Raw genomic sequence first — 144,179 nt, 5'->3', positions numbered from 1 at the left:
CAGTCGGTGACCACGGAAGACATAAAAGGGTTCGCCGGAAAGCTAACTGCGAAGAACAAAGGTCTGTCTGAATCAGATTTGCATATTATCTCTCTCTCTCCAACGGCACAACAGCGATTACTGTGAACTGTACTAAGCTGAACTGAACCCTGCGTCACTTGAGACTGATCATTTTACCCCTAGACTGCGATAGAGCTTGATTGATTCCTATTACCCTAGTTCTGTGTACATGTGTGTTTTATCATTGCTAACCTGTTGCATTTATATCCGTACGATTAGAGTACTGTGTTACTTATTTCTTTAATAAAACCTTATTAGTTTCTGTTAACCAGTCTCCAACTAAGTGGTCCATTTCTGCTGGTTTGGCAACCCAGTTACGGGGTACATAACAACACCCTCACTAACAATCAACACTGGTTCACCTCAAGGATACGTGCTCAGCTCGCTGTTCTACTCTCTCTACATCCATGACTGTGCAGCTAGGTAGGTACAGCTCAAATGCTATCTATAAATTTGCATTTGATACAACTGTTGGTGACATGGTGGCATAAAGGCATACAGATCAGCTGTTTGAGTGGTGTAGCAGCAGTAACCTTGCACTCAACATCAGTAAGAGTAAGTTCTGTTTCAATATTTTTATTAATTTCCACATAGAAGAATACAGAGTACATGAGGATATATATTATGAATCAAAAAAAAAGATAGAATAGTACCGAATACATTATATTTAAGTCACACTTACAATCGCAGTACCCCATATTCATAATCAAACACATAAATTAAATTAAATTGTAATATTGAAATGTGATAGTGTTATTATAGAGAAATCTAACCCCCTACCAAGATCGAAGCTGTTTGGTAAAGAAAAACAGAAAAAAAATCCTTATCACGTAGTGATTTTTGATATTAGCCAACATCTGTACTTTTAACACCAACCAAAGATTTTGAAAATAGTTCAGAAATGGTCCCCACAATGTTCAAGAATCTTGATTAGAATCAGAAATCGAACAACGGATCTTCTCTAAATTTAAGCATGACATAACGTCGCGTAACCATTGAGCATGAGTAGGCAGAGCGACATCCTTCCATTTAAGCAACACTGCCCTCCTAGCTATAAGAGAAATAAAAGTTCAAAGTAAATTTATTATCAAAGTACATATACCATATAAAATCCTGAGATTCATATCTTGCAGGCATACTTAATTATCCCAATAACCGTAATAGAATCAATGAAATACTACACCAACAAGGTGGACAACCTGTATGCAATAGACAACAAAGTGTGCAGATTCAAAAAGAAAGAAAAAATAATAAGTAAAGAAGTAGTAAATATCGCAAACGTGAGATGAAAAGTTGAAGAGTCCTTGAAAGCGACCAAAGACTATAGGTAATTTCTACAGGATTACCATGGAGAGCGTTCTAACTGGTTGCATCGCTGTCTGGTACGGAGGATCTGAAAGGGACTTGGTATGTCGCCAAACGCACACTTGTAAATTTCTACAGATGTACCATGGAGAGCATTCTAACTGGTTGCATCACTGTCTGATATGGGGAGGGGGGCACTGCGCAAGGATCTGAAAAAGCTGCAGAAGGTTGCAAACTCAGCCACCTCCATCTTGGGCACAAACCTGCCCAGCATTGAAGACACCTTCAAAAGCCGATTCCTCAAACATATGGCATCCATCATTAAGGGCCCCCATCATAGCCCTCTTTTTGCACGACTTACTTCATTTAATTTTTAATATATATTCCTTAATGTAATGTATAGTTTTTTAATGTATTACAATGTACTGCTGCTGCAAAACAACAAATTTCATGACTTATGCTGGTGATATTAAACCTGATTCTGATTCTTCAGAGTCCAATGCAGGGTAGATTCACAGGATTAATTCTTGGGATCGGAGGGCTGTCCTCTGAAAGGAGATTGGCTGATACTCAGATTGATGAGTAAAATGAAAAGGGATCCGATTAAAACACACAAGGTTTTAAGACAGTTTAGTGGAATGGATGCCAAGGAGCTGTTTTTCTGTAGCAGAGGGACTCTATAATTGGGGAATATTCTGTAGTTTAAATGTATAAACTCAGTCATCCATCACCGGGAGAATAAAAGTAGAAAGCTTTGTTGAGATAATACAGACCTTTTATAAGACCATTCTTGTACAATAAAATGGGCTGTAGACCTGACAACCTGTTACAAAACTCCTGAACAGATCTCTTGTATGAATTCTTGATCTCGCAATCCACCTTTCTGTGGCACCTGTCTGTATGAATGGCATGCAAAGTACCATTTGCATCTGTGTAGCTTTGGCTTTCATATCTAATTGCCCTTGAGTCAGGCCGTTGTAAATCACCAGATTGATTTCTGGAAGGAGGAGTTGTTCATGGGAAAAGAAGTGAGTAAGCTAGATATATATTTGGAAGGATGAACAGTGATCTCATTAAGATGTATATGATTATGGGAAACATCTGCCAGATCTTGTTAAGTAGCTGTTTTCTCACATTGCAGAATTTGGAATCAGCAAGCATAGAGCCATTATGAGAACCTGGCAATTTCAAGTTGAGTGAAGATTGTTTAATGTCATTTCCAGTACATATGTGCAAAGGAGAATAAAATAATTATTACTCCAGATCTGATGCAGCACAAAAAAACACAAGATAAAGAACACCATATTAAAAAGCAAACACAATAAATATAAATATATGATAGCTTGTATACATTGATTGTATGTCTGTAAATGTGTGGCTAAGCACAGCTCCAATGCCATATTCAAGTTTGCTGATGACACCACTGCTGTGGGCTGAATCAAAGGTGGTGATGAATCAGCACTTAGGATGGAGATTGAAAATCCGTCTGAGTGGTGCCATAGCAACAATCTCTTACTCAAGTGCAAGACCAAGGAGCTGACTGTTAACTTCAGGAGAAAGAAACTAAAGATCCATGAGCCAATCCTCATCGGAAGATCAGAAATGGAGAGGGACAGTAATTTAAAATTCCTCGGTGTTATAATTTCAGAGGACCTGTCCTGGGCTGTGCTTGTAAATGCAATTACAAAGAAAGCATGGCATCGCCTCTACTTCCTTAGGAATTTGTGAAGACTCATCATGACATTTAAAACTCTGACAAACTTCTACAGGTGAATAGTGGAGAGTATATTGACTGAGTATATTGCCCATGCGCGGATAATCCTACAAAACTTAATGGATACAGCCCAGTCCAACACAGGTAAAGCCCTCCCCACCATTGAGCACATTGTCAAATGAAAATGAATCCATCATCAAGGACCCCAACCACCCAGGACATGCTTTCCTCTTGCTGTTGCCATCAGGAAGGAGGTACAGGAGCCTTAGGACTCACAGTTATTGCCTGTCATCCATCAGGCTCCTGAACCAAAGGGCATAACTTCATTCCACTTCACCTGCCCCATCATTAAAATGTTCCCACAACCTATGGATCTCACTTTCAAGGACTCTTCGTCTATTGTTCTCAATAGTTATTTTATTTTATTTTATTTATTTGTTTGTTTGTTTGTTTATTTATTTGTTTGTGTTTGGACAGTTTGTTGTATCCTGCACACTGGTTAAACGCCCAAGCTGACGCGGTCTTTCATCGATTCTGTTATGATTGTTACTCTATTATGGACTTATTGAGTATGCCCACAAGAAATTGAATCTCAGGGTTATATATGGTGACCTATATGTACTTTGATAATAAATTTACTTTGAACTTTGATAAAGTGACGCTAGGCACAGGAGTGTCTGTACATAAGGTGACTCTGATAGGAAATGATCAAGTAATGGTGGTTGGGGGTGTGGAGGGGTGGGTTAGTGGGTGGAGGTGTTGATCAGCATCACTGGTTGGGGCAAGTAGCTGTTTTTGAGTCTGGTGGCCCTGACGTGGATGCTACGTAGCCTCCTCCCTGAAGGAAGAGGGACAAACAGCCCATGAGCAGGGTGGGTTTCCCCCAGGTGCTCCAATATCCTCCCACATTCCAAAGACATAAGGGTTAGGGTTAGTAAGTGATGGGCATGCTATGTTGGCACTGGAAGCATGGCGACACTTGCAGGCTGCTCCCAGCCCCTCCTTGGACTGTGTTGATCGCCGACGCAAAATGATGCACTCCTCTGTACATTTCAATGTACATGCGACAAATGCAGCGAATCTCTTTATAGCCAGTCACAGAAACAGCTTTGACAGGAGAGCAAGCTGGCGCGGGAGGGGCGATCGCTAGCTGGCCTCACTGACTTGGCCACTGGCCGGGTTACCCTGCACAGCATTGCCAGCCCTGCTCGGCTCGATCCAGCCCCCCAGATGACGTGGCTCTGGGGCGGAGAGGGTGAAAAGGCACTCAGGAATTCTCTGTTCCCACCCAGCATGAGATGCCTGCAACCCTGTAGCAAGCAGTAAATCCATTCCACCTATCTCCCTAAAGCTCGTTCATCAGCCAGACATTTGTGACCTGGGAAGGGCCTATGGTGAATACTGATAACAGTAAGTGATCAGAAAGTTTAAGGCAGCAGTTAACATTACTATATTTGGCTTGAATTAGACTGAACTGAAACAGATGGCAGAAAAACTACTATTGCAGCTTTAGCTGGAAATCATATCCATAGGGTAACAGGAAGGAAGCAGTTTTGTCCAACAGTGTTTCATCCGACTTCAAATAACAGGGCTGCATAAATTCCAAGAATAACATTGTCAGAACAATCAGTTAATTAGCTGATTAGATGGGTGGATGACAAGAAACAAGATTGAAAATAAAGCCTTGCCCTCTATTAACGCTGCGAGGTGTTTTTAACTGTTCTCGCATTTCTGTAACACTCCAAATGTCTCAGCTGCGGTAAGATCAAATTGCCAACCTCTTGGTTAAAGAAAACCGAAATCAAACTAAAGGTGCTAGAAATCTGAAACCAAAAAAATATCGTGGGGACGCTCAGCAGGTCAGCTAACATCTGCGGAAGGAGAAACAATCTATGTTCCTAGCATTTACAGTTTGTGGTTCATATGACCTTGTATACGTCCTGTGTTTACAATGTTGAGGTAAATGGGGTTATTATGACACATTAATCTGTGATCATTAAAACCTGATATTTACTTTTCATTGATACCGACCCTCCTATATTTATCAGGTCTCATGCTATCCATTCGAAGTAGGCTGCCGTGGGTTTATTGCGTTCACTCTCCAGAAGTAGCTGCGTGACCTTGGCTTCACTAGAAGAGAGATCAAGTCAACCAGCAGGGCTGTAGCTGAGGCAGCAGAGAAAGGATCAGCACGGGTGTGGACCAAGTATGTCCAGAGGGGCAGGTAGTCAGACGGTGTATACATCTTTTGCAAACCCTTCAGTAGTTGCATAGACACCTGAAGAGCAGACTATCTGTTGGATGGAAGTGACCAACAACTCTGATAGAGGCAGATGCCAAGTTTTTAAGCTCACCAGTGGGAGGTGGTGCTTTAGCACTGCTGGCCCACCACCTCGAGGGAGTCCTGATCATAAGCGGGCCGAAACTCCTGAAGACAGGTGGCAGATCAACTGATGATCCCACTGGTGATAGCACAGGACAGTTAACATCTTAGTCCACGTGTATTCTGTGACTCTCGGCCAAATGCAGAAGGCTAAATGTCCGGTCCTGGGAGTCAGTAATAAAGCTTCAATGACAATTGGACATCTTGTTTATAAATGTCTCTAATATTCAATGACATTTTAAAAAACTGTTATATTTGCAGTAACCACTTGAAAAAGTGAAAACTAATTTCCAATTAACAATTTAACACTAAAACTGTAACATAATTATAAAAATTGAAATAGTGTAATATGAGAGAAAATTAAATAGCATAACAGCTTAGGTTCTCTTTTATATTCCTTCCTTGTTTTCTAAGTTAAGGTGCATCTTAGGATTTTGACCTTGGACAATTTACCATCCTTTTTCTTAAGCTGATGGAGTTTTATTATAGAATCTGCAGTTTCTATTTGCCAATGTAAGTTTTATTTGCAGGTGTGATCTGGGGCTCTTTTCAACAAATTTATTTTGTTCTCTTCCTGAACTGTAACATCAAGTGTAAATTCTAGTGGCACTTGTTAGTCTATTTAAGTTTTAGATAATACTTGCAGTTGCAGAAGTATCTTGATGCAAAGTACACCACACCCAAAATAGAATAGCAAAAGTACAAATTGCAAAATGCTTTAGCTAATAATTATGCAGAGCATATAACAGCTGCCTCAAAGGACTATAACGTGATTCAGTTCTCAGCTTAAAAATAGTGAAGATGGGTTTCACGGATCTGCCAAAGTTGTTTAAGAAATTGAGACAGGTATCAGTATTGTTCAGGAGTTCACAACCTGGGGTCCAAGGACCACTTGCTTAATGGTATTGGTCCATTGCATAAGAAAGGTTGGGAACCCCTGGTATATTTCAAGCTGAATGTAAAGCATTTTGCTTTAGACTTAACAACCTAAAACCCTTTAAAACACATTGATGTTCCTAATGGACAATGTCCAGACTCTGCTGTCAGCTTGTAATTGTCCCTACATTTCTCTTCAAGCAAAAGTCGGACCTCTGGCCCCTTGAGCCAGTTCTGTCATTCAATCAAGAATCAAGTATCACATACCGAATTCTGGAGGAACTCAGCAGGTCAGGCAGCGTCTGTGGAGGGGAATAAACAGTGAACGTTTCAGGCTGAGACCCTTCATCAGGACCTGAGTCCCAAGGTGATTCACCTTGGTATGAAGAATAGAAAAATCCAGTAACACTTTGGAACATGGAAAGCAAATGGAGTACAAGAGTTGAAATATCCTGATAGACAAATCATTAAAAACAATATTATATGTATGGAATACTTAAAAAATTCAAATGAGGCACTGGAAACTGTGTATTTCCAGAGGTCTAGAACTTAAAAGCAGTAATACGCAGAGCTCTGATTTCCATACTGTAAAATAAATACTGAACATTGATACTTAGGAGAAAATATAACCAGGACTTTTAGGGACGGTCACTATGGGAATATAGCTCTTGTGAAAGGTCGGACTGGTAACTTAATTTTGTAAAGTAAAGAGGGATCTAAAGTGTCTGATCAAATTTTGAACATCTGTGACAAGATCTTGACTCCTATAATATAGTACCCAGCCATTATTTTAAAGCTCATTGCCAAGTAGATGGGCAGGTAGATTTATGAAAAGAAAATGGTGCTTGATAAATCAACTAGATTTTACTGAGGAAGCAAGCAGTAGAGGAGACTGGGGAGAAATATTGTATTTGGACTTCCAGGCGGCTTTTGAAAAGGTCCCACATGAGAATAGCATGCACATTAAAGCGTGTGGATTTAGCAATAATGAAGTGATGTGGACAGAGAAACAAAGAATAAGAATATTTAATTTATTTTTCCTCTAGAGATGCAGTGTGGAATGGGCCCTTCTGGCCAAACAAGCCAGGCCCCCTAGCAATCCAGCTATTTAACATTAATCTAATCACAGATATTGGATGGAGACATTGGATGGCCCACAGGTATTGGATGGAGACATGAAAGTAAAGTTGTTTAAATAAAAGAAAAACAAATCCTTGTTGTTTGGGCATTAGCAGAGGATGGTTTCCAATTATAGGATCCCACTAGCATTTGATGAAAGAAAGCCTTTCGAAAGCTGGAAAATGAAGCTGGAACTGGAGAAGAAGAGGCAAGACCTTGGCTGTTGCTTTGTTGCTTTTGGGAAGAAGGAGAGAGACTGCGATGGGAATTTCGGTGGAAGGCTTGAACAAAGATGACTGTATGAAAACACTAATGAATACACTTGACCCTGTTCTTTTGAAGGAAGGAAAGGAACGGATGTATGAGGCATATTCAGACTTTGACAAAATTTGCAGAAGCAATTCTAAAAACATTGCTGATTATATTATTTATTTTGAATAAAAGTACATTCACATCTGTAAATACAAAATGGAACTTCCTGACACTATGTTAGTTTTGAAATTGTTGTATACCGTGTGTCTAGACATAAAGGGCAGACAGCCGGTTAACTGAATGCATCAAACTTACGTTTCCATCTATGAAATCAGCACTGAAGAAGGTTTTTGAGGGAGAAGGCCACTAGCACACAGTCAGAATTAATTTGAGTCAGAGATCTGCATATTTCACAGAGCAGAAACAAGAGTGTAGCAAGAATAGATCCCAGAGGGACCAGACAAGGGTACCATTACCTAGCACAAATCCAATAAACAAGTATGGTAGGAGATCAAAATGTGCGGCATATCAAAGTATCTACCATTGGGCAAGAAACTGCTGGCACAGAACCAAACAAGTTAGGCTAACTGAGGGAAATAACAAATCTGAAGGTGTAGAAGAGTGCCATATCACCTTATTTGTGAAGGAATCACTTACCACTGCAGAGACATCTGAGGCAGAGATTTTGACCACAGAATCTCTAGGATCTGCTGTTATTGATACAGCAAGCACACACACGGTTTGTGGAGAAAAATGGCTTGAAAGCTATGTAAGTGAACTAAACCGGAATGAAAGGCAGAAATTGGTGACCGCAGATACACCTAGTAACAAAGCATCCAAATTTGGAGATGGAAAATTATACATTCCACCAAAAGAGTGAAAATTCCCACAAAAATAGGGCAAACAAAACGTTACACTGAAAGGAGGTGGGACCGGTGAACAATCCATTACTCGTGAGTAAAACTTCCCTAAAGAAAGCAGGAGCAGCACTGGATGTGGAGAATGACTAAGCAATGATGTTTCAACAGCCTGTGTCTCTTGAGCTCACCAACTCCAGACATTACTGTGTGAACATTCTAGGTAAAGATATTACTGAGAACCAATGTGGGAATGAAGTACTAACTGTCACACAAAACATGACCATAGATGAGAAATGTGAAGTTTGCGCAAACCTCACAAGCAGTTTGGACACATTTCAATTGATAGACTTCAGAAACTGCTCAGGAGTTCAGGAAACAAAGATGCAGATTATTTTTCCATCCTAAAGCAGATAATTGACAGCTATGAAGTGTGACAGAAGTTTGGAAAATCCAAGCCCAAGCCTGTGTTTGGTCTGTCACTAGCATCTGAATACAATGGAACAGTAGCCGTAGACCTACATGAACCAGAGCAAGGATGGGGTATCTCCACATCATTGATGATTCCACACGTTTCAATGCTGGTAGCATTGTGAATACAAAGAGACCCTCAGAGATAGTAAAAAAACTTAATTCATTCCTGGATAAGTGTGCATGGTCCATCTCGGAAAATATTCAGTGATAATGGTGGTGATGTTAATAATGATGAATTCAGAGGTACAGCAGAGAACTTTAACACTGAAACAAAGACAACAGCAGCATACAGTATTGAACTTCTGGAGTGAAGCAAACAAACATTTACGGAAATAATGCTGAAGGTATAGAAAAGCAGTGACTGTGATTGCAACAGCCCTGAACTGGACCCTTATGGCGATGAATACCATAGAACATAGAACATAGAATAGTACAGCACAGTACAGGCCCTTCGGCCCACATTGTTGTGCTGACCCTCAAACCCTACCTCCCATATAACACCCCACCTTAAATTCCTCCATATAGCTGTCTAGTAGTCTCTTAAATTTCACTAGTGTATCTGCCTCCACCACTGACTCAGGCAGTGTATTCCATGCACCAACCACTCTCTGAGTAAAAAAACCTTCCTCTAATATCCCCCTTCCCACCCCTTACCTTAAAGTCATGTCCCCTTGTATTGAGCAGTGGTGCCCTGGGGAAGAGGCGCCGGCTATCCACTCCATCTATTCCTCTTAATATCTTGTACACCTCTATCATGTCTCCTCTCATCCTCCTTCTCTCCAAAGAGTAAAGCCCTAGCTCCCTTAATCTCTGATCATAATCCATACTCTCTAAACCAGGCAGTATCCTGGTAAATCTCCTCTGTACCCTTTCCAATGCTTCCACATCCTTCCTATAGTGAGGTGACCAGAACTGGACACAGTACTCCAAGTGTGGCCTAACCAGAGTTTCATAGAGCTGCATCATTACATCGCGACTCTTAAACTCTATCCCTCAACTTATGAAAGCTAACACCCCATAAGCTTTCTTAACTACCCTGTCTACCTGTGAGGCAACTTTCAGGGATCTGTGGACTTGTACCCCCAGATCCCTCTGCTGCTCCACACTACCAAGTATCCTGCCATTTACTTTGTACTCTGCCTTGGAGTTTGTCCTTCCAAAGTATACTACCTCACACTTCTCCAGGTTGAACTCCATCTGCCACTTCTTAGCCCACTTCTGCAACCTATCAATGTCTCTCTGCAATCTTTGACAATCCTCTACACAATCTACAACACCACTAACCTTTGTGTCATCTGCAAACTTGCCAACCCTCCCTTCTACCCCCCACATCCAGGTCATTAATAAAAATCACGAAAAGTAGAGGTCCCAGAACAGATCCTTGTGGGACACCACTAGTCACAATCCTCCAATCTGAATGTACTCCCTCCACCACCACCCTCTGCCTTCTGCAGGCAAGCCAATTCTGAATCCACCTGGCCAAACCTCTCTGAATAAGCCTACCCTGTGGAACCTTGTCAAATGCCTTACTAAATTCCATATAGATCACATCCACTGCACTACCCTCATCTATATGCCTGGTCACCTCCTCAAAGAACTCTATCAGGCTTGTTAGACACGATCTGCCCTTCACAAAGCCATGCTGACTATCCCTGATCAGACCATGATTCTCTAAATGCCCATAGATCCTATCTCTAAGAATCTTTTCCAACAGCTTTCCCACCACAGACATAAGGCTCACTGGTCTATAATTACCCAGACTATCCCTACTACCATTTTTGAACAAAGGAACAACATTCGCCTCCCTCCAATCCTCCGGTGCCATTCCCGTAGACAACAAGGACATAAAGATCCTAGCCAGAGGCTCAGCAATCTCTTCCCTCGCCTCATGGAGCAGCCTGGGGAATATTCCGTCAGGCCCCAGGGACTTATCCGTCCTAATGTATTTTAACAACTCCAACACCTCCTCTCCCTTAATATCAACATACTCCAGAACATCAACCTCACTCATATTGTCCTCACCATCATCAAGTTCCCTCTCATTGGTGAATACCGAAGAAAAGTATTTTTTGAGGACCTCGCTCACTTCCACAGCCTCCAGGCACATCTTCCCACCTTTATCTCTAATCAGTCCTACCTTCACTCCTGTCATCCTTTTGTTCTTCACATAATTGAAGAATGCCTTGGGGTTTTCCTTTACCCTACTCGCCAAGGCCTTCTCATGCCCCCTTCTTGCTCTTCTCAGCCCCTTCTTAAGCTCCTTTCTTGCTACCCTATAGTATTCCTCAATTGACCCATCTGATCCTTGCTTCCTAAACCTCATGTATGCTGCCTTCTTCCACCTGACTAGATTTTCCACCTCACTTGTCACCCATGGTTCCTTCACCCTACCATTCTTTATCTTCCTCACCAGGACAAATTTATCCCTAAGATCCTGCAAGAGATCTCTAAACATCGACCACATGTCCATAGTACATTTCCCTGCAAAAACATCATCCCAATTCACACCCGCAAGTTCTAGCCTTATAGCCTCATAATTTGCACTTCCCCAATTAAAAATTTTCCTGTCCTCTCTGATTCTATCATTTTCCATGATAATGCTGAAGGTCAAGGAGCGGTGATCACTGTCCCCCAGATGCTCACCCACTGAGAAATCTGTGACCTGACCTGGTTGGTTACCTAATACTAGATCTAGTATGGCATTCCCTCGGTCGGCCTGTCAACATACTGTGACAGGAATCCGTCCCGGACACACTTAACAAACTCTGCCCCATCCAAACCCTTGGAACTAATCAGGTACCAATCAATATTAGGAAAGTTAAAGTCACCCATGATAACAACCCTGTTATATTTTGCACCTTTCCAAAATCTGCCTCCCAATCTGCTCCTCGGTATCTCTGCTGCTACCAGGGGGTCTATAGAATATTCCCAATAGAGTGACTGCTCCCTTCCTGTTCCTGACTTCCACCCATACTGACTCAAAAGAGGATCCTGCTACATTACCCACCCTTTCTGTAGCTGTAATAGTATCCCTGACCAGTAATGCCACCCCTCCTCCCCTTTTTCCGCCCTCTCTATCCCTTTTAAAGCACTGAGATCCAGGAATATTGAGAATCCATTCCTGCCCTGGTGCCAGCCAAGTCTCTGTAATGGCCACTACATCATAATTCCATGTATGTATCCAAGCTCTCAGTTCATCACCTTTGTTCCTGATGCTTCTTGCATTGAGGTACACACATTTCAGCCCTTCTACCTTACTGTCTTTACACCGTTTATTCTGCTTCTCTTTCCTCAAAGCCTCTCTATATGTTAGATCTGGCTTTACTCCATGCACTTCTTTCACTGCTCTATCACTCTGGGTCCCATCCCCCTCGCAAATTAGTTTAAACCCTCCCAAACCATGCTAGCAAACCTACCCGCAAGGATATTGCTCCCCCTTGAGTTCAGGTGCAACCCATCCAATCTGTACAGGTCCCACCTTCCCCAGAAGAGATCCCAATGATCTAAAAATCTAAATCCCTGCTCCCTGCACCAACTCCTCAGCCACGCATTCAACTGCCATCTCCTCCAATTCTTACCATTACTGTCACGTAGCACTGGCAGCAATCTTGAGAACGCCACCCTTGAGGTCCTGTTCTTCAGCCTTCTGCCTAGTTCCCGAAACTCACACTTCAGGACCTCATCCTTCTTCCTGCGTACGTTGTTGGTCCCAACATGTATCACGACTTCTGGTTGCTTTCCCTCTCGTACCAGGATGTCATGCACCCGGTCAGAGACATCCCAGACCCTGGCACCCGGGAGGCAACAAACCATGCGGGTGTCCTTCTCACGTCCACAAAATCTCCTGTCTGCTCCCCTGACTATAGAGTCTCCAATGACGGCAGCTCTCCTCTTCTCCGTCCCACCCTTCTTCACCACAGGGTCAGACTCAGTGCCGGAGGCCCTGCCACCGTGGCTCACATCTGGTCAGTTGTTCCCGCCAACTGTAGTCATAGTCATAGTCATAGTCATAGTCATAGTCATAGTCATAGTCATACTTTATTGATCCCGGGGGAAATTGGTTTTCGTTACAGTTGAACCATAAATAATAAATAGTAATAAAACCATAAATAGTTAAATAGTAATATGTAAATTATGCCACGAAATTATGAAATAAGTCCAGGACCAGCCTATTGGCTCAGGGTGTCTGACCCTCCAAGGGAGGAGTTGTAAAGTTTGATGGCCACAGGCAGGAATGACTTCCTATGACGCTCTGTGTTGCATCTTGGTGGAATGAGTCTCTGGCTGAATGTACTCCCGTGCCCAACCAGTACAATATGTAGTGGATGGGAGACATTGTCCAAGATAGCATGCAACTTGGACAGCATCCTCTTTTCAGACACCACTGTGAGAGAGTCCAGTTCCATCCCCACAACATCACTGGCCTTACGAATGAGTTTGTTGATTCTGTTGGTGTCTGCTACTCTCAGCCTGCTGCCCCAGCACACAACAGCAAACATGATAGCACTGGCCACCACAGACTCGTAGAACATCCTCAGCATCGTCCGGCAGATGTTAAAGGACCTCAGTCTCCTCAGGAAATAGAGACGGCTCTGACCCTTCTTGTAGACAGCCTCAGTGTTCTTTGACCAGTTCAGTTTATTGTCAATTCGTATCCCCAGGTATTTGTAATCCTCCACCATGTCCACACTGACTCCCTGGATGGAAACAGGGGTCACAGGTACCTTAGCTCTCCTCAGGTCTACCACCAGCTCCTTAGTCTTTTTCACATTAAGCTGCAGATAATTCTGCTCACACCATGTGACAAAGTTTCCTACCGTAGCTCTGTACTCAGCCTCTTCTCCCTTGCTGATGCATCCAACTATGGCAGAGTCACCTGAAAACTTCTGAAGCAGTAGTGGAAGTCTGAGGTGTAAATGGTGAAGAGAAAGGGAGACAAGACAGTCCCCTGTGGAGCCCCAGTGCTGCTGATCGCTCTGTCGGACACACAGTGTTGCAAGCACACGTACTGTGGTCTGCCAGTCAGGTAATCAAGAATCCATGACACCAGGAAAGCATCCACCTGCATCGCTGTCAGTTTCTCCCCCAGCAGAGCAGGGCAGATGGTGTTGAACGCACTGGAGAAGTCAAAAAAACATGACTCTCACAGTGCTCGCTGGCTTGTCCAGGTGGGCGTAGACATGGTTCAGCAGGAAGACGATGGCATCCTCAATTCCTAGTTGGGGCTGGTAGGCGAACTGGACGTGATCTAAGTGTGGCCTGACCATAGGCTGGAGCAGCTCCAGAACAAGTCTCTCCAGGGCCTTCATGATGTGGGAGGCCAATGCCACCGGTCTGTAGTCATTGAAGCCGCTGGGGCGCGGCCTCTTTGGTACAGGGACGAGGCAGGACGTCTTCCACAGTACAGGAACCCTCCGGAGCCTCAGGCTCAGGTTGAATACATGGCGAAGTACTCCACATAGCTGAGGGGCACAGGCTTTGAGCACCCTGGTACTGACACCATCCGGTCCTGCAGCCTTGCTTGGGTTGAGACGTTTCAGCTGTCTTCTCACCTGTTCAGCTGTGAAGCCCACCGTGGTGGTTTCGTTTGGGGAAGGGGTATAGTCATGAGAGCAGGGTGGGGGACTGTGAGGAGGGGTAGGAGGGGAGAGTGGAATATGTGTTAGTTGGGGGCCGACAACAGATGGCTCATGTGGGGGGGCTGGGCAGGGGCCACAATGTCAAATCTGTTAAAGAACTGGTTAAGTTCATTGGCCCTGTCCACACTGCCTTCAGCTCCTCTGTTGCTAGTTTGCCGGAACCCAGTGATGGTCCTCATCCCTCTCCAGACCTCTCTCATGTTGTTCTGCTGGAGTTTCCACTCAAGCTTCCTCCTGTACCTGACTTTAGCCTCCTTGATCCTGGCTCTCAGGTCCCTCTGTATTGCCCTCAGCTCCTCCCTATTTCCATCTCTAAACGCCCTCTTTTTAGCTATGGAAAAAATCCAGGATGGTAAACTTATTATTCAGGGGAATGGCTACAGGGGTGCTCTGCATTACCCGTCTACTCTCCTTCGCTTTCCCCCCTCTGACTGTAACCCAACGACCTACTTCTGGCAGCCTCGGTGTGACTACCTCCCTGTAGCTCTCATCTATGACTGCCTCATTCTCCCTTATGAGTCAAAGATCATCCAGCTGCTGCTCCAGATTCCTTACATGGTCTTCCAGATCGCTCAGCCACATGCACTTCTGGCAGATATGACTCAGCAGGAGAGGGGCGTTCCCCCAAGACTGCCACATCTCACATGAGAGGCACATCACCGTCTCAGGAGACATTGTAAAAACTAACTGGGAACAAGCTCATCCTCCGACTCTTCTCGTCGAAGCCTCTCAAGTCAAAGCCTCAAAGCTCCACTCCTTCCCTGGCCCACTCACTCACTACACAATGTACATGGCTGTAGCTCGTTTCAATTGGTGTTCAGCCAGAATCCAAACCTTCCCTCTGTGCTGGTTGACTGGCCACCTGCTCTAGAGGGCACGACAAGGAGTGACTGGGTCGGGAAACATATTTCAGCACTGCATGCATCAAGGAAGCCTTTCACTGAAGCAGAATGTTCAGAGAGAATTCGAAGAGCACAGAGGGCACAGGTCCATCCTACAAATGAGAAATATGGCGCAGGGGACAAAGTGTATTACAAAAGAGTGGACTGTTCAGAATGGAAAGATCCTGGTGTTGTCATTGGTCAGGATGGAGTTGTGGTATTCATGAGACATGGAGGTACACGTGTGAGAGTGCATCATTGCAGACTACGTAAAGCACAAACTTAAGGCCATCAGATCTCCATGTAGAATGACACAAAAATGAAAAGTACTTATCTAGTACACTGTCACATAGCACAGACAGGGATGGGGAGATTACGGCTGAGTACTCAACAGACTTGCCTGAACAGAAATTATCACAAGCACAAGGACAACATGGAAGTTTCAGTCCTTAAACAGGACGAACTGTGAGATTTGTAGACCAAAATGCTGGTATCTCATACAAAGCTGAAGTCTTAGAATGAGCAGTCAAAGCCACTGAGAGAAACAAAAGTTGGTACAACTTGAATTACCTAAAACCAGTCATGGTTGCTCCTACTGTAGGGTTAGTCAATATGTCGTATTGAACCAAGTACAGATCAGGCTGGATCATCTGAGAAATATCAAGATGAAGATGTCCTAGTAACTAATGAGGTGTCATTTGAATCTGCAAACTAGGTTGAAATAATTGAGTGTTTGAGGAAGCCAGAGACACTGGCCAAAAGACAGTGTCTACAAGATGGGTGTGCACCCTGAAAAAAATCCCAACAGGAATTATACCAAAAGCACATCTGGTGGATAAAGGTTTTGAGGAACTGAACATAGGAGAGTTCCGAAAAGACTCGCCAACATGTACATCACAGTCTCTCTGACTACTTCTCTCAGTGATATGTCAAAAGCATGGACATAAAATCAACATTCATACAGGGAATGGAGCTGTCACGTGACATTTAAATTACACCCCCACCTGAAGCCAGAAGCGAAGAAACACTGTGGAAACTCAAAAAGTGTGTGCATGGTCCAGCAGGGGCATCGCTCTGCTGGTACAAAAAGGTAAAGGAAATAATGTTGAAAACAGGTGAAGAGATGTCATATGTGAATCCAGCTGTTCTTTACTGGCAAGATTCAGGATATCATGTAACTGGAGTACTTGCCTGTCAGGTAGATGACTTCCAATGGGGAAGCTCACAAAACTTTGCCACAACAGTTATCCCTCCGCTAAAGTCAACCTTTCAGATTGGGTGCAAGGAACATGACAGATTCTGCTACGTAGGGATAGACATCCCTGCTGTTGATGGAACAGCAACAAAGCTACATCAGGAATCTTCAGACTATCTGCATAGAATCCTCACATACCTTCAAGTACGACACTACTTTAACCAGAGTTGTAGATTTACAGACTTAACAACAGCAGAATTAGAATTTTTCAAGATTCTGAAATTGGCTTACAGCTCAATACTAAGTAAATCAATCTCTCGATTATATAATGCCCTCTCTCATGCCAAAAATAAAAACACATTGTATATTAAAGAGAAGTGGGAAAAAGAAGCAGGGTTGGTACTTTCAGAGGAGGCTTGGGGGAAAATGTATAGATTTCAGTGGTCTTCAATTAACTTTTTGGTTTGGAGAGAACGTTGCTGGAAAAATATTATAAGATACTGCAAGACCCCATACCAGGAAAAATATAAAGACACAAACGTGGCGTGTTGGAGAAGGTGTGGCTTCAAGGAGGCAAATCATTCCATATTTTTTGGCATTGCCCTAAATTAAGTTTATATTGGAAAGGTATTCACAGAACATTAGTTAAGGTATTTAAGACTCAGATACCTCTGAACTTGGAGACTCTCTATTTGGGGCATGTATTGTTTTTGGAACAGAAGAAAGATATAAAGCTGCTGCAGGCCCTTTTAGCGGCAAGTAAGAAATCAATCATCAGAAAGTGGTTAAATCCAACATCACCTACATTAGAAGACTGGCATGAAATTATTTTGGAAATATTTAAAATGGAAAAGATGACTTACTCTCTGAGAATTCAAAAAGAAAAATTTTATCAAATTTGGAATAAATGGATTGAATTTATAACCCCAATGCGAGCAGACTTTAGATGACTCTCCTAAAGGTTCATACTGCTTTCCTCATCAACATAGTAATAGTGTTAACATAAGCTCCTTTGGTTCAAATGTTCACTGTTTTATTTCTGGAAAATGTGGAATTAATACAAGTAAAGAATAAGATTTGGGAAAACATGATAAAATGATGTAAGTAAGTACACAGGGATTGGATAAATATATCTGTGGGTAGGAGCAAACATGAACGTGTACTTGTGAAAGTATAAATATATATAGATTTATACATATATAAAAAATGGAAAAGGTTTTATATGTAAAAAAGTTTGTGTAATACTTGCGAATACCTTATCCAATTAGAAATAAAACTAAAAAAAAAGAAAACTAAGACGCTTCTAGAACAGGGGTCCCAGCCTGGAGTCTATGGACCCCTTGCTTAATGGTATTGGTCCATGTCATAAAAAAAAATTGGGAACTACTGTTCTAGAAAAATACAAAAGCAATTGTACCATCATTGCTGGAAAATTCATGAACAATTGCATGATTATGTGATTTATATAAAAAGACAATTAAGTCTAGGAAAGTTAAACTGCAAGGAAAATATAATGAAAATAACAGTTCTACACCCTAATCCTTACGTGCCACACAACGGGATGCACCCCTCAGTGAAGCTGAAGTGGAGCAACTTAGGTCAAAAATTGGTCAGATTCTACGGGTGGTAAGACAGATCAGGCCTGACGTCATGTTTGACGCCTGCAACTTGGCATCCAGCACAGTACAAACTTCACATGAGGCAAACAAGATAGCGCACAGAATTCAATCTGAAAAAGCAGTCTTGAAGCTTCAACAGCTTGGAAAAGATAGCTCACTAAGGCTCGTTGTCTTCAGTGATGCCTCACTTGGAAATCCTCCTGATTGGGGGGACTCAAGGGGACATTTGATTGTACTGATGGGAGAAGAGGGAAGTTTTTTTTTTACCTCTCAACAATCAAAAAGGATCTGAAGAGTTGTATGGAGTATGCTGGCAGGAGAAACCCTTGCATTGTCTGATGGAATTGATAATGCTGTTTTTCTGGCCACACTCTATTCTGAGCTTTTCCATGATAATCCAAAGGACAGTCTACAAATAACTTGCGTCACGGACAACTACTCTTTGGTCGGTACATCAAATCCACCGAGTCAGTTACAGAAAAGAGGCTTCGTCTGGAGATAAGCAGCATCAAAGAACTTGTCCAACCACAGAAAATTCATCCCGTGCTATGGTCAACTACAAAGGAACAACTAGCTGACTGTCTCACAAAGCAGGGAGCTCCAGCTCTTGTGCTGTTAAAGGCACTTCGTGAAGGCGTTCGGTACCTTAAGAATTGTATTAACTTTAAGGGTCAGAACTTAATTCCTATATCCTAATGGAGATTTGAATTGTCTTTGGTTTTGTTTTCAAATTTAATTTTTTACTATATACATAAAAAGGATGGGAGATTGTTGAGTCCTGTTTATTTGGACTATGTAAGTATTTATTAAACATGCACACTCTCCCTGTTAGGCGTGTGTGGAGGGAGAGGAATTATGCCATGTGAAGGTGGCAGCCCTCAGGTATTGAAGGGAGATGTTGAAAGTAAAGCTGTTTAAACAAAAGAAAAACTTGTCCTTGCTGGTTAAGTGTTAACACTAATATTCACAATATACACATGAATGATCATTAAATGTAATCCATTCAGGTTTGTATGAGCTGTGAAGAGCATCTAGAGAACTTCCTACGTGAATGGACGAATACATGTCATATGCAATGTCATATCAATATGTGAGTTTATTTATTTTGGTGGCATAAAGCTAAATACAGATTGTTATCTGAATAATGATATATTGGGAAAGAGAAAGACTTGGGTCGTGCACTGGTCATTTACTTGTTGCTGCTTGTTTCTAGTAGCCGGGCTTTCACAAGCACCATTGTAGCATATCCAAGATGATCACAGCCTTGTCATTGGGTTTGGAGGCTTGCTTGTTTTGCTTGCCTCAGTGACCCGGAGAGCTACCTTGGCTGGAGTCAGGGCTTTGTGCTTTGGCTCTTGGTAGGGTCACCCATGCCAAACAAGTCAAAGAGTAGAGGTCCACTGGTCCTCCAGGTTTGAGGGTTCATCTGGGGGCTAACAGTGCTGTTACGGAAACAGCAATCCCACAATCCTGATTGAGAAGTTACAGAACCTGGGCCTCTGTACCTCCCTCTGCAACTGGATCCTTGACCTCCTAACCGGAAGACACAATCTGTGCGGATTGGTGATAACATCTCCTCCTCGTTGACAATCAACACTGGCACCCCTCAGGGGTGTGTGCTTAGCCCACTGCTCTACTCTCTGTATACACGTGACTGTGTGGCTAGGCATAGCTCAAATACCATCTATAAATTTGCTGACGCTACAACCATTATTGGTAGAATCTCAAATGGTGACGAGAGGGCGTACAGGAGTGAGATATGCCAACTAGTGGAATGTGCCGCAGCAACAACCTGGCACTCAACGTCAGTAAGACGAAAGAGCTGATTGTGGACTTCAGGAAGGGGAAGATGAAGGAACACATACCAATCCTCATAGAGGGAACAGAAGTGGAGAGAATGGGCAGTTTCAAGTTCCTGGGTGTCAAGATCTCTGAGGATCTAACCTGGTCCCAACATATTGATATAGTTATAAAGAAGGCAAGACAGCAGCTATACTTCATTAGGAGTTTGAAGCGATTTGACATGTAAACAAATACACTCAAAAACTTCTATAGTTGTACCATGGAGAGCATTCTGACAGGCTGCATCACTGTCCAGTATGGGGGGGGGGGCTACTGCACAGGACCAAAAGAAGCTGCAGAAGGTTGTAAATCTAGTCAGCTCCATCTTGGGTACTAGCCTACAAAGTACCCAGGACATCTCCAAGGGGCAGTATCTCAGAAAGGCAGCGTCCATTATTAAGGACCTCCAGCACCCAGGGCATGCCCTTTTCTCACTGTTACTATCAGATAGGAGGTACGGAAGCCTGAAGGCACACACTCAGTGATTCAGGAACAGCTTCTTCCCCTCTGCCATCCGATTCAAAAATGGACATTGAATCTTTGGACACTACCTCACTTTTTTTAAAACATACAATATTTCTGTTTTTTGCACACTTTTTTCAAATCTATTCAATATACGTATACTGTAATTGATGTACTTATTATTTTATTTTTTTTTCTCTGCTAGATGTTGTATTGCATTGAACTGCTGCTGCTAAGTTAACAAATTTCCCATCACATGCCGGTGATAATAAATCTGATTCTGATTCTGATTCTGATGTACCTGATTGTGAGGGTATTCCTGAGTCTCCACCCGGGCCTTGCATGACTGACAGTAGTGAAAAGCAAGAGGAAGCTATTGACACGACGTAGGAAGCCCTGAACACCGCCAGAGAGGGGAGACCTTCATTGATGCCCTAAACCCCAGTGGCACAATGGGCAGAATGTGCGGCAGCATAGCAGTTAGTGCTTGTAAGTTGTCCTGTGATTAGGCTTGGGTTAAAATTGGTGGGCTGCTGGTTGGTGCAGCTTGGTGGACTAAAAGGGCCTGTTCAATGCTGTATCTTTAACTAAAATAAGATAAAATAAATGATGTTTCAATAATGACTAGTTTTGTCCCATGCATGGGTTAGGAGATACAGTCACACCAGATTCAGTACAGTTAGAACCAACAGCCTTTGTTTGTTTGTTACCTTGAAGGACGAAGTGTCTCAATGAGTGCCCTAATGTTTGGGTGATGTGGTTGAACAATTGGCACTGTATGCACATAAAAGAACGTATTGAATTTTCAGTAACACTAAATGCATGAAGGTTAGATGAAGGATTTGGCCATTAGTATGAGTTCTGGTTGCTGGGTATTGTTGGTGAGATGAGCAGCCTCTGAGGTGAGGGGTGCAGTCGGTAGGCTGTGGCATTTAGAGATGCAATAACTGAATTAGATCACTTATAGAAGATCATTACTCCAAGTGTTCCAGGTCTTCTGAGAGTCAACGTCTCAGGATATCTATTCTTGGCCCAACACATTGACATAATCATGAGGAAAGCACATTTTCGGCTCTAATTTGTTAGGAGTTTGAGGAGATTGATATTATCACTAAAAACATTACAAATTTCTATAGGTGGACAGCATTCTGACTGGCTGCATCCCAGCTTGGTATGGAACTTCCAATACACAGGATCCCAAGGGCCTACAGAGGCTGGTGATTCAGCCAGCTCCATCATGGTCACCCCCCCCCCCCCCCCCAGCATTGAGGACATCTTCAAGAATGTGGCATCCGTCACTATGGACCTTCACCATCCAGGGCATCCACTCTTCCCATTACTGTTGTCAGGGAGGTGGTACAGGATCCCAAAAACCCACACTTAATGATTCAGGAACATCTACTTTGCCTCTGCTATCAGGTTTATGAAAGGTCAATGAACCTGTTAACACTGCTTCATAAATACACAGAATTCTGCAGATGCTGGAAATCTTGAAGTACACACACAAAGTTGGGTGTGTACCAAATTGTGCTAGCTTCTTCCCCTTTGCTTTCCAATCCTGATGAAGCATCTCGGTTCAAAATGTTAACTGTTCATTCTTCTCTATAGAACACTGCCTCATTATTCTTTTCTTGCACTATTTATTTATTTTGTCATTTAAAGTAACTTTGTCTTTGCACAGTACTGCTGGTGCATAAATATATTTCGGACTCTATAGAGTTCCACAGTCTGAGTCAGAGCGCCCTCAGACTTGAAGGACCATTACTTAGTCCTTACAGTAGGTAGGCTGGGGAGAGGAAGAGCAACTAGCGCTCCGGTATTGGTTGCTGGTACAGAAGGAGTAAGAAATTATCGGGAATCTTTGAATACATATACACTTTTCCCCAGGAGGAAGGGGGAAGAAAGCAGAAGTATTTACTAACTGATACTGTGGAGGATGTTAGCGTCTGCCCATTGAAGCTTGAGAATATTTTGGGAAGAATAAATATTATGTGGGAAATGTAAACTAATACTTGCAACAGGAAAGCAAATTGTCTCACGAGAGATTTCTGAAGTTCTTCACAAATTGATGATCAATATATTCTTGTGAATATATAGTACTTGAACAGATGGGACAGCTTAGTTTCTTGAGACTGTTCCAACATTTATGATTGTGAACAGCACAATTTACTTGCCTATACTCTTGATCCCTTCATACTTTTGGTTAACAATAATCTATCAGACTCGTATCAGTAATAACTAGCATGTCGTTAACAGAAGAGTTCCACACTGCTCTGGCCTTCTTGCAGAAGTGTTTCCTGATTTCACCTCTGAAAGACCCGGCTGTTAATTTTAGACATGAGAAAATCAACAGATGCTGGAAATCCACCACGGAATTATGTGACTATGGATTTATTGAGTACACCTGCAAGAAAATGAATCTCGGGGTTGAATATCGTGACATCAACGTACTTTGATGATAAATTTACTTTGAACTTTGATCTTCTTAAGCTCATCACTGCTACTGGGGCAGTGGTAACCAGCAGCATCTCCGCAGTGTCGTCTCCCTGAGCCAGTCTTTCTAGTCCAGCTGTCGCCCGTCTATACATCTTCTAGGTGAAGATCCTTCCACCCCAGGGTGAGGTCCTATCACCATCGAGCTAGCCTTCTTCCCCTCCCTTCCCTCCCCCCTCACTTTTTATTCTGGCCTCCTAACCCTTCCTTTCCAGTCCTCCGCGATGGTCATCTCCATGGCGCTGAGGCTGAAGACTGCGCTGACTGCTGTGCTCCATGCCCGCTAATGTGATGAACTGCTAAGCGAGGCTTTGGGCCCACTCTGGGGTTCAGGTCTGAGGATTCAATTTTGGTTCAGGGTGCTGTTGTCGTTAACTTCAATAGTTTGCATGTTTTGTACTTCTTTTTCCAAATTGGGTCCTTTCAGGTTTCTTGCAGATCTCAAGGTTGTATAATTTACATATTCTGTGATAATAAGTGAATCTTGAATAAAAGGCTAAAGAGATGCTGGACATTATTTGATGACCCGCCACTCCACATATCCCAATGACCTCTTCATACAGCAACCTCTCCACCACATTTTCCTGTTATTTCCACATTTATCTGTAAACAAGCCATCCTCCTCCCTGATAAATGTCTGAGCCAAACCACCAACTTGGCATTAGGGCTTTCCCTCATCGTCTGAAATTCAAATCAATCTTGCTAATTAAAAAAAAATCCAGAAAGAAATAGTGCACAATTGTATTTATTGTTGATAATTTAGACAAGAAAATACCATTTCACAGAAATGGAACATAAATTAGTGCAGGTTCAACAGAATTGCTGCATCCTTTATAAACTTACAATATAAACTCTTAAATCAAACAGAGCCCCATTATGAATGATTGCATTAACATTTGAGAATACTGTAAAATTGGAATAAAACACAAATATAACAGAAGCAATGTTCATGCTGTTTACTGTTTTCCAAAGGCATTGTTAACTGTCAAGATTCTGAAGTAGGTGCTTTCCCAGGTTCTTCTTGGTGGCTACTGCGAAGCGGGTTTCTTCCCCTGCTCTCCTCACCCACAAGCAAACTTGCGACCCTTAGCTGACCCAGCACTCCAGACTAGCCAAAGGCAGATAACCCACAGCACATCACTGGAGTATTACAAACTGTTAGAATTTTGTAGAATACTAGGTTTAGATATCATTGTGCTAAAGCATAATCAAATTAATTAAGTTTATTCTATTTAAGTTCCATTTTAAAATGCGAGAGTTTCTGTGGATGCTAGAAATCGCACAAAATGCTGCGGAACTCGGCAAGTCAGGCAGCATTTGCGAAAGGGACCACGAGTCTTAGTTCAAAACATGAACTTTTAAAAAAATGTTTCTTGCCCCTCTGGGCATCGAGGACCAGATATAGAATTGGAATGACTGGATAAAATGGGCTTATGTTTGGATTAAGAGTGTTAGGGCAATGATTTAGTTAGTGAAATAAATACAAGTTCATTCTTCAGGTACCTATACCTTCATTTTCAAAAAAAGTGCATGCCCTTCAGAACTATCTTGATGCTGGAAGTGGGATATCATGCTCATCATTTCTGAATGTAGAATTTATTTGTATTATGTTTTTAGTCTTGACCTCCAATCTTTCCTTTCTAATCACAGGTTAAAATCAGGATTTATTATTGGACTGAGGGAAAAATTATGAATAAAGTACTGTGACAATATTAGGTTGTTAGACCCAGTGAGATTAAGTATTGTGATCAGGTTTTTTTTAAAAAGGGAAATTTCTGTTAATATATAACTTTTAACAGAGTTTATATTTATAAACTTGACTAGATCACAAGTTAGCTTGTGTTGTATTTTCCCCCCAACACAATGAAGTTTATGCTGAGACCCACTGAAAAATCATCTTCAGTATTATCTATTGTTCCTGCTTCATTTGTCCTTGCGAGGACCTAAAATGAGCATGTCAACATTTCATACCTTCTAGATGTGTGAATTTACTTCTCACTTCATTCCAATCACTCTTAATTACCAAATACCACAAAGTGTGGCTCCATTTTGTGCTAACAGTGAAACTTGAAATGCAGTCAATTTGTAATAGGTAATCTGTATGGCAGATGACAAATTATGAAAGTTGTTGGTGGAGTGCAAGTCATCATAAAGATGCCAGGAGACCTTTCTCTTTGGATTAAACCCGTTGCATAGTTCCATATATTTCATACATTTCTAAATTTCAGAAGCTGCAGTAAGCTGTAAAGTTCCAAGTGAGAATGTTATGTAAATAGTAATATAATGTAATATAGATCATAGGGCATAATAGAATACACTCAAAGCAGCAAGATGAGCTGGAATTTCTTCACTAATTGATAAATATTTAGAGGCCTCTAACCCTGATAACCAAAAATGAGTATAAAGGTTTAGTTTAATAGATTTTTAAAAACTTAAGGATTTCATGGTTGCAGTGTTTGAGTAGGAGAGAAATTTGGATATCAACCGTAAATTTATTAAAGGACAGAACAGGTTGAGGATTTTAAAAACAATTTTAAATTTTAAAAAGTTTAAAACCCAAATTTGTTTCTTTCTGAAATCTGATGTATTGAACAAATTTGTACAATGTATATAAACTTGACGTGCAGCGAATGTTGAGGAAAGTTTAGTTTCTCGTTTGTAATTTGGTTGCATATATTTGCTTCTATTGTTCACAGCATTTTTAAAAAAATATTTCTTTCATTCTAGTTTCAGGTTGAGTATTGCATATATGACAGTCAGAATTCAATCACTTCAGAATTGAATTAAACTACACTTGCAATTCCCACTGCAGCAAGCAGTTAACCAGGACTATTCTGCAGTCATTTATTTTCATCATCACAATAAACTTGGGTAAACATATCTAAATTCAAATATACAGCTTAACTTCTATCTTCTACAGCACGGAGACCAAATCCCCAACAGCATTAACTTTGCATAGTTAATGTTTCCTTGTCCATGTAAACATTTTTCACAGTGGGAAACTTTCAAGATCTCCCTCCTCAAAAGTTCAAGGATTCCCCATGACGTCGTTTGCTGGTGCGCATCGGAAATTGGTCACATAGCCTCAGACGTAGTTTCAGATCACCTCAAGCAGACGCAAAACTCACTTATTTTCCTTGAACCATCGAGTGCCACTTGCCTTAAAATAGTAGACTATTCTTACAAATGGCTCTATGTAATAAGTACAGCACCATTAAAAAAAAAGTTATAATGTCCACTGGTCATGCAATTGAAGGGCAAGGGTGCAAATCCTCATCTTTAGGAGGCTTGGTCCAACTTCATGTTCTTTTGTACCTGTACAAAGCAGAGGTAAATAATAATGATTAGTTAGAGGGCATTCACTAATAGAACTCAAATTTTGACAGAAGTATAATCAGTAAGTTTGCAAAATATACAAAATCAGGAGGTATTGACAATGAAGCTTATTGTAGATTACAAAACCTTGTTACCCCTTCGCTTCTTCTCACCTGCCTGTCATCTCAATCTGGTGCCCCTCTTCCTTCCCTTTCTCCTTTGATCCGCTGTCCTTCTATCAGATTCCTTCTTCAATCTTTTACCTTTTCTACCAATCACCTTCCAGCTTCTTGCTTCTTCCCAGCTCCCCCTCCCCCCCATCTACCTTCTCCCTCACCCATCACCTTCCAGCTTGTACTGCTTCCACGCCCCTCACCTCCTTACTCTAGCTTCCTCCCCCACCCTTTCCAGTCCTGAAGAAAGGGTCTTGGCCCAAAACGTTGGCTCTTTATTCTTCTCCATAGATGCTAACTGACCTGCCAAGTTCCTCCAGCATTTTGAGTGTGTTACAAGATGATCTTGATCAGTTAGGGAAGTGAATGAAGGAGTGGTAAATAGACTTCAGTACAGATAAGCACCAGGCAGCGCATTTTGGGAAGTCAAGCCAGCATAGAACTTGCACTATGAATGCAGGCCACTAGGGAGGGCAATGGTGTGCATGAAGTTCAGACAGAATACGGATCTGCACGCTGATTTTGTGTCCATTGTTGTAATGTTTATCTACAGCTAAGTTTCATTCTTGGGTCAAAAGTTGTAACTACCTCCGAGTCAGAATTATGGAGCAGACAACTTTTTCACAAAGCATGGATATTTGCTGAAATCTTAAAATGATTAAAAAGATAAATGGTGCAAAATAAAGATGATAATGAGTTACATCTACACAATTGTTCAAAGCAGAATCATTAGCTGAAATTAAGAAAAGTAATGCAGATATGAAAAGGCTGAACTTTAAATTAAAACAACTGGGAATGCTTGTTATCTGAATAATTAATAACAAAAACACAAGAGATTCTGTAGATGCTGGAGGAACTCAGCAGGTCAGGCAGCATCTATGGAAAAGAGTAAACAGTCGATGTTTCAGGCCTAGGCCATTCTCCAGTTCACCGGTTACTCTTTTCCATAGACGCTACCTGACCTGCTGAGTTGCTCCAGCATTTTGTGTGTGTATCTAAATGATTGTTTTGAGGCTGTAAATTGCTTAGGCAGAAATGCTCTTCCTCAGTTTTCCTTTGAGCTTCATTGCAATGGCTCCCAACCTGGGGTCCATGGATCCCTTGCTTTATGGTATTGGTCCATGGTATAAAAAAAAGTTGGGAACCCCTGGTGTAAGAGGAGGATAAAAAACTTTGGAATATGATCAAAAGAAAAGTCACAGTCAAAGCTTGCAAACAGCATGGAGGTATTCCTCAGAACATTTACCCAACCCGTGTTTGGTCCCTAAAGCAGACAAGACAACATCATGAACAAACATTGTCAGCGTTGTAGAGACAGCAAGGAAGATTACACCAGGATATAGATCAGCTGAGCAGAGCATTGGTAGATGGAACTTAATCCTGACAAGTGCAAGGTCATGCATTTTGGGAAGTCATATAGGGATAGGACATGTACAGTAAAAGGAATGTTGATGAACAGAGAGGAGCCTTCTGCTCCAATTCTATTTCCCCTGAAAGTGGCAACAGGTCAAGAGTGTTGAAGGTTTATGGCATGCTAGATTGCAGGCTTTATGAGGCATTGATCAGACTACACTTGGAGTATTGTGAGTGGTTTTGGGCCAATTAACTAAGAAAACCTATGCTGGCATTGGAGGGGGTCCAGAGGAGGTTCACGAGAATTATTCCAGGAATGAAAGTGTTAATGCACGAGAAGTGTTTGATGGCTCTGGGCCAGTACTTGATGGAGTTTAGAAGATCAGGGGGAATCTCACTGAAACCTATTGAATATTGAAAGACCTAGATAGAGTGAATGTGGAGAAGACGTTTCCTATAGTGGGTGAGTCTAGGACTAGAGGGCACAGCCTCAGAATAGAGGGACGTCCATTCAGAACAGAGATGAGGAGGAATGTCTTTAGCCAGAGGGTGGAAAATGTGTGGAATTCATTGCCAAGGATTGGTGTGGAGGTCAAGTCATTGGGTATATTTAAAGTGGAGGTTGATAGGTTCTTGATTACCCGGGGTGTCAAAGGTCACAGGGAGAAGAGAGGGAAATGGGGTTGAGAAGGATAATAATTCAGCCATGATGGAACAGCAGAGGAGTCTCGATGGACTGAAAATGGCCTAATTCTGTTCTTCGGTCTAGCTTTCATAGGTAAAGGTACAAACTGTAAGAGTTAAGGTGTGGTGTTGAAACTTTACAAAACTATGGTTAAATGGTTCTTGGAGTATTAAGTACTATTCCAGGATATGATTGTGCTGGGAAGAGTGCAGAGAACCTTTTCCAGAATATTGCCTGGATTGGAAGACTTTGGTTGGGTGGGGGGGCAGGGAGTTGAGAGGTGATCTGATAGAAATAAGATTGAGAATAATAGATAGTAAACATCTTTTCCTCATGTAGAGGCATCAAAAACATGAGGGCATAGATTTAAGGTGAGGGGGGAGAAAGAGCTTTCAAGGGAAGCAGAGGGGTTTGTTTTGCCAGACATTGGTTGATACCTAGTTAACAAAATGGTGTTCAGAATACTGAAGTCCGTCCACTAATTGGCTTCCTGAATACTCTTTGAAGTTGATTAGTCAAATTCATTTGCTCTTTTTTTCCTAAATAAGACAAACCGTCCACAGAACTGACAGCAAAGACATTTCCTTGTCTATAGACAACTTCTATGCACAAGTATTTTCACTTAATTCAGCTTTAAGCAGTTGTATCTTTGCACCAAAAAATCTTAATTCAATAGAAGCAATAGAAATCCTTCAAAATCCAATGCTAATATTGCATCTATTCAGTAATAATGCCTTGGACAGTTTCAGCTTCTCAAGTATCTAACCTTAACCAATAGGTAACATAGCTAACCTTAACCAATAGGTACATTCAGACACATTTTATGTTGCCGCACAAGCTGTGTGCTACATTCTACTATAAAATTCATTACTATATCACCAATGAACTGGTGGGAAGATGGCGGCGCGACGCAGCTCACAGCGGCCACTCCGGTGGTGATGTCTGTTATTTGTCAAGTAGGGTGCCATGCACAATCCTGATTTGATGGAGACGGACGTGAGAGCACAGAGGAACATCTGGTGAAACTTCTGAAATGCCTGCTTCGCTGCTGCTGCTACTGTGTAGTCCAGAATCTCCGGAGGAGAAGGCCCCGAGTCCTCGGCTTTGCTTGTTGTTCAGCGGCCGGGGCGGGGTCGAAGCGCTCGGCAGAGGATGGTGCTCGGAGAGGCTGTGTCGGAGGGGCTGGTCGGAGGCTCGAAGTTTTCGGACAGACTCAGAGTCCGCTGTGGTCGGGTGCTTCCAATGGGGCTGCATCGGCAAGTTGGCGGTGCTTGGAGGTTCATGGCGGGTAGAGTTTCTCCCTTCTGCCGATTGCGTGGGATGATGAGGCTATCGGGACTTCGAGACTTTTTTTTTAAACTGTGCCCATGGTCTGCTCTTTATCAAATTGCTGTATTGCTTTGCAGTGTTGTAACTATATGTTATAATTATGTGGTTTTGTCAGTTTAGTCTTGGTTTATCCTGTGTTTTCTTGTGATATCATTCTGGAGGAACGTTGTATCATTTTTTAATGTATGCATTTCTAAATGACAATAAACGAAAACTGAACTGAAACTGAACTGAACTGAGTTTCCACGTTACACGTCTAGCTTCATTCAGTAATAGAGGAAGAACTTCTAACCTTGTCATCTTCTGCATTTACTTGCTTTGTGTATGAGTTTCTGGCCAGGCTCCCATGGACATCAGCTGCTCCTCAAGGGCTACAATTCTTAGGCCGATGTACCCTGAAGAAATCAGCAACAGTAGCACCCTGAAAAAGGAAGCAAAGGATTGACATTAAAACTCAGATTCCTGTAAACATTCGAAGCATTTATTGAACTTTATATAACTAAATCACTTTTACAGGTGTTATTCTCCATGCAAACACAGAACAGCATATTCTATAATGATGGTCATAACGATTACCTCCATGTAATGTTAGAAAACATTTTGAGACATTTTTGGTTGAGACAGATACACTAACAATTTCAATATTTGTCAGAAGAACATGGATAGGGTTTTAGTGTGCTTATGTACTAATCACTGGTAAATGGGGCAAGCTTGAACAATACCATGAACTGGCGTGCACGAGTTGGGCCAAAGGGCTAGTTTCCATGCTGAACCATGTACAAATGCATCGTTCACTGAAAGTGACACCATAGGTCGAGACTCAGCACACTGGCTTTCATCTGTCAGGGCAGTGAGTATTAGAGATGGCACATTATATTGCAGTTATACAAGCTGTTGGTGAAGTCGCACTTAGAGTGCTGTGTTCAGTTTTGTTTGCCCTGTTATGGTAAGGATGTGGTTAAACTGGAAAGAGTACAGAAAAGATTTGAGGACGTTACCAGAACCAGAGAGCCTGAGTTATAGGGAAAGGTTGCCCAAGTCAGGTCTTTATTGCTTAGAACGTAGGAGAATGAAGGGAGATCTTGCAGAAATATTTAAGGTTATGAGACGCTTAGATGAGGTGGTTGGCAAGTCTTTTCTCTAGGGGGAACTAGTGGGCATAGACATTGGGCGAGAGGGATAGAGAGAGGTATAGATTTAAAAGGAAGCTGAGGGACAATGAGCTGACAGAAGTAGTAGTTCAGGCAAGTACAATATCATTTAAACAGCACTTGGGTAGGTACATGGAAGACAATAAATAAACACAAGGGTAATTGTCCCACTGCTCGCATACTGATGCTCTAACCATTGTTACTACACTGTCAGTGGTCAAGGAGCATAAAACAGGTCCCTCAGAGTAGTACACCAGATTAGCAGGCAAGGAAGAAAATGCCTTTCCACCCTCCATTTGGTCTTTCTTTTGGGATAGAAATTGCAATTCTGTTTAAAAAGAAAGAAGCCCAAATCAGGACTTGGGCTGACTGGACACTTTATTAGCTACAGGAGTGGAGCCTGGTGTAGTCTTCTGCTGCTGTAGCCCATCCAGTTCAAGGTTCGACCTGTTGTGCGTTCAGAGATGCTCTCCTGCACACCACTGTTGTAATGCATGGTTATTTGAGTTACTGTCGCCTTCCTGTCAGGTTGACCCAATCTGGACATTCTCCTCTGACCTCTCTCATTAACAAGGCTTTTTTGCCCACAAAGCTACCACTCACTGGATTTTTTTTTGTTTTTCCACCATTCTATAAACTCTAGAGACTGTTATGCATGAAAATCCCAGGAGATCAGCAGCTTCTGAGGTACTCAAACCACCCCACCTGGCACCAACAAACATTCTACAGTCAAAGTCACTTAGATCACATTTCTTCCCTATTGTGATATTTGGTCTGAACAACATCTGAACCTCTTGACCATGTCTGCATGCTTTTATCCATTGAGTTGCTGCCACATGATTAATTGATTATATATTTGTATTAACAAGCAAGAGTACAGGTCTACTTAATACAATGGCTACCGCGTGTATAGTCAATAGGATTTGTATCTCGAAGGTCCCACAACCATAAGTAGGTAGTATGTTGGCTTCCTGGCAAAAAGTTGCTGTGAATCTGGGCATTGGCTAGTTTTGGGTAGTTAGCCCGCAGTTTGTGGTAGGAGGAATACATTCTACTGAATTACCGTATTTTGGTAATATTCTGAGAGTTTTTTTAAAATCAAAAATGTTGTAGGATCTCTTAACCAAAGCTAAAGTATAGCTAGAGATTTGTGTGAAATACATACAGAAGGACGTAGATGATGATGAGTGTATTAAAAGCAGTCGATTCATGAAAAGCAGCAAAGGATTTCATTTTCTTTGTCACTCTGGTAAACCAGGAGTTGCCTGTAAGAGGGCAGATGAAAGCACCATTAAATTTTCTTAGAGAAGCAATTTTTTTTTTTGCAAAACAAGTTTTCATTGGAAACAGGGTTTTAATTTGAAGTAAACTCACATGAATTGTCCAGTTTTCCCATACATCCAAAGCTTAAAAGTCAATTTATTATCAATATATGTCACCATACGCTACTGAGATTTCTTGCAGGCACTCACAGTAGAACCAAGAAATACAGAATTATAGAATTAATGAAAAACTACACACAACTACACAATGTGCAAAAGAAGAAACTGTGTAAATACAACTGAGTTAGTAATAATAAACAAACAATATTGAGGACATGATTTCTAGAGTCCTTGAACGTGAGTCCATTGGCTCTGAAATCAGTTTGGCATTGAAGTGAATCAAATTATCCACGCAGGTTCAGGAATCTGATGAATGAAGGGTAATAACTGTTCCTGAACCTGGTAATGTGGGACCCAAGGCTTCTGTACCTCCTTCCTGATGGCAGCAGTGAGAAGAGAGTATGGCCTGCATGGTGGGGTTGGGGGGGGTCCTCTCAATGATGGATGCTGCGTTCTCGAGGCAGCATTCCTTGTGAACGTGCTCAATGGCAGGGAGCAGTGCATTGTCCATCCTTGAGAAGGCAACGGACAGCCAATTGCAATACTGCCTAATATCTCATGGCAGAGAGCCACTACTTCGACTTATGCTAAACCAAATCCCCCAGAGTATAAATGTAGATTTGTATTCCAGATTGGTAAAAGTGCAACTCAACTAAAACGAGAAAAGAAAATTCTAGAAGTACTCAGGAAAACAGACCGAGTTTTAGACATCGACACAATAAACTTTCACCTGACCTTTCACTAGTTCTCATAAAAGTCATAAACCTGGAACATGGGTCCCTGCACTTGGTTGGAGACAAAGGAAAAGATGTTTAAGACAATTTACATGGGAAGGAAAGAACCAGAGGTGTTCCAGGAATGCTCCAAAATAGAACGAGCAGTTCTGCAGCTTAATAATTAGAATCAGGTTGGCCTGGTGACCGAACATTTTAATTTCCATTTCCATTCTGATTTTTTTTTAAATTTCAAAATATACTTTATTCAAAAATAAATATATACAATAACCCATTCAATAACTTTTCATCCCTCACATACGTTTGCATTATAGTCAGTCCATATCCGTATTCATAGCCACCCACGTGGCACTCCAGTAGTTCAGCTTAGCATATCATTGTTGAGGGGTATACTCCCCGCCCACCGACCCCTCCCACTCCCACGGGTGGAGAAACCTATACCGTGGTCCTTCCCCACCGGGCCCTTGCGGTGGCTGCACCGAGTTTCAGTGCGTCCCTCAGCACGTACTCCTGCAGCCGAGAATGTGCCAGTCGGCAGCATTCTCCCATGGACATCTCCATGTGCTGGTAGATCATCAAGTTTTGGGCCGACCAAAGAGCGTCCTTCACCGAGTTGATGATCTGCCAGCAGCACCGGATGTTGGTCTCCGTGTGCGTCCCCGGGAACAGCCCGTAGATCAGAGAGTCCTCTGTTACGCAGCTGCTGGGGATGAAACGTGACACTAGCCCGTCCATCCTCCTCCACACCCTCTTTGCGAACTGGCAGTGTGCAAAGAGGTGGGTCACAGACTCTTCCTCACTGCAGTCCTCCCATGGGCAGTGGGGTGCGGAGACGACGTTCCGGGCGTACAGGAGGGCTCTGACTGGGAGGGCCCCTCTCACCGCCAGCCAGGCGAGGTCTTGGTGCTTGTTGGTGAGATCTGGCGATGAGGCATTTTGCCAGATGAACTGGACAGTCTGCTCAGGAAACCACCCCACTGTGTCCATCACATCCTTCTCCTGCAGTGCCTGCAGGACACTACGTGCCGACCACTGCCTGATGGCCCTGTGGTCAAAGGCGTTCTCCTGGAAGAACTTTGCTACGTAGGACAAGTATGCTGGCAATGACCAGCTGACTGGGGCGTTGCGCGGGAGTGGGGCCAGACCCATCCTTCGTAGCCAGGGCGACAGGTAGAACCTGGGCACATAGTGGTACTTGGTGCCCACATACCTGGATTCTACACACAACCTGATGCAGCCACACACGAAGCTGGCCATCAGGGTGAGGGCGACATTGGGGACGTTCTTGCCCCCATTGTCCAGGGACTTGTGCATGACGGTCCGTCTCACCCGCTCCATCTTGGATCCCCAGACGAATCTGAAGACAGCTCGGGTGATTTCCAAGCTGTAGGAGCGGGAGACGGGCCAGACCTGCGCCAAGTACAGCAGCCCTGAGAGCACCTCACACCTGATGACCAGGTTCTTGCCCGTTATCGACAGGGACCGCCCTCCCCACAGTCCCAGTTTCTGTTTCACCTTGGCAGTCCGCTCCTGCCAGTTCTTGTTGCACGCCTCAGCCCCTCCGAACCAGATCCCCAACACCTTCACGTGGTCAGACCCGATGGTGAAGGGGACGCTGGATCGGTCAGGCCAGCTGCCGAAGAGCATGGCTCCGCTCTTCGTGCGGTTGACCCTGGCCCCTGACGCTAGCTCGAACTGTTCGCAGGTGCCAATCAACCTGCGAACTGACCTCGGATCAGAGCAGAAGACGGTGACGTCGTCCATGTACAGGGAGGTTTTCACTTGGGTCCCTCCACTGCCTGGCAGCGTCACCCCTCTTATGCCCTCATCCCTCCTGATGGCTTCCGCAAAGGGTTCTATGCAGCAGACAAACAAGACAGAGGAGAGGGGACAGCCCTGCCTGACTCCAGACCTGATGGGGAAGCTGTCTGTTTCCCACCCGTTGACCTGGACTGCACTACGGATGTCTGTGTAGAGCAGTCTAATCCAATTCCGGATTCCCTCCCCAAATCCCATTTTGGAGAGCACGTCCGCCATGTACGTGTGCGATATCCTGTCGAAGGCTTTCTCCTGGTCCAAGCTGACCAGGCAGGCGTCCACCCCCCTGTCCTGCACGTAGGCGATGGTGTCCCTCAGCAGCGTGAGGCTGTCTGAGATCTTCCTGCCAGATATAGCACGGGTTTGGTCCGGGTGGATCACCTGTCCTAGAGCAGACTTGACCCTGTTGGCTACAGCCTTGGACAGGATCTTGTAATCCACATTCAGGAGAGAGATGGGTCTCCAATTTCTAATGTCCTCCCTTTCCCCCTTCTGCTTGTAGATGAGGGTGATGATGCCCTTCCTCATGGACTCAGACATACTGTCGGCCAGAAGCATAGCGTTGTACACTTCCAGCAGGTCTGGGCCCATCCAGTTCCACAGAGCCGAGTACAACTCAGCCGGTAAGCCGTCGCTTCCGGGAGTCTTACATCGGTCCATGACCTCCTCTTGTACCAAGCCAGCCCACCTCAGGGTGGAGAAGCAACGCCTTATATTCTCTCTAGGTACCCTCCAACCTGATGACATGAATATTGATTTCTTCTTCTAATGAACAAATTCCCCTTCCCCACCTCCATTCCCCATGTGACCTTTTACTACTTGTCACCTGCCTATGATTTACCACCGGGTCCCCTCCTCCTTCCCTTTCTTCTATTGTCCTCTCTCCTCTCCTATCAGATCCTTTCTCCTCCACCCACCAGGCTTTGCCAATCACCTTCCAGCTAGCCTCTTCCCCCACCCCCCCCAACCTTTTATTCAGGTATCTCCCCCCTTCCTTCTGTCCTGAAGAAGGGTGTCGGCATAAAACATCAACTGTTCACTCTTTTCCATAGACACTGCCTGACCTGCTGAGTTCCTCCAGCATTTTGTGTGTGCGTTGCTCAGAATCAGTTTTTTTTTAAAATCACTGACAACCGTCATGAAATTTCTTGTTTTGCAGTAGTACAATGAAACATCAAATTCACAGAATTTGAAGGGCACTACTGTACTGTTAGCACGACACCATCGCAGCTCGAAGCTGTCGGAGTTCGGAGTCCAGTTCTGGCACCGTCTGTAAGGAGTTTATACGCTCTCTCCGTGATCACGTGGGTTTCCTCCAGGTGCCCCAGTTTCCTCCCACAGTCCCAAGACGCATGGGTTAGTAGGCTAATTGGTCGTTGTAAACTGTCCTGGGGTTAAGTGGGTGGGCTGTTGGGGAGCGCGGCTCATTAGGCCGGAAAGGCCTGCTCCACGCTGTGCCCCTACCAATAAATACACTGCAGGGCCTAAGCATCAGCCGGGTCTGACAGCGAATGTCCAAACCAATTGTTTTCCATACCCATCCGCTAATATTTAGTGAAACATTTGCACTAAATGACGGAGTGGACAAAGGGAATAAGAATAATGATTTTCATTGGCACTAGGGCACAGAGAGGTGGAAGCTAGGCTATAATTGAACATCTTTCTGTACGATTAACAAGTGAGCATCCCACTTTGCTGCCGTTATGTCAGGTGATGCAGTAAATAACCTTTACCATTGCTGTGCAAAGTTTCTTCAATGGGTCGATCTCTCTGTCCTTCATTCTCATTACAAAGAGCCTTATTTCTGGATACACCAGCAGAATCTGCACAAAGCCACAGGAAGAAAGACTATGTCGTCAGGGAATAATGTGCAAAAGACCCAAATTATTTTAAATGGAGCTAGTGATTACACAGCAAGTTTGGCAGCATCCGTAAAGGTAGTACGAAACTTTCAAGACCAGGAACTTACGAAGGACAAACACATCAGAAGGACTCAATATTCAAAGGTGAACGGGATGGCTTAGAGGGCCGTTGTTCATTAAGGCTGTCATAGAGGAGGGGCAGGGAGGTAGTGGGGATACGCTCCCACCACCTACAAAATGTTCCCAATAGCATGTGTCTCAAATAGCCTCTGACAACCAAGTCTAGCTACTGGCCCTCACGTGTGGCTTAGCAACTAAGCCCAGTGGGATAGTTTCTACTGACAGGAGAAGGCGCAAAGGCAGGTTACTGGTGCCCTAGAACTCTGATCTCAATTCTCCGCTGTCTTGTGGCCATCGCTGCTCACGGGGAAGGCTTCACAAGTAAACCAAGGAACAGTCCAGAGCTGGAGTCCCTCAGGCAGTCCAAAGTTGAGTTCTATGCTGGCTGGCAACTGCTGCGACACTGCTGGTGCCAAACAAACAGTCTCCGCTGTTCCTGTGGGTTCATCAGCCGACAGACGGGAGGGAGCCGGCTTCGAGGGCAACAGGTTGCTCCCTATATCATACTGGCTTGCACGTAGGTAGACAGCTATGATACACAATCCACGGTCAACCCCAACCAACGGACACCTCAAGGGTTGCCATGGGTTTGTTAAACAAATGGTTTTTAAAACCAGTGGTCTCTCACACACACACACACACACACACACACACACACACACACACACACACACACACACACAGTTTTAATAAGTTTTGTCTTCAAAATCATACTGATGAAGTGGCAGGCAAACATCCTGAGTGCAATTAAACTATACACTCAAAGGCCGCTTTATTAGGTACTTCCTGTATTTAATAAAGTGGCTGCTGAGTATGTTCATGGTCTTCTGCTGCTGTAGTCCGTCCACTTCAAGGTGCGACCTGTTGTGCGTTCAGAGATGCTCTTCTGCACACCGCTGTTGTAAAGCATGGTTATGGTGCTACTGTCGCCTTCCTGACAGCTTGAACCAGTCTGGCCATTCTCCCCTGACCTCTCTCATCTACAAGTCATTTTCTACCACAGAACTACCACTCACTAGATGTAAACAAAAGTGATTCTGCAGATGCTGGAAATGCAGAGTAATACACCCAAAATGCTAGAAAAACTCAGCAGGTCAGGCAGCATCTACAGAAAGAATAAACAGATGACATTTCAGGCAGAGGCCCTTCACCGGGAGCTCACGCACAACAGCCTCTAAAGCAGGAGTCCCCAACCTGGGCTCCACGCACCCCTTGGTTAATAGTAGGTGTCTACGGCATAAAAAAGGGGGTTGGGAATCACTGCTCGAGTGTACAATAAAACAAAATCTTCCAGAGACCAGCAGTTCTGTGGACAAAAACACCCTGTGCCAGACCAGTTCAAACTGACAGGAAGACACCAGTAACACGCCTTACAACAGTGATGTGCAGAAGAGCATCTCTGAATGCACAACATATCGAACCTTGAAGTGGACGGGCTACAGCAGCAGAAGACCACAGATATACCCTCAGTGGCCACTTTACTGGGTTAGAAGTACCAACTAAAGAGGTCACTGCGTAGAGCTGCCCTGGGAGCAAATACCATGGACATTAATACAACTTCCGAGCCAGAACAGGCATTCTGTGACAATAGCATCAAATGTTTGGTCCCTACATTATAAATAGATTTTAGTGCTGCTTACTCGCAGTGGGCGTTGGCTGTACTGAATCTTGAATGTAGTCAACAGTGTCCAGTTCTTGGCTATCGTCTTCGAGGCAAGATTGATTCAGTTCCTTTTGGGTGAAAAGACAAAAACAAACATTTCTTATTGTTAACTGGAATCCATTATTCAAATGTAGATAAAACCTCAGTTTACAGATAATCTTGAACAACAGTTGCAAGACTGCAAAGGGTTAAGACACAGCAACATCATGCTGCAGTATCACCGAAAAATTACTTGGGTATAAAACTCACTGAGTATATTAAAAGCAGTGATCGATAAGTTTTTGATTCATAGGGGCACTAAAAAGTTAAGGGGGAGGGGGGAGGATGGCAGTGAGAGGGATAATTAATTAGCCACAATGGAATGCGAGAAAAGACGCAATAGGCCAAATGGCTTAATTCTGATCATATGTATCAGCTAACATCTTTTTGTCTTTTATTTTCATGTTTTTTTAATTTCAAAATTCAAAGTAAATTTATTAAAGTATGTATACATCACTACACAAAACCCTGAGATTCATTTTTTTGTGAGGATACTCAATAAATCCATAGAATAATAATCAATACTTGGCCATTCAACCAGGGTGTAAAAGACCACTAACTCTGCAAATACAAAAATAACTAAGGAACAAACAAACAATGAATATTGAGAGCCTGGGATGAAGAGTCCTTGAAAGTCAGTGGGAACATTTCAATGACGGGGCAAGTGAAGTTGAGTGAAGTTATCTCCTTTGGTTCAGGAGCTTGATGGTTGAGGGGTGCTAACTGTTCCTGAACCTAGTGGTGCGGATCCGGAGGCTCCTGTACCTCCTTCCTGATGGCAGTAGTGAGGAGAAAGCATGGCCTGCATGGTGGGGTCCCTGATGATGGATGCTGCTTTCCTGCGACAGCATTTCGTGCAGATGTGCTCAGTTGTGGGGACGGCTTTATCTGGGCTATATCCATTACTTCTGTAGGATTTTCTGTTCGAGGGTATTGGTGTTCCCATACCAGGCTGTGATGCAAGCTGTCAATATACTCTCCACCACACATCTATAGAAGTTTGTCAGAATTTTAGATGTTGTGCCGAATCCTTGCAAACTCCTGAAGAATGCAGTCGCTGCGGTGTTTTTTTCGTAATGGCACTTACATGATGGGCCTGGGACTGGTCCCCTGAAATCATAACACCAAGGAATTTAAAGCTACTGCCCCTCTGATGCGGACTGGCTGATGGACCTCCGGTTTCCTTCTCCTGATATCAATACTCCTTGTTTGCACTTCACCCCATTGTAGAGCACTTTGAATTACATCACCCATTTGAAAAATGCTCCATAAATAAGTTATTATTCTTATTTATTACAGTCTCACATTACACTAAATTGTTGTAGATATTCTCACCTGTAATATTTTAGTTTCCGCCTCATAACTGTTTTCAGGTGTAAAAGCCTGAGGGCTCGTTGAGGGATTTGCATTCTGAAAAGGTAGTAGCACAAATGTATAAATACAAGATCAGTTTTAGTTTGCATTATGGTACATGATGCAAACACGGATTTGGATTAGTTTGTTGTCATGCACACCAGGATGCCATGGAATTCCTTATTCGTGTGAAGCTCAGTAACAGTGAACTTGGTAATAACAAACAGTGACAAGTGCAAAACAACAGAATGTGCAAATCTTCTTGTGTGTTGGAAACCATTTTTTAAGTGATACATTTTATAACATTTGTACATTTTAACAAATGTGCATTTTTCACAGTACAGTATGTGGTGGTCCATCCCCACTTACTGGCAGAAAGCGGTATAGCAGCTAAGTTTATCATTGGCTAAGTATTAGCACATTCACCCACGTGATGTAATTGCTTTAATTATGTACTCTACTAATTCATTCCTATCTAAGGAATTTTCTTTATCGTATTCATAAAAGTGATGGGTTTTTCAAAAGCCCCACCTTTTATTCCACTGTCTTACACCCCTAAGCATTTATTCCCCTCTTATTATAAATTCTCAGCTCTTCATTTAGTTTACTGAGAAATTGTATGTTTATTTGTCTCTAAAATAAATTGAAATTTTGGAATTAAGACTGTTCACCATTCTTGACTCCCAGAAGAACCCTGAGGATCAGAAATTGAACAGAGATCCAACATGTGCAATCTAACATGCTGGAAACAGAAGTAACAGAATAACCGAGGGGGCTAGAATTAGGAGTCAGAGAACAGAACTCTTGTATGATGGCATTCTCTCCGGGTGCTCCTGTTTCCTCCCACATTCCAAAGACAATTAATAGGTTAACTGGACAAATGGGTATAATTTGGCAATTCGGATTCACTGGGTCAGAAGGGACTAAATAAAACTCTGACAGCACCTCCTGGAAGGGGGATGAGGAAGAGGTAATTATGCCACTTTTCTCCAATAGCAAAACATTTTTAAAATAAATACCAACTGGAAATTTACCTCCAGATTCAGGCAAACTGACTTCAGAACTTTAAAAGTCAAATCCCTTGATCTCAGTGCTCCAAATAAATGCTAAGGGAAAGAAAAATCAAAATACAGTTAGTTCTCTGTAAACCATTGTTGCAATCCCAAATTACAAATGATTAAATAAAACCAAACTATGATACATTTAATAATCACAGATTTATATAAAGCCTTATGCAAATGCCTTGTATCATCAAAACCTCACAAAAGTAGTTGATGGGAGATATCTTCTACGCCACCACATGACACATGCCCATGTTTTCAGTGCTGACACTGCTCTTAGCCAACAACAGCCTCATCCTCTGGTTACCACTGACTATAGACCACAGAGTACCCAGCGGGTTAGCAAGGGTGTTGCTTATTGTGTGTGACTGTTGGCAATGTGTCTTTAAGCCTTGACCCTGCAGTAATGTTGTCTCATTTGACTGCATTCATGAGTATTCACGTCTGGTCAAATGACAATTAAACTTGAATTGAACTGAAGTGTTTCTGCAAGCCCCCAACTCAAAACGAATATGAAGTCAAACATTTGTTTAAAAATGTCGAGTGTCAGTGAACGTTTCACAAGAATGACCCAGCAATGAAAGGCTTAAAGTATGAAGGGTGTTCGATGGCTTTGGGCTTGTATTCAATGGACTAAAGAAAAATGAGAGGGGGGAATCTCATTAAAACTGACTGAAAAGTCTGCTTAGACTAGACATGGACTGGATCTGGGACACGGCCTCCGAATAAAGGGATGTCCCTTTAACACTGGGATGAGGAGGAATTTCTTTAGCTAGAAGGAATTCATTGCCACAGAGGCTGCAAAAGCTAAGGTATTAGGCATATTTAAGGCAGGAATTAATAGGTTCTTAATCGGTAAGGAGATTAAGGGTTATGGGGAAAATGGGATTGAAAAATATATATTTTTAAATCATCTATGATTAAATCACGAACAGACTTGATAGGCCAAATTGGTCTCATTATGCTCTAATATCTTATGAAGATCTGTGAACAAGTGGGACAGGTAGCAGAGCTGCTGCCTCACAGTGCCAGAGATCCAGGTGTAATCCCATCCTCTGGTGTTGTCTACGAGGAGTTTGATACCTGCGTCTCTTCTCACATCCCACGGACAAGCAGGTTAGTCGGTTAAATAACCACTGCAAATTGCCCCTCGTGTGTAGGTGAGTGGTAGAATCTGGAGGAGTCGATAAGAATGTGACAAGAGTAAAAAGTATGGGTTTAATATAAGCTTAGTGTTAGAGGATGATTAATGGTCGGTGTAAATTTAGTAACATATACAAAATGCTGGAGGAACTCAGCAGGTCAGGTAGCATCTATAGAAAAGAGTAAGCAGTCAATGTTTCTTCATCAGGACTGGATGAATGGTCTCAGCCCAAAATGTCGACTGTTTACTCTTTTCCAGAGATGCTGCCTAACCTGCTGAGCTCCCCCAGCATTACGTAGGTGTGCGTGTTGCACTGGACTAGCTTCCACGCCGTTTCATTCTATGACTAACACCAACAGCTTCAGCAAGTGGTGAGCCTATGGACAGTGTCTCATCAGTCAGTACACCATCTACTCTGGAGGGTCCCATTCTGCATTCAGGACCCAAGCACCCAGCAGAAGACCATTTCAGTGGGGCCCCAGGAACACGTGTGGGAAGATTACAATTAACAAAAGGTTTAGGCTATTGTGACAATGGCCTTAACAGGATATAAGCTTTATAAAGAGATGCTTCCAGTATACAAGACTGGCTTTTGTTGTACCAAAGCACAATTAAACTCAAAAACCATTTTGGTCAAAACTGATACAGTGCCACATTAGCATAGCAGTTATCAGCTTGGAGTGTTCTGGAACTCCGAGTTCAATTCCTTCGTCCTCTGCATGAGGTTTGTACGTTAATCCCGTGATCACATGGGTTTGCTCCAGGTGCTCCGATATCCTTCCAGAGTCCAAAGGCACACTGGTTAACATAGACATAGACATCTACAGCACATTACAGGCCCTTCGGCCCACAATGTTGTGCCGACCATGTAAGATTGGTAGGTTAATTGTCCTGTGATTAGTCTGGGGTCGCTGGGTGACCCGGCTCATTGGGCTGGAAGGGCTTGTTCCGCGCTGTCTCTCTAAATAAAATGACTAAACTCAAAAAACCATTTCACTCAAAACGAATTCTAGGGAAAACTTGCCTTCTCTCCTTCTGATGTTTTGATACAAAGGGCACTGGGAACAAGGAAGGCTATGTTCTGCTTCTTCAATACAACCACATCAGCGACTGGAACAACAAGCTGGACAGAAAGACAAATTAAAAGTTAGATGATGCCTCCTCTGCTCCTTAATCCATTCACATCATGCCCAGTCAATTCTTCTTTTACATCCCATCTGAAACCACATACAAAATCTAGGGTGTCTAAGATTTTTTCAGAGTACTGTATATGTACTGTGTTTCGTACCTTGGCCCCAGGGGAACTCTGTTTTGTTCAGGTGTATACACGTGTATGGCTGAACAACAGTTACACTTGAACTTGATATTTCAGATATCCAGCATTTGCAGACTTTTACCATCTTTTATACTAATTACATAAATACAATTGCAGTAATAACTTTCACTTTTCTCAAATAAATTAGGTGCTATTGAAACCCCAAGATACCTCTCAAAACCCATGAAGAGTATTTTGAATAATCACCCTTTGTTACAAGATATTTGCCATTATTTTGGATACTTTACTTGAAGCCACTGCCTCTCAAAGTCCAACCCTACGTCCCAGCCGTGAGAGGTGGAAATCAGTAAGGCCAGCTTACAAAGGCTCTGGTGAAGCTGTAGTGGTCAATCCCCTGTACTGTGGGTGCAATGGACTGCAGAAGCATTGATGAACTCCAACCAGACCATGGATTTCAGAGGACATTGGAGATGGGAGATCATCAGTGGCATATGCTTCACTGGGAGTTATGTATTTGAAGCCACAATAGAATGAAATAAGGCTTCTAAAAAACAAACATACCTTGGTTTCCTTTAAAATGCCGCCGTAGAAACAAATATAATTGTCTGTCACATACATCTTGCCATGGTATGGAACTTCCTTATACAAGGCACATTTGAACCCTATTAGGAAACACAAAACCTAATTACTTAACTGATTAAAAAGACCTTCAAAATCTATGATACAAAATTCATAAGCTCTAATTTCAGATCTTACAATGCTATTAAAATTCAGGTGAAATTAGAATCCATTCTATTACAAATAGTTGTGCAGAGTTATTTTTCCCCCTCCAGAACAAGTGATCTTTACTGAAAACAGCTACACCCAGTGGCCACTTTATTAGGTACACTTGTTGGTCAGTGCAAGTATCTAATCAGCCAATCGTGTGGCAGCAACTCAATGTATTAAAGCATGCAGACATGGTCACGAGGCTCAGTTGATGTTCAGACCAAACATCAGACTGGGGAAGAAAGGTGATCCAGGTGACTTTGAACATGGAATGATTGCTGGTGCCTGACGGGGTAGTTTGAGTATCTCAGAAACTGCTGACCTCTTGAGATTTTCATGCACAAAGGTTTCCAGAGTTTACAAAGAATAGTGTGAAAAACAAAACAAGTATCCAGTGAGCGGCAGTTCTGTGGGCAAAAATGCCCTGTGAATGAGAGAGGTCGGAGTAGAATGGCCAAATTGGTTCAAGCTGACAGGAAAGCAACAATAACTCAAGTAACCATGTGTTACAACAGTGGTGCGCAGAAGAGCATCTTTGAACGCACAACATGTCAGAACTTGAAGTGATGGGCTGCAGCAGCCGAAGACCATACTGGGTTCCACTCTTATACATAATAAAGTAGCCGCTGAATATCTGACACAACGGCGACACACTGCCACGTAAGACTAGAAAACTCCAGCCTTTATATACAAAAACTTACTGTCAATCACATTCTCAGATTCAGGAAGGTCTTTAAACAGTTTGTGGAATGTGGCATTGGACTTGCTAATCTGCGGGAGAAAGAAGAGTCAAAGTTTGTGAATGGAAACATTTTTTACATGGATCAAAAGAGAGGAAATACCTTGTGAAGTTCAACACTTTTGGAAGTTTGCCATCCTTATGCACAGTACTTCTAAACGACAAATAAAAAATCCACGTTGAAACATTCAGGAAAGGTCGAGTGAGCTAGAGCTTGTCTTTGGAATGAAGGAAGATGAAGACCTCACAGAAGTGTGTAAGAGGCAAACACACATTATATATATGGGGACTGGTGAGTCCTGGGCTGGACGTCCTGCTCACTTAAGGAAGGTGAAGTGTCTCTTTCATAGCCTCTCCTTTCCAGATGCAGTGATCACCACAGGACCACTGCTTGGCCATGTAGGAGATCACTTGCCTATGGCCTCTCCTATGCTACTGTGCCCATAGCACGGGGTCCCTATTCTCACAGAGTCTGCTACATCATGGTGCGGCCAAGTGTCCAACAGTATAACTGGGTGGGCAGGCTGGGTGGCAGCCAGCCTAGGAGAAGGACAACTCCGATCCCAAACCCAGGTAGATGGGACCCATTAGCCATGCCAGGCAGTCTGTCTAGGAGAAGGAAAACTCCAATACTTAACCTACAGCCTTGCGGTCGCTCAGTTGTCACAGGTCACGGTGCCATTGTGGAACATCCCCTAGCCTAAAGGATGGGGATCAGTCTGCGCACACTGATCCTCACTATAAACCTACGCAGTGCAGGCGGGAAGAAATAAACTGTACAACCACTCAGAACCCTTCAGCTCACTGCGGTTTCAGCATTCGGACTTGGAGATGCCAGAAACATCCAGAAATGGACACGAAATGATTTCACTACTTCAACTGGTTGGGAACTACGACAGATTTGAAGGTATCCAAGTGGGGATTGGCAATACATTTCCAAGGGGGAGATCCATCTTCAGAATGACTGTAGTAGTTTAAGGTGGCTTATCTTCCCAGAAGCAAGTAGGGAGGTTGTCCTTGACAGTAATACAACCAGAAAACTCTGCCATTTGCCACTAAGATCCTGACTTATTTAGTTTCATTGTTTAAACAAGGTGATTTAGACTGGAAAACTCACTTAGCAATTTTTGTCTATAAATAATGAAAGGCACCTTTTATTATTCTGGGTATTTGACAACACTAATGTAATTGTAACTTGGGTAGTGCTTCATTGATAATTTGTTTAATAAATTGCAGTTTGTAAAGTGGTTTAATATGAATTAATTCCTTATAGAAGTAGAGGAGGTTACCTTTCGTCCAAGGTATGACTCCTCTTCATTTTTTACGTCGGAAATGTCAATGGTCAATACCCTGAATAAGGCAACAAGTACACTGTATTAGCAACCAGTCTTGTATGGCTTGGTTAAACTCCAAATAAGGATAATGCATGGCATTCGCCCACATTCATCTAAAATCTTTGGATGTGCCCAGCCAACCTCGGGAGGAGCACTGTACAGAGGAATCTAGTTATTCTGTATTATGGAACATACACAAAATGCTGAATGAACACAGCAGGTCAGGCAGCATCTACAGAAAGGAATAACCAGTCAATATTTCAGGTCAAGACCTTTCTTCAGGACCGGAAAGGAAGAGGGAAGACACCAGAATAAAGAAGGTGAAGAGGGAAGGAGGAGAGCTAGAAGGTGATAGGTGAAGCCAGGTGGGTAGAAAAGATAAGGGGCTGGAGAAGGAGGATTTTGATAGAGAGGAGAGTGGACTATAGGAGAAAGGGAAGGAGGAGGTGACCCAGGGGAAGTGATAGGCAGGTGGGAAGAGGTAAAAGGCCAGAGTGGGCAATAGAGTAAGAGGGGAGGGGTTAAGAAAATATTTTTAACGCAAGGAGAAATTGACATTTATGCAATCAGGTTGGAGGCTACCCCAATGGAATAGAAGGTGTTGTTCCTTCACCAATGGTGGCCTCAACATGACACAAGAGGAGGCCACAGACTGTCATGTCAGAACAGAAATGGGAATTGGAATTAAAATCGCAAACACGAGGAAATCTGCAGATGCTGGAATTTCAAGCAACACACAAAAAAGTTGCTGGTGAACGCAGCAGGCCAGGCAGCATCTCTAGGAAGAGGTACAGTCGATGTTTCAGGCCGAGACCCTTTGTCTATCTCTTCTTTCAGTTAGTACAGCAACTTTTGTGTGTTGATTGGAATTAAAATGTTGGGCCACCAGGAAGTTCCCCTTTTGGCGGATGGAGTGCAGGTACTCGACAAAGCTGTCCGCCAATTTATGATGGGTGTTACCAATGTAGAGGAGGCTGTATTGGGTGCACCGGACACAATAAATGGCCCCAGCAGATTCACAGGTGAAAACAAAAGGTGGCAGACTTATGCAGCAAGTGGCCAGGATGGTATGGAGGCCTTTATTGTAAGACAGTTAAGAGTTTAGAAATGCAGAAGTTGGGAGTGTTGGCATTTATTCTAAGAGAGAGTTTAGAAATGGAGAAGTTTTCTTATTATTGTACATAATACAAGAAAGGGCCATATCAAGAGCGCTGTGCACAATTTTAGTCCTTTTTTTTCAGAGAAATTATCCTGGCACTAGAGGCTGTCCAAACACATTTGCTAGGCCAAATCCTGCAGAGAGTTGTCCTAGACGTAGTCTTTGATTTGTAAGAAGTGAAGGGTGATCTGGATGAAACATGTAATAAATACAGGAAGTGTGGCAGGGTTGGACTGCTCCCACTCATGAAACATAGTTATAAGATTAGAGAGGGTGATCATTTTAAACCGAAATATTTTGGAATTTCTCACAGAGGGTGGCTAATCTCTGGAATTCCCTATCCTAGAGGGTCAGAAAGACTAAATCTTTGAGGGTATTTAGAGAGAAAAAAAAGGTAACTTTTTGAAAGATCAGAAAACTTGGGAAACTGGCTGTTAAGAAGAGATGAGGCATAGAGTGCAATTGATCACATCAAATTGAGGGGCAGGCTTATGTGGCTGAGTGGCCAAACCATACTTTTATAATTTCTTATAAAATTGATTTTGTCTTTAAGCAAGAATTGACAAGATTAAGAACCAAATCTTTGCATCTCAACATTAACATTATTGTACAGAATTTGTTATGCTTTGTCACCAAACAAATTTTGTAATCAAATTATGTTGTGGAAATAACATTTTGTTCAGATGTATTTGGACTGAAGCAAGTTTCTAAAGCGTTCTTTTCTAACCCTTTCATGCACATCGAACCATGGAATCAGAGCATTCTAACAGACACTTGGGCCAAATCTGCAATAGACACTGTCTGACCTGACAGTGTAGATTTGGAGAAAATATCAATATAACAGGTCAGAACGTGGGCAACTATGCTATTCACGGTTGTTTATTGTCATTTCCTATAAAAGTGATAAGCAGAACAAAATAATTGAAAGGGCAACAGGTGTCTGATCTCTTATGTTGGAGAATGCAACACATAGATAATCTGATGAAGGTCCATTGTCCTGAAACAGTAACTGCTTTTCTCACAGACACTGCCTGACTTGATGAGCATTTCCGGCATTTACTGTTTCAATTCAGTCCTTTATTAGCCAGTTATGCTCTTATCAGTCGACCACTATTTTTTTTTAAAAAGCAGATACAAACTTATTCCCTTCCAGCCTGTTCCACCATTATAAAGTTCATGGTTGATTTGACTCCACTCCCATCTTTCTGGTTAACTTTTGAGCTCCTCGCTTATCAAGAAGCAATCAACCCCACCTTAAAGAAATTGGTCACGCACATCAAACCATACAGTGATCTGTATTGCTTGTGTCAACAGCCAACGCAGCCCAAAGAGGTGCTGAGAACAGTCCATATGCATCGCTACACTTCTGGCGCCAACACAGCATGCCCACAACTTACTAACCGTAACCCATATGTGTTTGGAGTGTGACGCCCCGGAGTAAACCCACATGGACACAGGGAGAACGTACAAATTCCTCACAAACAGTGATGAGAACTGAACCCCAAACTTCCAATTACTGGTGCCACAAAGTCTCACACTAACTGCTGTGGTACCGTGTTACCCGTAACATTCAAAGACTTTGCTTCCACTACCCTTTGAGGAAGGGCATTCTAAACACTTGAGAAAGATTGCATCCCACCTTGTTCTCAGAATCAGGCTTACTATCACTGAGATATGCTGTGAAATATGTTGTTTTACGGCAGCAGTACAAAGCGATACATAATTAAAAATCTATAAACTACAATAAATATATTAACTTTTTATTTTAGATAAGTAGTGGAAAAAGAGAGCAAAGAAAACAGTGAGGTAGTCATGGGTTCAATGCCCGTTCAGAAACCTGATGACAGAGGGGAAGAAGCTGTTCCTAAAACATTGAGTTTATGTCTTCAGGCTCCTGCACCTCCTCGTTGATGGTAGCAGTGAGAAGAAGGAATGTCCTGGGTGATGAGCGTCCCTCATGATGGATGTCCCATTTAGAGGCATCGCCTTTTGAAGATGTCCTCGATAGGAAGGCTAGTGTACATGGAGCTAGGTGAGCTTGCAACTTTCTGCACCTTTTCCAATCCTGTGCACCGGCCCCTTCATACCAGACAGTGATGAAACCAATTAGAACACTCCCCATGTTACACCTGTAGAAACTTGTGACATACCAAATCTCAGGCTCGCGATGAACTATAGCCACTGTTGTGCCTTCTTTATAACTGTATCAATATGTTGGGCCCAGAAAAGATCTTCAGAGAGGTTGACACTCAGGAACTTGAAACTGCTCACCCTTTCCACTGTTAGTCCCTCAGAGAGAAAACTAGTGTGTGTTCCCTCGACTCCCAGAGGGTGAATCTCTTTCCCACATCAGCCCCATTAACACCCTTTAGGATCTTATGACTCAATCAAATCTCCTTGCTCTCTTCTAAGCTCTAATGGAAGGAAGACTGGGATATCCAACTTTTCCTTACAAGACTAATACCTGGAATGAACGAGTTGTTTTATGTTACCAAAGACTCAAAGCAAGTTTCTACAGATGTACTGCACAGAGCACCATGACTGGCTGCACCACCACATGGTATGGAGACACCAGTGCACAGGATCAGAAGAAGCTGCAGAGGATCGCATACTCAGCCAGTTCCATCATGGACACCGAGGAAATCTTCAATAGTCAATGCCTCAGTAAGGCGCCATCCATCACTAAGGATTACCAGGACATTGGGGTGTATGGAGTGTCAGGGAGGGGTAGCACCTCTGGTGGGGGAACATGGCCCGTCCTTTTCAAGGCAGTTAGTCCACCTTTGGTCCCCACCTGGCACTCAGCTCTCACCTGTGGCTCCCCGTAGCTGCTTGCATGTGACAGCGGCCACACCCTGGGCAACGGCTTCCACAAGCCGGCTAAACCAGGTGAGGGTAGCCGACGGGTCTCAAACCCTCGGTGAGATAGCGAGTTGTCTATCCCAGTATGTGAAGACAGACTCCGGCGGATTGAGCAGATGAGACCAACGGAAGGGCCAACGGTCAAGAAGGCGGTCTCTGCAAGCGTCGTGGAACATGTAGAGCAGGACAAGACACAGAAGACGTCCTGGTCATCCACTGCGCCTAGTCCCATCTCCAGCCGTCTAGACTCTGTCTTGCCACTGGATCCAGATGGGAATTGGGAAGAGAGAGTGAGGCTGACGCTGCGCAACTCTCTCTCATTTAAATCCAAATCACGCGCTAGTCTCGACACCATCATAATGGTGTCAAGGTCCTCATCGACGTCGATGACGGACGAACAAAATCCAGGACATGCTCTCCTCTCATTACTATCATCAGGGAGGATATACAGGACACTCACTCAATATTTAGGAACAGCTTCTTCCCCTTCACCATCGGCTTTCTGAATGGACAATGAACCCATGAACACTACCTCACATTTTGCACTAACTTTTTTAAAATATAATTTTCTATTGCAAATTGTAGTATTTTTTTAAAATGTATTGTACAGTACTGCTACTGCAAAACAACAAATTTCATGACTTACATCAGTGATAATGAACTTGATTCTGTTGCTGGTCAATCACTCTGATACTCCCCTGTAAAGATTTCCTTTTCAAATAGATTTCCCTAGTTTTGTTTTGAAAGAAACTAAACCACAGCTCATTTAGTCAGTATATTCAAAATCATGAATTGTTCAACTGTGTTAGCTCCATTGATCATTACTGTAATATATTTGTAGTATTACTTTTACAACTAGCTGGTAGAATTTATTGGGATGCACAAGCCAGTTCATGAATCAATTTCTACTCCATTTTTGTTGCAGAAGGATTCAAGATTGTTTAATGTTACTGGCATGCGAACAAAGTCACTGGAGAGACGCGGCAGGTAGATATGAAGTAGTCTCTTTATTTGACAAAATGATACACAGCAGGCATCATACTGAGACCCTTTTGGAGGAAGAGCCCTGCTTGACCCAACACTACATATTTTATGTGCTCAAGATCAAAATGACAATTCCATATTTACAATACATCCACAAAGCTTCCTTTGAACTACACACAACCTTCACATTTCCCTCCGCACCCACACTACAAACACACAAATTAATTTTAAATCAGCATTGTCTGGTCTTTCAGTTAATGGTAATTCATGGCTCTTAGGAACCCACTGTTCAGAGCTGCATTTTAAATTTAATCTACAGTCCATATTCAGATCAGAAGACTGGTGGCTGAAGTTAGTTGCTGAACTTATTTGCTGTATGTGCTAACCCCCAAAACACCCAAACAATATTATTTCCTGTACCCTCAAGTGTAAAGGAGAACAAAATAATTGTTACTCTAGATCCAATGCAGCACAAAAAAACCACAATAAGATAAAGAGCACAATATCGGGTGGTACGGTAGCATAGTTGTGAGCACAATGCTTTACAGTACCAGCAACCCGGGTTCAATTCCCACCCGCTGCCTGTAAGGAGTTCGTATGGTCTCCCTGTGGCTGCGTGGGTTTCCTCTGGGTGCTCCAGTTTTCTACCACTGGTTTGGAGGTTAACAGGTCATTGAAAATAGTCCTGTAGTTAGACTAGGGTTAAATACGGTGCTGCTGGGTGGCTCAAAAGGCTGAAAGGTCCTATTCCGTGCTGTATCTCAATAAAATAAAAATAAAATAATAACAATAAACAATGAAACACAATAAATATAAATACATAAGACGGCTTATACACATAGACTGATTGTCTGTCCATAAAGTGAATAGAAATAATGTTTGTCCAAAAAGGTCCTCAAATCAGAACATTACAATCTTAAATACAAATTATTAGTTCTACTTTTCTTATAGAAGTTCATAAAACATACCTCAGTTGGTGTAATTTATCTTTTTGTTGGGCCTCAAGCGTCGTGGAGTCATTTTCCAAGCTGGAGGCGGGTGTCAGCGTTTGCGACTTCTTTCTGTTCTTTTTAGGTTTTTCAGCCATCAACCCAATCTCACTGGGACAGCTAGCCCGAAATAAGAATAAAGACCTTCAGAATAGATCAACAAATGTAGGCTGACACCACAAAATTACTAACCTTATGCTTTTCTTATAGAAGTTCATAAAACATACCTCAGCTGGTGTAATTTATCTTTTTGTTGGGACTCAAGCGTCGTGGAGTCATTTTCCAAGCTGGAGGCGGGTGTCAGCGTTTGCGACTTCTTTCTGTTCTTTTTAGGTTTATCAGCCATCAACCCAATCTCACTGGGACAGCTAGCCCGAAATAAGAATAAAGACCTTCAGAATAGACCAATAAATGTAGGCTGACACCACAGAATTACTAACCTTACTGCAATTTGCGGCTGGTTTCAAAAAGCAAGTTCCGAGTGGAAACGAGAAAACTAATGGTGCTTCATTAACTGAAGAATAACAATATTTACTAATTTGGAATAATTTAATTTTAAGTCTGGCTCTGCCCCGACAAGCTGCCTTTCTGATTTATTGCTTAAAGTAAATCAAGAAGTGAAAGCCACTGAAAATAAATGCTGGCTGCTTAAGTTTAAAATTCATTCATGGAAGGTAAGCATTGCAGGCCAAGCCAGCATTTAGTTGCCCAATCCTAGATGACCTTAAATTGTGAACTTCCGTCTTGAACTATTCAGTCCTTGAGACTTGAATACACCCACCAAGCTGTTAGATATTCCTCTAATATTGAAGGAAACTGCACCATTATTCAAGCACAAATAGTAGATATAATTTTAAATGGTTCATGGTGAATGAATCGACCTTTGTTGTAATACATTCCGGACACAATAACGAAACAACTTTTTCCCAGCAATATGAATGTCGTAAAAGTTTATAACAGGCTGTAAAATCACGGTTGTCCAAAACTCTGAAAGAGACTATTTAAGTGCACATTTTCTGCACTTTATAACGGATGGAAGGTAAGATTAGAGACAATGCTGGAAGAAATCAGCAAGTCAGGTAGTAACTGTGGATTGATGTTTCATAAAATAAAGAATACAGGCCCTTCGGCCCACATTGTTGTCCTGGCCTTTTAGCTCACTGCAAGATCAACCTCACCCTTCCTCCGACATAGCCCAAACTCTCCATTTTTCTTCCATCCAAATGCCTAGCTAAGATTCTCTTAAATGCCTCAAATGCAGCTACCATCTATCACCACTTCTGGCCTTGTGCTCCAGGCCCTTACCACTCTCAAAATTACCTACCTGGCATCTGTCCTAAAGTCACCTTTCTTTTCAAATCTTTTTATTGTTATATTATACAGAAAAAATAACATGAGTACATCGAAGTAACAACACTTACAATGTCTCAAAAAAGACATTATCTTAAAGACTGCAAAAAAAAATTTTGTGATAACTAAAAAAACTACTAAGCAGAAAAGTGAGAAAAAAAGACAATCCATTAGGTGTACAACCCCAGAGTCATGCATCATACAAAATGCTTCTAAAAATAAACATCAAACTGCCAGCAAGAAAAGAAAATCTACTAAAAAATTTACAATTAGATCGTGAAAAAATTATATCAATTAGCTCAAATGATAATAATGAGCAAATGAGCCCCATCTTTTCTCAAAATCAAATAAAGGTTCAAAGGTTCGACTTCTAATTTCCTCCAAACTAAGACATAGCATCACTTGAGAGAACCATTGTGACAAAGTGGGAGCTGATGTATCCTTCCACTTCAACAAAATGGCCCTCCTAGCTATCAATGTAACAAATGCAATAACATGTTGGTCACTAAAGTCACCTTACACTTCCTCCATTCTCCTTAAAAGAAAAGTATCCTCTGGTATTACCCACTGCTACCCTGGGAAAAAGGCACTGGCTGTCCAATCTATTTTTGCCTGTCATAATCGTACACACTCTATCAGGTCACCTCTCATCTACCTTCATTGCAAAGAGAAAAGCCCGAGCTCACGTAACAGCCAGCACAGACCCACCAATAGACAATCCCTTAGGAGAGTATCGTACTCAACTCGGGTGATTACACTACTGCCAATACTCAGAGGCTATAGTCATACCTGACCTACAACAGCTGGTCGATTTATTTAAAAACGCACGCCCATCGCACCCAATTGAATCACCCCCCAGGGCACAAGTGACCTCCTGCAGCAGAGTTGGAGGAGCTCAGTGGTTGGACAGTAGCAAAGGAAAGAGCCCAGATGAAGGGCTCCCTAGTTACTAGCTGACCCACTGAGTTCCTCCATTGCTTTGTGTCTTGCTCCAGACTCCAGCACCCGTAGCCTGCTGGGTCTCTACCTGCTGAGCACCTTACACGCACACCTCCTTCTCATACCAACAGTACCGCCTCTGCTCACTCACCCATTTATGCTGTATTCCAAGAGGAGCACCGTCCCTGGGGATAACGTGAAAGCAACGAAGTCATCAGAAAGTTCGTAGGCTCCTGTCACCCTACTCCAACTTGGAAGAACAACAACAAAGATACCACCTACCAGCAACCAACCCATGAAGCATTTTGGCAGAGAGCTCCCTCCTCCTGCCAAACTAGTATTCAGTGGATCACTGCAATCTGAACCGCATTCCAGCCGAGTCCCACGGGGCTAATCCCAGCACACAAGCATTATCCGAGTCCCACGGGGCTAATCCCAGCACACCACAAGTATTATCTGAGAAGGTCCCATGGTCTGCTCTGCTCAGCCAGGTCTCACTTTACACGTGTTAAGAGAGCCACAGAGCCTCGTCGCCAAAGTTCAGAACGCGTTACGCAGCAGCCACTCTAATTTTACCATAATTGTTTTATTACCGTTAGCACATTAGAGTGCAGAAACCTTCATTTTTTATTTAGAGATACAGTGTGGAATACGCCATTCCTGCCAACAAGTTCCGATTTAACTCTAGCCTAATCACAGAATAATTTACTATGACCAAGTGACCTACTAACCAGTGCATCTTTGGACTGTGGGAGGAAACTGGGGCACCTGGAGGAAACCCACACATTCCACTGGGTGAACATACAGACTCCTTACAGAATACACCCAGATTGAAACTGAAGGTGGTATTACCTGCAGGATATTGAGTGTTGAGTAAATGGATTCTGTTCCGCGGTACCGCATGGCAGACACGCAACACCTTAAAAGGTGAGTCTGTGGTCAGCAGCAGTATGAAACAGCTTACAACTGTGGTGAATTCATTCGGTTGCATTACTTGAAATAGCGCACTTCGAAACAGGCACGTGCATTAAATCAACATGCAAAATAATCCGGCAAACAGACATTCTTCAATGCATGTGGAATAATGTACTCAAACAGCGTGATTCTTAGCTGAAAATGTGCATATACGAGGTATACTTCAGTGCTCCAAAGGGACCTGCACTGCCTAAGTGACATGGTGAAACGAGACCCTCTATTGGTCAGGGTCAACCATGGATGCTGCACTGTCTAGATACACAAGCTGGGGCAGTACAATATGGAGAGCAAGCTGTCGCCCGTGCAGCAGACTCCCCGTCTCCACGCAGCTGATAAACAACAGTGACCGATAACGTTTCACACCAGCAGCATCGCAGAATTTGCCAGTCAGCGTTGAACTCAACGTAGGACTGCCTTTGGGACTCCAGCTCCAGATTTTTACCTTCAGGGTTTACTACCAAAGCCTTCCCCAAGTGTGAGTATAGCTGCAAGTCAGAAGCAGTTTGAGAGCAGAGTTTTCCTTCTCCTCAATAAGCTGCCAGCCATGCCCGAGAAGCCCATCCGCCTGAAGTGACCAGTTTTAAGGCACTAGTAACCCGCCTTTGCCCCTTCGCTGGTTCTGCCGGGTTTAGTAGCTAAGCCACACATGAAGGACAGGAGCCGGACTTGGTTGTCAGAGGCTATTTGAGATGCACGCCACTGGGAGCATTTAATAGGTAGTGGGAACTTGTCCTCACTACCTCCCTGGCTATGAGAACCTACGGGCCCCTGTGGTTTAACCCACGGAACAAACCCACTGGCAGTGCATACTAAACTTAGTTACAATCATCCACGTAGCACAGAGAACGTCTGCATCACTGTCCTTTTCTTCAGTGCAAGATGGTTTATTTATTTAGAGATGTCATAGTCATATTCATAGTCATACTTTGTTGATCCCGAGAGAAATTGGTTTTCATTACAGTTGCACTATAAATAATTAGTAATAGAAACAAAAATAGTTAAATAGTAATATGTAAATTATGCCAGTAATGTGGCCCAGTAACAGGCCCTTCCAGCACAGTGACCCCGCACGACCCAATTACACCCACGTGACCAAATAACCCACTAACCCGCACGTCTTTGGAATGTGGGAGGAAACTGGAGCACCCGGAGGAAACCCACGTAGTCATGAGGTGAGTACACAGTCTCCTCACCGACAGTGACGGGAATCGAACCCCTGGTCACTGGCACTGTGATAGCATTACACTCACCACCACACCTTGCTCATCATGTCGTGCTACAGATAACAAAAGCTTGGTGATTTTTTTAAAATAAAAGGCTGGTGCTGAAGTAAGACAGTGCAGTATTACTCTCCAATTACTTATCTTTATTCCTAATTAACTTTATTTACAAGAATACACTGCAATGCCTTTTCATTCTTTACATTCATAGTCAATGCTTTCCGTACTGTTCTATTGCACACTGTGGTGAACCATATATATGTATTATGTATATGTTGTAACTGGGTTACCTGTCTGGACACGCCCCTCTGCTGACTGCCCCTGTGGCTCCTCCCACAGACCCCTGAATAAAGGCGATTGCACCATTGCTCCTCCTCTCAGTCCAGGGGCAGATACTCAGCATGGTGGAGGTCACATTTTACTGCTAATAAAAGCCTTTCAGTATTTACTCTACTTCCAGTCTTTTGGAGTTATTGATGGTGCATCAGACACATCAGTAGCTCTGCTGCCACTTATGTGGCCCCTGGGGTGGTGTACTGTTACAGTAATAATCGAGGGGCTCCCTCTCTGGTAGAGGGACCCTTTGTGGGGAAGGAACTCATTGTGACCCTTCCCCAATGAGCCCTTGCGGTGGCTGTAGCAAGCTCCAGTACACCTCTCAGCACGCAGCACTCCTCTCCAGTCTGCAACATTCCTCCCCGGACAGGCAGACCAAAGTGTGCCTTTTTGCCGAGTTGATGGTCTGCCAGCAACCATGGATGCCCGCCTCCGTGTCGGTCTCTGGGAACAGCCCGCGGATCAAAGAGTCCCCTGTCACGTGGCTCCTCAGATACTTCCCATCACACAGTAGGAAGCGACTGAACCCTTCAGATCCACAGTAGCTTAAACACATCAAATCCAGTTCCATTCCCTCCAACTTCTCTTATCTCTGCAACTTCTCCCTCTCTCTCACACACACACACACACACACACACACACACACGGCTATTTCTGATCCTTCGTCACTTATTTGTACTATTTACAGTATCTCAAAACATTCAAATACAGGAGGTGATATTCAGAATGATGTGATCACCGTCTTTGAGTTGGCTACAGCTTCAGACAGCTCCCCACTTCCAGCAAAGGAAATGCAAATTGGAAAAACTTAAAAGGTCTTGTTACTGTTCCATCATGTTAGAAACAGCTGCAATTAAGTCCAGCAAATCAGTGTTGTGTTGCATAGAAGGTCAGTAAATCACGAGACAATGACACCATCCTCCACTACTGATAACAAATCACTTGAGAGTTTACACTTGCAGAGAACACTAGCTCAATCCCAACTAGTTTAGTTCACCTTATCACTTCCTCCTTCCCTTTCTTCCATGATCCACTCTCCTCTCCTATCAGATTCCTTCTCCTCCAGCCCTTTACCTTTTCCATTCATCTCCTCCCAGCTTCTTACTTCATCCATCCTTCCCGACTCACCTGGTTTCACCTATCACTTGTCAGCTTGCCCTCCTTCCTCCCCCCGCCCCACCTTATTCAGGCATATTCTCCCTTCCTTTCTAATCATGATGAAGGGTCTCAGCCCAAAATGCCAACTGTTTATTCCTTTCAGTAGAACCTGCCTGGGTTCCTTATGGTTGTTATAGCCGGGGCGGGGTTTGGCATGGGGATAAGCTCCAACTACCTACTAAATGGTAGTGGGGGCAGCAACGTGCATCTCAAACAGCCTCTGATAACCAGGTCCAGCTCCTGGCGTTCACGTGTGGCTTAGCTACTAAACCCGACAGAACTGTTTCTACTGAAGAGAGAAGGGGCAGAGACTGGGGTCTTAAAAGCAGATGTTTTGGGTATTTGGGGTTTGTCAGCCATGGCTGGCAGCTCATCTAGGAGAAGGAAAACTCTGATCACAGGCCTCAGCTGCCTTGTGGCTATACCCACTCACGGGGAAGGCTTCAGGAGTAAACCCAGCAAAAAAATCTGGATCTGGGTTCAACGCTGACTGGCAACTCCTATGACACCGCTGGTGCCAAACTGTATCGGTCTCTGCTGCTCCTTAGGATTCAGCAGCTGTGTGGAGAGGAGGTGCCTGCCGCACGGGCAACAGCTTGCTCTCCATATCGTACCACCCTGGCTTGTGTATCACACAGACAGCTGGGCCGCAGCATCCGCGGTCAACCCTGACCAACGGAGCGCCTCAGATGCTGCCTGATCCGCTGAGTTCTTCCAGCATTTTGTGCATGTTGCTGAGAGTTTTTAGAATTTTTTTTTAAGTTATGTTCAGCGCATAAGAGTCCTTCACAGCCCAACGAACCGCGCTGCCCAGCAACCAACCTATTTAACCCTAGCGTTATCAAGGCAATTTGCAATTAACCCATGAACCGGTAAGTTTTTGGAATGTGGGAGGAAACTGAAGCACCCAGAGGAAATCCATGCGCCCATGGGAAGCACGTACAAACTTCTTACAGACGGTCAGAATTGAACTGCAAACTCCAACGCCCCGAGCTAGAATATGCTAACCACTACGCTACCGTAGCTTTAAGAAATCAACAATCTGCTGAAAGAAAGGAATTGTCAATGTTTTAAATCACACTTGTATTTACTAATTGTTTCATTAAATTGCCATTATTTCCCCTTCTCCTTGCCCTTGCAGATGAACAGCAGCAGTTTACTTGCTGAAAGCTTGCTTTTGGCTTCAAGCGGTTAACAGCTATCTACAGAGGTGTAAATTTAACATCGCCACTCAATGCAAAAATCAAACAACAAAAATGCTGGGGGGGAGGGGACCTCAGCAGGTCAAACCTCATCTGTGGAGGGAAATGGTCAGCCAACATTTCAGGTCAAGACCCTTCGTCTAAACTGAAAAACAGAGGGAAGTCAGTCAGCATAAAGGGGTGAGGGAAAGAGGTGGCAAGCAATGTGGGAGGTGGGTGGAGGGGCTCGAAGGGAAAATGAGGTGATAGGCAGATGGAGGAGGAAGAGTTAAGGTAGTGACAGAGGCTGGGATAAGCTGCAGAACAGGTTTATCAGAAATATATCTGGTTTGGAACCTACGCGTTACAAACAATGGTTGGGCAAACTTCAATTGTTTTCTCTAGAGTGAGAGAGGCTGAGTGATGCCCTGGTAGCAGTATATAAAATTATGAGACACAGCAAGGGTAGATTGTTATTTTTCTTGTCACTCAATTTGCCTATGCCTGTTTGTATTCTTATACAATCACCTAGTTGTTCAGTGAATTTTCCAGTACTGTAATTATAGTATTATTGCTTCAGTATGGCTATTCTATAAGTTCATTGTTATCACTGGAATGTTCTTTTTATACAAGTTGGAGCTAGTTATTTTTAGTCAAGGTGACCATGATTTCTTTGATCTCTGCTTTCCAGTGTTTCGTGACCCTGCTCATTGACTGTTTGTCCCACTCCCAAAGAGGAGGTGATGTAGCAGCATCCACGCCAAGACCACCAGACACAAAAAAACAGTTACTTTCCCCAAGTAGTAAGGCTGATCAACACCTCCAACCCTCCACACCCCAACCACCACTACCTTATCATTCAGTCAGCCACTCCTGTACTGAGCATCACTCTATGGACATGCAATCGAGCTATCTTATGTATTTATATTTATTGTTTTATATTATTATTATTGTGTCCTTATCTTACTGAGTTTTTTTTTGTGCTATATCAGATCTGGAGTAACATTTAGTTCATTCTCAACACTGTACTGGAAATGACATTTTACACTCTTGAATCATCAGGAGACAACAGTCAGTGTAGGTTGGAAATAACATCTTCTCCTCACTGACAATCAACACCAGCGTACCTCAGGGATAAGTACTTACCCTGCTACTCTACTCTCTCTACACCCATGACTGTGTGGCTAGGCACAACTCAAATACCACTTAATGACACAACCGTTGTTGGCAGAATCTCAGATGAAGAGGTGAACAGGGTTGAGACAGATCAGACAGTTGAGTAACAACCTTGCACTCAGCGTCAGTAAGACCAAGGAATTTATTGCCGACATCAGGAAGGGGAAAAAAAATTCGAGGGAACACATACCAGTCCTCATCAAGGCATCAGCAATGGAAAGGGTGAGTAGTTTCAGGTTCCTGGGCATCAACACCTCTGGAGATCTATCCTGGGCCCAACATATTGATGCATTGACGAAGGAGACACGCCAGCAGGCTGTATTTCATTCAGAGTTTGAGGTTTGGTACATCAACAAAGGCTCCAGCAAATTTCTACAGATGAGAGGATTCTAACTGGTTGCATCACCGTCTGGTATGGAGGCACGAATTCACAGAAATGGAAAAAGCTACGAAGGGTTGTAAAATCAGCCAGCTCCATCATGGGTACTCGCCTCCCAACCATCAAGAGCATCTTCGAAAAGTGATGCCTCAAAAAGGACCCCCATCACTCAGGACATGCTCTCTTCTTATTATTACCATCAGGGAAGAGATACAGGAGCGTGAAGACACACACTCAACGTTCTAATAACTGCTTCTTCCCCTCTACCATGAATTGACAATGAACCAACCCATGAACACCACCTCACTATTTTTGCTCTAATGTTTAACATATATTTCTTATTGTAATTCCTAGTAGTTATTATGTACTAACGGCCATACGACTGACGTTTGTTAAAAACTGTTCATCAAAGCTTCCTGTCCCAATTAAGTGGCATAATATCCCAAATAAACAAAGAAATCCCGGTCATTTTCTCAATTAGTTTTCATTCTTTAAGAATTGTCCCAAATAAGAAGCTGCCCCAATTAGCCAACGGCCCAATTAACCAGAATCCACCGTATTTCCACGATCCTTTGGCTAATTGGGGCAGTTGCTTCACTGGGCCAAAATGTACTGATCTCGAAATGTCCCAATTGACCGGAATCCACTGTATGGCCTTTTAGACCTTCTCACTCACCTTACAACTCAATGAAACACTGAGAATAGTCAGTGTTTGCAATGAGGGAACGGCGACAGCCAACTCAGGCACAGGGCAAAGTGCAAGGTGAAAACAATATAAAGTATTGACTGAGACTCAAGTATTGGCTGGAACACCAAGTTTGAATTAGTTTATTTTGAAGAGTAACACCGATAAGAAAAAAGAATGCAAATTAGGGAAGTAGAAACCAGACTGCAAACAGTCATCTTGCATTCCACGGTAGTAGACCCTGATCCCCATCTGTCAAGGACTGTTCATTAGCCTCCGCACATTAAACAAAGTCACGCACAGGCATTCTCCACTAAGGGAGTCTACCCAGCACCTGGATTAGGTCTTGTGGAGATCAGTAAGTGGTGAAGGGGGCAGGAAGCCCCTCAGAATATGTAGACCCCAGGCCCACCAATAGACAACCCCTTAGGAGAACATCATTCTCAACTTGAGTGATCACACAACTACTAGCCAAACTGCAATCACTACACATTTCCCTGTCATTTGCAGAGCACTATGCAAATCTGCAGATACACGCTTGTGACTTTGGATCAGTGATCACCTACAATAATCTCTGATGTTCTCCCCCCACCCCACCCATCATTTACCTGGGGGGCAAGGCCAACTGTGCAACCAGAATTGTGGGAGAAGAACCAACAGTGAACTTCTGACTACACCCAAATTCCTGATCTAAAGGTCAAGGTTGTTTGGAAGGCCCCAATAAATACTTTGGATTTCTAAAATTATTTGCCAACCAATAGATTTCCAATTACCAAGCATAACTTTTTAAAACTTTCAATATGTAACACAGTTTATTATACTTTAATACAGACCATTCCCAGGTAACAAATAGATTCAATCTTTTAAATCAATATTTCCAAGTTTGCCCATACTCAGAAAATAAAAGTTTGAAGATATTACGAAATGGTAGCCATACACCTTCTGGGCATGGGGCTAGCAACCCCATCCTGTAAAAATCCAGTGCCAACGGAAGCTCCAAAGACCTCATCCCCGGCAGCGAAGAGATCTTAGAAGATGGGCTCCACCTGGGGACAACTTGAAAGACTGGCGCAGGGCAGAGGACTCTGGCGAGCTGAAGAGTGGTGGTCTTAAGAGGAAAAAGAACAATACCTTCACAATATTGTAATGAAAGGCAACAAGCCTTTCTTCCTGGTTACAATACAAAATGCTTCCTTGGATCACAGGATAAGGGGGTTACAATTCTATTAGATCTATCTTTGACAGGAAGCATCCAGAACACAACATTTTTTTTTAATGAAAAACATCTCAAAATTCAGGTAAACAAGTTTTACCTTAGAAGCTCTAGCAATTGAACTCTCTTCCCAAGTGACTTCATAAGCATTCTTGCTGAAGGAAGACTATCCTTTACAATAGATACCAAGTCAGTTAGAATGATTCTGAATCAACACAGAGCGAGTTGTGTTCTACCAATCCACCAGGGAAGAGTATTTAAGCAAGTTCCTGTCCCAAGTCAAGCAACATCAATCAGCTTTTAGTCAGCCCAATCAGGTTTGAGCTGAACTATACTCTTTCTTCCTGTCTGAAAAGTGGCCTGACAGGATTCTGTTTGAAATAAATACTCAGCAAATAACTTCTTGCTGAAATTACGAGAGGCAATACACAAGAACTTCTGAAGCTAGTACATGGAATTAATTTTGTGTTCCATTCCAGCCATTTTCTTATTTACTTCAACAAAAAGAAATGTCACTTACAATAAATAACCCTCAAGGGAAAAATACATTAGTACAAAATAACACACACAAAAAATGCTGAAGGAACTCAGCAGGGGCTCCTTAAGGTTGTTACAACTACATGTGGTAATGGAGGCAAACTTCCACTACATATTAAATGCTCCCGACGGCATGCACCTCTGACAACCAAGTCCAGCTCCTGACCTTCACATGTGGTTTAGCTACTAAGCCTGGTGGAACAGTTCCTTCTGAAAGAAGATGGGCAAAGACAGGTTACTGGCACCTTAAAACAGTCACATCAGGCAAACAGGACTCGTCAGCTGTGGTTAACAACCCTGTTGTTAAACCTCCGCTGCCTTGCAGCTATATCCACTCGTGGGAAAGGCTTTGGGAGTAAACCCAAAGGAAAAATCTGAAGCTGGTGTTCCTCAGGCAGTCCTACATTGAATTCAACGCTGACTGGCAACTCCTACATCATCACTGGTGCCAGACAGTACCAGTCTCTGCCGTTCCTTTGTTGTCATCAAGCTGCATGGAGAGGGGAAGCCTGCTACATGGGCAACAGCTTGCTCTCCATATCATACCACGCTGGTTTGCATATCACATATTCAGCTAGGACACAATATCCACCGTCAGCCATTACCAACAGAGGGCCTCGTAACTCAGAAGTTCAAGGTTTCAGGATGAGACCCTTCATCAGGACTTCGACTGCCTACAAAATAAATTACATTTCAGGCTCTTTTTAGTCAGATTCTGCCAAAAAAAAAAATAGACTACAAGGCATAGGAGCAGAATTAGGCCATTTGGCTCATCGTGTCTGCTCTGCTTAATTCTGTGGAAAGGCACCTCCCAATAAGTAACTCAATAAAAATTGAACATGTTCTAAAAATGAAAGAAAAGAAAACGTTGGACTGCACAGGTTAAAACTGGCCAGCTCCAGTCTCCACATATGCCACCTGATCAACTGAGTATTTGCACCGTCTTATATTTTTCAGATTTCCACTTTCTGCATTTAAAAAATAAAATTCATGACTGAAAATTGGAGAAGTACAGCCATTCCTAAATTTATGAAAGGGGTGCCCCCCCCAAAAGACATTGTTTATTGAAACTTCATAATTCAAAAAGGTGGGGCAGAATGGATTTAAAACCCTGTGCAGGGTGCAGTGAGGGGCACTCATTATAGTTGGAAAAATCTACGAGGCAAGGAGTGAAGGGCTTTGTGTGTTAATCAAAGGAGATCCTGTTCTGAGAGGTCTCAGCCTGGAGAAGTGACGGTTTGCTCTTTTCCACAGACGCTCCCTGACCTGCTGAGTTCTTCCAACATTTTGCGTGTGTTGCTTTAGATTTCCAGCATCTATAGATTTTCTCATCCTATAACAATTGTTCTTTACAAGATTAGTGAGGGATCTCCTCCTTTATACGTGTCTGGTAGGTCACTGGTTTCTAGCGGAACTATCTGGAAAAATTCAAATTAAACAACTGGAACATTAAAACACCATCTTTTCCCATCCATTGAATTACAGTATTGGCTATTGACTTTATGTACAACAAATGGGATCAATCACCACTCAAATGAGATTTGCCTAGTATTGCAGAGAGGCTACTAAAAGAAACCAAAGTCAGACCAAATCAACACACACAATGCTGGAGGAACTCAGCAGGTCAGGCAGCATCTGTGGAAATGAATAAACAATCAAAGCTTCAGGCCAAGACCCTTCATCAGGACTGGAAAGGAAGGGGAAAAAGATGCCAGAATAAAAATGTCTATGGGGGAGGTGGGAAAGGAGGATAGTTAGAAGGTGATAGGTGAAGCCAGATGGGTGAAAAAGGCAAAGGACTAGAGATGAAGAAATCCAATACAAGAGGAGAGTGGACCGTATGAGAAAGGGAAGGAGGAGTGGACCTGGGGGAGGTAAATAGGCAGGTGAGAAGAGGTAAGAGGCCACAGTGGGGAATAGAGGAGGAGAGGGGAGAGGGATCTTTTTTAAAAACCGGAAGGAGAAATCAATATTCATGCCATCAGGTTGGAGGCTACCTTAATGTGTTGCTCCTCCGCTCTGAGGGTGGCCTCCGCATGGCACAAGAAGCGGCCATGGACCAACATGGCGGAACATGTCAGAACAGGATCAAATGACACTTTCTCACCGGTTATTAGATTGTGGCTAATCCACAGCTCAACTCCATTCCTCCTCCTTTCATCAACTTGGGGCACATTTAAAACAGGCAATCTCCCTCCAAAATCTTGCTACTGCCCAATTGGTTTCATCTCAAAGTGATGGAAGCAGTAATCTGGTGAGCTGCCAAATGGTATTTTTCCCAGCACTAATCTACCAGCTGATGCTCAGTTTGGGTTTTCTCAATTGGCTCCAGACTTCACCACAGCCTTGGTTCAGACATGGGACTAAACAGCCGAACTCCAAGAGAAAGGGGAGAACATTCTATTCAGGGATTCCCAACCTGGGGTCCACGTACCCCTCAGTTAATGGTAGGGGTCCAGGGCATATAAAACGTTGGGAACCCATTCTAACTGGTTGCATCACCGTCTGGTACAGAGGGGCCACTGCACAGGTTTGCAAACTCAGTGACGAGCACCAACCTCTCCAACCTAGAGGCCATCTTCAAAAGTCGATGCCTCAAAAAAGTGGCATCCATCATTAGAGATCCCCACCACCCTGGACATGCCCTCTTCTCGTTGCTACCATCAAGGTGGAAGTACAGGAGCCCGAAGAAACACACTCAATGTTTTGGGAACAGCTTCTTCTGCTTCACCATCAGATTTTTAAAAATGGACAATGAACCTACCTCACTAATTTTTTTTGCTCTCTTTTTGCAATTAATTTAATACTTTTATATACATTTCTTATTGTAGTTTATAGTATATTTTATGTATTGCATTGTAACACTGCTGCTAGACAACAAAACTTCACAATATGTGCCAGTGACATTAAAGATAATTCTGATTCTGAGTGAATGATCTTGATGCCCAGGCAGTATTGATCCACAAAAAGCACTGAGGAACATTGGTAATTGAAAAGGGAACACACTTCACTGACTGCCTCAACCTGTTTCACAACTCCGATCACAATAGCTACTTACGTCCTATTTCTTATTTTCAAAATCTCCCTTCACACCCTTGTCTAACAACTGAACATTCCGTAATCACTAACTCACACGCCACCTTAGATCATTACTGAGGGGAGAATTCCGGAAGCACACACTTGGGTACATGTAAAGGAGTTCTCCCTCACAGAACATAGCACAGTGGCCCTTCATCCCACAATGTTGTGCCGACCTTTTTAACCTATCCTAATGCTTCCCTCCCATGTAGCCCTCTATTTTTCTTTCATTCATGTGCCCAAGAGTCTCTCAATTGTTCAGAATCAGATTTAATATCACTGGCATCTGTCGTGAAATTTCCTAACCATGTGGCAGCAGCACAATGCAATACATGATAATATAGAGAAATAAAGTACATCAATTAAAGTCCTGACGAAGGGTCTTGGCCCGAAACGTCGACTGTACCTCTTCCTAGAGATGCTGCCTGGCCTGCTGCGTTCACCAGCAACTTTGATGTGTGTTGCATCAATTAAAGTATATAGATCGATACTTTATTGATCCCAAAAGAAATTACAGTGTCAGTAGCATTACAAGTGCACAGATATAAATATTAGAAAAGAAGGAAAAATAAAAAATAAGTTGCCACAAGCAGTCTAACAGGAGGGGTCACCACATCCCTGGCTATAGGTTGACTCATTATAGAGCCTAATGGCCGAGGGTAAGAATGACCTCTTATGGCGCTCTTTGGAGCAGCACAGTTGTCTTAATCTATTATTAAAAATGCTCCTCTGTTCAGCCAAGGTGGCATGCAGAGGGTGAGAAACATTGTCCAGAATTGCCGGGATTTTCCATAGGGTCCTTTGTTCCACCACAGCCCCCAGTGTGTCCAGTTTGACTCTTATAACAGAGCCAGCCTTTCTAATCAGTTTATTGAGCCTGTTGGCATCACCCATGTTGATGCCATTGGCCCAACACACCACCGCATAGAAGACTGTATTGGTGACAACAAACTGGTAGGACATGTGAAGGAGAGGCCTGCATACTCCAGAGGACCTCAGTCTCCTCAGGAAGTAGAGGTGACTCTGGCCCTTCTTGTACACAGCCTCTGGCTTTTAATATACATACACATATATTAAATAGTTAAATCAAAAATAGTGCAAAAACATAAATAATAAAAGCAAGGAAGAGTTCATGGGTTCAATGTCCATTTAGGAATCGGATAGCAGAGGGGAAGAAGCTGTTCCTGAATCGCTGAGAATGTGCCATTAGGTTTCTGTACCTCCTTCCTGATGGTAACAATGGGAAGAGGGCATGTCCGGGATGATGGGGGGTTCTTAATAATGGATGCCACCTTTCTGAGGCACCGCTCCTTGAAGATGTCTTGGACATTAGAGTCTAGAACCCAGGGAGGAGCTGACCAATTTTACAACTTTCTGTAGCTTTTTTCAAGATTGTTCCTAAAGTATCCACCTCTAACATTACCCCTGGCAGTGCATCCTATGCACTTACCACTCCCTGTGTAAAAAAAAACCTACCTCTGACATAACCCCAGCCCCCACCCCCATACTTAGCTTTGATCACCTTAAAATTATGCCTTCTCATTTTAGCTATTTCCGCCTTAGGAAAAAGGCAGTTCTGTCCACATGATCTAAGCCTCTTGTATAGCTTTGTCAAGTCACCTCTCATGCTCTTTCGTACCAAAGAGAAAGGCTCTAGCTCACTCAACCTATCTTCATAAAGCATGCTCTCTAATCCAGGCAGCATCCTGGTAAACCTCTTTCTAAATCTTCTACATCCTTCCTAAAACAAGGCTACGACGTTGCTATTGGTTGTTATTACTGGGGGTTGATAATGGGGATGAACTCCCATTACCTATTAAATGCCTCCAAATGAGATGCACATCAAACGGCCTCTGACAACAAGTCCGGCTAACACACACAGAATGCTGGGGGACTCAGCAGGCCAGGCAGAAGTCCGGCTCCTGGCCTTCAAGTGTGACTTAGCTACTAGACCCAGATGAACCATTTCTATTGAGAGAAGGGGCAAAGGTGGGCAAATTGGCACCTTAAAACTAGTCACTTCTGGCATAGTGGAGCTGCCATGGTTGGCACCTCATCTGGAAGTAAAACTCTGATCTCAAACATCTGCTGCCTTGTGCCTATACCCACTCATGGGGGAATGATTTGGGAGTAAACCCCAAGGGAAAAATCCAGAGCTGGAGTCCCTATGGTGGTCCTACGATGAGTTTGATGCTGATTGGCACCGTCTGCGCCACTGCTGGTGCCAACCTATAATCAGCCTCTGCCATTCCTTTGGGTTCATCAACTGCATGGAGAGGAGGGGTTTGCTACATGGCACCAGCTCCGTCTCCACACTGTACTGTCCAGGCTTGCGTATCTAGACAGCTAGGACACTACATCCATGGGCAACCCTGACCAACAGAGACCTCAGAATGCTGCTCTTAAACAGCCTTGTCCAGAATTCTACAAATCCCCTTAGTTAAATTTCTCAATAAAGTCAATTTAATGCAATCCTATCAAATCCTTTAATGCTCCTTTGCGTCTCTAGTAGAAAATTCATTTCATCTTTAACAATAAAAGGGGGTAAAAGTTCTGGACCGGACTATCTTGAATACTCAGATACCACATTCTTCCTTTGTGGCCAACCAGTCTTCAAACAAGAGAGGGTGGTAACACTTCTGATTCAACCCCCACGATCCCTCAAAATCTATTTAACTTCTGATTTGCCATTGACAGCAAGGCCAATGTATGCTGAACTTGCTCTTCTACAATGCATTTCACAGCACAGGGTGGTATTGATAAGCAATTTCCACTGGCCAGTATTGTTGTGCGCGAAGTGAGAAAGCCAAATGTCAAGTTCTCTCCTTCCTGCACACTGATCTAATCCGTAAGACCGTAAGACATAGGAGCAGAATTAGGCCATTCAGCCCATTGAGTCTGTTCACCTTTCAATCACGGCTGATTTATTATCCCTCTCAACCCCATTCTCCTGCTTCACCCCGCAACCTCTGACATCCTAATTAATCAATAATCTTATCAATCCCTGCTTTAAATATACCCAATGACTTGCCTCCACAGCAATCGGAGGCAATGAATTCTACAGATTCAACACACTCTGGCTAAAATAAAACTCATCTCTGTTCTAAAGGGACGTTCTTCTAGTACAGAAGTGAGATAGATCAGGTGGTTGAGTGGCGTCACGGCGACTACTTTACACTCAACGTCATTAAAACCAAGGAATTGATTGTGGAGATCAGGAAGGGGAAGACGGGAGAGCACACTCCAGTCCGCATCGAGGGATCAGCAGTGGGAAAGGGCGAACAGGTTCACGTTCCTGGGGCCAACTCCTGAACAGCTATCCTGGGCCCAACATACTGATGCAATTACAAAGAAGGCACAAGAGCTGCTATATTTCATTAGGAGTTTGGAGTTAATTTGGTATGTTACCAAACACTCCTAGCAAATTTCTACAGATGTGCGTGGAGAACACTCGAACTGGTGGCATCACCAGCTGGTATGGAGAGGGGGAGTCACTGCGCAAGATCGGAAAAAGCTGCAGAAAGTTGTAAACTCAGTCAGCTCCATCATGGGCACCAGCCTCCCCAGCATCAAGGACACCTTCAAAAGGCGATGCCTCAAAAAGGCAGCGTCCATCATGACAGGCGCTTTTATCTTTGCGGCCATCAAGGAGGAGCTTGAAGACCCAACTCTACGTCTTAGGGACAGCTTCTTTCTCTCCACCATCAGATTTCTGAACGATGAACCCATATATACTCACTCACTATTTTTGCACAACACATTTTATATACACACACCCACATTGTATATATATTATATATACACACACAATCTCGCATAACTATAGTTAGATTCTAAATTATATTTTTAGAAAATGTATTACACTGCACTGCTGTCACAAAACAACAAATTTCACAACATGTCAGTGATATCACACCCAATTCTGATTCTGCAGCTGTGCCCTCTGGTCCTAGACTCCCCCTACTACAGGGAACATCCTTTCCACATAGAGTCTACCTAGGCCTTTCAATGCTCGAAACCTCTCAATTCTTCTAAACTCCAGCGAGTACAGGTCCGGAGCCTTTAACCCTTTCATTCCCAGGATGATTCCATTAACTTTCTCTGGATCCTCTCCAACGCCAGCATATCTTTTCTTAAGGGGCCTAAAACTGCTCAATAAATCTGAACACTAAATATACAACAGCACCAAATTCCACTCAACACCAACCAAGAGAGGTGCAATAAACTGGCAATGGGCCCACAGCACCAGCTTTAGGAGCCGTTATTACCCTTCAAACATCAGGTCCCTGAACCAGCGTGGATAACTTCACTCACCTCAACTCTGAACTGATGTGCGACAACACAACCTACCAGCTTTAGGAGCCGTTATTACCCTTCAAACATCAGGTCCCTGAACCAGCGTGGATAACTTCACTCACCTCAACTCTGAACTGATGTGCGACAACACAACCTATGGACTCACTTTCAAGGTCTCTACCACTCATGTTCTCAGTATTATTTATTTACTTTTTAATCATTTTGTTTTCTATTTGCATAGCTTGTCTTCTTTTCTAAATTGCTTGTCTGTCAATCTTCGCAGTTTTTCATTGATTCTATTGTATTCTTTGTTCTACTTTGAATCCCTACAAGAAAATGCATCTCGGGGTAGAATATGGCGACATAAACGTACTTGAGTAACAGATTTATTTTGAACTTTGATACACAGTGGAACAGAGAGCAGATTTAACAGCATGAACATACAGGCAACGTATTCAAATCACAAACAAGAGAAAATCTGCAGATGCTGGAAGTCCAAGCAACTCACACAAAATGCTGGAGGAACTCAGCAGGCCAGGCAGCATCTATAGAAAAAAGTACAGTCGCATGTTTCGGGCCGAAACCCTTCCGCAGGACTAGCAAGCTATCTTTGTATACTTATATTTGTTATTTTTATTACTGTGGTTTTTTTTTGCTTTGCATCAGATCAGGAGTAACAATTATTTTGTTCTCCTTTACACTTATGTACTGGAGAAACTGTTCCCACTCAACTGCACGGGTGTGCGACCGCGCAGTAACAGAAATGCTTCTGTGCACACAGCCTTCGCTGCTGCACTGCTGGAGATTTCCTTTATATGATGTTTTATTGAAGTGCCTCACAGTTTCCAGGACGTGTAAACATTTCCCGCTCAGAGCAACGGTAGGTGTGTGCAGCTGTAAAAAAAGAGGGAACATTGCCTGGAAATGCCATTAAACCGTCGTGAATCTTGGACGAAGCTATAGAAGACATTGTAGTACTTTGACTTTTTAGTAGGGACCATAATCACTGAACAAAGGAAACACTTTCTAAATTAGACAGCATTACAAAGTTTGCCAAAGTTGTGGATCCCATGCACACCTGCACATGTGGGCTGGCAGTTTGTTAATTAGTGACAGTAGCATTTTATAGCTGTGCTTACTCAATCAGCAAGACTTAATAGCTGTTGCCTGGAAGTAGTGTGGGGGAAGAGGAGCAAGGTTCTGTTTACATATGCTGTAGATTTCTTGACAAAGACAGCAATGGTTATGGGAGTATGTCATTAAGAGGATCAAACATGATCCACTGCAGAGCAGGCTGTAAATAGGCTGAATAGCCAAATCCTACTGCAAGTTGAGTACTCCTTATCCAAAATGCTCGGGGCCGGAAGAATTTCAGATTTCCAAAGGTTCAAAGCTTCATTTATTATCAAAGCATGTATCCATATACAACTCTGAAATTTGTCTTCTCCAGATAGCCACGAAACAAAGAAAGAATGTGAAAGTCACTCAGAGAAACACCAAACCCACTCCCCCCATACAAAAAAAGACAGCATCCCGATCATTAAACCCCCCGCCACAAAACCCCTCTCCCCCAACACACAAAACAGAAGAACATCAACACCCCCAAAAAAAACCCCACCCCCGCACAAAGAAAACTAACAGAACATCAACCCTCAAACATCCTCCGCTCACACAACAAAACAGAAAAGGAACAGGCAAAAAAAAAACACGATATATAATGAGATAGCTTGGGATCCCCATCATTCCAAACTGAATTTATGTGCTATTGGTAAGCACTCTGTCTTACACTTGTTCATCAGACATATGTACTTAAAGAGTAAAAAAAATTACTTGTTAATATAATGAAAATATAATAAGTGCAGGGCAAAAGCAACATTGGGAGAATAACTGAATCAACTATTGAACAATAAACAACTGCTTTCAGTCTCCACCTGCTACGCCGACTCTTGATGAAAAGATTACAGTACATTATTTTTATTAACTTTTTTTAAGGTTTTATGTAAGGTATAAGAACAGACTTGTTGTGGTGTTGGATTTTTAAGATCAGGCGACGATCTTGGCAATCTCATCAACAAATTTCTCTGCTGCTTTGTGATCAGCAGATATTTTATCACCACATATTTTATCACCACAAATCTTTAAAAAAAAGTTAATGCCGTGCCTTTTCTTAAATTTCTGTAACCAGTCTGCTGAATATTCACAATTACCTTCAATTTTCAGTCTGTTGTGATAGATCTTTGCTTGTTTCATGATCAGCATACCGTTAAGGGGCACATGCTCACTCCGATACTGACGGATCCACTCTTTCAATACACGATCGAGATCGTCTTCTTTCCACTTTGTGCAGTGGTTTTCTGTTTTTCATTAACTTCTGTTCGTTACACATGTGAGGTCACTTCTCAGAACTGTCTTTTCAACCCCATGTGGAATTTTCCATTTGTGACATCACGTCAGCGCTCCAAAAAAAAACTTGGATTTCGGAGGTTTGCCAATTTTGGATTTTTTGGATAAGGGGTACTATATCAATGGGACTAGGCTGCTTAAATGGTTTGGCATGGACTGGATGGGCCAAAGGGCTTGTTTCTGTGCTACTGTTTTCCATGACTGTGTACCCAACCTGAATTACTTTTTAAATAATCAGCTAATGCGATCTCTACTTTCTTAGAGTACTAAAATTCTCCCCTATCCTATCCTCTGTTTCAGATTAGTTTACTGTCATACACACCAGGATACAATGAAATTCCTTGCTCGCATAAAGCTCACATTGCAAGCCGGTGGTGTAGTGGCATCTGCACCGGACTTCGAGGCAAGTGGTCCTGCGTTCGAATCTTTGCATGTTTTCCAACCATTGAGTGTTAAGCTAGCAACTCAGCCTCGTTAAGAACCGAGAAGTGCTAAAGAAATGACAAGGTTGCCTCCTGATGCGCCACACCGCGCGGAGAAGAACAACAAAAATAAAGTTCACAGAGTTAGATTAGCTTTATTTAAAGCGTAGAGTGAAATGCTTCAAATCAGCGAGGACTGTGCTGGGTAGCTCGCAAGTGTTAATAGAACATAGAATGGTACAGCACAGTCCAGGCCTTTCGGCCCACAATGTTGTGCTGACCCTCAAACCCTGCCTTCCATACAACCCCAAACCCGCCACACTTCCGGCACCAACACCGCATGCCCACAATTTACTAGCCCTAACCCCAATGCCTTTGGATTGTGGAGGACACTGGAGCACCCAAGGCAACCCACATGGTCAAGGGACAAAAATACAAACTCCTTACTGACAATGGCAGTAACTGAACAGATTGGTGAGTGCTATAAAGCAAATACACGAACTGTTACATAGCTGTGCTGTCTGTAAAGGGTATACATGGTAAAAATGCAAACTGGATTAAAAATAAACAACAATAGAGCGACAAACTCTAAAATAATGGATTGGAATCTCAAGGTAGCATACATCTACATACTTTTATAATAAATTTACTTTAAACTTTGGTGCAAAGCACGGTTGTACATACTGAGGTAAAATGAAGTATTACCGTGACAACAGCAGAAGAGGTAGAAGTTCTGGAACATTGTAGCACCACCGGTATGGGGGTGTGAAAGAGGGGACTAGCTCAGAAGTCAGACAGCAGTGGGGAAGAAGCTCGAGTTTTTCCATATATTGGAAAGCTCTGATCTCAAGCCTCCGCTGACTTGCGGCTGCTCCCACTCATGGAGAAGGCTTTGGGAGTAAACCCAGAGGGAAAATCCGGAGATGGAGTCCCTAAGACGGTCCTACATTGAGTTCAACGCTGACTGACAACTCCTGTAACACCACTGGCACCAAACTGTATCAGTTTATGCCATTCCTTTGGATTCATCAGCGTGTCAAGGGGGGGGGGGGGAGTCTGCTGCATGGGCAACAGCTTGGTCTCCATATTGTACTACCTGGGTTTGCGCATCACATAGAAAGCTGGAATGCAGCATCCATAGTTGACAGTGACCGACGGGGGGTGGGGGGCCCCTCAGCCAAACTGTCTTCAGCATCAGCCATTTCAAGACTGATGCCCAGCTGTGGCAATTTTCATTACTCAAGGGTACAGGGGCTATTCACCTCCCTCCTTATCCCAGCCACTTGCTACTACAAGACTCCTGTCACCATTCCAACAATGAATGGTTTGGATAACAAGCGGTAACTGCGAGCAGCCATTATAATCATTATCATCAGCCATTATACCAGGCCAATTAGGTATGAGTACTGTCTATCATCAGGAAGATAAAATTAGGACAGCATCTAAAGAGGCAGCTAACCCAATCACGCTGTGTGAGTTTCATTATTAATCCTTTCCAGATTTGAATACAGGGACTCCCTGATTTACAAAAATCCGACTTTACACAAATTCTCCCAAACTCTGCTGTCAGCTGTAGTGCTCTAGCAAATTTCTGCAGGTGTACCGCTGAGTGCATTATGACTGGTCGCATCAACGTCTGGTATGGAGATGCCTACGCACCGGATTGGGAAAAAAACACTGCAGAGAGTTGCAAACCCAGCCAGACCCCACCATGGGCACTGGTTTCTCCACGATTGAGGACATCCTCAAAGAGTGATGTTCCAACAGAGCATCCATCATCTCACCACCCAGGACATGCCTCTTCTCATTGCTCATGATAAGGAGACTGACAGCAGCCTGAAGACACACACTCAACATTTAGGAACAGAGTCTTACTTTATACTTTATTGTCGCCAAACAATTGATACTAGAACGTACAGTCATCACAGCGATATTTGATTCTGCGCTTCCCGCTCCCTGGAGTACAAATCGATAGTAAATATTAAAAATTTTAATTATAAATCATAAATAGAAAATAGAAAGTAAGGTAATGCAAAAAAACCGAGAGGCAGGTCCGGATATTTGGAGGGTACGGCCCAGATCCGGGTCAGGATCGTTTCAGCAGTCTTATCACAGTTGGAAAGAAGCTGTTCCCAAATCTGGCCGTACGAGTCTTCGAGCTCCTGAGCCTTCTCCCGGAGGGAAGAGGGATGAAAAGTGTGTTGGCTGGGTGGGTCGTGTCCTTGATTATCCTAGCAGCACTGCTCCGACAGCGTGCGGTGTAAAGTGAGTCCAAGGCCGGAAGGTTGGTTTGTGTGATGTGCTGCGCCGTGTTCACGATCTTCTGCAGCTTCTTCCAGTCTTGGACAGGACAACTTCCATACCAGGTGGTGATGCACCCTAGAGTCTTCCCCTCTGCTGTCAGGTTTTTAACTGGTCCATGAACACTACCACACTATTTTGCTTTCTTTTAAACACTGTTTATATTTTTTATATATATATATTTCTTATTTAACTTTTTTTTTAAAACCTTGCTGCTACCTCAAAAGAACAAATTTAACGATATATGTCAGTGATAATAAACGAGATCTGAATCAGAAGCTCTTCTCCAGAACCGCTTGTAAGAGCTGCTGCTCTGGAAAGAAACGCTGCTGTTCTGCTTTCAGCCTGTTTGGGTTATTGTTGAAGATAAGGGACGATGTGGAGTGTGTGCCAACCAATTAGCAGGAGGGACAGTAAGGCTGGGCTTGAGGTTTTCTTTTGTTCGAGAGAAGACGCTGGGGAGAACCAGTCGTAGCATACAATCCGGTGGGAGACCCGTTCGTTCCAGATGGATTGCGAACGACGTTCAGAAGGTGGAGTGTGCTTTCACGTTAACCAGGGACCCAATGCGCAAGTGACCGAGAAGTTCAAGATGAGCTCCAACTTGCGCACATTTGATTGTTTAATTAGAATGGGCCCTTTTCTTTTTGTTATTCATTACTAACCCTTTAGTTAAAATTCACAAATATAATTCTTTTAATCCTATGAGATGTGCTGTCTGTTATTTCGTGGCATTAATTTGTAACAGGGTAGCAAATGACACAGCAGCCACACAAACCGAGGTCTGGGGTGGGTCGAGCACACCTCAATCTCACGAGTTTGGCAGGGCCAGAGATCGTCTTCCCTAGATTTATGCAGCCAAGGAAACCGGGGTGGTTTCATATACATTTCTTATTTAACTCTTTTAAAAAAAAACCTTGCTGCTACCACAAAAGAATAAATTTCATGACATAAGTCAGTGATAAAAAACGCAATCTGAATCAGAAGCTCTTCTCCAGAACACAATGCAGAGATCACCCATAGAACAAGAGTGCTTTCCCCAATCCCTCCTCGCAGTAAGAGCAAATATTGCAAACCCCAAACCACCTCTCATTCGCACACAATTGTTACTGAACCGCCATTCATTTTCTAGCCAATCTGCTCCTGTCAGACAAACATTTGTCACCGTTCACTCGCTGGTACAACCCCATCAGCTACACTGACCGTTCCCAGGCTGCTCTTTGCAAAAACAGCCACTAAGGACCATCATGGTCAAAGGTTTCACATTACCATTCACAATTTGTCTTGTGTGTAGTTTTACAATTCTGCGGGAAAACTGCTCATGTCCAAGTTCGAAAAGAAACCATGTGCAGGAAGGAGAACAAAATTAGAATCAAATTTATGATCACTGACTTAGATTAATTTAAATTTGTTGTTTGTGTTAGTAATACAGTGCAAAAGCAAAATTACTATAAACAAATAGGGTCTCAGCCCAAAAGGACAACTGTTTATTCCCTTCCAAACGTGTTGCCTGACCTGCCGAGTTTCTCCAGCATTTCGTGTGTGTGTTGCTCTGGCTGTCCAGCACCTGCAGAATCTTTTGTTTATATAAATTATGAATATAGTTCAAAGCAACAGAGATAGTGAGGCAGTGTTCGGGGGTCTGTGAGCCCTCCACACATCTGATGGTAAAGGGGAAGCAGCTCTTCATGCATCGTTCAGTAGGTTCAGACTCCCGTACCTCCTCCCTAGCCTGGATGCCGAGGGTCCTTAATAAAGGATAGCGAGGGACTGGGAGTGGTGGGGTGGGGGGGGTGGGGACGAGGGTAAGAGGGGAACCACAAGTAGAAACTATATCGGTCTTACACTGGCATTGTCAAGATCCTAACATGGGAGACATGTTGATGGCTTTTCCACTATTGATGCAACACGGGTCTGGTTTCTCTGTGGGGTGAAGGAGGACCATCTGGAGACATTAACTGCTTTTCTTCCCCCACACATGCTGCCTGACCTGAAGACGTTACTGATTTTAGATTTCCAATATCTTCAGTGATTAACATTTTGGAGATGCATTCATGTTTTGAGCAGGACTGCAGTGTCGGACAGTGTTAAATGATTGAAGCAAAGAAATTGAAAAGGTTTTAAATTTTTTTTTTAAATTGAGTAGTAATTAGCTGGAATACATATGAAAAAGACTCAGTTACCCTCTGGAATAATTCACGTTGAACATACAAGGGTTTCAATTCAGCTGGACTGACAGAGGTGGAAATGAAAATTGAAACTTCAGGAAAGAAGATGGTGGTACCTCCTGTATCTAATAAAGTGGCCACTGAGTGTGTTTGTGGGGTTCTGCTGCCTGCACCCCATCCATCTCAGATCCCGACATGTGCATTTAAGGATGCGCTTTTGCACACCACTGTTGTTACACGTGGTTGAGTGACTGTTGCCTTCTTGTCAGCTTGAACTAGTCTGGCCATTCTCCTCTAACCACTCTCATTAACAAAGCGCTTTCACCCGGAGAACTGCCATTCATTGGATTTTTTTTGTTTTATGCACGATTCTCTGCAAACTCTAGAGGCTGTTGTACGTAAAAAAATCTCAAAGAGATCAGCAATTTCTGAGATACTCAGACCACCCCATCTGGCACCAAACAATAGACCTCATGCAGGAAAATGGGATTACAGGCCATCAACAGAAAAAATGAACAGGTTCTTTTTATTCATGTCTGGAAGCCAACTTTGTCTATTAGTTGAAAGTATAAAGAACACGTAATATGACCTTTCACAGTACAGTCGGCCCTCCTTATCCGCGAAGGATTGGTTCCAGGACCCCTCACAGATACCAAAAAAAATGCGGATGCTCAAGTCCCTTATTCAACCTGTCTAAATGCGGTGGACCTTCAGACCCAGCAGAACCCCGGACCTTATTTAACCGGTCTCAGTGCGGTGGACATTAGGACCCAGCGGCAGAGCTCTGAATCCGCAGTGTTTCTGTTCACAAAAATAATCACGATCATGATTTAAGATAAGGTGGAAATAATAGTGATCAGAAAGAGGTGAAACGCCATTGATCATTGGAAAAGCATTAGGCTACAGTCGGTCAACGATCGGAACAATTTTAAAGGATGAAGTGAGAAAAGCCCTGCCCCAATTAAAGCTACAATTATTACTAAGCAACGCGGTGGTTTAATTATTGGGTTTTGGGTTTTTGATCCTCCACATCAACCCGGCACAGATGGAGAGCGTGCTCGGGAGCAGTCTGTCACTGAATCGAAATCAGGAATCTCCGTTCCCAAGCCCGGCGTAAAAACATACATTTCTTAAGTGTTTTATATGCATAGAAAGGTAAAATATATACTAAGACAAACGTTTGACTAACTGACGCTAAATAATACCGGATGTACCTGTTCCAACTTGCTTAGTAAGAGAACTTCCGGTTTCTTTTTGATCCTGATCCACGATAACCTACGCACATCCTCCCATATACTTTAAATCATCTCTAGATTAATTATAATACCTAATACAATATAAATGCTATGTAAAATAGTTGTTATACTGTGTTGTTTAGGGAATAACGACAAGAAAAGAAAGTCTGTACATGTTCGAACAAGAAGTGCTGGAAGAGCACTTCCGGGTTTTCTCGATTCGCGTTGGTTGAATTCGCGCATGCGGAACTCGCGGATAAGGAGGGCCAACTGTACTGTAATGAACAGTGTCTAAAGCACACAAGACTGACAAGGAACAATAATTACTAAAAGTGGGGTTAACACTAGTTTTGCTACTCATTAGGAAAATTGTGTTTAAGTTCATTTTAATAATAGTACGGAAGCTTTGAGGCATCCATTAGATGGAAAGTACCGAAGTACGTATGCAGTCAGTCTGTCCTAGTGACATACTGGCATCCACCCAACTTTGGGGTGAGGAGTCCCAGGTTCAAATCCAGCCAGCTCCTTGCACGAGTTCCACCTGTGCTGGGTTGAGCATCAAACTAGCAACTCAGCTTTGTAAAACAGACAAACACTAAAAGAAACAGCAAAGTTGCTGCCTGATGCACAGGAGGATTTAAAATTAAGTGTATGCGGTATACAACTCTGAGATTTATCTTCCCACAGATAGCCACGAAACACCATGGAACCCGTTCAAAGAAAATATCAAACACCCAACCCGCGATAAAGAGAACCAATCGCAGAAATAGCAAAAAAAGCAAGCAAATCGCATACAGAATATGAAACATCAAACCACAGATTCCTCGAAACAGTCTAGGAATGCTCAGTTTAGTTCAGTTCAATTCAGTGCTGTGTCGTTTGTTGACTGCAGGGCACAAAGCCAGTCAGCCCTGATCAACATCGCAATAAGAAAAGGAGTAATCAGAAACCCATAACATGAAATGCAGAGTCCTCTTAAAAACAATCAATCAACAAACCACACCAATCAGATCTTGCCCAAGATTCAAGACTCCGGCACCAACGAGTGAGAGGGAGGGAGAGACCGGTCACAAGCAGGCAGAGGGCATTGACCCTTATTGATTTCAATCTTGTTTGACACTTTAATCAGCGAGAAAGGGAATTGATCATGAGCTTGTGCCCCATCTTCAGGCCACACACTCAGTTCCAAACCTCATCGAACACCATTGGATACAGCAAAGTGCCAGAATGCTCAAAAAAAAAGACACACACACCATCAAAACTTAAATCACACGTTCTAATCGCACACAGCTTCGTAGTAGAATCACTTTGAAAGTAGTAAAAGTAGTAGTTTCATGAACTGTCTGAAGGACGTCGCCACGAATACCCTCTCTTCTCACGGAAACTTAAACTTCAAAATTATTATCAAAGTACGTATATCATCATATACAACCCTGAGATTCGTTTTCTTGTAGGCGTTTACAGTAGAATACAATAGAATCAATGAAAAATGACACAAACACAGACTATCAATGTGCAACAGTAGACAAATCATGCAAGTACAAATAAGTTAATTAATAAATCTGAGAACACAAGTTGTAGAGTCCTTGAAAGTGAGTCCGTAGGTTGTGGAATCAGTTCAGTGTTAAGGTGAGTGAAGTTATCCACGCTGGTTGAAGGGTAATATCTGTTGTTGAACCTGGTGGTGTGGGACCCGAGGTTCCTGTACCTCCTGCCTGATGGCAGTAATGAGAAGTGAGCATGGCCTGGGTGGCAGGGGTCCTTGGTGATTGATGCTGACACATTTCCTCTCTCTACTAGTTCTAATGAAGGAAATTTGACCCAAAATGTAAACACCGTTTCTCCCTCCACATATGCTACCAGACGCATGCAAAAGGCTTATGTATTTATGAAGTTGTAGAATCATGGAGCACTACAGGACAGGAGCAGACCCCTCGACCCATCTAGTCCATGCCTAGCCCCATTGAGTCACACCTGGAACATAGCTGGCCATATCCTTCCCATTTCCATTTTGTTTCTTTTCTCCATTTCAGATTTCCAGCAAATGCAGTTTCTCCCCCCCCCCCAAGGATTTTCCAAACAAACACAATTGCAAGCCTCAGATTTCCTGTGTTTTGGGTCATCTCAATTGAATCCCCCCCTTCTAAGCAGGCAAGCGAGGAAAATTTGGGATAAGGTTGAGTAACAAAAACTTTGTTCTAGCTTCCTCAAGTTCTTGTAGATTTGGGGTAATCACATAATCAAATCACAACAAAATGACCAGGCGTCTCACACTCACACACATCTTGCACCGATGCTGCAAAAGGATTGGAAGAGAGGATTTAAAATGTAAAAAGGCAAGTTTCCTGAAAAAGAGAATTGCTAATCTAAAATGCTTTAGATTCCATTCATCCACACCCACCATCTGTAACCTTTTCCATCCTGGTCTTTGAAATTAAATCAGGCATAGCCTTTGCTCCCTGAAGCGGAAACAACAGAAAAAATACAAGCAGTTCAGCTACCATGCAACCTATCATTTGGCAAAAAGAGGCAAAAGGCTTATGTTTTTATGGAGTTATAGAACCACAGCGCAGAAACAGGCCTTTCAGCCCATCTAGGCTGTGCCTAGTCCCGTTGATCTAGAACTGGACCAGAGCCATCCATTCCCTTCCCATCTATGTACTTATCGAAGCTTCTTTTAAATGCTGCAATCGAACACTCATCCACCACATCTGCTGGCAGCTTGTTCCACACTCTCGCCACCCACTGTGTGAAGAAGTTTCCCTTCAGGTTCTCCTTAAATATCGCACCTTTCACCCTTCACCTATGACCAACCTCGATTTTCTGTATCCCAAAACTTTCTATTCCCTCCAAAAGGCAAAGAGCAACTCATTTCCACAAGTAAAGACATTCTTGGTACACTTTTTTCAAGCTTTGCTGGTGAGCACACATAGAAAGTAGCCCTTGACATGTTTATGCATTCCTTTCTTATTTTTGTGACATCTGGCACCAGCTGAGGATAATCTTCCCATTATAATTTGGACTGTAGCTCAAGCAACCTTAAACTCAGTGTCCATTACAGAAACCTCCCTGTCTCAATATCTATTCATTGAGATAGAGTGCAGAATAAGCCCTTCGAGCCACGCCACCCAGCGATCCCTGGATTTAACCCTAGCCTAATCACTGGACAATTTACAATGACCAATTAACCTACCAACTGGCAAGTCTTTGGACTGTGGGAGGAAACCAGAGTACCCGGAGGAAACCCACACAGTCATGGGGAGAACATACAAACTCCTTGCAGACAGAGGTGGGAATGAATCCAGGCCACTAGTACTGCAAGGCTTTGTGCTAACCACCACACTACAGTACCACCCTTCAGATATCAGAGGACATTCGATCCTTTCCAAGCAACGAACCGGGCCACATAAACTTTAAGGTGAGATTACCAGGACAGATAATTGAGACCAAAAGGTTGGTCATTATAGGGGGCAAATGGAAGCTTTGGAGAGGAAGTAGAGGAGATTTACCAGGATGCTGTCTGGTCTAGAGGGCACATCTTATAAAGATTAGAATAGATTATGAGAACACTCAGTCCTCGTTTATTGTCATATAGAAATGCATACATGCATTAAGAAATGATACAACATTCCTCCAGAGTGATATCACAGAAAACAGGACAAACCAAAGACTGACACTGACAGAACCACATAATTATAACATATAGTTACAGTAGTGCAAAACAATACCATAATTTGATAAAGAACAGACTATGGGCATGGTAAAAAAAAGTCTCAAAGTCCCGAGTTCCCGATAGCAGGCGGCAAAAGGGGGAAACTCCCTGCCATAAACCTCCAAGGCACCGACAATTGCCAATGCACTGGAAGCACCCAACCACAGCCGACACTGAGTCCGTCTATCCGAAAACTTCGAGCCTCCGACCAGCCTCCTGGGCGCCATCCTCTGCTGAGCGCCTTCAACCTCGCCCAGCCGCCAAAACAAGCAAAGCCGAGGATTCGGGGCCTTCTCGTCTGGAGATTCAGGACCACACAGTAACAGCAGCAGCGAAGCGGGCATTTCAGAAGATTCTCCAGATGTTCCTCCATACTCTCGCGTCTGTCTCCATCAAATCAGAATTGTGCACGGTCCCCTACTTGACAAATAACAGACATCACCACCGAAGTGACCGCGTGCGCTGCGTCGCGCCGCCATCTTCTCCTCCTCCTCAGTCATACAAGATAGGTTGAGCGAGCTAGGACATTTCTCTTTGGAGACGAGGATAGGAGATGACTTGATAGAGGTGTACTATACAAGAGGCACAGATCAAGTGGATAGCCAGAGACTTTCCCCTCCCACTAGGATGGAAATGGCTAATACAAGGGGGCATGATTTTAAGGTGACTGGAGGAAAGTATGGGGGAGTTCGTCACAGGCAAGTTCTTCACACAGGGAGTGGTGGGTGCGTGGAACACACTGCCATGGGTGATGGTAGAGGCAAAAAACATTAGGGGCATTTAAGAAACTCTTAGCTAGGTATACAGATGATAGAAAAATGGAGGGCTATGTAGGAAGGGAGGGTTAGATTGATCTTGGGGTAGATTAAAGGGTTGATTTCAGAGAAGGAATGTACAATGTCTTAACAGGCTAATTTCATTTAACAAACACAGACATGTTGTAAAATTTGGTGGGATTTAAACTCGGGAATAAAAGGCAAGAGGAGTATGATTACCCAGAACTCTTGTGTTTACTATTCTGAATAAATGTTTAACATAATTAGGTGCCATGGTAGCAAAGTGGATGGCACGGTGCTATTACGGGTCGGGACATTGGATTCCAGAGTTCAGTCCCGGCGTCCTCTGTGAGAAGTTTGTGCTGTGGGCACGTGGATTTCCTCCGGGTGCTCCAGTTTCCAAAGACGTACCAGTTAGTAGGTTAATTGGTCATAGTAAATTATCCTGTGAATAGGCTAGGGTTAAATAGGTGGGTCGCTAGGCGGTGCCACTCGTTCGGTTGGAGGGGCCTGTTCCGTGCTGTAATAGACAAAAAGTACATTTTTTTGGGGGGGGGGAACTGGCGCAAATGAGAAAATGTAGATCAGCCATGAATGATGGGAGCGAGTTTGAGGAGGCGGCTCCTAACTTCCTGTTCTCGTGATGCTCTGAGTAATGGTGTTGCAATCATGCCTCACATTTCCACTCGTGTAGGCTCATGCCTAGAGACACACCCCATCCACAAGGTGGCTGTGGAACAAAAGAACCTCTGCCAAAAGGATAAAAATAAGAGTCATACGGGAAGGTAAACAAAATGTACTCCAGATCATAAAAAGTTATATTTCATAACTTTGTGCCCGCTAGATATGACTCACAAGGAGTGGCAACTCTTAAAACTTGATTTCATTCTTTTAAAATTTTCCATATGGATTACATTTCCACTAATCTGTGTGGAAAATATTCCAGATGACTTTTGCAATATCTGTGTTAACAAATATAATATTTCCCCATTACAAGCTCCCTAAATTCATTAGACATATAGGAGCGGCACATCATACCAATAACAAATGATTCACTGAAAGCAAAATTAGCAATTGACAAGTGGTATCAGGGACAAATCTTCCTATGCTTCAAAAATTGCATTTCTGTTTTGACAGTGTCCATAGAACACAAGACACAGGAGCAAAGTCAAGTATAAAAGAACACAAATAGTGCAAATAAAACACAAATAATACTGAGAACAAGCTGTAGAGTCCTGGGATAACTTCACCCATCTCAAACCTAAACTGACTTCAGATTCACACTGAAGCATTTGACACCTCATGTTCTCGGTATTTATTATCACTGTATTTGCATGATTTGTCTTTTTTGCACATTGGTTAGTTGTCAGTGTTTGTTATTCATAGTTTTTCATGAAGTCTATTGTACTTCATTTTCCTGTAAACGCTTGCAGGAAAATGAATCTCAGAGTAGTTTATGGCGACATGTACATTGCCTTGAAAAAGTATTCCACCTCCACAACTATTTTCCCATTTTACTGTTCTCATTTCTAAATTTAAAATATGTTGAGGATTTAATGACCTAATCTACAAAACATTGTGCAACATGTCAAATCAAAAGGAAAATTCCAAATCCTGTCAAGAATTTACTAAAAACTTAAAACCAAAATTGTGAGGCTGAAAAAGTATTCATCCCTGGTGTTAATTACTACGCTATTTTTCCCTCAGGTGCAACACAGTATGTTATTTTACCAACTCACCCAATTTGTTGAAGTAGAAAATTGGTGGATCACCTGTTTTCAATTAATAAGAATAAATGACCCCTCTCTCTGCAAGGTCCAGCAGTTCAATAAATTTTCAACAGACCAAACCAAAATGAAGATGAAAAAGCATTCAGGACAAGTCAGGGAAATGATAATAGAGAAGGGGACGGATACAGGGTCATCTCAAAGACAATGAACATACTTTGGAGCTCAGTGTAGTCCATTCTGACCAAGTGAAAAAACTATGAAACCACAGCCACCCCTCTAAACTTAGTCTCTGGAGAAGAATGGCACTTGTAAGAGAGGCTACTGTGATGGCAACTGTGAGTGAGCTGCAGAAGTTATTGGCTGCAACTGGAGATGAAGTTCTTGGCTCCCTAATCTCCAAGACCTTGCACAAAAAGGTATTTGTGGAAGAGCAGCAAGGAAGAAGCACCAGCTAAAGAAAGAAAAAAAAGCATATCCTCGCCTGGAAACGTTTCGCAAAGCACCACTTTAGAAGGTACTGTAAAGATGGGGAAGAAGGTCTTGTGGTCGGATGAGACTAAAGTGGAATTTTTTGGCCTCAACACTAAGGGGCATGTGTGGCGTAAATCGAATACCGTGCAACAGTCAGGTAACACCATCCCGACTGTAAAGTATGATGCAGGTATCATGCTATGGAGATGCTTTTCAAATTTGGTCAGGAATGATGAGAAGATGAATGCTGCTAAGTTCAGAGAGATCCTGGCTAAAAACCAGGAGGAAGTTAGTCTTTCAGCAGCACAGCGACCGAAAGCACACTCCCAGAACAACCTGTACTTGCTTCAAATGTAAAAAAAAGGTGCCCTTGAGTGGCCCGGAGTGCTGACCTTAACCCAATCGAACATCACTAGCAAGACCTCTAGACTGCTAATCCACCGCTGCTCTCCACCTAACCGGGCACAGCTTGAACAATTCTGTAAGGAATGGGTAAATCTTGCTCCATCACCTTGTTCAAAGCTAATAGAGACTTATCCAAAAAGACCGCTGGCTGTAAGAGCTGGGAGAGGTGGTTCAACGAAGTACTGAGCAAAGGGGGAAGAATACTTATGACCTGCTGACATCTCAATTTTTGTATTTTTAGTTTTTCATGCTTTACAATTTTCCCTGTTTTTGGGGCTGCAGTGTGGGGGGAAAAAGGTGAATGTGATTCACAAATAAAAATTCAGTTAAATTAATCTAAATCCCTTGTCATAATACTCATTTATGTGAACAGAGGGGCTGAATACTTTATCGAGGCACTTTGATAATTTACTTTGACTGTGACATTGAGCGGAGGTGGAATCATAAGCTTATTTCTCCAGTGAGCTCACTATACATTGTCTCTGGTTGGAGAGCATTCACAGACATTCCTTCACAAGAACTGGCCTGCTGAGACCTGCTGCCCACCGTTTATGTGTGCATTTTCTGTTAACGTTAGATGATTAAAACGAACTGCGTAAGCAGTCACATGTACCCTCGGTGGCCACTTTATTAGGAACACCTGCTCATTAATGCAAATATCTAATCAGCCAATCATGTGGCAGCAACGCAATGCTTAAAACCGAACGACATTGTCAAGGGGTTCAGCTGTTGTTCAGCCTGAATATCAGAATGGGGAAGAACTAAGATCCAGGCAGCTTTGACCGTGGAATGATCGTTGGTGTCAGATGGGGTGGTTTGAGTATCTCAGAAACTGCTGATCTCTAGAGTTTACAGAGAATGGTGTGAAAAACAAAAAAAAAACAAATTCAGCGAACAGCAGTTCTGTGGGTGAAAATGCCTTGTTAATTGAAAAGGTCTAAAGAGAATGGCCAGACTGGTTCAAGCTGACAGGAAGGTGACAGTAACTCAATTAGCCACAAATTACAGTAGTGTGCAGAACAACACCTCTGAATGTGCAATACATCAAACCTTGAAGTGGACGGGCTACAGAAGACCACGGACATATACAAATATTAGGGTACCTAATAAAGTGGTCAGAGTGCACATACATCTCCTCCACATAATTGTGAGAGAGAACTAAGGCAAGTGACTATAGATGTTGGAATTTAAATTCCTGCAAGAAAATGAATCTCAGATGACACATAAGTACTTTGATAATAAATTTACTTTGAGTTTTGAAAGTGAGTGTGGAATCAGTTCAGAATTGTGATGAACTAGGTCACGTTTCATTACAGAAAAAGAAAAGCTAAGCAGTTGTAAATGCAGTCCCCTCTCCCTGTCTCCTCGCTACTACTATCGGGCGGGAGGTGCAAGGGTCTTGGGTCCCACGCCACAAGGTTCGGGAGCAGCTGATCGCCCTGCAGCCATCGGGCTCCTGGACCAGCTTCACTCGCCTCAGCGCTGAAGTGACTCAGCAGTCTGTGAACTCACCTTCGGGGAATCTGCATCTCGTCTTCTCTGTACTATTTGTTTATTTTTTTAAAAATTATTTGCACAGTTTGTCCTCTTTCGCACATTGGATGTTGATCGGTCTTTGCTGTGCGTGGTTTCCCGCGGATTCATCACCCAGGACATGCCGTGTTCCCGTTGCCCCCGTCAGGAACGAGGTACAGAAGCCTGAAGGCACACACTCAGCGATTCAGAAACAGCTCCTTCCCGTCTGCTATCAGATGTCTGGGTGGATCTCACTACTTTGCTTTTGTTTCTGATTTTGCACTACTTACTTCATTTGGCCATTTGATGCGAAAATGCTTAGAGTAATTCACATTATTTTTCGATCGTTGTGTGTTGCATGTACTGCTGCCAAATAGACGGCAAAGTACACAACGTATGCCAGTGGTATTAAACCCGATTCCAATCTCTTTATTTTCCTGTAGGTCTCTACGAGGAAATGAATCCCAAGGATGTATATGGTGCACATACTTCAATAATAAATTTACTTTGCACCTTTGAATTAAAACAGCACAATTATTAAACCATATTCAAGACACTACATTTGGCATAAGATGCAAACTTGCGTCATTAGTACAGGTCTTTGAATTATTGACACAACAGCACAATCATCAACCTCATTCTGGAAGACTGTTTTGATCTTAATGGTGTGCACTAAAGCATAACCCGTGGTCTGGCATTGAAATGTCTGTGAGATGAATAGTTTAAAGGCACTCAACTACTAAACAGCATTTTCAGTTTCATTTCCAAGAGTAAGGATTAGGAAAATGCTATGAACACACACCCGCTTCCTCTTTGAATGCAACCTGTTGATCAAGAACCAATTTCTCTGATCTGTTACTTTGAAAGGTCCAGAGTGGACATGAAGAGGATGTTTCCTGTAGAGGGGGAGTCTAGTATTCTGAGGCTGTGCTCTCTAGTCCAAGGATGTCCCTTTAGAACAGAGATCAGGAGGCATTTCTTTAGCCAGAGGTGGCAAATCTATGGAATTCATTGCCACAGACAGCTACTGGAGGCCAAATCACTGGGTATATTTAAAGCAGAGGTTGATAGATTCTTGATTACTCAGGGCATCAAAGGTTACGGGGAGAAGGCAGGAGAATGGGGTTGAGAGGGATAATAAATCAGTCACAATGGGATGGTGGAACAGACTCAATGGGCCGAATGGTCTGGTTCTTCTATATGGATGAAGGCAAGGCAGTGGCTGTTGTCTGCATGGACTTTAGCAAGACATTTGACAAGGTCCCGCTTGGAAGGCTGGTCAAGGAAGTTCAGTCGCCCGGTATTCAGGATGAGTAGTATGTTGGATTAGGCACTGGCTTTGTGGAAGAAGCCAGCGAGAGATAGTAGACGGTGGTCTCTCTGACTGGAGGCCTGTAACCAATGGTGTGCCGCAGGGATAAGAACTGGGGGTGTAGTGGACAGCAAGGAAGGCTATCATGGCTTGCAGAGGGATCTGCATCAGCTGGGAAAAAAGGGAGAAAAATGCACTTTGATAGTAGGTCTTACACAGTGAACCATAGGGCACTGAGGAGTGTGGTAGAACAAAGAGATCTGGGAATACAGGTTCATAATTCGTTGAAAGTGGTGTCACAGGTCGTTAGGGTTGTAAAGAAAGTTTTTGGCACACTGGCCTTCATAAGTCAAAGTATTGAGTTCATGAGTTGTGATGTTAAGTTGAAATTGTACAAGATGTTGGTGAGGCTTAGTTTGGAGTATCGTGTGCAGTTCCGGTCATCTACTTACAGGAAAGATGTAAATAAGATTGAAAGAGTACAGAGAAAATTTACAAGGATGTTGCCAGGTCTGGAGGACCTGAGTTATAAGGAAAATTTAAATAGGTTAGGACTGCATTCTTTAGAAGGTAGAAGATTGAGAGGAGAGTTGATAGAGGTATACAAAATTATGAGGGGTATAGATAGGGTAAATGCAAGCAGGCTTTTTCCACTAAGGTTGGGTGGGACTAGGACTGGAGGTCATGGATTAAGGGTGAAAGGTGAAAAGTTTAAGGGGAACATGAGCGGAATCTTCTTCACTCAGAGGGTCGTGAGAATGTGGAACGAGCTGTAAGCACAAGTGTTGCACGCAAGCTCAATTTCAACATTTAAGAGAAGTTTGGATAGGTACATGGATAGTAGGGGTATGGAGGGCTGTGGTCCCGGTGCAGGTCTATGGGAGTAGGCAATTTAAATACTTTCAACATGGACTTGATGAGCTGAAGGGCCTGTTTCTGTTCTGTATTTCTCTCTGACTCTATGTCTTATGGTTAATTGAGATGCTCGGTTTATCCCAGATATTGCTGAGATTGTTTATCTTCGGGTACAATGTGACGTGCTGGGAATCAGATTAAACTGAACCTTCGTTGATGCAACCTTACCCAATGCATGAGTAATATCAATTTGTTTCGCAAGACTGACTAATTGCTCACAACTTAAAATACGTGTGACGAAATGTCCATTAGTCCATTAATCCATTATTATATTTCACAGGTCCAACTACTAGTAGTGTGCTAAATCTGTCTTGAAACCACGCGAGTCTATGATTCTGCAATTGAGTTTTATACACAGCTGAAACATACAACAGTAGTTCAAAGTAAAAAGTTATGATCAAAGTACATGTATTGTCACTATAGACAACCCTAAGCTGCATTTTCTTGTTGGAATACTCAATAAATCCAGAAACAGAATTAATGAACAACCACACCATCTTAGGAATTTAACCAGAGTGCGAAAGACAACAAACAGAAAATATAAAAAAAAAATAAAATAGTCCCATCATTTTTGTAAACACCAGTAATAACATGGGAGGGAGAGCACAGTATAACCATATCGTGGGCAGGAATTGACACATTTTGGTCTACCACCTACGTACATCCAGACTCCGTTCATCTAGGTCAGGTATCAGATGTAGATTTCAAACAGCAGCCAATGCGATGACTTCAACTTCACATGTCACCCAAGATGAGAATAGAATTTCCAAATTATCTTGCTGGCTTAGAAATCACAAAAGAGTGGGACATTATCTTGCCAGTTCATATGACGACTGAACTCTACACCAAGTTGTTCTCAATGCATTTTACCCCAGCACGAGTGTGGACTTGCTCTCCACCACTCCTGCCACAATGTTTGGGAAGATAAATGTATTCCGTGTTCTCCTTGACTCTTCTGCTGTTAAGAGAATCAAAGCCCAAGGTATTGTAGTAACACCTCCTACATTATCCAATATCCCCTAAGAGAACCAGACTTATTATTACTGACATGTGTTTTGAAATCTGTGGCAACAGTACAGTGCATCATCATGTTCTGAGTCATATGATGTAAGCGATCATGACCATGATTGCTCTTGGTAAATTTTTCCTACAGGAGTGACTTGCCATTGCCTTCTTCTGGGCAGTGTCTTTCCAAGACGGGTGACCCCAGCCATTATCAATACTCTTCAGAGAGTGTCTGCCTGGCGTCAGTGGTCACACAACCAGGACTTGTGATATGCACCAGCTGCTCATACGACCATCCATCACCTGCTCCCACCCAGGGCTTCACGTGACCCTGATCGGGGGGCTAAGCGGATGCTACACCTTGCTCGAGGGTGACTTGCAGGCTAGTGGAGGGAAGGAGTGCCTTACGCCTCCTTTAGTAGAGACACATCTCCACCCTGTCACCCAAAGTACAGTGCGATACATTAAAAATTACCATTAAAATAATAAGAGGAATAGTATTCATGATTCATTGATCAATCAGAAAATCTGATGGTGGAGCAGAAGACGCTGGTTCTAAAATGTCGAGTGTGCATCTTCAGACTCCTGTACCTCCTCTCTGATGGTAGCAACAAGAGGAGAATGCCCTAGATGCCGAAGGTCCTTGATGACCGATGCTGCCTTCTTGAGGAATCACCTTTTGAAGATGTCCTCTGTGGTGGGAAAGTCCCGTTCCCTACAGAATATGACTAAAGTTGGATATCCTGTGTGCTATTCTCACTAAATACACTTCCTTCATATCCAATCAAAACCCTTGCATTTCAAACATCCCTTTGAAAATCAAAATCTTTATGAATGATAATCAGTAAAAGAGGGATATTGGCTCTTAAGCTGATCAGAAGCAGGTTAGAAATTAATAACAACATTGGAGAGTGGACTAAAAATTGATAGGTCAACTCCACACAAGGCAAAATGATTTTAAAAATATATACCAAAAACTGATCTGGATTCTGTGGAAGATGCAAAGATTTATAGAATATTAATGGGAAGTGCACAGTCAATAGGTGTTTTAAAAAAAAGTGTGAAGCAATTCTAGCTTTTAAAAGACGTTAAAAAGAACAATAAACTAGTAATGATGAACTAATGCCCTATGCTAGAGGAATTGCAGTTGGGATAAATGGGAAGGCAGTACAGATTTATGAGGTTGCTACCATAGAAGAAATGCAAGTTTGTCTATAGGTATATTCACTTAAGAATAATATCCAAGTGGATAGGATTCAACTATTTAATGTTGTGAAAGAATTAGATGGGACTAATTAGAGTTTATTCAATATCATTAAAGAAGATTAAATACACAGTTCACGGAGTTGTACAGCCCACAAACAGGCCCTTCTGCTCAATTTATCCATACTGACCAAGTTGTCTTAAGCTGATCAAAAGGAAGCTAGAAATTAATAACACTAGAGAAAGGACTAAACACTGATAGGTCAACTCCACACAAGGCAAAATGTTCTTAAAATATACCAAGGACATTGCTTGGCCCTTAACTTTTCCCATCCACGTACTTGTCCAGAGGAAGGGATTAGAATGTGGGAGGCAACAGGGAAAATGTGCAAACTCAACAGCGAGTGTCCCAGGTTGGGTTCCAACGCTGGTCTCTGGAGCTGTGAGGCTGCTGCTTACAGAAGCAGTGAAGAACGCACAGGCTCTGATGTTACAAAAATTACTCTCAATGTTGGCAATTAAGGCAGAAACACTCAAGGGATGGAAGTGTTAGAAAAAGGAATAACGGAGGTATTCATAGAGGACTGAAGTCATTGTGATCAGACAGTGCCAAATGTTTCTCTACCAACATCTCTATGTACTTAAAGATTTAGGTAATACTGGTTTATGTTAGAGGCACAAGATATCTGGCGGGGGGGAGAGGGGGGAGGGGGAGGGGGAGGGGGGAGGGGGGGAGAGGCACAAAATGCTGGAGGAACTCAGCTCAGGCAGTTTGTAGGAAAAGAATTCAGAGTCGCCACTTCCGGCTGAGAGCCTTCATCAAGATTGGAAAGGAAGGGAACAGAAGACAGTTTAAGGTTGGGGGAGTGGAGGAGTATCAGCTGGTGGGGGTGGGGGGGGAGATGAAGTAAGAAGCTGGGAGATAACACGTAGAAGAGGAAAGGGCTGTAGAAAAAGGAAGCAGTTTAGAAACACTTCAAATGGATGAAGGTATTAAGGAGAAAGTAATAATAGGGAACTATTCATAGAAAGTGGTAAATGTTTCTATAGTAACATGTCCACGTTATTTCTAGCTTGTCCTCCTTCCCCTCCTATCTTCTTATTCTAGCATCTTTTCCTTTCCTTTCCAGTCCCAAAGAAGGGTCTTGGCCTGAAACATTAACTGTTTATTTCTCTCCATAGATGCTGCCCGACCTGCTGAGTTCCTCCAACATTTTGTGTGTGTTGTGCTCACACACTTAAAAGTTGCTTACGTGTACACCTGTGCCTTATTAGGCTGGAAAAAAAATCCATTTAATAGAAACTCTGTCCTGTTACCAAGTTTCGAAAAGTTCAAAGTAAATTTATTATCAAAGTACACATATGTCACCATGCACAAGCCTGGGATTCATTTTCACACGCAGACAAGAGTTTGCCTAATCCAGAAAGCATCAGCCAAATCTGGAATTCACAAGTGACTGTTCAGTCTGAAGGTTCATTTGCTGAGTGAGATATGCACAGAGTCAGCAGATGTGACACCCAAAGATCAAAAAGATGGTAGGATAGATTGAGAAAGTTGTTTAGACAGAGCCAGACAGAACATAAAAACAAGGACCATGAAGAAACACAATTTTAGTTTTTGCTGATGTTGATGGCTTCCTCAGTTCACAGCTCTACCTTTAAAAGGGGACACAAAAGCAATTTACTACAAATGAAGAGGTTTTGGTTGTCAGAGACCTGATACAGCTCAAAACAAAGCATTTGGAGCTGCTCATATTAAACAGGAGGTTCTGCAGATACTGGAGATCCAGAGCAACACACGGAAAATGCTGGAAGAACTCAGCAGGTCAGGCAGCATCCACGGAGGGGAATAAACAGTTGATGTTTCAAGTCTCGGGGATTAAACAGTCAACATTTCAGGCGAACATCAGGACTGATAGGGGAAAGGTGCCAAGATAAAGTGCAGGGAGTGGAAGGGTTACAGGCTAGAAGGTGATAGGTGTTGTGTATTTAATATTTCAGAAATATTTGAGTCATCTTGTAACTATGGTGCAGATTAAGCATTGTTTAAATAATTCACTACAGGTTTTTGTGTTTAAATACACAAAATGCACAAGTCATCATGCTAGCACATGATACGTGCACGCCCCACTTAGAATAAAAAACAAACTAAGACTCAGGATAGAAGGATGCCCTTTCAAAACAGAGATGTGGAAAAATTTCTTCAGCCAGAGGGTGGTGAATTTGTGGAATTTGTTGACACATGCAGCTGTGGAGGCCAGGTCGTTGGGTGCATTTAGGGCAGAGGTTAATAGGTTCTTGATTGGACATGGCAGCAAAGATGATGGGGAGAAGGCCGGGAACTGGGATTGAGGAGAAGATACAAAAAAAAAGGATCAGCCATGATTTTTATGGCGGAGCAGACTTGATAGGCCAGATGGCCCAATTCTGCTCCTGTGTCTCATGGTCTCACACCTCTCGGCTCTCAGTTCCCTTTGAATTAGTTCAATGTTTAGGAGTTACAAAACAAAGCAATGGTGAAGCCATGGGAGGGGAAGGTAGGTGGGTGGAGGAAGAGAGGATGATAGGTAGAAGAGGCAACGAGCTAAAGGAGGAATCTAATAGAGAGCAGACCATGGAGAAAGAGAAGGAGGAGACGGGTAAATAAGGAGAAGAGAAGAGGTGAGATGGGAGCTGGATTGGGGAATGGAAGATGAGAATTTAACAGGTCTGTTGGGGGTGTTTGAGATGATAAGTATTCCCTGTGGCAAAAGGAATACTCATCAGTGGACATGACAACTTAACTCATTTGAAATGTTTAAAATAGCCCCTTGCTTAAAATAGTGAATGTGATCTGAAATACACTGAACCTGTGGTGAAGGCTTTCCTGAATAACAACACTCAAAGGGGAACTGGAGGACGGAGGGAAAGGGAGCGAGAGACTGACCCATTGACAGCGCTGGGATGTGTGGCAGCACTTTACGGGTTGCCTCAGCACATCCTTGTCTGTTAACACAAACAATGCGTTTCACTGTGCAAGTGATAAACACATTAATGAATCTGAATCCATCAAAGTCCCAAAACAAGCGCAATAGCCAAAGTATCCTCCACGTTTGGAGTCTGTGAAATTTAAGCAGCCACGTTTATTAGTTTTAGAATACTTTTCAGAGGGTCATCACCTTGTCATGGTGGAGAGGCTGGCGAGTTTCTGAGATCCCAGGAACGACACCATTTGAAGCTGAGCTTCTGGCCAGGTCAGCGAGGACAGATTGGAGGTTTCAGACAAAAGACTCTGATTTTGATCCAACCAGGAGCTCAATGATGGAACTGGCAGATGATGACGGACACATCACAATGGCAGTGAAGGGTTCCCGGTCACCTTGCAGTCCACGTCACTGGACCCTGACCCCGATCTGTCAAGGACCATGCAGTGGCTGCCCGTGCATCAGGCTCCTCGCACTAAACGAAGTCACGCACAGGCATTCTCCCTTAAGGGGATAACCCCTCAGGACACCATATCGACGAGCGACTGCACTACCTCCAGTTTAAAATAAATACTTAAATGAAAATGACAGCCGATTATCGAGGGCGTCGTTGAGTGCTTTACCAGCTGGCTGCTCGAGGTTTGTTGGTGAAATGCACATGTAGATGATGCACTTTGTCACAGTGCTAATTCATGCAAGGCAGTTTCAACTAGTGCACCTAATGACATTGTAATTCGTTAATATTTCAATTTGTCAGCACTGACTGCTCAAAATTTATTGAGATACAGTGTGGAATGGGCCCTTCTGGTCCTTTGAGCTACAACACCCAGCAATCCCCCGATTTAACCCTGGCCTAATCACGGGACAGTTTAAATGACCAATTAACCTACCAACCGGTACATCGTTGGACTGTGGGAGCACCCAGAGTAAACCCACACAGTCACAGGTGAACGAACAAACCTCTTACAAGCAGTGGCAGGAATTGAACTCCGGTCACTGGTACCGTAAAGTGTTATGCCACGGTGAACTGTAACTATTAGTGTTCAGAGAAATTTTTTAAATCAGGTTACTATATTTACAACAGCAATAATGATACACTGTGGTTTACCTACACAAAACAGCTGTACCAGATCATGCTAGATGATTATTACAGATAAGAGGAAAATGAAAATTATTTTTTCCCAACAAGAAAAAAAATCAGGTTCAGCAACATTCAAGTGGTGCAAAATACCAAATATGCTCACCGCATACCATGGTGGCCCAACCCTGATAAAATATGCATTAATTGCCGTGTTTTCATAAATGAAGTTTACCTGGAAGATGTGAATTAATGAATACAGTAAAACAAATGTTATATTAACAAAAGTAACGCACGCAAAATGCTGGAGGAACTCAGCAGGTCAGGCCGCGTCCACGGAGGGAAATAAACAGTCAACGTGTCAGGCTGAGGCCCTGCATCGGGCCTGGAAAGAAAGGAGGAAGAAGCCAGAACAAGAAGATTTGCAGGGAGATGGGGGGTGGGGGTGGTGAGGGAAAGGAGCACAAGGTAATGGGTGAAGTCAGGTGAGGTGGAAGGTAGGTGGGTGATAAAGTAAAGAAACTGGGAGATAATAGGTGGAAAAGGTAAAGGGCTGAAGAAGGAGAAATCCAATAGGAGAGGAGTGAGGACCATGGGAAAAAGGGAGGGAGGAGGGGATGGGGGGTGGGGGAGATAGGCAGGTGAGAAGGGGTAAGAGGGGATCCAGAATTGGGACTGGAAAAAAGAGAGGGAGAAAGGGAAGAAGTTACCGGAAGTTAGAGAAATCAATGTTCTGCCCATGACTGAAAGAAACTGCAGAGAATTGTGGACGCATCATGGACACCAGCCTCCCAAACATACATTGTCTATACAACCAACACACATCAGAGTTGCTGGTGAATGCAGCAGGCCAGGCAGCATCTCTAGGAAGAGGTACAGTTGACGTTTCGGGCCGAGACCCTTCGTCAGGACTAACGGAAGAGCTAGTAAGAGATTTGAAAGGGGGAGGGGGAGGGGGAGATCCGAAATGATAGGAGAAGACAGGAGGGGGAGGGATGGAGCCGAGAGTTGGACAGGTGATTGGCAAAAGGGATATGAGAGGATCATGGGACAGGAGGTCCGGGGAGAAGGAAAAGGGGGAGGGGGGAAAACCCAGAGGATGGGCAAGGGGTATAGTCAGAGGGACAGAGGGAGAAAAAGGAGAGAGAGAAAGAATGTGTGTACATAAATAAGTAACGGATGGAGTACAAGGGGGAGGTGGGGCATTAGCGGAAGTTAGAGAAGTCAATGTTCATGCCATCAGGTTGGAGGCTACCCAGACAGAATATAAGGTGTTGTTTCTCCAACTGGAGTGTGGCTTCATCTTTACAGTAGAGGAGGCCGTGGATAGACATATCAGAATGGGAATGGGGCAGCCATACATTGTCTATAGTTCTCACTGTCTCAGTAAAGCAGCCAACATAATCAAAAACCCCAGCCACCCCAGATATTCTCTTCTCCACGCAATCAGGCGGAAGACACAAAGGTCTGAAAACATGTACCACCAGGCTCAAGGACAGCTTCTTTCCCGTTGCACCAAGACTATTGAACAGCTCCCTAGTACAACAAGATGAACTGAGTCTCGATTTACCTCGTTGTGATCTTGCACCTTACTTCTCTGCATCCATCACACTTTAATCTGCCTTCTGTTATTGTTTTACTATCTGAATGTACTGTGTAATGATCCTATCTGTATGAGCAGTATGGAAGAGAAGCGTTTCACTGTGCACTGGTAGGTGACAATAGTAAACCAATTCCAATCTGCTTCTTGAAGGCTTTTATCAAGGTAGAGTACCCAACAATCAGAATCAGGTTTAATATCACTGACATACGTCATGAAATTTGTTGTTTTTCTGTAGTAGCACAGTGCAATAGATAACACTTAAAAAAACTAAATTACAACCAGAAATATATTTTAAAAAGTTAAATGTGTAGTGCAAAAAGAAAGTAGAACAAAATATTGAGGTAATGTTCATAGGTTCACTGTTCATTCGGAAATCTGACAGTGGAGGGGAACATGCTGTTCCTAAGTCATTGAGTGCACGCCTTCAGGCTCCTGTACCTCGTCCCTGATGGTAGCAATAAGAACGAGGCATGACCTGGGTGAGGTGTGGCCTTACTGAGGCATCGGCATTTGAAGGTGGGAATGGAGGTACAAATTCTGCTACCTGTTAAGTACTGAAGATAAAACACATTCTGTGACGTGTAGACAGTCCAAGTTGAGTTACCTTCAAAGTAAAATTTACTAACAGAGGACATACACATCACCACCTACAACCCTGAGATTCTTTTTTCTGTGGGCATACTTAACAAGTCTATAGAACAGAAACTGTAAACAGGATCTGTAAACTAAACAAACTCGGCAAAACACAGACAGGAATAAATTGCAAGCCTGAAATAACAAGATAAGAGTCCTTAAATGAATGTAGTTATCCCCTGACTTGTTGAATTCCTCTAGCATTTTATTTATTGGGATACAGTATGAAATAGGCCTTTCTGGCCCTTCGAGCCAGCAGTCCCCTGATTTAACTAAAGATTATCTAGCCCAGTTTAACTAAAATAATATGCCCTGCCTATATATTTCTTGCTGCTTCAACACTAGTGATTGGCTAAAAAATGTCAACTGATCAGATGTCAATCGATCAAAACCAACTAAGAACACAAACCTGAACAAGCAAGGGTGTGAGAGATTCAGTTCAGGTCAAAAAATGCTCTTGGGTTCTATCATAATCACATAGATTAAATCAATTACAACAATGCTTGATTACTGATATTAAGACCCAGCTGGTGGCGTAGTGGCATCAGTGCCGGACTTCAGGACGAAAGGTCCCGAGTTCGAATCCAGCCAGCTCCCCTGCACACTTTCCAACCGTGCTGGGTTACGAGCTGGTGATCTCTTTGGAAATTCACCCGGCAGAAGGCAATGGCAAACCACTGCTGTAACTTGCCTCGTACGCGGTTCCCCACTACGTCAGAGAGGTGTGGAGGGAAATCGTCCGCTAACTGGAGAAACTCCAGATGCGACGTACCTTTTCTTTACTGATATTAAAACTGAGAAAGATTCCACAATGAGCTTAAATACCATGCCTGTCTTACCTAGGGACAATACTTGTGAATCACATGGTGGGACTTTATTAGATCCACTTTACTAGGTACACCTGAACACCTGCTTGTTAATGCAAATATCTAATCAGCCAATCATGTGGCAGTAACTCAATGCATAAAAGCATGCAGGCATGGTCAAGAGGTTCAGTTGTTCAGACCAAATATCAGAAAGGGGACGAAATTGATCTGAGTGACTTTGATCATGGAATGATTATTGGTGCCAGACAGGGTGGTTTGAGTATCTCAGAGACTGCTGATCTCCTGGGACTTTCAAGCCCAATCTCTAAAGTTTACAGAGGATGTTGCAAAAAAAATAGACAAAACATCTAGTGAGCATCAGTTTTGTAGGTGAAAATGCCTTGTTGATGAGAGAGGTCAGAGGAGAATGGCCTGACTGGTTTAAACTGACAGGAAAGCGACAGTAACTCAAATAGCCACATGTTACAACAGTGAGGTGGAGAAAAGCATCTCTGAACACACAACACATCGAAACTTGAAGTGGATGGGCTACAGTAGCAGAAGACCATGAACATGCCCTCGGTAGCCACTTTATTAGGTACAGGAGGTAGCTATAAAGTGGCCAAAGTGTATATTTAAGGGATCAACCCACTAACTTTTCCTCTTATACCAAGGATAACAATTTGTATTGCAAAATGTTTGAAAATAGACTGCTGAAGTTGTTTCAGAATTACGAAATCCACAGGATGCAACAGTTAAATTAGAGGCATCAGGCAGTACGCTGAAATAAATGTGAACTTTGAACCAGTTACCTTCAAAGGATTTTAAGCATCTAATTTTAAAGCAATGACTTACTAAACTGTAAACTTGGAACAGAGGGCAAGTGTGGGACAAATTCTAAAGCACGACTACAGTTGAAGATGAACAAGATACTGCAAGTTCAAAACTGGACAACTGGCTTCTGTAGATTGTGGTGGAGAGTATATTGCCTGGTTGCATCACAGCCTGGTATGGAAACAACAATGGCCCTGAATGGAAAAACCAATAAAAACTAGTGTACATGTCTAGTCCATCACCAGTAAAGCCCTCCCCACCACTGACTACATCTACATGGAGTCCTGTCGCAGGAAAGAAGCATCCCTCATCAAGAACCCCATCAATCCAGGCCATGCTCTCTTCTCACTGCTGCCAACAGGAAGGTAGTACAGGAGTCTTGGGACCTACGTCACCAGGTTCAGGAACAGTTATTACCCCTCAAATATCAGGCTCTTAAACCAGAGGGGATAACTTCACTCACCCCATCACTGAACTGTTCCCACAACCTATGGACTCACTTTCAAGGACTCTTCATCTCACGCTCTCTATACTTATTGCTTATTTATTGTCATTTAGTTTTTTTTCCCTTCTTATATTTGTACAGTTTGTCTTTTGAACATTGGTACGCCTTTGTTGTCTGTGTTTCTTTTCCCCCATTAACTTGATTGTGTTCCTTTCATTTGCTGTGAATGCCGGCAAGAAAATGAATCTCATGATTGTACATTGTCATTGAACTTTGAGATAATGTAATCAAAGGCAATGGATAATCAAATCTTTGTTGTATATCACTTTTCTTAGTATATTAGAGTCCAAATTACCAGCACCAATGAAACATTGCAACAATTCTGGCAGGAAATGCATTCTATAGAAGATCTGAGGGGTGGGAAGAGGAGACATTTAAAGAGTGTAAGAGATCACGTCTGTCTGGTCAAATTACCTCACTTACTAGTGTGTACGTGCGCTCACACACACACACACACACACACACACACACACACACACAGCACTGAAGGAACTCAGCAGGTCAGGCAGCATTTATGGAACTGAATAAAGAGTTGACATTTCAGGCTGAGACTCGTCTTCAGGATTGGAAAGGAAGGGGGAAGATACCAGGAAAAAAAGTTTTGGGAAGGAGGAGGGGAAGGGGGATAGCTAGAAGGTGATAGGTGAAGTCAGGTGGGTGGGAAAGTTAAAGGGCTGGAGAGGAAGGAATGTGACAGGGGCCTCTCCGATGCCTCTGATCTTTCACCTCTGATCTTGAGCCCCTGCCCTCTTGTTTTTAGCACCGCTTCCCTGGGAAAAAGATTGCGCTCACACCCCTCATGATCTTGTCAGCATCATCAGGTCACCCCCTCGATCTCCAGGGAATACAGTCCTATTCTGAGCAACATTTCCTTGTAACTCAGGCCCCTCAAGTTCAAATTTCAAAGTACAAGTACACTTATGTCACCAAATACAACCCTGAGATTCGTCTTACTGCGAGCATACTCAGTAAATCCAAGAAACCCACACAGCCACAGAAAATGTCCAAACTCCTTACAGACAGCAGTGGAGAATGACACCTAATCCCCAATCACCGGCACTGTAAAGCGTTGCGCTAACCACTGCGCTGTCGCACTGCCCATCTGTTACAGGAAATGTCCATAGCATGTTATAGGGAAAATATCATCCGTTCCTCTAACAGGGAGTGCGCAAAATGGTAAGTGCAGCCTCACCGATGTCCTACAGTTCCTTCTTAACCTTATATTCAGTGCTCTGACTGACGAGGACTTGTTGCTTTCAAACTAGCCCCTTACAACTTGTATATACACAAGTCTAACCAACCAATCTTACCTTTCTGCCATGTATTCTTCTCCAAGGAACCAAGATCAGGGAATTGCTTAGGGGTGTACAGCACACCAAATGAGCGCTGACTGTGTGCTTGGGAGGCGCAGAACAGTTCTACTGTTATCAAATTGCACAGAAGCTCAAAAGTCAAACCTTATCTCAGCAATTGAAAATAGTCCAATGATCAGTAAAAGCAATCCGCCCAGAGGCTCACTCCAAGGTCAAATACTCAATGATCATTACATCATGGATCTCACAACTTCTTACTAACGCTAGACTGTCTCTGTACTACATCACAAAGAGACCACCACAGAACAGCACAGGCCTTTCAGCCCACAATGCTGTGCCGACCTTTTAAACTACTCAAACCATCCCCTCCCACACAGCCCTCCATTTGTTTTTCATCCGCGTGCTTCTCTAAGAGTCTCTGAAATGCCCCTCATCTACCACCACCCCCCCCCACCGGCAGGGCAGTCCACTTACCCACCACTCACTGTATAAACAAAAAAAGTCTACCTTCAACATCCCCTCCTATCCTTTCCTCCAAATATCTTTAAAATCATGGCCCATTGTATTAGCTATTTCCACCTGGAAAATGTCTGTCTGTCCACTCAAAGTAATTTTATTATCAAAGTACATATATGTCACCATGTACTACTGAGATTTGTTTTATTGCAGGCATACACAGTAAATACAAACACAACAGAATCAATGAAAGATGGCACCCAACAGGGCAGACAACAACCAATTGGAAAAAACTTCAAAAAAATATTAATAATGAATAAATATCAAAAATATGAGCTGTAGAGTCCTTAAAAGTGAGTCCATAAGTTGTGGGAACAGCTCAGTGATGTGGTGAGTTAAGTTATCCCCTCCGGTTCAAGAGCCTGATGGTTGAGAGGTAATAACTGTTCCCAAACCTCGTGGTGTGAGACCTGAGGCTTTTGTACCTAGTAGAAGTGAGAAGAGAGTATGGCCTGTGTGTTGGGGGTCCCTGATGATGGATGCTCCTTTCTTGTGACATCATTCCATCTAGACGTGCTCAAAGGTGGGGAGGGCTTTAACTGGTCACATCCATTACTTTCTGTGGGATTTTCCAGTCAAGGGCATTGATGCAACCGGCCTCCACCACACATCTATAGAAGTTCGTCAAAGTTTCAGGTGTCATGCTTTCTACGTCATTGTACTTGCGTGCTGGGACCAGGACAGATCCCCTGAAATAATAACACTGAGGAATTTAAAGTTGCTGACTCTCTCCACCTCTGATCCCCCAATCAGGTCTGGCTCATGGACCTCCAATTTCCTCCTCCTCAAGTCAATAATTAACTTCTTGGTCTTTCTGACATTGAGAGGTGGTTGTTCGACGCCTCGTATCATCTTGTAACCCTCTATCAAGTCACCTTGCATCCGCCTTCACTCCAAAGAGAAAAACACTAGCTCGCTCAACCCATCCTCATAAGGCATGCTCTACACCCTTCCTGCAAACCTTCTCAACACCCTCTCTAAACTTTCCACGTCCTTCCTGTCATGAGGATCCAATTTATCAATAGAAACTGAAACTTAATGAATAAGACATCAGAATTGTGGCATAGATCGAGTGGGAAGCCAGAGTCTTTACCCCCAGGGCAGAAATGGCCAATATGGAAGGGGCATAACTTTAAGGCATTTGGAAGAACGAATCAAGGAACATCAGAGGCAAGTTTTGTTTTTACATAAGCAGAGAGTGATAGGTGCCTGGAACACGATGGCAGGATGGCAGTACAGGCACATCACTGGCAGATACACTAGGGGCATTTAAAAGAACTTAAAACCTTAAATAGCCACATGGATGAAAGAAAAGTTGAGGGGTATGTGGGGAAGAAGGGTTAGATTGTCTTATGGACAGTTTAACCTCCGAGGTCAAAGGAGCACAATTGGGCCCTGCAGCTCATCAAATCTGCTCTGCTATTTGATACTGGCTGATTTATTTTCCCTCCCAACCCCATTCTCCTGCCCTCTCCCCGTAACATCTGACACTCCTACTAATCAAGAACCTATCAACCTCCACTTTAAATAACCGAATTCCACACATTCACCACCTTCTGGCTAAAGAAATTCCTCCTCATCTCTGTTCAGAAGGGACATCGTTGTACAGTATTCTGGGCCAGCACAATATCATGAGTAAAAGGATTCTCCTTTAGCAAAGACACTGAAATTAAGGACAGAAAATACTTTTTTCATTTGAATATACAGCCAATGGAACAGTAAATATAATTACAGTTTTTTTTAAAGTTTTAATTATGTACTTTCTCATATTCAACAGTTAAGCTGACTGTTGATATCACACAGTTACAAATATGAAGGGACACGTGGCAGGATGAATCAATTCTGTGCTGTGGGATAGAGATAAGCATGTGATATTTTAGACTTTACATTTCCAAATGCTAATAAAAGGTGTTCAGGAACAGTTATTATCTCACAACCAACAGGCCCTTGAACCAGATAACTTCACTCACCCTATCACTGAACTGTTCCCACAATCTATGGACTGATTTTCAAGAAATCTTCAATATTGATTTCTTTATTATTTTATCTTCTGTATTTGCAGTTTTTGGTCTTTCACACATTGGTTGTTTGTCCTGTTGGGTGCGGTCTTTCATTGATTTTATCGCGTCTCGTGGACTTACTGTGCATGTCTGCAAGAAAATTAATCCCAGGGTTGTACATAATGTGTACTTTGATAATAAATTTGCGTTGAACTTTGTTAAAATGAGGGAAGTGTTGAGCAGGACAAGGAAACAATCCATCGTCTCTCTCCTAGAACTAGCACATTGATGCTCTCGTGAAGAAGGCATGCCAGCGGCCAACCAAGTTAGGAGTTGGAGAAGGTAGACGCAGAGAATTTTGTTGAGATCCATACATCTATAGAAACCATGAAGGTGGTGTGCTGGAGTTTTCCTAGCAAGGAAGACCACTGGCATTCCTTCATGATTTATATCGATTTACAGTGCAGAGCATTCTGACTGGTTACATCACTCCCCAGCATGGAGACTCCAGTGCTCAGAATTGTCAGAGGGTCATAGACTAAGCCAGTCCCACCACAGGCACAACCCTTTCCACCATCAAGGGCATCTTCAAGAAGGCCGCACCCATCACCAAGAACGCCTCACCTTCCAGCACATGCCCTCTTCTTGCTACCACCATGGAGAACGATGTACAACAGCCAAAGAATCACATTCAAATATTCAGGAACAACTTCCCTTTCGCCATTGGATTCCTTAATACCCCGTGAACACCACCTCGTTATTCCTGAGGAGGTGCAGCAGAAGTCACTTCCTCAGCCCCTGCAGGGAGTGGCAAGGCTGCTGCCAGGGGGTGGGGGGAGGGGTGGAAAAAGAAGCGGAGCCTCGGCCACCCTCCCCACCAGCATTCCCAGCCACTTTGTCAGGCACCTCTGCTCCAGCCGCCACAAACGGAACTTGCCAGTGGCCAAACATTTTAATACCAATTCCCATTCCGACAAATCAGCACGTGGCTTCCTCTTGTGCCAAGATGAGGCCTCCTTTTAGGGTGGAGGAGCAATACCCATTTTTCCTTCCGGTAAAAATATTTCTCTCCCCCTTCCCCTCAATTACCCACTCTGGACTTTTACCCCTTCTCACCTGCCTATCACCTCCCCAGGTCGTCTCTTCCTTCCAGTCTCCTCTCCTATCCGATTCTTTCCTCTCCACTCCTTTACCTTTCCCTTCCTGACCTGGCTTCACCTATCACCTAGTTACCCTCATTCCCCTCCCCTCACCCTTTTATTCTGGCGTCTTCCCCCTTCCTTTCCAGTCCTAAAGAAGGGTTTCAGTTCAAAATGTCAACTGTTTATTCATTTCCATGGATGCTGCCTGACCTGCGTTATTCCTTTTTGCACTGCACGATCTAGTTTTATGATTTATGGTAATTTTATGCCTTTGCAGTGCTATCGCAAAACTACACATTTCATACAAGTCCGTGATGACGAATCTGATTCTGGCATGTTATGAGATAGTGATGGAAGAACCTCAAGCACAGATTTCCCAGCTCATTCAACTTAAGTTAAGAAAATGGATGCTAGAAAAGTGAAAAAAAACAAAAATTTCCTCTCAAAATTTTAAGTGTTTGACATCAAGGCTACTAATCTGCAGTGCAGATCGCCTGGTAGGAAGATAATGACATTATTTCACAAATGATGCTTATTGCTAACCAACTGGTTCATCGGTGAAAACAATTAACTGCCCTTATCCAGACTGAATCAGAATCAGGTTTATTATCACTGGCATGTGACTGGGCTAAACATAATTATGATTCCACACCAACACAGGTCCCATCTGGCCTTGGCTGGCTAAAAGCCACTGGGTTGCATCAAACCACTACACAGACAATCATCTTCCATTCACAAGGAAACACACCACCATCTTCTCTGAGAACAGGCAAAAGCATAGCATACCCACATCCCATGATCTGATTACTTATAAAAGAGAGGAATCATATTTACTGATGGCTTTTCCTATAATAATCAGTTGTAAATATTCCTCAAATCGAAAAAAAAAATTGAAAGGGGTGAATGCTTTCACCATTCAGCTAAAGGATATCAACCTGAAACATTAACCATTTCTCCTATACATGCTTCCTGACCTAAATAGATCGATTTGGTTTATTTGTCAGATGCACATCAACATATACGTGAAATGTAGGATGTGTCAATGGCTGACACAGTTTGAGGACGTCCCAAATGCTGCCATGTTTCTGGCGACAACATAGCATGCCCACAGCTAGCCCTTCTTTGGACTTTGGGAGGAAACCAGAGCACTTGGTGGAAACACATGCGGTCACAGGCAAAACATATAAAATCCAACCTCCTTACAGACAGTGGCAGGAATTGAACCCTGATCTTCCGATTCCTGGGGGTGCAAGGCATTACGTTAATCTCTATGCTACTGTTCCCCCCCCCACCACCCTTTTAATTGCATTGTTTTCTCTTTCTGAAGTCTTGCTGTTTTCCTAGTAAAACATCTCAGTTAAAATAAAATGATTTTTAATAAAACTGGTTCAGACCGCATCTAGAGTATTCTGAGCAGTTTTGGGCCCCTGATCAAAAAGACGTGCTGGCTTTGGAGAGGGTCCAGAGGTGGTTCACAAGAATGATTTCAGGAAGGGAAATTAATGCACAAGGAGCATTTGATAGCTCCGAGCTTGCACTTGCTGGAGTTCAGAGGAATAAGGCGCAGAGATCTCATTGAAACCTATTGAATATTGAAACGCCTGGACAGAGTGGATGTGAAGAGGTTGTTTCCTATAGTGGGGCAGTCTAGGACCAGAAGGAACCACTTCAGAATAGAGGGGCGAACCTATAGAATAGAGATGAGGAGGGATTTCTTCACTCAGAGGGTAGTGAATCTGTGGAACTCAATGCCACATATCAAAAGCGAAGGTTAGCAGGTCTTGCTTAGTCAGGGTGTAAAAGGTTAAGGGAAGAAGCCAAGAGAAAGAGGTTCAGAGGAAAAACAAATCAGCCACGATGGAATGGCACAACAGACTCGATGGGCCAAATGGCCTAATTCTGCTCCTGTGAGAAAGCAGCCCAGGTTCTGCATTTATATTCCTCTGAACAGGCTATCTTCCCGAGTCTGTCAAACGTTGTCACTGTGTTAACAATCCCGTCTGTATCTGGCTCTACAAAACTGCAGACGTTCTCAGTGCTGCTCAGTAGGCCTCACTCACCACAAACCATCCTTCTTAGCAAAGCAACTTCAGATTTTTTTCCAAAACTAAATATAGCATCATTAGCGTATGCCTTATGCTTCTTCCTCACTCAATACCGTGACAATTGCACTTTTAATTTCTTATTCCTCGTTTCCCAAAGGCTGGGAATTTTTAATTTAAACTGAGGCCCAAAAGGCCTTGCGCCAGAACAGTCAAACTGGACTTAAATCATATATCACTAACAAAAGCTATGTGTCATTATTTTGTGGTGGTCAAGAGTCCAACTCCAATAGAACACTGTTCAAACAGAACAGCTGTTATTAGATGACTTAATACTAAAAACAATCAATCCTTATTCATAACAATCTACACTCAGTGCTCATGTAACTATGTACACCTGTATACCTGCTCATTAATGTGAATATCTAATCAGCCAATAATGGGGCAGCAATTCAATGCACAAAAGCATGCAGACATGGTCAAGACCAAATATCAGAATGGGGAAGAAATGTGATCCCTGTAACTGATCTTCAGGGAATTTCATGCACAATGGTCTCTAAAGTTGAGAGTGAATGGTGTGAAAAACAAACCAAAAAAAATCAAGTGGCAATTCTGTTGGCGAAAATGCCTTGTTAATGAGAAGTTCAGGAGAATGGCCAGATTGGTTCAAGCTGACAGGAAGGCAACAGCGACTCGCGTAACCACGTGTTACAACAGAGGTGTGCAGAAGAGCATCTCTGAATGCACAACATGTTGAACCTTGAAGAAGATGGGCTACAGCAGCAGAAGACCACAGACGTACACTCAGTGGCCACTTTATTAGGTGCAGAGGTATTTAATAAAGTGGTCACTGAGCGTAAAGACAAAAAGTTGAGGAGTATACCAGATGGCTCTCAAGCCTGATGTGTCATTGGCTAATCCGATCTGACCTTTGGCCTCATCACCTTCCTTTCCGTTCCCTAAACCCTCAACCGTCTTATAGACCAAACGTGTGCATGCTGTACTTCCACTGACTAGCTTTGCTAGATATTTGGAAACACACAGCATTCATATTTATTTTTATTATAAAAGCACCACTGGGTCATAGCCTTAGGTCCCACACCACTAATTTCAGGAAAAGTACAACCATCAGGATCCTGAACCGGAGTGGATAACTTCACTCACCTCAACAGTGAACTGATTCCACAACCTACCGAAAGATCTCGGCCCGAAGCGTCAACTGTACTTTTTCCCATAGATACTGCCTGGCCTGCTGTGCTCCTCCAGCATTTTTTGTGTGTTCCACAACCTGTAGACTCATTTTCAAGGACGCTACAACTCATGTTCTCAGTGTTATTTATTATTAAGTGTATTTGTATAGTCTGTCTTTTGCACATTGGATGTTTGTCTTTGTGTGTAGTCTTTAATTGATCCTATAGTTTTTTTGTTCTGTGAATGCCTGCAAGAAAATGAATCTCAGGGTTGTATATGGTGACATATACGTACTTTGATAATAAAATTTACATTGAACTTTGAATTGAACGAATGCAATGTGTAAAATCATCTGAAACAGAAATTTTGTGTAACCACAAAGGTTTTACATGCCTTCTGGATTTAGAAATGGTGTTACATGCATTTGTTCAGCCCACTGCGCTTTCCCCGACTCTTTGAACATACCCACCAATCCAATTTGCTCGGAACCTATTTTGGTTCACAAGCACTTCAATTCTCCGAATCCACTGATATCTACCTACTTTTGGGGCAATTAGTACCGACGTCATTAGAACACGGCAGAAAACCAGGTCAGCGAAAGGAAAGCCAAACCACCTCAGGGAGAGTGTGCAAATATACCACAGACAACAATTGTGGTCAGGACCAAACTGGGTCACTCGAGCTGTACAGCATCGCCAAGAAACTGCTGCCAACTATTTTGTCCAAGAAGCATCTTAAACAGCTCAAATAATAAACAGTTCAATTCGTCATTTTGTACTGCCACATTCCTGGTGAAATTCTCGAACTTTTTACTAAATGGCAAATGTCTATGTGGGGAGTGAACATATACCCGATAGCCACTTTACTTGGTACACCTGCACATCTACTCGTTAATGTAAATATCTAATCAGCCAATCAGGTGGCAGCAACTCAATGCACACAAGCATGGCGACATGGTCAAGAGGTTCAGTTGTTGTTCACACCAAATATCAGAATGGGGAAGAAATGTGATCCAAGTGACTTAGACTGTGGAATGATTGTAGGAAACTGAAATCCTGGAATTTGACATGTTGTTGGCTGAGTCTCAGATGGTGAGGGGGTGTAAAGAGATACAGTCAATGGCCACTTTATTATGTACACCTGTACACCTGCTCGCTAATGCAAATATCTAACCAGCCAATCCTGTGGCAGAAATTCAATGCATAAAAGCTTGCAGACATGGTCAAGACCAAATATCAGAATGGGGAAGAAATGTGACCCAAGTGATTGTTGATGCCAGACGGGGGAGGCGGTTAGTTTCTCATCGTCTCAAATGACACTTGATAACAGCTTCTTCTTTCAGTCAAAACCAAGCTTAATAGTCATCTAAAGGTTTCAGATGAGTCCAACGCCGCTTAGGAAAAAAAAAACTAAAACAAGTGGAGGAATTTCCGGTCAACAGCATCTTGGCCGCATTCTGCACTTGCAGTTGTACAGTTCAGACAAGGGAAATTCGATAGATTAAGCCATGACTAATCACAGGGTAAAGGCTTTTCTTGCACAAATCCCGTTACAGCAAAGTCAGAACAAGCCCTTCAACAGAAACCAATGCAGGTGCCTGACAGCTGGTCAAATCCCTCTCCCAGCTTAGCCAGCTGTCAAAGCAAAAATCCAGGCAATTAGGAGAAGTCAAATTGGTATCATGAAAAGGTAATTATATTTGCAAAATGTAATAGTGTTTGAAGTAGAAACACAATGGATAACAAGAAACTGAAAGATTATAGCACGCCTAGAGAAGACATGAATGGTCCCAAGCCAGGCTGCAAAAGGAGGTGAGTTGGACACAGGGCTAGCGACCCCAACCCATAAACACCAATGAGCCAGAAACACCAATGGAGGCTCTAAAGACCTCCGTCCTGAGAGAGGAAGGATCGTTGCATGGATGTATTAAGTTGCGTGGTGAATGTAGAAGCCACAGGGACGATCAACCTACGACCCAGGACAGAGGATTCTGGCGAGCTGCGGTTGGTGGCCTAAGCCCCAGTAGCAGTGATGGAACCAAGAAGATAGAAGATGCCACATAGTGGTAGTGAAAAGTAACAGTGTGGGATGTAGTATGTTGACATGGATAAAAATGGGACATTTTACGTTGGCAACTGAAATTCAAAAGTTCAAAGTAAAATTATTACAATACATATATGTCACCTTATAATCACCCTGAGATTCTTTTTCTTCAAAAAGTTTTTATTATGAAAGTACATATATCACCATATACAATCCATTTTCTTGCAGGCAATTCACAACAAATACAAACAGAAGCAATAAAAAAAAACACATACAAGATGGACAAACAACCAATGTGCAAAAGACAACAAACTGTGCAAATATAAAAAAAGTAATAATAAAAAAGCAATAAATATCGAGAACATGAGATAGAGTCCTTGACAGTGAGTCAACAGGTTGCGGGAACAGTTCAGTGTTGTTGCGAGTGCAGTTGAGTGAAGTTATCCCCTTTGGTTCAAGAGCCTGATGGCTGAAGATTAATAACGGTTCCTGAACCCTGTAACAAGTGGTACGCCATAGGGATCAGGGCTGGGGTCTCACTCTTCTATAATATAAGTAAGCGTCTTGGCATCATTGCTATACAGAGTAGGTAGGAAAGCAAGCTACAAGTAGGATGGAAGGTGCTTGCAGACGGGTTACGTGAGTGGGCACATATCTACCAGTGGCACATAATGTGACAAATTGTGTAATTCACAGAAATCCCAACGGGAAGAAGAGATAGAAAAGGAAGCAAGGTCTCTAGTGGAGGATTAACTAGAAAGGTTAACTCTCCAGATGTTCTGGCAGAAGTGATCATATTAAATGAGGAGATGACGTACACACTCTATTCAGAATGCAATTTCCCAATAGGAATTGCCAAATATGAGGTCATAAACTTGATGAAAAGGAAATATTTAATATTAAAGCATTATAAACAGAAGATTGTGCAATCCCTCCTCTTTAAAAAAAACAAACCAGGTTTCAGCCACTTAACTCTTCTACCGATCCCCTCGCAGGTTCTGACATCATCCCTCGTGCCCCCTCCCACCCACCTTCCCCTTTCACCTGGTCACACCCACCACCTGCCAACCTGTACTCCTTCCCTACTTCCATTTTCTGAATTCTTCTTCCTTCCTTTCCAGTCCTGATAAAAGGTTTGGAAAAACATCTGTCCTTGAAATTTAAGTCCAATGATGACAGTCAATTATTTTAACAGGGTCATAGAAAAATAAAGCACAAAAACAGGTCCTTTGACCCGTCCAGTCTGTACTGAACCACTTAAAACTGTTTACTCCCATCGACCTGCGCCTATCCAGATTGTGGTGTCTACCGTCAATGTTTCATTTAGTTGTAGACGTGTATGGTTGAATGACAACTGAACATTGAACTTGTGTCTCCACTGCCATTACGTTAGCTGCCTGCCTTGCAAGTGGACGGAAGCAATGTGTGTATGCTTCAATTACACAGGTTGCTCAGCCCGTTAAGTGCATCGCAACTTATCAAACTATGTACATGTCACCACACACTACCTGTCACAAGCATTTACCGAAAAATAAAATAGAATTTATGAAAAACTATGCCGTAAACAAAGACTAACAAACAACCAATGGGCAAAAGATGACAAATTGTGCAACTCAACATTTAAATAATATTGAGAAGATGAGTTGTAGAGTCTTTGAAAGTGAGTGGATAGGGGTTGTGGAATCAGATCAAGTGTCAAAGTGAGTGAATTTATCCACGCTGGCTCAGGAGCCTAACGTGGTGAACTGGTGGGGGGTGGGGAGGGGCCCAAGGCTCCCTGTACCCGAGAGCAATCCCATCAGTCTTGCTTTCCCACTTATTTCCTTGCAATTCCCCTCTCTCTCAGATGCCCATCGAGATTCTCCTGCTGCCTCCGTACACTGGGAGCAAGTGCACAGTGATCCTACCAACAGCATGTCTGTGCAATGTGGGACGGAACCACAGAAGCCGAGGGAAGCCTATGCATTCAAGAGAATGTACAAAATTCCACAAGTCGCCAGAGGGAACCGAGCAAAGTATGCACAGGATTGGACAGCAGTCACCAGAGCTACGAGGCAGAACTGCCTGTTACATCACTCTGACACCCACTAAGGGAAAGTGATCCATCAGGAAGTTTTCATGTGTGGCATCTGCTTATGTATGACTTAATCTACACACTGAACTAAAACATGATTACACAAATGTTCCTGATACAGTTTTGTTAAGGCAATGGAAGGGAAACAATCTGTAGTCTTAGGAAGGAGAAAATGTTGCTTAAACAGACAATACCAACAGCAACATTAAAGATTTATAAACACAAGAGATTCCAGAATTCCAACATTTGCAGAGCAACACACAATAAAATGCTGGAGGAATTCAGCAGGACATACACCATCTATGGAAAGGAATAAACAGTCGATGTTTTGGGCCAAGACCCTTCATCAGGACTATGATGAATTTACTGATCTCAGCCCCAAATGTCGACTTCTCCATCCCTTTCCATAGATGCTGCCTGACCTGCTGTTCCTCCAGCATCTCATGTGTGTTCCTCATAATCTTAGTAAGGGTGGCATTTTCCCAAGGGAAATTTTTTGACCAGTTTAGCAGTGAAAAGCCATGGTTAGTCCTAATGGGACTAACCCATTGTATTCTGATCAGCAAGATACCACTTATGAACACAACATCAAAAAACACAACTTCTTGTTGAAAGCAAATGTAAAAATCACAAAATAGAATAGGATTTACGCTTTCATTCATATTACACAAGGGGTAGAGAGAATGCATGTCATTCAAACAAAAATCACGATCTCGCATTAAAGACATGATGGAGCTGGCTGAATTTACAACCTTCGCAGCTTTTTCCGAGGGTCCACTGCACAGCAATGGAAAAGGCTGCAGAAAGTTGTAAACTCAGCCAGCTCCATCGTGGCCACTAGCCTCCCCAGCATTGAGAGCATCTCTAAATGGCAAAGCCTCAAATAAAGGCAGTACCCATTGTTAAGTACCTCCATCACCCAGGACGTACTCTCTTCTCATTGCTCCCACCAAGAGATAGGGGAGCCTGAAGACACAGGAACAGCATCTTCCCCTCTGCCATCAGATTCCCGAATAGACAATGAATTATTGAACACTACCTCACTAATTTTCCCCTTTCTTTGTGCACTTTTATATAGGCATCCGTTAGTCTCATGAGACCATGGATTTGCGCTTTGGAAGGTTTCCAGGGCGTAGGCCTGGGCAAGGTTGTATGGAAGACCAGCAGTTGCCCACGCTGCAAGTCTCCCCTCTCCACGCCACTGATGTTGTCCAAGGGAAGGGCATTAGGACCCATACAGTTTGGCACCAGTGTCGTCACAGAGCAATGTGTGATTAAGTGCCTTGCTCAAGGACACAACACGCTGCCTCAGCCAAGGCTCGAACTAGCGACCTTCAAATCACTAGATAAATGCCTTAACCACTTGGCCACGTGCCAACACTTGTGCACTACTTGTTTAAAAAAAATACATATATACACACATACATATACATATACACACACACACACACAACCAGATTGTAATTGTGTTTTTTATTATGCATTACAATGTAATTCTGCTCTGAAAGAACAAATTTCACAATATATACCAGTGATATTAAATCAGATTCTGATTCGGTTTAAAACTAACTCAAAAAGCACTAGGACAGGTAAGTGGGTAGGAAAAGTTTATGGGCCAAACATAGGAGGCAAATGAGACTCATTAACAGGATCAGTGGACCAGATGAGCCCCAGAACCTGCTTCTGTGATGAATCCTAGATCCATTTCAAATTCAGATATAAAAATTCTAGGAAAAAAAAATCAAGATTACAAACAAATGCTGAACAAGTTAACTGGCTTCAGGCTCCCGTACCTCCTCTCTGGTGGTGGTAGTGAGAAGATGGCATGTCCCAGATGATGAGGGTCCTCGGGCAGCGCATACACTTGTTTGGAGCTCTATGTCTTACAGTTTGGCCCTCTTCTCATCACTTCCATCTGGTAGGAGGTACAGCAGCCTGAAGACACACACTCAATATTTTAGGAACAGCCTCTTCCCCTCTGCCACCGGATTTCTGAATGAACAATGAACACTGCTTCACTATTTTGTTCCCTTTTTATATTCCTTGTTGTAACTTACAGTAATCGTTATGTTTTGCAACACAAACTAATAAATTTCATGACCTACATCAGTGATAATAAACTCAAACCTGATTGGCCCAAACTGTTAACCAGCATGAGGATGTCATTTTGGCAGTCGGCATAGCAACCCACTGAACAACAAACATAGCTCGGTGTTTGAAGAGTCAAAACTTCCCACCTTGTTATGTTGGCGTGGAAGGAAAATTCAGAGCGATGTCGGATACATAAAACAGTTTTAACCATTAAGCAATCTTGGCTACCGTGAGGGATGGACTGTGATTTGTGTGAAATCAATAATTCATGGAAAGGATCCAGAAAGCACAGGCAGACACGAGTCAGCTGCTCTCACAAGTCTGTCATTATAATACAATACATTACGTGCGTTTAGGCTGATGCACCATCAAGACAAACTCTGCCATGGATAGCCCCAAGCCAGGCTGCAAAAGGAGCATGTTTGGGCGTGTGGCTAACAACCCCATCCTATAAAAGCCCAGAGCTATGGATACACCAACAGAAACTCCAAATATCTCATCCATGAAGATGTATGAAGTCATGCGGTAAAAGTGGAAGCCACAGGACTGAAGACTGTTGGCAGCCTATGCCCCAGTAGGATTGTTGGGCTCAAGAAGACGACCATCAAAACAGGTACAGAAACTTTGCTGGGAAAAAAAATTCAGGGCAAATTCGGATGTAAATCTCAAGTCTCTTCAAAGAATCCACCATCTACGTCATGCCCTCTTCTCACTGCTGCCATCAGAACGGAGCTACAGGAGCCACAGGACCCACACCACCAGGTTCAGGAACAGTCATTACCCCTCAGCCATCAGGTTCGTGAACCAGAGTGGATAACTTTGCTCAGCACAACACTAAACTGATTCCACAACCTATGAACCCACTTTCAACGACTCTACAACTCCTGTTCTTGATATTATTTATTACTTATTTATCAATTATTACTTTGTTTTTCCTTTTGGTATTTGCACAATTTGTCTTTTGCACATTGGTTGCTTGTCTGCCTGTATGTGTAGGTTTTCACTGATTCCGTCATGTTTCTTTGTATTTTTTGTGAACACCCACAAGTAAACAAATCTCAGGGTTGTATATGGAGACATATACTGTATGTACTTTGATAATAAATTTACTATAAACTTTGTTCTATTAACAGAAGATAACTGGAACATTTTGATCAATACGCACGTCAGCAGACATTATACTCAATGCAAGTCAAATAGTATTAATAAATTCAATATCTGGGTGAGCCTGCGTGCCCTCAGATAGTTAACAGCAACTCATTTAGTTGGTTTAGTTGTTGCAGCTCAATGAAAATAAAAATTTTTTTTGTGACTTCTGCTGGTTTTGCCAAATCCTTCAACGTTCCCCTCAGCGGGTTCATTTTCCCCGAAGCTTGGTGCATTTTTCTTGCTAATTAATGTCAACCAGCTAAAGAGGTTATGAGTCACAAATGATATGAAGTCACTTATTGAAGGCTTAGAAAGATTATTCTTTATACAAAGTAACACACATAGACACACACACACGGAGGACCTGAGCAGGGCAGGCAGCACCTATGGAGAGGAATAAAGAGTTGACATTTCGGGCTGAGAACCTTCATCAGAAAAGCATTTTGTGCACATCATTCTGGATTTCCAGCATCTGCAGAATCTTGTGTGTTTAATACCTCTACATGCTTGGGATGACACACAGAAATCAACTAATGGTTTCAATACAGCTCAAGGCCAAAGCACATGCCTAAGGCAACAAACAATAAAAATATAACCTTTACACATTACACCAAAACAAGTTTCAAAAGAACCTCCCAATTATTCCATCATAAGGACCCCATTACCCAGGACATGCCCTCTTCTCATTCCTACCATCAGGAAGGAGGTACAGGAGCCTGAAGACACACACTCAACATTTTAGCAACAGCTTCTTCCCCTCTGCCATCTGATTTCAAATTGGACATTGAACCCACGTACAATACTTCAAAATGCTGGTGGAACACAGCAGACCAGACAGTATCCATAGGAAAAAGCACAGTCGACGTTTTGGGCCAAGACCCTTCGTCGAGTCTAACTGTAAGAAGAGATAGTAAGAGATTTGAAAGTGGGAGGGGGAGGGGGAGATCCAAAATGATAGGAGAAGACAGGAGGGGGAAGGATAGAGCTAAGGGCTAGAAAGTCCCTATATACCTCCATCCCCCACCAGGAAGGTCTCAAAGCTCTCCGCTTCTTTTTGGATTCCAGACCTAACCAGTTCCTCTCTACCACCACTCTCCTCTGTCTAGCGGAATTAGTCCTTACTCTTAATAATTTCTCCTTTGGCTCCTCCCACTTCCTCCAAACCAAAGGTGTAGCCATGGGCACCCATATGGGTTCCAGCTATGCCTGCCTTTTTGTTGGCTTTGTGGAACAGTCCATGTTCTAAGCCTATACTGGTATCCGTTCCCCCACTTTTCCTTCACTACATCGACGACCGCATTGGTGCTGCTTTCGACATGCATGCTGAGCTCGTTGACTTCATTAACTTTGCCTCCAACTTTCACCCTTCCCTCAAATTTACCTGGTCCATTTCCGACACCTCCCTCCCCTTTCTTGATCTTCCTGTCTCTACCTCTGGAGACAGCTTATCTACTGATGTCTACTATAAGCCTACAGACTCTCACAGCTACCTGGATTATTCCTCTTCCCACCCTGTCTCTTGCAAAAATGCTACCTCCTTCTCACAATTCCTCTGTCTCCACCACATCTGCTGTCAGGATGAGGCCTTTCATTCCAGGACGAAGGAGATGTCCTCATTTTTAAAGAAAGGGACTTCCCTTCCTCCACCATCAACTCTGCCCTCAAAAGCATCTCTCCCATTTCAAGCACATCTGCTCTCACCCCATCTTCCTGCCACCCCACTAGGAATAGGATTCCCCTTGTCCTCACTTACCACCCCACCAGCCTCCGGATCCAGCATATAATTCTCCATAACTTCCTCCACCTCCAATGGGATCCCACCACCAAGCACATCTTTCCCTTCCGCCCTCTCTCTGCTTTCCACAGGGATCGCTCCCTACAGGACTCCCTTGTCCATTCGTTCCCCCCCAATCCCTTCCCACTGATCTCCCTCCTGGCACTTATCCTTGTAAATGGAACAAGTGCTGTCCATGCCCTTACACTTCCTCCCTCAGCACCATTCAGGGCCCCAGACAGTTCTTCCAGGTGAGGTGACACTTCACCTGTGAGTCGGCTGGGATGATATACTGCGTCCGGTGCTCCCGATGTGGCCTTTTATATATTGGCGAGACCCGACGCAGACTGGGAGATCGTTTTGCTGAACACCTACGCTCTGTCCACCAGAGAAAGCAGGATCTCCCAGTGGCCACACATTTTAATTCCACATCCCATTCCCATTCTGATATGTCTATCCACGGCCTCCTCTACCGTAAAGATGAAGCCACACTCAGGTTGGAGGAACAACACCTTATATTCCGTCTGGGTAGCCTCCAACCTGATGGCATGAACATTGACTTCTCTAATTTCCGCTAATACCCGACCTCCCCCTCTTACCCCATCCGTTATTTATTTATATACACACATTCTTTCTCTCTCTCTCTCTCTCTCCTTTTTCTCCCTCTGACTATACCCCTTGCCCATCCTCTGGGTTTTTTCCCCCCCATCCCCCTTTTCTTCTCCCTGGGCCTCCTGTGCCATGATCCTCTCATACCCCTTTTGCCAATCGCCTGTCCAGCTCTTGGGCTCCATCCCTCCCCCTCCTTTCTTCTCCTATCATTTTGGATCTCCCCCTCCCCCTCCCACTTTCAAATCTCTTACTAGCTCTTCCTTCAGTTAGTCCTGACAAAGGGTCTCGGCCCGAAACTTCAACTGTACCTCTTCCTAGAGATGCTGCCTGGCCTGCTGTGTTCACCAGCAAATTTGATGTGTGTTGCTTTTACTTGGGGAGTTTGGTCCCCTGGCGTGGATGCTACATAGCCTGATGCGAGTGTGACAAACAGTCCATGAATAGGGTGGGGGCGGGACCCTCAGTGATGTTAGTTGCCTTTTTCTGACACCTTTCCAGATACAAGCCCTCGATGGCAGACGAGCTGAGCTGGTGATGAGTACCCTTTCTTTGCGCCACAGAGCAAGCTTCCATCCCAAGCAGTGAACAGCTTGATAGGGTGCTCTCGACTGCACATCCGTCAAATGACGCACGTATGGACGTGCATAGCCCAGCTGTCCTCAGAAAACAGAAGTGTTGGTGAGCTTTCTCGGTTGTGTGGAACGTGACGTTATTCGACTTCTTATTGCAATTTATAGCATTTTATTAAGTATTACAATGCAATGCTGCAAGCAACAAATTTCACAACATATGCCAGTAAATTTGATTATGATTAAAATTTATTGAACTGATCCCAACTACCAAAGAAAAAACACCCTGGCTCTAATCTAATATTTTTGGCACGCAACATCTTGTCTTATCAAATGGTGTGTCGTTAGCAATTTATGATGTACCCTAAAAGCTGTACACATCCACTCGCAGAAGACACGTTGATAGGAGACTTTCAGCCTTGATAATCTGTAAGTGAACGAGGTCAAGGTTAGCAGCCAATTGCCAAAATCTCTGCCTTGAGATGAGTGATAAATTAATGATTGTCACACAGCAGAGGCTCACTGCTGCCTACTAATCCACACTAATCCTGTCTGCCTGCATTGTCCATAACCTTCTCCCTTCTGCTCCCCTCTTAACCCTTCACTTCATCTCACCTGCCCATCACCTCCCCCGCTCAATGCCCGTCCTCCCTTCCTCTGTCCCACAGTCCACTGTCCTCTCCTATCAGATTGCTTCGAGGCCTTTACCACTTCCCAGCTCCCAGCTTCTCACTTCAACCCCCTCCCTTCCCCCCCTCACCTGGCTTCACATAACACCTTCCAGCTCGTAGTCCTTCCCCTCCTCCCCACCCCCCAATCCTAATTCTGGTTTCTCCCACCTTCACTATGAGGGGTCTCGGCCCGAAATGTCGAATCTTTCCTTTGTACAGAAGCTGCTTGACCTGCCGGACTCCTTCAGCATTTTATGTGGGTGTTACACAACCTCCTACCCTTGTCAGTTCTAGTCCAGAATCTTCTGAAATGCAGTGAGACCTTCTGCCTCCAACTCCTCAGACAGTGTATTGGAGACTCCAATCACCCGCTTCAAGGAAAAAAAACTCTTCATTCAAAACCAAGCCCTAACGTATCTAGTATTAATAGAAAGATATGCTTGCCACAACCCCTGCCCACCTTTCACAATCCAGTGTATTCTGGGTATTTGGGCCATTGGTTAATTGGGGCAGCCATTTATTTGAGACAACTCTGAAAAAACTGAGTCAAGAAAATAGGCGTCAATCTCAACATTTATTTGGGATTCTCGTAATTTATTTGGGATGCTACGCCACTTAATTTGGGTGGTGGGGTGGAGATACGCCTCTACCACAGGAGGTTAAAGGCATTCCTTCCCTCCGCTAGCCTCAGACAAGGTGCAACACCTGTTAAGGCCCCCCCCCCATCTGATCAGGGCTATGTGACGCCATAGGAGGTGATGGATGGCCATATGAGCAGCTGGTGCATACCACAAGTCCTGGTTATGCGACCACTGACGCCAGGCAGACAGCTGCTGAAGAATATTGACAAAGGCTGGGGTCACTAGTCTTGTAAAGACACTGCTCAGAAGGCGGCAATGGCAAAGCACTTCTGTAGAAAAAATTTGTCAAGAACAATCAGGTTCATGGAAAGACCATGATCACCCACGTCATACAACACATCACATAACAAATAGAACCATAGAACATTACAGCACAGAAACAGGCCTTTTGGCCCTTCTTGGCTGTGCCGAACCATTTTTCTGCCTAGTCCCACTGACCTGCACACGGAACATATCCCTCCATACACCTCTCATCCATGTATCTGTCCAAGTTTTCCTTAAATGTTAAAAGTGAGCCCACATTTACCACTTCATCTGGCAGCTCATTCCACACTCCCACCACTCTCTGTGTGAAGAAGCCCCACCCAATGTTCCCTTTAAACTTTTCTCCCCTCACCCTTAACCCATGTCCTCTGGTTTTTTTTCTCCCCTAGCCTCAGTGGAAAAAGCCTGCTTGCATTCACTCTATCTATACCCATCATAATTTTATATACCTCTATCAAATCTCCCCTCATTCTTCTACGCTCCAGGGAATAAAGTCTTAACCTATTCAACCTTTCTCTGTAACTGAGTTTCTCAAGTCCCGGCAACATCCTTGTAAACCTTCTCTGCACTCTTTCAACCTTATTAATATCCTTCCTGTAATTTGGCGACCAAAACTGAACACAATACTCCAAATTCGGCCTCACCAATGCCTTATACAACCTCATCATAACATTCCAGCTCTTACACTCAATACTTTGATTTATAAAGGCCAATGCACCAAAAGCTCTCTTTACGACCCTGTCTACCTGTGACGCCACTTTCAGGGAATTTCGTATCTGTATTCCCAGATCCCTCCGTTCTACTGCACTCCTCAGTGCCTTACCATTTACCTTTTATGTTCTACCTTGGTTTGTCCTTCCAAAGTGCAATACCTCACACTTGTCTGTATTAAACTCCATCTGCCATTTTTTCAGACCATTTTTCCAGCTGGTCCGAATCCCCCTGCAAGCTTTGAAAACCTTCCTCGCTGTCCACTACACCTCCAATCTTTGTATCATCAGCAAATTTGCTGATCCCATTTACCATATTATCATCCAGATCATTGATATAGATGACAAATAACAATGGACCCAGCACTGATCCCTGTGGCACACCACTAGTCACAGGCCTCCACTCTGAGAAGCAATCCTCTACTAGCACTCTCTGGCTTCTTCCATTGAGCCAATGTCTAATCCAATTTACTACCTCTCTATGTATACCTAGCAACTGAATCTCCCTAACTAACCTCCCATGCGGGACCTTGTCAAAGGCCTTACTGAAGTTCATGTAGACAACATCCACTGCCTTCCCTTCATCCACTTTCCTGGTAACCTCCTCGAAAAACTCTAATAGATTAGTTAAACATGATCTATCACGCACAAAGCCATGTTGACTCTCCCTAGCAAGTCCCTGTTTATCCAAATACTTGTAGATCCTATCTCTCAGTATTCCTTCCAATAATTTACCTACTACCGACGTCAAACTTACTGGCCTATAATTTCCCAGATTACTTTTAGATCCTTTTTTTAAACAATGGAACAACATGAGCCACTCTCCAATCCTCTGGCACCTCACCCGTAGATATCTGCCAGGGCCCCTGCAATTTCAACACTAGTCTCCTTCAAGGTCCGAGGGAATACTGTCAGGTCCTGGGGATTTATCTACTCTGATTTGCCTCAAGATAGCAAGCACCTCCTCCTCCTCAATCTGTATAGGTTCCATGATTCTACTTGTTTACCTTATTTCCATTGACTCCATGCCAGTTTCCTTAGTAAATACGGCTGCAAAAAACCCATTTAAGATCTCCCCCATTTCATTTGGTTCCATACATAGCCGACCACTCTGATCTTCAAGAGGACCAATTTTATCCCTTACTATCCTTTTGCTCTTAATATACCTGTAGAAGCTCTTTGGATTATCCTTCACCTTGACTGCTAAATCAACCTCATGTCTTCTTTTAGCCCTCCTGATTTCTTTCTTAAGTTTTTTTTTTGCACTTTTTATACTCCTTAAGCACCTTATTTGCTCCCTGTTTCCTATACATGTCATACATCTCTCTCTTCTTCTTTATCAGAGTTCCAATATCCCCTGAGAACCAAGGTTCCTTATTCTTATTCACTTTGCCTTTAATCCTGACAGGAACATACAAACTCTGCACTCTCAAAATTTCTCCTTTGAAGGCCTCCCACTTACCAATCACATCTTTGCCAGAGAACAACCTGTCCCAATCCACGCTTTTTAGATCCTTTCTCACTTCTTCAAATTTGGCCTTTTTCCAGTTTAGAACCTCAACCCGAGGACCAGATCTATCTTTATCCATGATCAAGTTGAAACTAATGGTGTTATGATCACTGGAACCAAAGTGTTCCTCTACACACACTTCCATCACCTGTCCTAACTCCGTTCCTAATAGGAGATCCAATATTACATCCTCTCTAGTTGGTACCTCTATATATTGATTTAGAAAACTTTCCTGAACACATTTTACAAACTCTAACCCATCTAGACCTTTAACAGTATGGGAATCCCAATCAATAAGTGGAAAATTAAAATCCCCTACTATCACAACTTCATGTTTCCTGCGTAAACACGAGGAATTCTGCAGATGCTGGAAATTCAAGCAACACACATCAAAGTTGCTGGTGAACACAGCAGGCTAGGCAGCATCTCTAGGAAGAGGTACAGTCGACGTTTCGGGCCGAGACCCTTCGTCAGGACTAACTGAAGGAAGAGCTAGTAAGAGATTTGAAAGTAGGAGGGGGAGGGGAGAACTAAAATGATAGGAGAAGACAGGAGGGGGAGGAATGGAGCCAAGAGCTGGGCAGGTGATTGGCAAAAGGGATAGGAGAGGATCATGGGACAGGAGGCCCAGGGAGAAGGAAAGGGGGGGGAGAACCCAGAGGATGGGCAAGGGGTATAGTCAGAGGGACAAAAGGGGGGGAGAGAAGAGAGAGAGAGAAGAGAGAGAGAAGAGAGAGAGAAGAGAGAGAGAAGAGAGAGAGAAGAGAGAGAGAGAGAGAGAGAGAGAGAGAGAGAGAGAGAGAGAGAGAGAGAGAGAGAGAGAGAGAGAGAGAGAGAGAGAGAGAAAGAATGAGAGAATGAATATGTGTGTATATAAATAAATAATATGGGGTACGAGGGGCAGGTGGGGCATTAGCGGAAGTTAGAGAAGTCGATGTTCATGCCATCAGGTTGGAGGCTACCCAGACGGAATATAAGGTGTCGTTCCTCCAACCTGAGTGTGGCTTCATCTTTACATTAGAGGAGGCTGTGGTCATGTTTCCTGCAGCTGTCTGCTATCTCTCTGCAGATTTGCTCCTCCAATTCTCGCTGACTATTGGGTGGTCTACAATACAAACCCATTAATGTGGTCATACTTCTCCTGTTTCTCAGCTCCACCCCTATGGCCTCAGTAGACAAGCCCTCTAATCTGTCCTGCCTAAGCACTGCTGTAATATTTTCCCTGACTAGCAATGCAACTGGCCCCCCCACCCTTCATTCCTCTGTCTCTACCACGTATGAAACATCGGAACCCTGGAATATTAAGCTGCCAGTCCTGCCCCTCCCGCAACCAAGAATGAATGAACAATCCTGCTTAACTGGAACAGGAGATCGTTGCCAGTTTCTAACTAGCATCAGCTGCGTGCACTCACGTGGTCATTTTTATTTATGCAAAAGACATACAAAGGTTGGGGTTGAGTGAGTTCAAATTAAAACACAATTTTCAGTCATCTATAATATACACAATTCCCTAGGGGGCCCACCGTTCCCAGAAACCCCTCACTGACCCATAATAATTGCATGCTCCCTCTCCAAAGACACCCTGGCACGAATGTAGCCCCAGAAGAGGGGCAGCGAGTTGACTCGGGCAGAGCCCTTGATTGCCCACTGCCTGGACCTGCGGATGGCCCAAGAGCAAGCGTACCAGGACGTTTCCCGCCCCCCCCACCCCCCGTCCTCCACCCTTTACTGGGTGCCCATAAACCAGGAGCGTGAAGCTGACGCACAGCCAAAACTCGAGGAGCAGCCCCTTCAGATATTCAAAGAGAGGCTTCAAAGTCTTGTACTCCATGGAGACATGGCACACTGTCTACCCCCATCCACAGAAAGAGCACGCAGACGGGGTATCCGTGGACCTGCTCAGGTATTGCCGCGTGCAACACCCTCCACCCCAGGAGGGAGAACCCCTTGTGTAGTTATTAGACACTACACCATGCTTAGAGTGAAGAGTTTTTAAATAGCGTCAGTTACATATGCTCGTGTTAGGTTATTCATTTGGGCCAACGGACACCAAATTAGAAAGCAGGGATTTTTGGCACTACTTCATGCAGAAAGGCAATGAAGGCAGTCCATCATCTACACCAGATGTCTGCAGTGATAATGTTCATTTACAGTCAGTCAGAAGAACACAGCAGAGTACACCGGATGAATTCATCTGCCAATAACTATTGGGAACCAAAACTCAGTGGCAGTGTTCTAATTTGTTCTGCATTTTATTTAAATACATATATCATTACCCAATTAAACAGCAGTTTGTCTTATTTAAACCCATTTAACCATTTCCATGAAACTTTGGATAATTGGGATAGCCATTTAATTGGGCAAACTGTACTGGTTCCAATGTGTCCCAGTTAACCAGAATCCACTGCAATGAGATACAACCATCCTTCCACTGGAACGTTGACATAAGACAGTCTAACACATTTCAGCCCAACCGGTCAGTACCATCTACAATGTTAATCTAAACTAATCCCATCTGTGTACACACAATCCATATCCCTCCACGAGCACACCATAAGATATAGGAGCAGAACTAGGCCACTGGTCCATCTAGTCTACGCCACCATTTCATCACGGCTGTTCCATTTCCCCTCTCAACCCCAATCTCCCGCTTTCTTCCCATTTCCCTCATGCAAGAATATATCAACCTCTGCCTTTGATATACTTTATACTTTATTGTCGCCAAACAATTGATACTAGAACGTACAATCATCACAGCGATATTTGACTCTGCGCTTCCCGCTCCCTGGAGTACAAATCGATTGTAAATATTAAAAAATTAAATTATAAATCATAAATAGAAAATAGAAAATGGAAAGTAAGGTAGTGCAAAAAAACCAAGAGGCAGGTCTGGATATTTGGAGGGTACAGCCCAGATCCAGGTCAGGATCTGTTCAGCAGTCTTATCACAGTTGGAAAGAAGCTGTTCCCAAATCTGGCTGTACGAGTCTTCGAGCTCCTGAGCCTTCTCCCGGAGGGAAGAGGGACGAAAAGTGTGTTGACTGGGTGGAGCGTGTCCTTGATTATCCTGGCAGCACTACTCCAACAGCATGCGGTGTGAGTCCAAGGACAAAAGATTGGTTTGTGTGATGTGCTGTGCCGTGTTCACAATCTTCTGCAGTTTCTTCCGGTCTTGGACAGGACAACTTCCATACCCAATGACTTGGCCTCCACAGACGCCTGTGGCAACAAATTCCACAGATTCACCACTCACAGGCTAACAAAATTCCTCCTCGTCTCCGTTATAAAAGGAAGCACCTCTATTTTGAGGCTGTGTCTTCTGGTCTTAGATTCTCCATCCTCTCCACATACACTCTATCGAGGCTCTTCAACATTCAAAGAATTCCCTCTTCATTCTTCTGAATTCCAGTGAGCAGAGGCCCAGAATCATCATGTGACATACTGTGCATGTGTCTTAACCATCACTATCATATCTCCCCTGGCAGTATGTTTGAGGCTCATACCACTGTGTCATTTGCATCAAGTCAAATCAGCAAGGACTGCTCTAGGCAGGTTGATCATGTCACCACACTTCTGGCACCATCACTGCATGCCCACAACTCACTAACAACTAACTGTACGTCTTTGGACTGTGGGAGGAAACCCACGTGGTCATCGGGGGGACAGTGACCACCGCTCCCTGGCCTTTATAATTATCATGGAAAAGGATAGAATCAAAGAGAACAGGAAAATTTTTAATTGGGGAAAGGCAAATTATGAGGCTATAAGGCTAGAACTTGCGGGTGTGAATTGGGATGATGTTTTTGCAGGGAAATGTATTATGGACATGTGGTCGATGTTTAGAGATCTCTTGCAGGATGTAGGGGATAAATTTGTCCCGGTGAGGAAGATAAAGAATGGTAGGGTGAAGGAACCATGGGTGACAAGTGAGGTGGAAAATCTAGTCAGGAGGAAGGCGGCAGCATACATGAGGTTTAGGAAGCAAGGATCAGATGGGTCTATTGAGGAATATAGGGAAGCAAGAATGCAGCTTAAGAAGGGGCTGAGAAGAGCAAAAAGGGGGCATGAGAAGGCCTTGGTGAGTAGGGTAAAGGAAAACCCCAAGGCATTCTTCAATTATGTGAAGAAAAAAAGGATGACAGGAGTGAAGGTAGGACCGGTTAGAGATAAAGGTGGGAAGATGTTCCTGAAGGCTGTGGAAGTGAGCGAGGTCCTCAATGAATACTTCTCTTTGGTATTCACTAATGAGAGGGAACTTGATGATGGTGAGGACAATATGAGTGAGGTTGATGTTCTGGAGCATGCTGATATTAAGGGAGAGGAGGTGTTGGAGTTGTTAAAATACATTAGGACAGATAAGTCCCCGGGGCCTGACGGAATATTCCCCAGGCTGCTCCACGAGGCGAGAGAAGAGATTGCTGAGCCTCTGGCTAGGATCCTTATGTCCTCGTTGTCCACGGGAATGGTACCGGAGGATTGGAGGGAGGCGAATGTTGTTTCCTTGTTCAAAAAAGGTAGTAGGGATAGTCCGGGTAATTACAGAGCAGTGAGCCTTACGTCTGTGGTGGGAAAGCTGTTGGAAAAGATTCTTAGAGATAGGATCTATAGGCATTTAGAGAATCATGGTCTGATCAGGGACAGTCAGCATGGCTTTGTGAAGGGCAGATCGTGTCTAACAAGCCTGATAGAGTTCTTTGAGGAGGTGACCAGGCATATAGATGAGGGTAGTGCAGTGGATGTGATCTATATGGATTTTAGTAAGGCATTTGACAAGGTTCCACACAGTAGGCTTATTCAGAAAGTTAGAAGGCATGGGATCCAGGGAAGTTTGGCCAGGTGGATTCAGAATTGGCTTGCCAGCAGAAGGCAGAGGGTGGTGGTGGAGGGAGTACATTCAGATTGGAAGATTGTGACTAGTGGTGTCCCACAAGGATCTGTTCTGGGACCTCTACTTTTCATGATTTTTATTAACGACCTGGATGTGGGGGTAGAAGGATGGGCTGGCAAGTTTGCAGACAACACAAAGGTTGGTGGTGTTGTAGATAGTGTAGAGGATTGTCAAAGATTGCAGAGAGACATTGATAGGATGCAGAAGTGGGCTGAGAAGTGGCAGATGGAGTTCAACCCGGAGAAGTGTGAGGTGGTACACTTTGGAAGGACAAACTCCAAGGCAGAGTACAAAGTAAATGGCAGGATTCTTGGTAGTGTGGAGGAGCAGAGGGATCTCGGGGTACATGTCTACAGATCCCTGAAAGTTGCCTCACAGGTGGATAGGGTAGTTAAAAAAGCTTATGGGTTGTTAGCTTTCATAAGTCGAGGGATAGAGTTTAAGAGTCGCGATGTAATGATGCAGCTCTATAAAACTCTGGTTAGGCCACACTTGGAGTATTGTGTCCAATTCTGGTGACCTCACTATAGGAAGGATGTGGAAGCATTGGAAAGGGTACAGAGGAGATTTACCAGGATGCTGCCTGGTTTAGAAAGTATGGATTATGATCAGAGATTAAGGGAGCTAGGGCTTTATTCTTTGGAGAGGAGGAGGATGAGAGGAGACATGATAGAGGTGTACAAGATAATAAGAGGAATAGATAGAGTGGATAGCCAGCGCCTCTTCCCCAGGGCACCACTGCTCAATACAAGAGGACATGGCTTTAAGGTAAGGGGTGGGAAGTTCAAGGGGGATATTAGAGGAAGGTTTTTTACTCAGAGAGTGGTTGGTGCGTGGAATGCACTGCCTGAGTCAGTGGTGGAGGCAGATACACTAGTGAAGTTTAAGAGACTACTAGACAGGTATATGGAGGAATCTAAGGTGAGGGCTTATATGGGAGGCAGGATTTGAGGGTCAGCACAACATTGTGGGCCAAAGGGCCTATACTGTGCTGTACTATTCTATGTTCTTCTATGTTCTATCGGAAGAATATACAAACTCCTTAAGGACAGCAGTGAGATTTGAACTCCAAACAATTTTACAGCTGGCACTGTAATGCATGTCACTAAACGCTACATCATACTAGACATTAAAAGAACAGTTGATCACCAGAGCAAAAAAAAATAAACAGCTGAAAAGAAAATCACTGCTGACTCCCCCCAGCCTAGCAATCACCTATTCACCAAATTGCCGTCAGGGAGACGCCACAACTCCATCACCGTCAGGACTATACGTCATCTGCAAAGCTTCTTTCCTGTAGCTATCCAGCTTCTCAACAAAACTCATTCAGGTGTAGTATCCTACCTGTCCCTGCACAACATTCGTTAAAATGGTCTTTCTTGCTCTCCTTGTTCTGTTGATAATTAATCTGTTCACAATTCATATTTAAATTTGATTATTGGCATTGGTGCACATGACCTTTCTGCTAATTGTCGACTGCCTGTGGCCACAGACACTACTGTCTTCTAAACTGCTGGGTGCTATTATGTTCTCTGTTCCGGTATTGTCCTGCATTTTATGCAAGGTACCAAACCACAATCAATTCTGGTACATTTCACATACTGGCAATAAAGTGATTCTGAAATAAAATATCAAACACCCACGTGTATGCACTTTGTTCCAAGCTGCTATGAAAGCTGTTTTTTTTTAAATGGTAAATTAAATAGACCAGGCAACTTTCCCCAATTTGTCTTTTTTTTCCATATTGGTGCTTCAGTCTTTATTTATGTATGGTTTTTCCATAAATTTTATTGTATTTGTTATTTTCCTCTAAGGAGTTTGTACATTCCTCTCCATGAACGTTCGGGTTTTCTCCGGATGCTTCAGTTTCCTCCCACGTTCCAAAGACGTACCAGCTAGCGGGTTGATTGGTCATTGTAAATTGTTCTGTGATCAGGCTAGGGTTAAATAAGTAGATTGCTGGCTGGTGTTGCTCTTTGGCTTGGAAAGGCCTGTCCTATGCAGCATCTCTAAATAAATAAATAGAAGGAATCTCGAGGTAGTATATGGTAACATGTACATACTTCGGTAATCTTCTCCCAGGATCGTCACCTTGTCATGGTAGAGAGTTTTGAGAGTTCCTGAGAGGATGCTGTCTGGAGCTTAGCTCCTGGTGGGGTCACCCATGGCGGTAAGGTCAAGGGGGAGGGTCCAGGCAAAGAGCGATCCAACCAAGAACTCAATGGTGGAGCTGGCTGAGGATGATGATGACATCACAACGGCAGTGAAGGGTCCCCAGTCGTCTTGCATTCCATGCGACTGGACCCTGACCCCGATCTGTCAAGGACTGTGTGGTGGCTGCCCGTGCATCAGACTCCCCACATTAAGCAAAGTCACGCCTACACATTCTCAGTAAGGGAATCCACCCTTCCAGAATACATGAATGCCAGATCGGCCTCTACAGCTATCTAAAGTCCCACCAATAGGAGAACTCAAGTGACTGCTCTACTACTACTTTGATAATAAATTTACTTTGACTCTGTGTCGTCATGAAGCTCCTCGTCATAGTCAACTGAAATTGGTGTTGCCACCAATGAGAACATAAGGAATTAGTAGCTTGGTCAAATGTTCCCCCAGGCTTGATCTGCCCATTCAATTAGATCACGGTGGATCAGCTCACTGGCTTCAACTCCTGACCAATCATCAATGATGAAACAATGGTTGTGGATTGCTCTAGATAAAAGGGCAATGTTCTCATTTCATTCCGATTTAGCAATGACATCACATGAAATGCAAGTATTTAGGAAGAGTGTGCCCACTGGTACAAAACAACTCAATGAAATTTCATAAGAGCTACATTGAATAACACACACAATACAGAAGTGGGGAGAGGGGAAAATAGAGCACATGCTGGAAGCTGATAGGTGAGGCCAGATGAGAGGGAAGGTAGGTGGGTGGGTGGGGAGGGGAGGGGAGATGAACTGAGAAACTGGGAGGTGATAAGTGGGAGAGGTGAAGGGTTGAAGAAGGAACCTGATTGGCGAGGAGAGTGGACCACTGGAGAAAGAGGAGGAGGATGTCCACCAGGGGAAGGTGATAGGCAGAAGTAACTCAGGACAGACAGACAGAGCACAATACCACCATTGTACAAGTCAACATTTCAGATCCTCCCTAAGAGGGCATTTGATAACAAGACCATATAACCACAGGAGGACAATTAGACAATTCAGCCTATTGGGTCTGCTCCACCATTTCATCACGAGATTTATTATTCCTCTTAACCCCATTCTCCTGCCTTAATCCCATAACATTTGACACCCTTACTAATCAAAAACCCATCAGCCTCCGCGTCAAATACACCCAACAATCAGGCCTCCACAGCAGTCCGCAGCAACAAACTCCACAGATCCACCACCCTCCAGCCAAAAGAATCCCTCTACATCCCTGCCCCAAAGAGATGCCCCTCTACTCCGAGGCTGTGCCCTCCAGTCCCAGACACCCCACCACAGGAAACATCCTCTCCTGCTACAACAGAGCTATGTTGGACCTAGCTATAGATTTATTCTCAAAGAATTAGCATAAAGAAAAAAATATTACACACTTACTCTACTTGTATCTTGTCTCATTATGATGTTCTAGAGTCAGGGGTTCCTAACCTTGGGTCCACGGACCCCTCTATTAATGGTAGAGGTCCAGAGCATAAAGAAGGTTGGGAACTCCTACTCTAGATATTATTGGTAAAATCCTTGCCATTTCCAGGATGACACCCACAGGACTCCTCTACCCTCTACAATCACAACTGTGTGGCTAGGCACTGTTCAATCACCAAGTAGAAATTCACCAGCGACACCATAGTCGTTGGCAGGACCTCACATGGCAATGGGGCGGAGTACAGGAGTGAGACTGATAACTTGACTGAGTGTTATCGCAACAACCACCTCAAACTCAACATCAGCAAAACAAAGGAGTTGACTGTGGACTTCAGGAAGGGGAAGGAGGAAGAAGGAAGAACACACACCAGTCCCGACTGAGGGGTTAGAGTGCAAAGGGTGAGCAACTTTAAGCTCATGAACATCAATATCTCAGAGAATCTATCCTGGTCCAAACACATCAAGACAATCAGGAAGAAGCTACACCAGCAGCTCTACCTCATTAGGAGTTCGATGAGGTTGGTAAGTTACTAAAGACTCCTGGAAAATACTGCGGAGATCACTCTGACAAGTTACATTACCACTTAGTACGGAGGCTCCAGTGTGCAGGATTATGCAGGGTTCCGGACTGCTTTAAAGTTCCATTTCCCAAGAAAGACAAAATCACAGGACCTAATGATTATAGGACAGTCACTCTGACTTCAGCAGTTATGAAAACCTTTGAATGTCTGAGGTTTATCCTATCTTAAGTCCATTCCTGATCCTATTCTTGATCTGTGATTTTGCTTATAGAGCAAATCACTCAGTGGAAGATGCAGTTAATTTGTGCCTTCATTACATTCAACATTTGGACTCCCCCAGCACCTACAGTATGTGAGGATCTTATTTGTCGATTTTAGCTCCGGGACAATGGTGTTGAAAGCAGACTTGTCCAAAGCAAGCTCACCCAGCTACCCTACAGTATTCCTCAGTGGATTATGAATTTCCTGACCATAAGGAAGCAGTATGTAATGCTGGACTCCTACTTATCTAATCCAATGTCTGTAAGCACAGGTTCTTCCCAGGGCTGTGTTCTTTCACCCCCTCATGTTCTCACTTTATACAAATGTGTGTACCTCCACAGGCAAATCCATTAAAATCCTGAAGTTCGCAGGTGACACGACTCTAGTTGGTCTCATCTCTAATAATGATGTGACCTGCTATCAAAGAGGAGGTACAGGAGCTGGAAGGTACACACACAACATTTTAGGAACAGTTTCTTCCCCTCCACAATCAGATTTGTGAATGAGCCATGAACACTTCCTCTTCTGCACAACACATTTATTTTTGTAGATTATAGTAATTCCAGTCTTGCATTGTACTGCTGCCACAGAAGAAAAAAAAAATCAGGACATACTAGGATAATTAACAGAATCCTGATGAAATGGGGATTTCTCCATTTAAAATTTAGGTTTTAAAAAGTAACTTCGGTTACTTCAAAGCTGAGAGCAAAACACAACTGGATGAGAATCCAAAAGATACCTAGATGTCATGAAGCACAAGATAACAGATAATTAGATGCTACAAGTCAATGAAAAAAGTTCATAAGTCTTGGGAAATGTCAAGTTAAAAGAGGAATGCTGCAAGAGATGTTGGAGGATCTAGGAGCCATGAGGGGAGAAGATCTCCCGGGGGGATTTATTTATTTATTCGCATACAGTGTAACAGGCCCCTCGAGCCACACCGCCCAGTAACCCCGATTTAAGCCTAGCCTAACCATAGGACAATTTACAATGCCCAATTAACCTACCAACCGGTAAGTCTTTGGATTGTGGGAGAGAACAGAACCCCAGAGGAAACCCATGCAGTTACAGGGAGAACGTACAAACTCCTTACAGGCACCAGGAGGGAACTGAACCCTTTCACTGGAACTGTGAAGCGTTGTGCTAACCACTAGGCCACCGTGACATGAATTAGTCAAAGGAATGGCGAAACTGAGTTTCGAGCAGATTCTTTTGGGCAGGTACCGAATGTAGCAAGCTGGGAGTAGGATCATAGGGCACTGTTCCGATTCACTTTTATTCCCTTCGGGCAACACAGAAGGTATTTAGGAGATGCAGAATAAATGATCACATAAGTAATTAAACAAAAAGGGAAAAGTTCTAAAGGAACTTGGGCAGTGGTTTAGACTCAATAAAGCTCGATCACAGAGGTCCAGAGAAAGTTCACAAGAATGTTCTCTGGGATGAAAGGATTAATTACGAGGAGAACTCTCCGGGGTTTAGAAGAATGAGGGGAGATCTCTTTGAATATTGCAAGGCCTAGATTGACTGGATGTGGAGAGGATATTTCCAATCGTGAGGGAACCTAGGACCAGAGGGAACAGCCCCAGAATACAAGCGCATCCCTTCTGAACAGAGATGGGGAGGAATTTCTTTAGCCAGAGGGTGGTGAATCTGTGGAATTCATTGCCACAGACGGCTGAGGAGGCCAAGTCTTTGGGTATACTTAAAGTGGAGATTAATAAATTCCTGACTGGTAAAGCTGTCAAAGGTTACAGGGGAAAGGCAGGAGAAGGGGGTTGAGGGGGGTAATAAATTGCCCATGATGGAATGCAGGCAAGACTTGATGGGCCGAATGGCTTAACTCTGCTCCCATCTCTTATGGGCTAAAGAAATTTCCACAGATGCTGGAAATATAAAACAGACACGCTGGTATATAGTCAGCAGGTCAGGCAGCGGTAGGTGGGGGGTGAAGAAAGGGAACCTTAATGTGCTCAGTCTGTTTCTCTCCTGTCCATACCGTCTGACATGCCAATCCTAAAGACCAATCTCAGCCAAAAACGTCGCCTATCCATTCATTTCCACGGATGCTGCCCGACCTTCACCCTCCCGTATTTGTGTGTACTGCTCCGATTTCCAGCACCTGCAAACTTTCTCGTGTATATTCTGTTTTAAGGACTGGCAGTTTCACGTGGGAGACTTAGAGCGGAGTTTCCCCTCAACATTTTCCATTCTTGTTGAAGGAAAAATATTTACAAAGCGCAATTTCTCCCTAGCGTTCTGTTGCGGTCTTGAACAAATTCACAATACAAGGAGAACAAAGCATACAACTCACACACTTTCGGTGAACTATTCAACCCCGTTAGTTGCTGACGGATTCTCCAAGTCCTTTGCCTGGTGACATTAGAAACTAAATTACAATTTCTGAGCCCGCAGAGCATCACGGTGTCCCTGGCAAATTTTACTCTTAAAAAAAAGAAACGTGCTTACAGAGTTTCCATGAAAGAGCAAAGAAACCAAACTTTTTTCTCTCTCAATCTTACCTCCGGTACATGAAGTAACGTTTCATGTTAACTTTTCTGTTCCTCTCGACAACCAGCCGTGACTGTCCTCCAGTTCCTTGGTCTCGTCTCTTCTCTTCACTTTCCAACAGCCGTTCGCCACTCGCGGACGCTCGGGAGCTTTTATGTGGAAGGGAAGTTTCGCTAAGTTTGACCAATGAGTGAGGAGGAAATAACTCACTTCAAACCCAGGTCGCCGCTCACCGGTTGCGTCCCTTTACGGGATTTAGGAAAACTTTATAACGGCACCCGCGCTAAAACTCCAGTCTATTGAGTCGTTCGAGCGCGATTTCATATCCAAAAAATATCTTCTCCCTGCCGTCATCAGGAAGGAGATACGGGAGCATAAGGTCCTCCCTGTTGTTTTTTTGACTAAGAAGTGTTTTGATTGGATTGATTCTATTATTTTATTTTTTATTTGGTATAATAAAAGACCAAGGATTAGTAAATGTCACTTACAAAAGTTGAAAAAGTAAGGAGGTCTTGCTTTGCCTAATTTAAGAATGGATTATTGGGCTGACAATATGCGATACATTTCCCTTTGGTTATATTGGGTTGATAAAAACGATCAGCCAATGGAACTGAAAGCTGTGAAACAGTTTTATTTAACCACGTTATTGGGAGTTGCTTTACCTATACAATTAGTTAAAGTTGCTAATTTAAACCTATACCCTGTGATTAAGCATTCTTTACGAATATAGCATCAGTTCTGCAATTTTTTTAATCTTAAAAATTTTAAACTTTGTAGTTTAATTTATCAAAATTATTTTTTTAAGCCTTCTTTGAGTGATCCAATTTTTTTACTTCGGAAAAATAAAGATATTAATTCTTTTTTGGATGTATTTAAAGAGATAGATTGATGTCTTTTGAACAATTAGTTGATAAATACTCTTTCATACTCACACTGTTTTACAATACCTTCAAGTTAGACATTTCTTACAAAAATATTTAAGTAATTTTCCTTACATATTGGAGGCTGACCTGTTAGATACTATTATGAGTATGAACCCTTCGACGAAGGGTTCTATTAGAAGAATTTATAATTTATTATTACAATGGGATAAGCGTGCCTTATTTAAGGTTAAACAGGATTGGGAAAAGGAACTCAATTTGACTTTTGTGACAGAGGATTGGACGCGGATTCTGAAGCTGGTTAATTCTTCTTCGATCTGTGCTAGTCATTCACTGATTCAATTTAAAATTGTACATCATTACCATTTGACAAAGGAGAGACTCTCTAAAATATTTCCTAATGTTGATAGTTATTGTGATAGATGTAAAACTGAGATAGCTACACTGACATCTATGTTTTGGTCTTGTTCTATATACTGGAACAGTTCTGGAAGTCAGTTTTTTCAACAATTTCTAAAGCACTTAAAATTAATCTACAACCTAACAAATTAACTGTGCTTTTTGGAATAATTCCTCAAAATATCCGTGGTATTTCTGTGTCTGACCAACATGTTATTGCATTTGTTACATTGATAGCTAGGAGGGCCATTTTGTTGAAGTGGAAGGATACATCAGCTCCCACTTTGTCACAATGGTTCTCTCAAGTGATGCTATGTCTTAGTTTGGAGAAAATTAGAAGTCGAACCTTTGAACCTTTATTTGATTTTGAGAAAAGATGGGGCTCATTTGCTCGTTATTATCATTTGAGCTAATTGATAAAATTTCTCCACGATCTAATCGTAAATTTTTTGGTACATTTTTCTTTCTTGCTGGCAGTTTGATGTTTATTTTTAGAAGCTTTTTGTATGACGCATGACTCCGGGGTTGAGCACCTAATGGGATTTTTTTATTATCACAAAATTTTTCAATCTTTCAGATAATGATTTATTCCTTGAGACATTGTAAGTATTGTTACTTCGATGTACTCGTGTTATTTTTTTGGAATAATATAATAATAAAAAGATTTGAAAAGAAAGAAAGATCCCACAGCACGAGGTTCAGGAACAGCTGTTACCCCTCGGCCATCAAGATCCTGAACCAGTGTGGATAACTTCACTCACCTCAACTGATTCCACAACCTACAGACTCACTTTCAAGGACTCTACAACAACTCATGTTCTTGATTTCAATTAATTAATTTCATTTGTTTTTCATTTTGTATTTGCACAATCTGTCTGTCTTTTGCACATTTGTTGTTTATCTGTCTGAGTGCATTTTTTCATTGATTCCATAGTGTTTCTTTTTATCTACTGTGAACGCTCGCAGGGTTTTATATGGTGATATGTATATACTTCGATAATAAATTTAGCTTGAATTTTTGAACTTTACCTTGTCAATTACTTGTGACCAGGGCTTAAGTGTTGACATAGACAGAAATCACTGCACGCTCACTAATCCACTCTCGTTAATTCTGAATCATTGACTCCACCAAATCATCGTCTGTCTCTTGTTTCTCTGTGATTCCATGCTAAATACTTGGAAAGGGCAAATGTGATTTTTACCTCCCTCATCTTGGTAGGAAGCTACTGACCAAATGGAATTAGTATAGACTGTACGATGAGCACAAGGGGCCACGGACTCTGTTTCTGTTCAGCACCTTCTTATGGTCAGAGTGTTAACAGACCTTTTGGCCTGTCTAGTCCATGCCAACCCAATCTTCTGCCTAGTCCCATTTACCTGAACATGGGCCGTATCCCCCCAAATCCCTCCCATCAATGTATCTATCCAAACTTCTCCTAATTGTTACAATTGAACCCAGGACTAATACTTCTGCCGGCAGCTCTCTCTGTTCTTGCGCCACCCTCTGAGTAGAAGAGGTCCCCCCTCAGATACCCCTCAAATATCTTACCTTTCACTTCTAGTTCTAATTCTAGTGAAGGGGGAAATCTGAATGCATTCACCCAATCTACACCCCTTATCATTTTGTATACCCCTAGAAGGTCTCCCCCCATTTTCCTAAATTCCTAACCCTTTTGACCTTTCCCTACAATACAGGTACTCAAGTCTCAACAACTTCCCTTTTGTCAATCAACTGTCCAGCTCTTGGCTCCATCCCTCCCCCTCCTGTCTTCTCCTGTCATTTTGGATCTCTCCCTCCCCCTCCCACTTTCAAATCTCTTACTAACTCTTCCTTCAGTTAGTCCTGACGAAGGGTCTCGGCCTGAAACGTTGACTGTACTTCTTCCTAGAGATGCTGCCTGGCCTGCTGCGTTCACCAGCAACTTTTATGTGTGTAACTTCCTTAAAAATTTTGTTTGCACTCTTTCAGGCTTATTGACGTCATTCCCTGTAGGTAGGTGACCAGGACTGCACACAATGCTCCAAATTTGGCCTCAACAACATCTTATACAACTTCGGCATAACATCCCCAACACTAGTGCTTTAGTGCCCTGGATTCCTGAAGTTGATTGGGGCATTTATAGAACTTACAACAGTGCAGCACCTGAACCAAACACGGTGCCAGTCTAAACTAATCCCATCTACCCGCCTTTAGTCTATATCCCTCCATTCCCTGCCTGCTTAGACTGTAAGGATGTAATGTTGAGGCTTTATAAAGCAATAGTGAGAACTCACTTGGAGTATTGCGAGCAGTTTAGATTAGATTATGAGGACACGCAGTCCTCTTTTATTGTCATTTAGTAATGCATGCATTAAGAAATGATACAATGTTTTTCCAGAATGATATCATGGAAACACATGACAAACCGACTTAAAAACTAACAAAAACCGCATAATTATAACATATAGTTAGAACAGTGCAAAACAATACCATAATTTGATAAGGACAGACCATGGCATGGTAAAAGTCTCAAAGTTTCTCAAAAGTCCCATCATCTCATGCAGACAGTGAACCTCCAGCGCCGCCAACTTGCCGATGCAGCATCCTGGAAGCATCTGACCACAGTCCGACTCCGAGTCCGTCCGAAAACTCCAAGCCTCCGACCACCTCTTTGACACCAAGCACCGAGCACCATCTCTGCTGAGCGTTTCGACCCCGACCCCGGCCCCGGCAACAGGCAATAGGCAAAGCCGAGGATCTGGGACCTTCGTCTCCGGAGATTCTCAATCGCGCAGTAGCAGCGGCAGCGAAGCGGGCATTTCAGAAGTTACTCCAGGTGTTCCTCCGTGCCTCTCACGGCTGTCTCCATCAAATCCGGATTGTGCACGGCACCCTAGTTACACATAATCGATATCATTCGGAACGGCTGCGCGGGTTTGGGCCCCTTATCTAAGAAAGGACGTGCTGACATTGGAGAGAGTTCAAAGGAGGTTCACTAAAATGATTCCAGGATTGAAAGGCTTGTCACTGGAATTCAGAAGAATGAGGGATGACCTCACTGAAACCTACTATATGTTGAACTAGGTAATGATCGGAATCTAGAAGAAATCCATAGAAAGGGTGCAGAGGAGATTTGCGAGGATGTTGCCTGGATTGGGGAGCATGCCTTATGAGAATAGGTTGAGTGAACTCGGCTTTTTCTCCTTGGAGCGACGAAGGATGAGAAGTGACCTGACAGAGGTGTACAAGATAATGAGAGGCATTGATCGTGTGGATAGTCAGAGGCTTTTCCCCAGGGCTGAAATGGCTGGCACGCGAGGGCATAGTTTTAAGGTGCTTGGAAGCAGACATAGAGAAGATGTCAGGGGTAAGTTTTTTACACAGAGAGTGGTAAGTGCGTGGAATGGGCTGCCGGTGGCGGTGGTGGAGGTGGAAATGATAGGTTCTTTTAAGAGACTTTTGGATGGCCACGTGGAGCTTAGAAAAATAGAGGGCTATGGGTAAAGCCTTGGTAGTTCTAAGGTAGGACATGTTCGGCACAGCTTTGTGGGCCGAAGGGCCTGTATTGTGCTGTAGGTTTATCTATGTTTCTGTGAAAGGCCTCGATAGATTGGATGTGGATTTGTTTCCTATGGTGGGGGAGTCTAGGACTAGAGGGCACAGCCTCAGAATAGAGGGGCATCCTTTGAGAACTGAGATGAGGAGGAATTTCTTTAGCCAGAGAGTGGTGAATCTGTGGAATTTGTTGCCACAGGCAGCTAGTAAGGCCAAGTCATTGGGTATATTTCAGGCAGAGGTTGATAGCTTCTTGATTAGTCAGGGTGTGAAGGGATACGGGGAGAAGGCAGGAGATTGGGGCTGAGAGGGAAAATGGGCCAGGTCATGGTGAAATAGCAGAGCAGACTTGCTGGGCCACATGGCTTAATTCTGCTCACATATCTTATGGTCTTAAACATTATTATTGTATCTGCTTATAACACTTCCTCTGCCCCGTGTGTTCCAGGCACCTCTGTGTAAAAAGAACTTGCCTCATACATTTCCTTTAAATTTTCCGCCCTCACCTTAAACCTCTTCTTTCCAAGAAAAAAACTCCATCTGTCCTGTTTACAATTTTATAATCTTCAAGTGCCATTTAACTGCAGCACACAATAAAGCACAACAATAACTTTGCCTAGCAACTGTTCTTTAGAGAGAGTGCAGGGGAGATTAACCAGGATGTTGCCTTAATTGCAATGCACGTCTTCTAAGGAAAGGTTGAGTGAGCTAGGGCTTCTCTTTCTGGAATGAAGGAGGATGAGAGGTAACTTGATGGGGATGTCACCATCATCGTTACGTGCCGTGTCGTATAACGTGGCTCATCATGGTCTCATGACCATGATTGCTCTGGACAAATTTTTCTTCAGAAGTAGTTTGCCATTCCCTGCTTCTGGGCAGTGACTTTACAAGACGGGTGACCCCAGCCATTATCAATACTCTTCAGAGGTCGTCTGCCTGGCGTCAGTGGTCACATCACCAGGGCTTGTGATATCTACCACCTGCTCCCATGGCTTCACATGACCCCGATTGGGTTGGTGGGACCCAGCAGATGTCACAGTTTACCCAAGGGTGACCTGCAGTCTATCGGAGGGAAAGGGTGCCATATACCCCCTTCGGCAGAGACAAATCTCCACCCCAGCACCCAGGAGGTGTACAAGAGGATAAGAGGCATTTATTAAGTAGACAACCAGTGCCTTTTACCTGGAGGAGAACTGGTTAATACAAGCAGGCATAATTCTGGAGGAAAGTACAGGGGGGATGTCAGAGAGACGTTTTTTTACAGAGTGGTGGGTGTTTTGAATGCCCTGCCTGGGACGGCAGTAGAGGCAGATACATTAGGGACGTTTAAGAAACTCTTAGAATGTATGAAAGAAAAATGAAGGCTAAGTAAAAGGGTAGCTGTAGACTGATATTGGAGTTGGTGAAAAGTCAGCAAAACATTGTGGGCTGAAGGGCCTGTACTGTGCCGTACCATTCTATGATCTCCTTCTTTAATTAATTGTAATTGATTCAAACAACTCAAAACTTCACTATGTCGTTTCAAAGACTTGTTAACTCTTTAGTTTCACAGCTCTTTTAGTTGGACAACTCCAGATTATTTTCACAAACTTCCAAAACCTACTAGCTGTACTCAGCAACATACATCAAAGTTGCTGGTGAACGCAGCAGGCCAAGCAGCATCTATAGGAAGAGGCGCAGTCGACATTTCAGGCCGAGACCCTTCGTCAGGACTAACTGAAGGAAGAGTGAGTAAGGGATTTGAAAGCTGGAGGGGGAGGGGGATTCAGCTATTCTTCTCCTGATGAACCTGGACAGGCTTGATCTTGGCAAGTTCTCCTCTCTGCCCCTGTCCAAGGCCTTCTTCAGTTGGCTGATCTTTGGAGTTATTGCTTCTGATGATCTCATAAAACAACGTTTTATACATTTCCTTGCATACCTTCCAAGCATTTACTTTTACTCTTTATTGCGATTTAGAGTGGTGTAATCACAATCCTTATCTGAGTCGATGTTTCCTTGACTTCTGCAGACTCTGAGTGTGAAGTCCTGTGAGTACTTCAGCTATATGCTCCTTTCATTATCAGAATGAATGTTCGTGGGTTGTTTTCGTAATATATTGAATTGTCCTTTAGATTTAGGACAAGAGATGAGGACAAACTGCTTTTCCCAGAGAACAGAGAACCTGTGGAATTCTCTGCCCAGGGGCTTCCTTATTAGATATATTTTCAGACACAGTTAGATAGATCTTTGCATCACAGGGGAATTAAGGGTTAGGGGGAAGAGGCAGAGTAGGTGAAGCTGAGTCAAAGTTCAAAGTAAATTTATTACTTAAGTATGTATATGTCACCATAAGCTAACTTGGCATTCATTTCCCTGCAGATTATTTACAGGAAAATAAAGAAATACAATAGAACCTATAAAAAAATGACTATATACAAAGACAGACAAGCAAGCAATCTGCAAAAGATAAATAGTACAAATAATAGAAAGGTCAATAAATAAATAAAACTGAGAACATGAGTTGTAGAGTCCTTGAAGGTGCCAAGTTCACAGCCAAATCTTATTGAATGGTGGAGCAAGCTTTACGGGCCAGGTGGCCTGTGCTTATGTCATGTTCTTTCTGTGATGTGTCAAGTTCCCAAACATTTGCCAGTCTTGTCCCGCTCATAGTGGGACGTTTACAATGGGATAGTTCACAGGGCTGTCTCAGCTATAGTCTCAATTCATACTGACCAGATATACACAGAAAGGTGCCGGAAAAGAGACAGTAACATAATCCACCCAGTTTATGGATTGTTCGTCCCACTCCCATCAGAGAGGAAGCTACGTAGCATCCGCATCAGGACCATTAGACTCAAAAACAGTTACCTTCCCAAAGCAGTAAGGCTAATCAACTCCTCCACCCACTAACCCACCCCATCATACCCCCCAACTCCAGGGAATACAGCTCAAGATCTGCCAGAGGCTCTTCATACGGTAACCCTTTCATTTCTGGAATCATTTTCGTGAATCTTCTCTGAACCTTCTCCAATGTCAGTGTATTCGTTCTACAATATGGAGCCCAAAACTGCACACAATACTCCAAGTGTGGTCTCACGAGTGCCTTATAGAGCCTCAACATCACATCCCTGCTCTCATATTCTACACCTCTAGAAATGAATGCCAACATTGCATTCGCCTTCTTCACAACCGACTCAACCTGGAGGTTAACCTTCAGCGTACCCTGCACAAGGACTCCCAAGTCCCTTTGCATCTCTGCATTTTGAATTCTCTCCCCATCTAAATAATAGTCTGCTGATTTATTTCTTCCACCAAAGTGCATGACCATACACTTTCCAACATTGTATTTAATTTGCCACTTCTTTGCCCAGTCCCCTAAACTATCTAAGTCTCTCTACAGGCTCTCTGATTCCTCAACACTACCCGCTCCTCCACCTATCTTTGTATCATCGGCAAATTTAGCCACAAATCCATTAATACCATAGTCAAGTCATTGACATACATCGTAAAAACCAGCAGTCCCAACACCGATCCACTGGTAACCGGCAGCCAGACAGAATAGGATCCCTTTATTCCCACTCTCTGTTTTCTGTCGACCAGCCAATGCTCAACCCAAGCTAGTAACTTCCCTGTAATTCCATGGGCTCTTATCTTGCTAAGCAGCCTCATGTGTGGCACCTTGTCAAAGTCCTTCTGAAAATCCAGGTACACCATGTCTACTGCATCTCCTTTGTTTACCCTGCTTCTAATTTCCTCAAAGAGTTGCAGTAGGTTAGTCAGGCAAGATTTTCCTTTCAGGAAACCATGCTTAACGTATGTCGTGGTTTGATGGTTCTGGGCCTGTACTCACTGGAGTTTAGAGAAATGAGGGGGGGATTTCATTGAAACCTATCAAATATTGAAAGGTCTAGATAGAGTGGACGTGGAGAGGCTGTTTCCTATGGTGGGGGAGTCTAGGACCAGAGGGCACAGCATCAGAATAGAGTGACATCAGTTTATAACAGAGATGAGGAGGTATTTCTTCAGCTAGAGAATGGTGAATCTATGGAATTCATTGCCTTAGACTGCTATGGAGGCCAAGTCTTTAGATAAGTTTAAAGTAGAGGCTGATAGGGCATCAAATGTTACAGGGAGAATGGCCCAAATGGGCTAATTCTGCTCCTATGTCTTATTGTCTTAACAACTGGTTATTACAAGCATACACCATCTGCCAGGTAAGAGAGATGTGAAATGGTAAAACGTCAAACCATTGCTTATGATGTGTTACAGCATGTCTGATCA

The 144,179-nt window shown here is 43.2% G+C and overlaps 1 protein-coding gene across 1 annotated transcript; it reads right to left on the bottom strand.

Moving 5' to 3' along the window:
• Positions 1 to 23,883: 23,883 nt before the first annotated feature.
• Positions 23,884 to 135,288, bottom strand: si:zfos-943e10.1 (GRAM domain-containing protein 2B). Its single transcript, XM_063032028.1, has 14 exons — positions 135,116 to 135,288; positions 52,692 to 52,832; positions 52,444 to 52,584; positions 46,426 to 46,486; positions 45,099 to 45,168; positions 44,191 to 44,291; positions 43,378 to 43,476; positions 41,183 to 41,254; positions 40,131 to 40,205; positions 38,734 to 38,824; positions 36,845 to 36,934; positions 32,343 to 32,442; positions 30,319 to 30,447; positions 23,884 to 26,486 (listed from the first exon to the last, which is right to left on the bottom strand). Exons 1-13 carry the CDS (start codon positions 135,139 to 135,141, stop codon positions 30,336 to 30,338), a joined length of 1,179 nt encoding a protein of 392 aa, XP_062888098.1. The 5' UTR covers positions 135,142 to 135,288; the 3' UTR covers positions 23,884 to 26,486; positions 30,319 to 30,335.
• Positions 135,289 to 144,179: the final 8,891 nt, after the last annotated feature.

Source organism: Mobula hypostoma, chromosome 24 (genome assembly GCF_963921235.1).
Source record: "Mobula hypostoma chromosome 24, sMobHyp1.1, whole genome shotgun sequence".
In the NCBI taxonomy this organism is placed as follows: Eukaryota; Metazoa; Chordata; class Chondrichthyes; order Myliobatiformes; family Myliobatidae; genus Mobula; species Mobula hypostoma.
Note: the sequence above shows the minus strand (reverse complement) of the source record. Positions and strands in the feature narration are given on the sequence as shown.

Bases quoted from the DNA above. Each gene is read 5' to 3' on its own strand.
- si:zfos-943e10.1 (XM_063032028.1), bottom strand. From the start codon at position 135,141: ATGAAACGTTACTTCATGTACCGGAG. The intron at 41,255-43,377 runs GCAAGTTTTCCC...TCTTTCCCTTAG, and splicing joins AAACATCAGAAGGAGAGAAG to CATTTATTTGGAGCACTGAG. The intron at 32,443-36,844 runs GTAAAGGTTATT...GCCCTCTTACAG, and splicing joins AGAAACTTTGCACAGCAATG to GCAACTCCTGGTTTACCAGA.